This window comes from Dermacentor albipictus, chromosome 10, assembly GCF_038994185.2.
Source record: "Dermacentor albipictus isolate Rhodes 1998 colony chromosome 10, USDA_Dalb.pri_finalv2, whole genome shotgun sequence".
Taxonomy (NCBI): Eukaryota; Metazoa; Arthropoda; class Arachnida; order Ixodida; family Ixodidae; genus Dermacentor; species Dermacentor albipictus.
The window spans coordinates 86,066,560-86,198,878 of record NC_091830.1 but is presented as its reverse complement, the minus strand read 5'-3'; the positions used below and the strand labels follow the sequence as shown (position 1 = coordinate 86,198,878).

Below are 132,319 nucleotides of genomic sequence, written 5' to 3'. Positions count from 1 at the left end.
CACTTGTTCCAAATGTTATTATTAGATGCTTTGTTGGAATTTCCTTGTCGTCACGCCTTAACTTAATTCGTTGCACCTTTACCACGTTTTGGTCTTGCCATCCGTCCAACAGCTCGCTCTCACTAAGATCAAGGAGGTCGTCATCAGAAATGACACCACGCACAGTGTTCATAGACCGGTGGGGGCCCACAGATACAGGGATGTCACCAAACGCAACAAGTTTCGTCAGTTTGCTGTATTGGAGCTTGTCACGTACTTCCAGAAGGAGGTCGCCGCTTCCCATCTTAGTTACTTTGTAACCAGAACCGATTGCTTCTGTCAGGCATTTGGCGACCACAAACGGGGATATTGTACGGACTGTCTTTGTTTCGTGCTGACTATGTATTACGTGGTACTTGGGAAATATTTCTTTCGGTTTGAAGAGAAAGTTGAAAGTTTCATCGGTGCGCCTCCTCTTCAGGGAGCGATCAAGGAGTGGGGGGAAATTTGAAGCCATATATAGAATTACTGCATTCGGCAGGAATGCCTGCCGCCCACCTCGGAGCCCAACCTGGGGACGTCACAGGATTAGAAAACATTCTATTCTGCGTACGCCAGCGGTACAATCCCACTATAACCTAATATATATACCCAAGACTGGATATATTACACAAGGTTAACCCTTGCCGCCAGGCAATACGGAAGTAATAAGAAGTGAAGAGAAGACAGGAAAGGTAGAAAAGTGGGAGAGAAAGACGAAGAATGGAGTGGAGGACAGGAAAAGGCGACTGCCGATTTCCTCCAGGTGGGTCAGTCTGGAGGTGCCGTCTATGTGAAGCCGAGGCCGAAGAGGTGTGTTGCCTCCGCCGGGGGGCCTTATAGGTCCATTCGGCTCAACCCCCAGGATCCCCTTTTCCCCAGACACGGCTAGGCCGCGCACGGCTACACGCGGGAGGGTCCAACCCTCGTGTGCTCGGGTACGTGGTGTCGCAACACACCAAACGCCTGCTGACGCAGACGCCCCTGCGGGGACATTTGAAGAAAGAGCTCAAGGGAACCAGATTCATGTCGGACAATTACGTGAAAGAGTTAATTAAAGACGTTTTGAATGAGCAACCCAAGGAGTTTTATGAGACGGGAATCACGCCACTTGCCAGTCAGTGGGACAAATGTCCAAGCGCTCATGGAGACTACTTTTATATAAATACCCCGTTTGTAATTCCTTCGCATTGGCTCTCTTTCATTTGGCTCGCCCTTGTATATGTTGCAGAATTCCTGCTTTTTATATATATGTGCTCTCTGTTGCAACTATAATTTTGGTGCAATTACTCACAATACATGACCGGGGACAGCTGCTCCTGCGCAATACGTTGTAACAAAGGACAGCGTCATTGCGATTTTTCGGTGGCCGTTGGACATATAAAAAAATTTAAAGAAGTGTCTTGAATGAGGACGTTTCATTAAATTATTCATCCTCAACTTGTTCATTTCATGACCTTCACATTTTTCATATCAGTGAAATGCACTGCTTTGCTGCTTTCAAACTGATATAGTTTTAAGGTTTGTGTGATATTTTCTTTACTTATTAAATAGACAGAATATATGGCAGCATTGAAATCAGTTATTTGGTGCACAAATCTTGAGACATACGAGTGTACTCTGGTATGAAAGAAATACATGTTTTACTGTCGTGACAGCGCGTAGCGTTCAATAATTCGTTTGCACCATCTTTGGCAATGGCAATGCAGTTATTATTCATGTACTTGATCCCTCGACAAATTTTATAAGGAACAGATGTGAGCTGCAACGTGAGCCCCCCCACCCCCGAACGAAATTTCTGGCTACGCCAACGGAAGCTGAGGATGATGATGATGATACGGGGAGATAAATGGGGCGCAAGGACAAGGTATGGCCAAAGAGCGCTGGGACAAGTGGCAATTTTAACTATGTATTGTGAATGGCGTGGACAGTGAATTCATCGCGGTAGAGAGGACATGGCTGTATATTGCCTAGAACACTGTCGCTGTAAATGGTGTAAAATATGTAGATAACCGCATTGATTAGTAAGGACCATGGGCGATGGCAATTGTGTTTTAGTAGAAACATACGACAACGAAACGACAACGACACTAGAGCTTCAAGAGGACCCTCGAATACAAGGGCTATTATTCACGTTTTAAATTTACCTGGCCAAATTATTTCCAGGGTGTCGGTTTCGGCTAAGAAATCTAAGACTCTGCAGATTAAAAAGCGGTTCCTCGCTAAGAAAAAAAAATGCAGGGTGAAGCAGCATATTTTCACGATATCCAGAAGGGAAATACTTTTTCCTTTCTGTTTCTATGGCAGGGCACTGAATAAGAACTTGCAGGACTGTTAGACTATTCCTTCGCTAAATACAAGTTGGAGGATCACCCCCAGTCAAGAGGTAAGCGTGAGTACCGTAAGCGTGCCCTATTCTTAATCGGTAAAAAGTGCTTCCTTGTGCCGTGCTGTTTCCTCACTCATAGAACTCCCTAGTTTTGATTGCATCATATTTAGCTTATTCAATGTTTGTGTATCCCACTCTCCTTGCCAATGACTCCTCAGGTTACGACGCAGAAATGAGTTTAGGTCTTTTCTGCGTCTCTGCGTTTTCTGCGGTCTTTAGGTCTTGAGGTCATTTTTTAGGTTTAGACTTTAGACTTTAAAAAGACTTTAGGGGTGGGGATATTACCATCGGTGGCTCTAAAACTCACTGACGTAGCATTTTCATTAGCAGCTACGTTGCCTTTTATGCCTTTATGTTCAGATGCCCAGCATAAGACAATCGTTTGCTTGCACATATATATGCGGAGCACAAACTGTACAGCTCACTCCAAACGGATTTGTTATGTTTGAGTAAATTATTTAGGGCTCTCACGACACTTAAGGAGTCCGTGAAGACAACAACCTTAGCGACATTTGTGAGCCTTATGTGTTCAATAGCCGAGAGTATAGCATATGCTTCCGCGGTAGAGATACTGGTGTGTGGGTTTGGTGCCCAGATGTTGAAAATGAGGGTCCGAGAGCTCTGTAAGCGACCCCAGCAGGATACATCGAAGCATGTTTGTAAAATTCAGCGCCAGAGTTCTTCTCTTTTAAGTTCAAGAAAATGTGATTGTATGTGAGGCTCAGGTACTCGTTTTGATATTTCTAAGACATATCACATTGGCTGGTTTGCCTCTCCCAAGGTGGTATAAGCCGAATAGGAGTGATTATGACATTCTCTAAAAGAGAGTCCTCTGTTTTTTCCGAGAGCGTTTCCAGCCGGAGGTACTTAGGAGGCCAGATTGCTGGGTGGTTGCGAAACATTCTGGCGGTGTGCAAGTCGGGAATAGTAAAATGACATAGGTGTTGGATATCTGATTTAACTTTCAGGGCGTAGGAGAAGGTCAGATATGTCCTTCATAGATGTAGAGACCATTAGTTGAATTCAACGAACAGGCTTTCCACAGGACTAGTCCTGAAATCACCTGTAGCAAGACGGATACCCAAGTGGTGAATCTAATCAAGCATCTTGAAGGCACTAGGTGCAGCAGAGTTATACGCTATCGCACCGCAGTCAAGGCGTGACCTTATCGGACTTCTATAGAACTTCAAGAGCTACCTTCTGTCACTTCCCCAGGATGTGCGGGACAAGAGTTTCAGTAGATTCATTGTCTTCATGCATATCGGTTTCAGGGATTTCAAGGGGCGATAAATGTTAATTTACAGCATAAAATGAAGTCCAAAAATTTAAGTTCATGGCTCACAGGGAGTCGTTATCGATTAAGATAAATAGGGGCTCAGGTAATATACCTGTCTTTGTCGAGAAGAGAGCACGTGTGTTTTTCTGCTGGTCTAATTTAAACCCATTTCCTTCAGGCCATTTCTACAATTTGTTTAGCCGAAGCTGTACATTTCGCTCACAGATGGAAATACCACATGATTTAAAACTTACTTGTACTTCATCCACGCCCACAGAATAAGACGTCCTATGTGGTATGATAGTATGGAGAAAGTTCATTTTACAGGGATTTTATAAATGCATTGTACAGCAAAGCACAACGCCCTGTGGTACACACGTTTCCTGTGTAGATAGCCGACACAGCACATTACCAACTCTGACACGGAATGTGCGGTTAGACAGGTAACTTTCGATGACGTGCAGCAAATTGCTTCAGATTCCCATTTCAGCGAGATCATGGAGAATTCAGAAATGCCATGCTGTGTAATATTCTTTCTCCATCCAATAAATACCGATACGAAAAATTCTTTATGCACAAAGGCATCACGGATATTTGCCTCGATGCGGACAAGGTGATCAATTGTGGATCTACCTTCCCTGAAACTGCGCTGAAACATATCCAGGTTTGTGGTAATTTCAAGCAAATGGTTGGGGCACCGACTAATCATTTTTCCAAAAAGTTTGCAAGTGCAACTGGTCAGAGCTATAGGCCTGTAACTACTCGGTGAGAAAGTTTCCTTGCCCTTTTTGAGAATAGGTATCACGATTGCTTCTTTCCAGGTGGACAGAATGTAGCCGGCAGAGAACATGGAATTAGTGACAATAGTGTTCTATGGATTTCAGGGTGTAAGTGTTTGTTCATTTCACATATTATTTTGTCACTTCCTGAAGATGGATTGCTAGAATTCAGTGAAGCCTGAAACTCTACCATGTTAAATGGACGGTTGTCTCTTTCATTGGCTCTGCCTTCCCGACCTAGAGGCTGTCATTCTGCTTGTTGCTTGTATTTTAGAAATGTACCGGTGCAATGGGATGTACTGGAAATGTGCTCGAAATGTGCTCCTAGACAATCAGCCTGGTCCTCATGAGTGTCTGCTTGTGTGTTTACTGATGGTAGAGGATGAGTTACACGGCTTTTTATTAACCCGGTTCAAGGCTTTTCGTTCGTCTGCAGGGGCTTGGCCAGGGGGGGGGGGGCTTATGGGGCTTCAGCCCTCCCTCCCCCTTTCCCGAAAGTTTTTCGGGCTATCATGCAGCGCCGACCAAAACAACCCCCGGAGCGGGAAATCATTCTGGATTTCGTCTAAAATCTCTTTTTCAGACTCGAAAAGACATTTCAGCGCGAACATTGCAAACTCGGGCTGCATTTCGCGGCAACGGTCATGCACCGGGTGTCACATAACGCAAGGAGCCGCATCCGAGCACAAAGTTTCACGAGACGCTCATTTGAGGGATCGCCAGCCGTTTGTGCGCAGGCGCGAGTAAGAGCGTGCGCGAGAGAGAAAACCTGGGGGCTTTTGTTCCTTGAATATAAGACTCTGCCTAGGCACTGCGGAGGAGGTTTCCAAGCGCGTGTTGTAGGCGTTTGTCCCTAAGCGTGCTGGCATTTCATAGTGGGGTCGAGTTTGTTTACGCTCGGACACTGGCTGTAAAATAGGTGAAGCAGCGGGCACTGACGCCCGATTTAGCGACCGTTGTGTCGGAGAGACTGTCTCGCACCTGCGGCGCTCGTGCTAAGTCAGTCGTGGTGGATCATAGCTTTCTCGCGCCTTACGGCGATGTACCTTGTAAATAACATCACAGATGTTTCTGGGATCAATAGGGGCCGGGCGCATATGTCGAAAAAAGTCGCGGGGCATGGTATAGTGCTGAACTTAGCGTCACAAGTTGGCGGCAGGACGTAACTATATTTATTCAATCGTGTTTTTTTTTTACAAATTCTAACAACGTGTCATTATTTCGCATTATTGGCAGCGCCTCGAGGACCCAAAAACGGCGATGGAGACACCAAAGCTAGAACCTGGACCGGTCCGTGGGTCGGACCTTGCCGAGGCATGCGCGTGCCAGGGCCGGGTATATAAGATCGGCTGTATGCTATCGCGGACAGCCAATTGTTTATGCGAACACCCCCTGGCACGCTTCGGCCTCCGCGGCCCCAACCTACAGGCCACCCTGTTTCCAGCTTTGATCCCCCCGCTACCCCTTGGGTGGCCTGGGGATTGCGCCACCTGGTTTATTACAACTTCGGGTGCTCTCCGGAGGCCTCCGTTTGCCAATTGCATGTGCCCTCCTGAAGCAGTGCTTGTAAAAATCCAATCTATCGTCGCGGCAAAAAAAGGGACCGGTGACTTATACAACACCAGACAGAAAATTGCCCCTTCAGACGCAGCGATCACCAAATGGGGCGTCCGCGCCCACTGCCTTACCGCGCGGGCAGCAAGCGGCTGAGCGTAAACAAACTCGACCGCGCTCCGCAATGCCGGTATGTCTGGGGAGAAACAAATACAACGCGCTAAGAAACCTACTGCGTAGTGCCTAGGCAGAGTCGCACATTCAAGGAGCAAAAGCCCCCAGATTTTCTCTCTCGTGCCCGCTCTTCCTCGCTCGCGTGTACAAACGGCTGGCGATCTCTCAAATGGTCGTCTCGTCAAAGTTTCAAGGGCGTTTGGACGGCGAGCGGGCTCGCCGCAGCATCTCGCGGAGGCCGCGTAATCAACGGGGCGCATTGATTTCAATTCCGATACTGTAAAGGAGTAAAGTTCTGATAAACATTTGTTGTGAAAGGTGCATTGAATTTTCCAAAGTCGTGTTTAAATTTTCAATTCCAGAATTTGTGGGTTTATAGTTGCTATAAACATTTGACGCCAAAGGTGCATTACCTTTTCTAAAGTCGTACATCGGACCATATAACGAAACAAGCCAAATCAACACACTATAAGACAAGTTGGCAAAGCACAAAGCGAGGTCCGATGAGACGAAGCGTTGTGGTAGTTGATTTGTGCCGTCATGTCACACAAAAAATAACATTTTTTTTACACCTGCGCCAACGCATCCATGTCGAGACACTAAAGCCAGCAAAGGTAACTACATTCTTGTTTATTTTTCTACTTTGACTTTTATTTTCGAGGACTCATTGAGCATCTTAAATTTTCTTGTTCTTGCTACCCGCGGGCGGCCAGAGCCAGCCGGAGCGCATGCGTTTTTCGCGTGTTGCCCCAACCACCGCGCGGCACACATCGGTGCGCGTTCGTTTTTGTCTAGCCGAGTGGATTTTTGCCTGGAAGAGTTTTGGACGCCTTCTGGCTATTACACGAGTAAAAGAAACAGTAGTCGCTCTCCGCAATTATTGTGGGGACTTGGGGATTGCAATGCGTTCGCTTGAGCGCAAACTCTCCGGAAAGTCTTCTCTCGCCGGTGTAGGATACCGAGCAGTATGCGTATGGTTCTCTGTGTGCCAAGCGTCTCACCTTTCTTTCGATATTCCTGCGGTAGCAACATTAGGTGCCCAAACTAGGCATTAGATTGTGGCCAACATAGTTTACTTAGCATTTTCTTCATTTCGGTGCTCCGGCCCCACAAAAGAAAAAAAAAAGACATCGTTGGACGCAGCAAATTGCCGCATGGTGAAAGTTCGATTTCGTTGTTTCTTTTGCGGAAAGTAAAGGGTCATGCGACGCTTCAGTTGCCGGATTCTCTTAATATATTATTGCGATAGCAATTATATGGATCCTCCAGGCCCATTCCTGCCGTTGCCGTCGCCCTCGTGTTCCGTATAAAGTCCAAGCGCGATAACATCATAACCACGTGCTGCATGCTGTATGTGCGAGTGAAAGCAAGGGGAGGGGGAAGGGGCATGGGTGAGCCGACAATGGTGACTCAGTCTTGTGTGCGCAAAGGAAAAAAGCGGGGAAGAAGCACGCCGCCTTCCGCCACGCGCGATATATCTGGGGGAGTGGAGAGAGAGGGGTCGGCTGATAGGATTTTGTTATGTGTGAATCCTGATTGACCAACATATTTATTTGCCTTCTTTGACGCGTTATATACAGTGACATTTTTTGGACATGTAGGTTTATTGGAGGCTTATACGTGCATTTAAATATCTTGTTGCGAGGTTTTCTGTATACGCGCAGTGAACTTTGTTTCCAGTGACACTTCTTTTCCATTACCAAGCTGCATCTTCGCTTTCGTATATTCCATTGTATCTTCTCCATTCTAACGTACGAAGGTGAGTCAAATGAAAGTGAGCAAAACCACCCCACGTAATAGAGGTTCGGTTCCTTATCTGCCAGGCATGCACGTAGTACACACATGCATCTCTCATTTAGAAAAGTGACACGCAGGTGTGAGGATAAATTTTATTTAATGCTGTCATACACTGGGCTGAACATGGTTGCGTCACATAATGGACGCTCCAAAAGTTGAACAGCGTGATGTCGTGAGGTTTTTTGAGAGCTAAGGTGTTTCCCAAAAAGAAATTAGTCACCGTATGGCTGCCGTATACGTTGAACATTGTATTTCATTGGTCACTGTGAAGCGTTGGAGCAAACGGTTCAATGAAGGACGAGAAAGTTGCAGAGATGATCCAAGACCGGGCCAAAGCCACCGTACGATCGCCCCCAACGCAATTTCAAAGGTTGATGAGCTGATTATACAAGAATGGAGGATAAGAATCGATGAATTGACAGAGCGTGTGAACATCACTCACGGTTCGGTTCGCACCATAATTCATTATCATCTCGTTTATTGGTTCTTGTGTGCGCAATGAATGCTCAAGATTTTGAACCACCGCCATGGATGGATGGATGTGTGTTGTTTAGTGGCGCAAGGGCCAGGTGTGGCCAAAGAGCGCCATTACTGATAATGATGTGTTAAGCACTGATTGCTGAGTTACGATGATGAGGTGTAACATGGCTGTAAAGTGGCCTAAAATTAGTCGCTATCGTAGAAGCATAAAACGATATATAGGTATAAAATTATGACAGTCATACGTGGAGTGGTCTCTGGGTATAGGACGAGTGACAGGTCATAATGGGGCTAAAATGCATGAATATGGAAATAGCACATATGCCTCCTTAAAGCCTTTGAGCCCAAAGGCTGGGAGGCAGGTGCTTTCTTTCAATGCAGCTACCGCAGCAGAAACCTCTGTTAAGAGGCTGTGCTACGGATTTCCTGGGGCTATAGTATGAAAGCTGTGTACAGCTTTTAAAAATTGAAATAGTGATTGATGTTTAAAGAGAGGTTCCATACCTATAATCATTTGGGGATGAAGTGGAATTTGTTGTTGGTGAGGTAATGGAAAATGCTTTTTCCTATTTGCATCTAATTCTCTGCATTGCATCAGGATGTGAAGCACGGTAAGTGGCTCACCACACTTATCACACATGGGTGGATCACCACCTGACAAGAGGTATGCGTGTGTACTGTATGTGTGTCCTATTCTAAGTCTGCAAAGAATTACTTCCGTGTGGCGGTTCTTTGATACCGGCGGCCAGTTGGCAAGATATGGCTTGATAACATGCAGTTTATTTTCTGTTTCTTTATCCCATAACCGCTGCCAGAAAGCCCTGAGCGTTTTCCTTATGGAGGGCTTAAGGTCCATTACAGGGACAGTCGTGGAAATGTCTGCAGCGTTCGCGTGCACGGATTTGGCTAGCTGGTCAGCCAACACGTTTCCTTCGATGTCGCGGCGCCCCGGCACCCAGCATACTACGATATGCTGCCTGGAAGCATAGGCGGTGCATAATGCTGAATAGAGAGATACAATTATAGGATTTTGATATTTCTTCACAGTTTTCAATGCGTTTACGACGCTCAAAGAGTCTGTGTATATAACTGCCTTTGGAATATTCAATTCTTTAATGTGTTTAACGGCAGCCAATATGGCGTAGGCCTCTGCTGTAAAGATACTTGTGCTCGTGTGCAGAACACCGGTATCCGAAAAGGATGGACCGACTGCTGCGTAAGATACGCCAGAATTACACTTTGATGCGTCTGTAAAGAATTCAGGACATGAGTATTTGTGTTGTAATTCCAGGAAGTACATTCGTATATGCGCGAGAGGAGCGCGTTTTGTAACAGTTAGGAAGGATATATCACACTCTATTGGTTGCCACTGCCACGGTGGGGGCCGTATAGCAGGGGACATAGGATGGTATTCAAGCAGGGGAAAACTTGTTTCTTCAGCTATGTCTCTGACACGCAGTGAGAAAGGCTTTGCCACTGTGGGCCGGTTGCGAAAAAGTTGACAACTGGACAAATCATTTATAGTGTAATACGCGGGGTGCTGACTGTTTCCGTTTACTTTAAGAAAATACATGAAAGACGAGTATGTTCTCTGCAGTTGAAGTGACCATTGATCCGATTCAACGTACAGACTTTCCACTGGGCTTGTTCTAAAGGCACCTGTGGACAGGCGAATTCCTAAGTGGTGGACAGGGTCCAGCATCTTTAGAGCAGTTGGAGTAGCCGACTGGTAGACTATGGCTCCATAGTCTAGTCGTGTGCGTATGAGGCTTTTATACAAATTCATGAGACATTTTCTATCACTGCCCCAGGTTGTGCCTGAGAGCACCTTTAAGATATTCATTGTTTTCATACATTTGATTTTAAGATACTTTATGTGCGGCACAAAGGTTAATTTCGCGTCTAAAATTATGCCTAAAAATTTATGTTCCTTGTTTACAGGCAGATGCTCACAATTCAACAGAATTTCAGGATCAGCGTGCAGGCCCCTTTTTCTCGAGAAAACGACGCATGTGCTTTTTTGCGGGTTCAGTCTGAACCCGTTCTCGTCAGCCCATGCCAAGATGGAGCTGTCGCTCACAGATTGCAAGAGAACTTGACTGGAATCCTATCTGCACATCGTCAACATACGTTGAATAGAAGATGTTACGTGGTATGTGTAGACGAAGAGAATTCATTTTTACTATAAAGAGCGTGCAGCTGAGCACACCGCCCTGCGGCACTCCTGTTTCCTGTATAAATTTCCGTGACAAGACATTGCCCACTCGAACACGGAATGTGCGATTAGACAGATAGCTTTCAATAACACTAAACATATTGCCATGTATACCTAACTGTGAGAGGTCTCTCAATATGCCAAACCGCCACGCAGTATCATAAGCTTTCTCCATATCTAAGAATACTGATAAAAAAAACTGCTTATGAACAAAAGCTTCACGAATACGTGCCTCGATACGTATGAGATGGTCACTTGTGGATCGACCCTCGCGAAACCCGCACTGGTATGGTCGAGGAATTTATTTGATTCGAGGATATGTAGTAGGCGACAGTTAATCATTTTTTCGAATACTTTGCAGAGGCAACTTGTTAGCGCTATAGGTCGGTAACTTGATACAGAGGAAGGATCCTTCCCGTGTTTCAGAATTGGAATTACAATAGCCTCCTTCCAAACGGAGGGGATCTCGCCGGAAGACCATATAACGTTGTATAGGTAGAGGAGGGTTTTCGGTGTTTCAGGTGGTAGTTGTTTTAGCATCTCATATATTACGCGGTCTGAACCTGGGGCGGATGTATTACAACACTTTAGTGCTGCCTGCAGTTCTGCTATACAGAATGGATCGTTGTACGCCGCACTTTTAGCAGACTTTCTTTCTAATTTTTGCTGTTCTATTTGTGTTTTGTACTTTAGGAAGGTTTCGGAGTAGTGTGAAAAGCTCGATATGTATTCAAAATGTGCACCGAGAGAGTTGGCTTGGTCTTCAAGGCTTTCTCCATGGCTATTTACTAGAGGTAAGGAATACGTTTGCTGCCCATTAACTTTCTTCACTCTATTCCAGACTTTTCTCTCATCTGTATACGAGTTGATGCTTGATATAAATTTTGCCCAGCTCTCTCGTCTTGCTTGCCGGCGCATTCCCCTTGCCTGGGATTTGACATGCTTAAAGTTTTCCAAGTTTTCTGCTGTTGGCGAATCGCGAAGCAGCGCCCACGCTTTGTTCTGCTTCCTCCGTGCTTGCCTACATGCATCGTTCCACCAAGGAACACGCCGCTTGGAACCCATGCCGCTCGCTTGAGTAATACATTTACAGGCGGCATCCAGTATAAAAGCTGTAAAATATGCAACAGCATCATCTATAGTTATACCAGACATCTCAGTCCAAGTCATGTGTGTAAGAGATCTGTACCGTTCCCAATCGGCTGTGTCAATCTTCCACCTAGGGACCTGCGGGGGAAGTTGATCTTGTTTCGGCGTAGTTAGGATTATTGGGAAGTGGTCACTCCCATATGGGTTATTAAGCACATTCCATTTAAAATATGGTAAAAGCGTCGGCGATAAAATGCTAAGATCTATGGCAGAGTATGACTTGTTGGCAAGGTTAAAATATGTGGGCTCCTTCGTGTTCAAGAGACATGTTCCGGAGGAAAAAAGAACCTGTTCGATGACGCGACCTCGCGCATCACAGCGCGAATCGCCCCACAAACTGCTGTGTGCATTAAAATCACCGAGAATCATATAGGGCTCCGGGAGCTCATCTATTAGTGATTCTAAGTCGCACCTGTGAAGCTGATAATGTGGTGGTATGTACAAAGAGCAGATGGTAATGAGTTTATTTAAAAGTACGGCTCGAACGGCCACGGCCTCAAGGGTCGTTTGGAGCCTCAAATGCTGACACGCTACACTTCTATCAGCAATGATAGCTACACCGCCAGATGATGCGACAGCATCCTCGCGGTCTTTCCGGAAAGTCATGTATTGTCGGAGGAAGTTAGTGTGTTTGGAAGATAGGTGGGTTTCTTGCACACACAGCACTTTAGGTTTAAACTTACAGAGAATTTCTTGGATGTCTTGTAGGTTTCTTAATAATCCTCTGATATTCCATTGTATGATGTCATCCATGTTGAAAAAAAAAGTTGTGCTGTGTGTCTCAAGAGAGAGGAGAATGACATTACTTTACAAGGCCTTTGTTAGGCCCTGTAATTGGTGTTTTGTCCTTTTTGGAGCGGTCAAGAGAACCTCGCCGCTCCTTCGGCGCTACTTGCGCCGTTTGGCTTGGACTGGTGTCTATAGCCTCCTGCGAGGCACGGGACACCCGCTCCAGAGAGGGATGTGTGCGTCGCGTAGACTTCGTCTCAAGCGACGGAGTCTTCGTCCCCACGGGGCCGGAGGTCGACAGGACCCCTGTGGCCTCTGCGGTGCCCTGGCTGCTGCCGAAGCTTGAAGAGGCCACTGGTGTGGACACTTTGAGAGATGGCAGGGCAGCGTTAGCTGCTCCCACCGTAGGGGCGGGTGGCGTTAGCCTCGGCACGCTAGGCGTGGTCCGGGCCGCCGCCAGAGGCCGTTGTGGTGCCGCCACCCGTTGCACCACTTCAGCGAAAGATGTTTTCAGGGAAAATAACGCAGAGACCCTTTGTCTTGCTTCACGGAATGTTATGTTCTCCTTATATTTTACTGTAATTATTTCTTTCTCTTTCTTCCAGGCTGGACAAGCTCTGGAGTACGCAGGGTGACTGCCGTCGCAGTTCGCACAATGTACCTCATTATTGCAGTCGTCAGCAGAGTGACCGGTTGCGCCGCACTTTGCGCACATAAGCTGTCCTCGGCAGCTTTGGGATGCGTGACCAAATCTCTGACATTTGAAGCAACGTCGTGGGTTAGGAATGTAGGGTCGAACATGTAGTTTTACATAGCCAGTTTCAAGAGTCTCGGGTAGAGTAGTTGAGCTGAAAGTTAGTATTAAATGCTTTGTTGGGATTTCCTTGTCATTCCGTCTGATTTTGATGCGCTGCACATGGATTACACCTTGGTCCTTCCATCCATCCAGGAGTTCTTCTTCATTCAGTGTCATTAGGTCTTCATCTGAAACTACGCCTTTGACTGTGTTCATAGTTCGATGTGCGCTGACAGAAACAGGGATGTTGCCAAAGGCTACGAGGTGTGCAAGTCTGTTGTGTTGTTCCTTGTCCTTTAGTTCGAGGAGCAAATCCCCACTTGCCATCTTTGTTACTTTGTAACCGGCTCCAATGGTCTCTTTTAGGCACTTGGCGACAAGAAATGGTGAGATTACTCTAGCTTTAGTAGATAACTGTTCACAGTGAAGTACGTGGAATTTCTGGAAAGTTTCTTTGTTTTGGGGAATGAATAGCGAGGTTGCGTCGGTGCGTACCCTTTTCGAGGCACGATGAGGTGAAAACGGGTTCGAGGATCCCATGGAAAAAAGTAAGTTGTTCGGCAACGGCGTCTGCCACCCACCACGGAGCCCAACAAGGGGACGTGGCAGAACATGTAAACAAGTCTGCACAGCGCCAGCAGTATGCCGTTACTATAACCCAATATGGTATACCCAAGGTAGGACAGCCACACCAGGTTAACCCTTGCCGCCAGGAAAAATCGAAGTGAATGGTAAAGATGAGAAGACAGGAAAGATCAAAAGGGGAAGAGAAAGACGAAGATGCGGGTAGAGAGAGACAGGAAAAGGCGACTGCCGGTTTCCTCCAGGTGGGTCAGTCTGGAGGTGCCGTCTATGTGAAGCCGAGGCCGAAGAGGTGTGTTGCCTCCGCCGGGGGGCCTTAAAGGTCCAAACGCCCAGCATCGGCTCAACCCCCAGGATCCCCTTTTCCCCAGACACGGCTAAGCCGCGCACGGCTACACGCGGGAGGGGCCAACCCTCGTGTGCTCGGGTCCGTGGTGTCGCAACACACCAAACGCCCGCTGACGCAGACGCCCCTGCGGGGTGAACCACCGCCAGAAGACAGAGGTTCCGCACTGCCTTGACTCATGTGATCCGGTATCGCAACGAGCGTGACGACTTCTTGTGTGCAATTGTAACCGGTGACGAATCATGGTGCCACTGTTACGAGCCTGAAACACGACGACAATGCTTACAGTGGAAACATTCGAATTCATCCCCCCCCCAAATAAGCAAAGGCCGTCATTTCCGCCGGAAAGGTGTTGTTGACGTTTTTTTTTGATCGTCAGGAGCCATTACTGATCAGTTTTACTAAACTTGGATAGACTATCAATCTTTTGCGGTATTGTGAAACACCGGATTAGCTGCGGGTCGTAATCAAGAACAAACGACGTGGGAAATTCGCGAATTGGGTCATCTTGCTTCCCGACAATGCCCATACCCACGTCGTTGATGTGGTTAACACAAAACTGCCAAAGTTCAAATTGGAAACGGTGCAACATCCGCCATACAGCCCAGACGTGTCGCCTTGCGACTTCCACAATTTTAGGCAATTGAATAAACAGCTCAAGGTGACCAGATTCGTGTCGGACGGTGACGTGCAGGAGTAAGGTACATACTTTTTGAACCACCAACCCAAGAAGCCTGATGAGATGGGAATCAGCCGACTTGTTAATCAGTGGGGCAAATGGGTCAATGCTCACGGAGACCACTTTGAAATGAAGTGCCGCATTTGTCATATAATCGCATTGGCTCACTTTCATTTGGCTCGATCTCGTATATATTGCAGAGCTACTGCTTTTTATATACACTGTCTGCTGCGACTATAATTTCAGCGGAATTACTCACAATACATTACCGCGGTGACAGATCCTCCTGCTCAATGCATGGAAACGAAGGACAACATCACTGAGATTTTTCTCTGGCCGTAGCATATGTACAAAAGTGTAAACAAGCTACTTGCATGGCAAAGTTTCATTCAAATATTTGTCACATTCCTCACTTCCCGGGAACGAAATAGCGCACAGCCTGATTCGACAACCGACGGGCCGAGCAGGTGATACGCAACAAATACTGGGACCTGAGAGAGACCGGATGACCAGCTTGAACGAGATCATCAAACACTATAAATTGGGAAGGGCCCATTTCAACGTGGCACACTCTTCGCTGAGTAGACGACAAGCGATGGAATGGCGCCTCTTACAAACAAATACATGTCGAAACCCGGTGGCCTTACAACGCTACTACATTGGCCTCTACGTGGATAGCTGTAGATTCTTCCAAGAAAGGGCGGTCCTTTAACATACGATTTGTGCTTGTCCTCGGATGCCCACACATAATAAAATAAACAAGACCAGAGAGCAGTGGGAGACCGCGTTGATCAGCTGTGCACCGGAAGACCAACTAAAGACTATTCAGCAGGCCGAAATGCCGCCTGGGCCCAAGGGCTCGGGACTGTCATCTAGGTAGAGAGGCCTAGGTCTCAAATCTGCTGTGCACAAATGAAGTTTATTCGTCCTCCTCCTCCTGAACTTGTTCATTTCATGGCCTTTACATTTTTCACACCAGTGGCATGCACAGCTTTGCTAGTTTCGAACTGATATAGTTCCAAAGTTCATATGATATTTTCTTTACTTGTTAAATAAACCAAACACATGGGAGCATTGATATCAATTATATCAGGCACAATTTTTGAGACATGCGCGTATATCTTCATAGAAAAAAGTCATATTTTACTTGTTTTGAAAGTGCATAGCGTTCAAAAATTCATTCGCAGCATCTTTGGCAATTGCAACGCAGTTATTATTCATATATTTGATCTCTCGACAAATTCTATAGGGGACAGGTGCGAGCTCTGACGTGAGCCCCCTACGAACAAAATTTCTGGCTACGCCACTGTTCGTGTGTATGAGGATTGATGCTGCTTATGTATTTTCCCAACTTTCCCGTTTAGCGTGGCCACGTGTTCTACCTTGCGTTTTGATCGCCTTCAAGTTAAATTAGTTTTCTGTTGTTGGGGAGTTACGGAAGAAATTCCAAGCCTTGTTTTGCTTTTTCCGGGCTTCCAGGCACTCTCATTATACCTTAAAATACGTCGTTTTGAAGGGGAGCCATATATTTTGGGAATTAATACTGATGCCGCATCAATAATGAATGTTGTTATGTATGCTACTGCATCATAACAAGTTCACAGATATCATTCCAGGGCATCTGTGTCAGTCCGCGAAACTTCGTCCAGTCGGCTGCATAGATTTTCCATAGAGGAACGTGTGCAGGGCACTCAGTTTGTTTTGTAAGGTTTAGAACGATGGGGAAGTGATCACTTCCATAAAAGGTCTATAATGACATCCCACTCTAGATATGGTGCAGTTCTACTGGACGCGTTGCTTAGGTCCATGAAAGGAAATATTTTGTGCGTAGAGGTGTAGATTGTTGGCTTTTTCTTGTTAAGCAAGCCGGTACTTGGACAGAGTAGGATGTCTTCTATAAGCCATCCTCTCGACCGAAAGCGAGTGTCGCCCCGCAGTGTACTATGCGAGTTTAGATCACTGACGACTATGTAGGGGTAAAAAACCAATGTTTCTTAAAGGCACAGAATTGGCAATATGGCGCATGAAACAATAATTGAAATACTATTCTTGTTGGCATGTCTTGTTTGTGAATCTAATGTAACAGCTATATTTCTCAAGGTAAATATTACAAAAATACACGTACTGACAAATGCAAGGCACAAAAACGGTGCCATACATCTCCAATAGTAAACATAACATAGAGTCTGGAAAAATTCTATGACGATTACGATAGTGGCCAAGACGATTAGGATAGTCACTAAAGCAAAATTTCAGCGCAGCTGCAGACGGGCTTTCATTTCGTGAATTATTCAGGCAAAAAATGTGAGGCCGAATCATCGCGCCGACTGTAGTACGCCAGTGCTGTCAACGCATTCGCAGAGGGAGGAGCAGTATAAGAACGCTCAGCATCAGCAGCATCGGAGCTAGCTGTGGAAGGAACCGATGAAGCCACGAGCAATGGCACGAGCATGTTCGCACAATTGATCCGAAGGGCCGAGACGCGCAACATAGGAATGGGAGCCTAGACGCTGCACTCGGAAACCTTCTGCAATAAATTTTTTTAGAGGAAGCGAGCGGTGTACGTAACTGTTCTATAGCCCTGTACCGGATATAAAACTATAAGTACTGTTCTGTCGTCACAACATCTATACTTGAAGAATGTTTTGACAAGAATTTGTTGTCAGACACACACTTACTTTTATAAGTGGCTCAACCGCATCAAGGAGGTCCTAGATAGTACACAAATAAAATACAGTTCTTGAAACGCGATGCAGTAGATTGGCTTAGATATTTAGGAGTTGACCCGCCGTGGTTGCTCAGTGGCTATGGTGTTGGGCTGCTGAGCACGAGGTCGCGGGATCGAATCCCGGCCACGGCGGCCGCATTTCGATGGGGGCGAAATGCGAAAACACCCGTGTGCTTAGATTTAGGTGCACGTTAAAGAACCCCAGGTGGTCAAAATTTCCGGAGTCCTCCACTACGGCGTGCCTCATAATCAGAAAGTGGTTTTGGCACGTAAAACCCCAAATATTATTATATTTAGGAGTTGGTATTTGCGACATATATCAAGGTGCTAACAAATTTTTAGTGCACCATTGCCCGTTTCGTATGAGAAATCCAACATTGCTCTTGATGATAGAAAGTCCACGTGCTAATAGCATTGAACTTGACATGCCTCAAGTCTAGCAGTTCCTTTGTTGATTGAATAGCTTTCACAAAGGCTATTCCTTCCTGATTATAATGGGCAGTATTAATGAAAATGCATATTGTTGGTGCAAAGAACGATGCGGCACGGTCTGTGTAATTGCCCTCGTATGAAAGCACAGGAAAGTTGCCGGCAACAGATTAAACAAGATTGAGATCCGTCACCTTACGAAAAAGAATTCTCCGACCTTGGTCCCAGCTAACGTCAGAGCGAGCTGCTCTAGGAGCTCTAGTGTTTTTTTAAGTTGACTAGAACTGACTGAAAAGCTGTAATCATTGTCACTTGCCTTTATAGTACTTGTACATAAAGAAGCTCATCATATCTTTTGTCATCTTTTCTATCTGTTCTTCACCTCAGTACAGGGTAGCCAAGCAGACAGTTACTCACGTCGACATTTCTGCCTTTGATCTCTTTTCTCTCTCCCTCGGGTCTATCTGATTACTGCTTCATATTTACCTCAGTGAAAATTTTCGTGACTTCGGACATGAAACTTGTCAAGATGAACAGGCAACATTGCTTGCGAAGCCATAAACGCATGTAGTTTATTATTTTTAGTGCTTGTGTCAAAAGGCGAAGAAGTTACTCGCCAGTGAGGGATCGCAAAATGAATTGAGGCACTGTCCGAAAAAAGTTTTGCGTTAGGACATACGTGCTTATTCAGTGCTGAATGATAAACGGAATCACAATAAGATTCCCGACTTGTTTGCCTCCCTGCGATGTCTCCTGACTTCTCCTTAATGCTCTACAGCCGCCTTCTAGCATTATAAAGCAAATCCATCGCGTATTTTACTACCTAAGTGAGTGACATTATTAGGCAGGCGTACTCAAATTGTAGCTAATACCGGACCCAAAAGTGGAATAATAATAATAATATTTGGGGTTTTACGAGCCAAAACTACTTTCTGATTATGAGGCACGCCATAGTGGAGGACTCCGGAAATTTTGACCACCTGGGGTTCTTTAACGTGCACCTAAATCTAAGCACACGGGTGTTTTCGCATTTCGCCCCCATCGAAAAGCGGCGGACCCAAAAGTGGATTGTATATAAACTCTACGGTGGGCCAATATTCTAAATTTCGACTAAGAATCAAACAGTTTATTTATTTATTATTTATTTATTTATCATACCCTCAAGGTACGCTTGTAAATTGCAGAGGGGAGGGGCAAAGTAAGTAAATACAGAGGCAAATCACAAAATAAGAAAGGAAGGCAAACAACATGGCAAAAAAACATCGTATACAAAATAATAATGGAAAATAGAAACGTGTGAGCGCGGCAAAAATACATGGCATAACAAAATAAAGAAAGCAAAGAACATACGATATAAAAATACAAGCCAAAATGCAAAACAATGACATAAAAGCAGTTATTATATAGAACAAGCAAACGCAACAATAATAGTTCGTCGTATTCTATAAAATTAGAACCGAAATTTACCTACTTGAAGTTGTGAAATATTCATGCTGTTTGCACACTACAAGAGAAAACCACTATTGCGCTCTAGAGGGCAAATCACATATTGCAAGGTCGATTTTTTTCTAAATGTTCGTGTTCGATTCGGTGCGAAGATTTTGTTGGAACATTCTAATAAATACTTGTGATGAAATGGCCTAACAACATGACCTTATTTAATGAAGACCTAATGTGATGCGGCCTCTTCAATTCAACGGCATAAGATTGTCTTAAAAGATTCCTTAAATATTTGGCTAGTCGGATCGGATACTGCTTTCTGCGCAGTTTTGGACTTGCTGATTCTATCTTTTCTGCACTTGTAGTTATATAAAAGATGGCGTCGCTGCAGTTGCACTCAGCAGGGCCATTGTAAACCCATGCATGTATACGACTGACCTATTTAAAGCGTATAAAGAGAAAGTATTCTTTTTCTATAACAGTGACCGTAGTACGCCCACAGATGTTATTAGAGGGCAGTGTAGCTTTAGTGTTAAGAGAAGCTACAAGCATCCCTTTTCAGGCGGCATGGGTAATACTGCTAGTTAACTGATTTTCCAAAGCGTCGTTCTTCTGGCTTTAAGCAGCTTTGTGGCTTTCAAAATTGATCGTTTCTAAAATAAAATGTTGGAATATAAACAGAACAACTTTCAGTCAATCAGTATGCGTGTAAAGATTTATTGCCATCGTGTGTTTATAAAGCCGTGGCTGCTGGGAATTTCTCCAATAAAGAAAGCGCAATCAATAACATCACTAAAATGTGCGAAGCCACTGTCATAAAGATGGACAAATTTATGTACTACCTTTTGTTGCCATGACAAATCAGGTTTCCTTAAGTTACGTTTATTGGAAACTGTGCGGCAATGACAAGGAAATTTTTTTTTAGAAAACATGGTTACCCTTAGCGAGCACAGGTTGCTCAAGTTTGGCATTTATTCAAATGCCTCCACAAGACTCTGGAAAAAATATCAGTAACAACAGCTGTATGCTCAGAAAATATTACAAAACCTGCTTTGAGTTCGAAACTGCCGTCCCGTAGTTGAATATTATGACATCATGACCTAGGATTTTTTTCTCGGCAGGCAAGTCATGCGCTAATTAATTACATGAATAACTAACTGTTTCAGAATAATTTGTTTTTTCAAGAGAATGAAATTAAACAACGCAAAAACTGTTACTATCTTTTGTTAGGCGCTTCGCTATACACAGCTTTCAAGTTTGGAAAACAGAACAATTCCATACCTGCACTGGTAGAGTCGGCAGTGCTTATATAAGCGAATGGTGAACAGAAAGCTGCATAAGCTAGGGCCCCTAGGTAAAACAGGTTGTATGGCCAGGCTATTCAATACCAATCAGCCAGCGAACAGAACTCAGGGCGTGGCCAGTACATGGTATTGTCGCTGATAGCATCAACTCGCAGCCTTTTTACGCACAAGGATTATCATTTGTAATGGGCCATATCAGGTGCTAGATATAAATCACACAAAACAGAACATGAGAACTCGTTTTTCTTTTTGAAATTGTAGTTCCCCGCGTTTTAACGCTCTACATTTTTGAAATCCGAAAACGTTCTGGTGTGTTGGAACATTTTCTTCTCTTGTTGACATGCATTCTGTGCGAGTTCTAATACTTCTGTGGCAGTAAAACACGTCATAGGTCAATACCGTCTTGAACGATAGTATCTCATTTAGTACCGGGAGGCAGCTGTTATGTTTACTTTATTGCCTTGGCCAGGAGTTCGCCTACATGATGACATAACCAGACCTGGAGACAGCTGTTCGTGGGCGGCCCTGACAAAACACTTTCCGTTAGTGGCTGATTGCATTCTTTAATATGGTCATATAGCATCCGCTCGCTTTTAGTTCGCGTATCTCTTTATGCTCATTTAAAAGTTGTTTGCTCATGCTGCGCTGGTGAATTCAAAATTGAATTCTATAGAAAGCACGTATACGTAGCTATGTGTCCACACTTTTTCTTGACAGCAGGTCCTATAATTCTATTCGCCCTAATTTCCCAAGGATATCTAACCATCGCACCAAATGATGCTCTACCTCGGAAAAGTTTAAGTGCATGGAGATGAAGGCATCGTCTTGCTCTGCGTCAGCTGCACGGAGTTTGCCAAGTTTTGTTGCATTTAGAAGTAAAATAAAATCTAGCGACCTTACCAAACACAAGCTTTAATTAGGACCGCGATAATGTTTACAAAAGGCTGCCAAACTCAATTATGCAAGTAAGTAGAAAATAAAGATTTCGCAGTTTTGCAACTGCTTCAACCGAGACATATGAACGGGATACAACAAATGCACAGCACTCTTTTTTTTTACTTACCACTAATGATTTACGAAGGCTTTTGCAGAACACTCGTAAATACTGTGACAATATCACGTAACGTGTAGATGCCCTTCTCACACTGCCTGCTTCGGTTATTTTAAAAGATGCAGCTTACGAAACGTCGACATCTGTTTTTAGTCAGCAGAGCATTTCATTAGAGCTCATTAGAGCATTTGAGCGTTGGCATATACTGAATAGCGAAATCTGGAGTTCGCGCCGAGATGAAGTTCGCGCCGAGATGTCTTGATGCTCGCGTTAGGCGAGTGTTATGAAATTTTTTTTTTCACTTCACCCTCGGAGTCAATTGGCAAAAAAGACGGGACTGGGTACAATTTGTGCAAGCACAAGTTCAAAAGACGTAAACTAAAGTGAAGAATACCGTGCTTAATAAACCTACAGTTAGACTGTTCCGTGATTACAATAATATCTGCAACGTGCAACTGCACATTGTTGAAGGGAGTTACAATACCACCTGGCAAAATAGTTCTGCTCTTGAGACGTGGAGGGCAGTAGAGGATGAAAAGAATTCTTGTAACAATTGCATTTGCGCTTACCATCTGAATACGATCGGCGCGTGCTGAAATATTCTTAGTCATTAGTTGCGGCAGCGGACAACAATGTAATGCGGAAGGCTCACTGAACTCCACGTTACATTTAAAACTCCATAGCCTAAAACCAAAGGTTAAGTTCAAGCTCACAGATTAATGGTGTGATATTGATTTAATTGGTTTAGCTTAAAATAATTAGCGGTATTGTGCACCGGTCTCCTCATATAATATATAATTGTTTGTTTATAATATTAGTGTTCTATTAGTTTTTCATAATGTTCCTCATCTTGAAGATCGCACCATCACCTCCAAAGCTGTAACCACTCGAGAGAGTGCTTGCATGCATGATTATGGATACGAGGTTAAGCCCCAAAGAGAAAAATACGACTGAAAATAAAGACATCTAAAGCAGTCCAAACATCACCTGGCATTCACGGTAAGTTATTTTTTTTTTGAAATACTGCTTGCAATTGTGGCGGAAAAACAAACAAAGCATACCTCAAAAATTTGATTCTGCTCAATGCTTACTTTACCGGGATCAGGGTATCACAATGGGCCGAGCCACATTAGCAAGAGGAACCGCAGAAGGTGTTTAATTGACTGTTTGAAACGTATGAGAACTTGAAGGCAACAGCGATAAAAACTGTATAAAGCCGACTCTAGACCAACAAGGCACCGACTAAAGCTAAAAGCTGTTGCGAGTGGGCGTTGGTATTACTGAGAGCACACTTAGGATCAGGGAAGAAAAAACGTACGTCATCCCAATCAGCCGTAAGCTAGATAAGTACATGCTTTCACTACAGTGTAGCGATAACAAAGGTTCACTGCCCCTGTTGTCAACACTTTTTTGAATGGCGGAAGCCTGCTGAGCCTGCTCTCACAGGTAGTGCGAACTTGTTTACTTCTAGCATTATATTGTACTCGCAAAATTAACCTTTCGATAATGTTAATCGGCGTCGCAGTGGTCATCTTTTTAGTTCATTGTTGATTTTTTGTAGCTTGAATCTGGTTTCCAGTATATTTTCTCTACAAAAGTGTCACTGTACCTGTCTAATTCTTGTGCTTCAAGCTAAAGCCTTATTGTGCAATGTAACCCTTTTTATAGAAATGAAACACTGAGCCTCCTGTATTCGTTCTGGGAAGGGTGGGGGAGTGGCCAAGTCGTTTATAATTTGAACAGGGGGGGGGGGCAGCAGGCACCCTGTGAGGCCTTTTCGCCATTGCGTCTGTCCACTATAGTTCATGCTCATATAGGAGCATGGATATATTTTTTCTTGCTTGAATAAAACATCACACGCCGTATTTGACGCTCCTCTTTGCAAGTACGTATACTAAACCTGGAATGGCGCCAAGGAGAAAACGAAGATTATCTCCAACCATAACGTTTTTATACAATTTCTAACGCAGAATAGGATTGTCATCAAAAATGCAGATACTGCTGACAATATCTGCATTTTTATAGTAGCCACCACCATCACTGCAAAACAGGCATTCGCTACTCCCAGGCCCACAGATACAGAAGAGTCTGTTCCGAATCTGGGCAATTTGAGCGACACGCGGAGGAACTGAAATCTGCTCTCATACGCCAAAAATATCCCCCAAAAATAGTAGACGATGCCATTGAACGCGCCCGCAGCTTAGATCGAGCACAGATAATGGGAGAAAAGGTTAGCAATACCAATGCACAATCAGATCCAAACTTGGTCCTCACATACACCACCGGTGCTGCGCGGGTCAATGCCATTCTCACCCGCCATTTTAATATCATGAAACAGAGCATCCGACTCGCTACTATCTTCAAGCAGCCGCCTCGGGTTGTGTATATAGAAACAAAAATTTAAGGGATTTGTTAGTCAGAGCGAGGACACAGAAGTCAAACACGCCCGAGGGCTGTTGACCGTGTGGGAAACCTCGTTGCAAGGTATGCCGTCACAGGACAACAGCAGACACGGCTGAAGCATCGAACTTGCCCTTCGTATATAAAATTACCGGAAATCTTGACTGTGATTCCAGTAACGTCGTGTACAAAATTCGATGCGAGGTGTGTAAGCAGGAATATATCGGCCAAACAGAGACCCCTTTCCGCCTGCGATTTAACAATCACCGCGCGCATGTGAAAAGTCTCCTGAATTTAGCCTTCTCCAGGCACGTTCGGCTGCCAGATCACTCCTTTGAACGCGTGAGCGTTGTGCTCTTGCAATCTGGTTTCCAACACACCCGTGCACGCGAGCAGAGAGAATCTTTTTTCATCCATAAATTTGGAACGTACACTAAAGGAATTAATGAGACATAGTTTAGTAGAACTTGTTGTTGGACGAGTTGGTAGGTATTAGCGAACATTGTTTAACTGCGCGAGCAAACGAACCACAAAGACAAAAACACAATGTTCGCTAAACAATGTTCGCTAATACCTACCAACTCGCCCAACAACAAGTTATACTAAACTATTTATCTTCTACAGCAAAACTGCGCCCGTCCTTGTCCCTCGCTGTCTTTGTGGTTCGTTTTCTCGCGCAGTTAAACAATGTTCGCGAATTAATGAGAGTCCGGGGCGGCTGACGTGTCTCCGGGATATGCCATGAAAGTGCATGGGAAACGCGAATACATGTTCCGTACTCTAAAATTGAGACGCTGGCTATTCACTGCTTGCTCACCCCTCCGCATGCGCCTCAAGGGGGCGAGCGGAAAACCAATAAATTCAGTTTCCTGGACCCTGCCACTGAAGTGCTCATTCTGAGTGACCTATTGCCCTTCTTGAAACACGCACGTGCTGACTTGATGTCGGTTGTCTGTTAAACGTTCAAAAACTGGACCACAAGGAGGCTATTTAACTCGGCTCCCTAAATCTAAGCCCATGGGCGCACTTGCTTTGCGAATCCCAAGCATATATTCTTTTTTGGAACTATTTTTTTTCCGCAACGTATCTGGACCACAGAGTTGCCAGAGCGGGCCGTGCCTTGTATATGTGTACTGTGACACTGTGTTTCTTTTCACAAGTTGCCGCTCTTCTGTCTTCCTTCTGGGCCCCTTCTCTATTGTGCCCCCCGCCATCCGATTCAATTGCCCTCTCTCCCGCTACAACGGCAGCCCACGCACTGGTGCCGCGGAGCGACCGTTTTCTCCCTCCTTGCCTCGGGTGCACGGGAACCTAGCTGCCGCTACTTCCCGCCCCCCTCACTCTCCGACTTACGTCTTCCTGCTCCTGTGTGCTTCTTCTTTTTTCTATCCCTTTTTTTTCTTTTCTTTCTTTTCCCTTTTTTTCCTCACTGACCTCCTTGCTCTACATACATGTGACTCCGCCTTCCTCTTGCCCTGCATAGCTGCCAAAGGCCGCTGTAAATTTGCCAAGGCGCCGAAAATCAATCACTGTCACAACTGTTCCTCTCGGTTTGATGTATGTAGGAACGACCGGGCATCCGGTCTTGTGTCTTCACTACCAGGGCCGAACTGCCATTTTTTTGTAAACCCTGATGAAGATCGGTCCACCGATCGAAACTGTCGAAATTGAATGCTTGTTCTGTTTACCTTGTAGCACCACTCAAGTTCTTTACGTTTCAAAGGTAGCCTGAAGAATCCCTCCTTGCTTTATATATATATATATATATATATATATATATATATATATATATATATATATATATATATATATATATATATATATATATATATATATATATATATATATTGTTACGTCCAAGCGCGTCAAAGGGACGCGGGGATCAAGAAGAGAGGGGAAGAGGAGAACGAAGACTGTGCAGCGGCCATTCCTGTTGTTCGTAGCCTGCCGTTCCTGCTCTCGCACGCCTCAATAAACCCCTTTTCCCCGTGCTTGTAACAAATTGGTGGACGGTGCGGGGTACACCTCGTAACCACGGAGCCTACGCTGCTACAACTTCGCCGAAGCCGTCGACTTGCCGGACTTCCGCCACCCTCACCTGACATGCCTGAATACGCCTGCCAGACTCCCGAAGGATCTGACGCGGCTTCTAGGCCAGCACCTGGTGTTCCGTGGCAATACTACCGCGTGCCACTCACTTTCGGAGGAAAAGCCGGAGAAGATGTCGACGAGTGGCTCACGAACTACCGAAGGGTGAGCCGGTCTAACGGTTGGAACTCGACCGCACAGTTGTCCAATGTTGTATTTTCCCTTACCGACACTGCGCTCGTCTGGTACGAGAATCACGAAGACACGCTCACTTCGTGGGAGCTTTTCGTCGAGGAGCTCAGAGCGTGTTTTGGAGATTCTAGCGCAAAAAAGAAACGCGCTGAACAGACGCTTTCGCAACGAGCTCAGATTCCCGGCGAGACCTGTACGACTTATATAGAAGAAGTGCTGAAACTGTGTAAAATAGTCAACTCTCAAATGTCTGAAGATGACAAAGTTGGACATTTGTTGAAAGGAATAGCCGAAGACGTCTACAATTTTTTGATCGGCAAGGAAAGCTTGGATTCCGTGTCTGACGTCATTCGCCACTGCCGAACCTTCGAGACGCTGAAGATGCGACGGATAATACCGAAGTTTGGTCGCCTGGCTAATGTCACGACGGTGGCGAGTGTAGACCCAAGCTCGTGTGTTGACCTTCCATCCACTATACGGCAGATTGTTCGCGAAGAGTTGCTCCATCAGGAAGAGATGTACCGTTGCACACCCGGTATCACTGGCGCGTACTCAGCACACGAGATGAGAAACACGGCCGTTTCGACGACATGGCAACCCACGGTGAACTCAGCGACCATCGAGTATAGGTCTACCCCACAAACGAGAGGGACCATGAGCTATCAAGGTCATGACTACGACCAATGCCCACGCCGCACACACGCCTCCCAGCGGCCGATGCCTAGCCATGATGAATTTCACCCACCTGCTGTCTATGCAGTCGACAGCAACATGCGCGACTACATGGAAGAACATCGCAATTTGAGGCATCTGCCGGTGTGTTTCCAATGCGGTGTCGCGGGCCACATAGCGAGGTTTTGCAATCGTCGCCCAACAACGTGGAATGGTCGATCCGGATCTTCAAGAAGGCCCACACCTCCTACGAGGACTACTCAACAGCCGTACACCACCTCTTGGTCAGCTGGCGTCCCTTCTGGCAACGATTACTGGCAGAGAAGCTTCCGGAGCCGCTCGCCCGCATCTGACAGGAGTTTGACGCCACCGCCGACTTCTCGTGCACCGCGTTTACGTCAATCTCCATCGCCAGTGCGCCGCTCAGCCTCGCCTTCACAACCGGAAAACTAGCTAGCGCGGCCGATGGGGGTGAGGTCGCTCGACACGTGCTATCGACAGAAATGCCCCCTGCAGTTGCTATGATTAAGAACAAAGTGCATGTACTTGTTGATGGTGTTGCTACAATGGCTTTAGTGGATACCGGAGCAACTGTATCCGTAATGAGTCTCGGTTTTAAAGGTCGGTTGGGGCGTAAAGTTGTATTTCGGTGGGACCAGGCTGCAACGTTTTGTGGAGTGAGCGGCGAGTCGTTGCGCCCTGTTTGTGTGTGCACTGCTGACGTATCCTTGGCTGGTGGAGTTTTCGCGACGGAATTTGTAGTTATTCCCCGATCGACGCACGAAGTGATTTTGGGCATCGACTTTTTGCGACAGTGTGGTGCGACCGTCGACTGTCGCACGGGGGAAGTTTGCGTCGATGGCCATGTTTCGTCCGGGCTCTTAGAGGAGACTTGCAGTCAAGGTGAACTTTGTGTATCTGCAGATACTGTTGTGCCTGCGTCCACCTCTGTGTGCGTGCCGGTTGTGTGTCGCGGTGAAGTGCCAGACAGTTTCGATGCCTCCGTAGAGCCAATGCATCTAAATTGTATGAAGAAGAACATTTTTGTCCCTCATTGTGTGGTATCCATCGGCAAGGGGCGTGCTGGCTTGTGGACGGCCAACTGCTCGGCAGAACCCATCCTGCTTCCAGACGGCCTGAAACTCGCCTACTTTACAGAATACTCGTCCTCGTCCGTAGCCGTACTAACAGATCCGCCGTGTGAACCTGCTGACCTTCGCCACGTCTCAGACAAAAAGCTTCTGTCTATGGTAAACAAGTCACTCAGCACGAGGGAGCGCCATACCTTGGTGGATACGCTTTCTAAGCATCTGTCAGTGTTTGACTTTGCGCAGCCGGACAAAGCGTTCTCGATTCCCGAGTCACGAACACGCCATACTATAGATACGGGATCTGCGCGCCCGATCAGGCAAAAGCCTTATCGCGTGTCGCCTAACGAGCGGAAGATAATCGGGGAACAAGTGAGTGACATGATGAAAAATGGAATAATACAAGAGTCCTCGAGTCCTTGGGCAGCTCCGGTCATACTTGTCAGAAAGAAAGACGGTAACTGGAGATTTTGCGTAGATTATCGAAGATTAAACGCCGTGACTAAGAAGGATGTCTACCCCCTGCCCCGGATTGATGATGCAATTGATTGCCTGCATTCGGCCTCTTATTTTTCTTCAGTGGACCTGCGCTCAGGATATTGGCAAATCCCTATACACCCGGCAGACAAGGAGAAAACAGCCTTCATAACCCCGGATGGATTATTCGAATTCAATGTGATGCCATTTGGGTTGTGCAACGCTCCAGCAACCTTTGAAAGGTTCATGGACACCATTCTGCGTGGGTTAAAGTGGAACATCTGTATGTGCTATCTCGACGACGTTGTTATATTTGGGCGCACATTCAATGAGCACAATACGCGCCTGGATATTGTCCTCGACTGCATCAAAAACGCTGGCCTGGTTCTGAACTCCAAGAAATGTCACTTTGGTGACCGTCAAACCCTTGTGCTGGGTCACCTTGTTGACAAAGACGGTATCCGGCCTGATCCCCTCAAGACGGCAGCTGTCGAGGCATTCAGTGCACCGCAGTCAGTGAAGCAACTTCGCAGTTTTCTGGGCCTTTGCTCTTACTTTCGCCGATTTATTCCTGGTTTTGCTGACGTCGCTTATCCTCTGACAAATCTGCTACATAAAGACGCACGGTTTGACTGGACACCCGAGTGCGATTCTGCATTTCGTCAGCTGAAGTTCCTGTTAACCTCCCGACCTATCCTTCGCCACTTCAATCCTACTGCGCCGACAGAAATCCACACAGATGCTAGTGGCGTTGGTCTGGGTGCCGTATTGGTCCAACGCTATGACGACCGTCAGCACGTGATTGCTTACGCAAGCCGCTCATTAAGCAAACCTGAACGGAATTACACGGTGACAGAGCAAGAATGCCTCGCTGTAATCTTTGCGGTTCAGCGATTTCGCTCGTACTTGTACGGACGCCCATTCCAAGTCGTCGCAGACCACCATTCCCTGTGCTGGCTCGTGAACCTTCGCGACCCTTGTGGTCGCCTTGCGCGCTGGGCTTTGAGGTTGCAGGAATATAACTTCACTGTTTCCTACAAGAGTGGCCGAAAACACGCTGACGCAGACTGCCTTTCCCGTATGCCGCTTGCCACGACGGACTGCGACGCAGACGATTTTGATCATCTCGTCGCTTCCGTGACACCCGCTTTTCCGGATATCGATGCGTTCAAAGCAGAACAACGGACAGACACTAAATTGGAGCCACTCTTTACTTCTGCCCATTCAAGTGCAACAAGCAGCTACTGTGTACGTGACGGGCTCCTGTACAAAAGGAACTACTCAAGCACGGGTGCACGCTTCCTTCTAGTGGTGCCGGAGCGTCTCCGGCCAGCAATCCTTCAGGCTATGCACGATGACCCTACCTCCGGTCACTTAGGCACTGTGCGCACACTTTATCGCATTCAAGAACGCTTTTACTGGCCCCGGATGCGACATTCGGTTGAGTTTTATGTCGCCAGCTGCATACAGTGCCAACGTCGGAAACGCCCAACCACTGCCCCATCTGGTCTCCTTCAACCTGTGCCGCCTTCCAGCTCACCCTTTCGGCAAGTTGGAATTGATCTGTTGGGCCCTTTTCCAAAGTCATCTAAGGGGAACCGCTGGATAATTGTCTGCGCCGACTATTTCACACGCTATTGCGAGACGGCGGCTATACCATCAGCAACTGCCACCGAAGTGTCGCTTTTCTTACTTTACGCTATTGTTCTACGGCATGGACCGCCTGGTGTTATCATAAGTGACCGGGGACGTCAATTCACGGCGGATATCGTGGAAGAACTTGTGCGTTTATGTAACTCGCACCTCCGGCACTCGACGCCGTATCATCCCCAAACGAACGGCCTCACTGAGCGCACTAATCGAACAATCACCAACATGCTTTCCATGTATGTTGCGTCCGATCACAAGAATTGGGATGAAGTTCTACCGTTTATTACTTACGCCTACAACACCGCCAAGCACGAGACAACCGGCTACAGCCCCTTCTTCCTTCTATATGCTCGGCCGCCCCGGTATACGCTCGACACTGTCCTCCCTTTTTACGACCACGACAATCCTACGGTCGCCGATGCGCTATGCCTCGCTGAAGAGGCTCGGCGACTTGCGCGTCTTCGGACTTTGGCATCACAAGAAAACTCCAAAGCCCGCTACGACGCACGACATCGGCCTGTTACATATCACCCTGGTGATCTCGTTTGGCTTTGGACTCCCACAAGGAAGCGCGGTTTGTGTCAAAAGCTGCTGGCAAACTACGATGGACTGTATGTTGTCATCGACAAAGTCAGCGAAGTTAACTATACTCTCGCGCGCCTCACGAACACTGGTAGACGTTCTGCTAGGACACAAGTCGCACATGTCGCACGGTTGAAATCATGCATGCCACGACAAGCTAGTTGACTCGCCCAGGGGGCTTTGTCTGCGAGGGGAGGCATGTTACGTCCAAGCGCGTCAAAGGGACGCGGGGATCAAGAAGAGAGGGAAGAGGAGAACGAAGACTGTGCAGCGGCCATTCCTGTTGTTCGTAGCCTGCCGTTCCTGCTCTCGCACGCCTCAATAAACCCCTTTTCCCCGTGCTTGTAACAATATATACAGTTTCTATAGAAATGGGTGCAAATTACAAGAAAGCGGGCTAGGGGTAGCCAATGCCATGTCTTTTTTACCCGCAATTACTGGCAAACTTAGGCAGCACAGACGTTTAGGATTGACCAAAATTTTTATCATTCCTCTCGCAGGGTTCTAAAGTTGCATGCTTTTAAAATTCCAATTTTGCCAGACTCCTGTAACTTGCACAAGTTCCGTATTATAAACACATACAGTGCACCGTTACGTTTGCAGGAAAACACTGGCACCCGAATATGGCAGTCCGACGCTTCTAAAACTGACAGTGGACATTTTACAACTTGCGTAGCTTGTCTGACTCGCTTCAACTGTTTCCTGGCGCTCAAGGAGTTCGCATATATGTGTACACGAATTCCTGCTGAATGGTGACGACCAGAGTGCGTGCACATTGGATTGACGCCATCATCATAAATGAAGGACTTGCGGGCGTGCACGGGACGAGCACAGAAAGTGTACTGGCAGTGCCCACTCTGGTACACGTCTCATTAAGCTACGGTGTACAAACATGTTCGCCGCAAAACATGACCTTGCGAACGGAAATGGTTAACTGTAATGTCTTGGCAAGCAGCTCTGCTGGTCCAAGGAAGGCATAGTTTACCCCTACAAAACACAAGTGGTGAAAGCGAGAGTCCTTGATGGCAGCAGTATTACGCCATTCCAGATTCCATTACAGAAAACAAAAAAAAAAAGAAACAATTCATGAAGTGCTGCATGCTGCGATACCTTGTGTACTACTGCAGCAAACTCGCACAACAATGGTCTCGCGCGTCCGCAGTGGCTTCCCGAAAGATACAGTATTCGGCCACATGATCGGGACCGTGATACCATAGCGATGCCTTACACTTGATTCTGTAACACACTTGTCATTTACTGTTCACGACCGGCTGATCTCATTGATAACATGGGCTGAACGTCACCATGACTACGACGAAACACAAATAGCATGGAAAGGAGAGTCGTCTGAAAAGCCATCTCTACGAAATCGATTGCCGGACATGTCATTCCTGGCTCAAGAAAGGGGCTTGCTGTTGCCTACATGATTTTCGGCGTGTGACATTGATCGGTAAAGATGTAAATAACGCTACACATGCAACCTTAAGTATACCGTGTGAATGGTGAATTAAAGTTCTCCTTTTAACTGTTGCAATTAGCGTGAAACACAAATGATTGGTGGGCGCAGCCATGAAGCGAGCGTGTGCGCAAGTGAAGTCGCTGCATTGAACGACGTGCTGAATTTAGCACATCTATATACACCTTACGACCGGAACCACACACGCAGGCACACTACTTGCATACCGGCACATAGCTGTAGGTCAGAATGTGAAATTTCAGGAAATGACCACTGGAGAAACAGCACATTATATGCATACACACGGTGGTGCAGCTAACTAAACACTAGAAGTTTCTGCAGTCAGTCCCTCACAATGGCAACCTGAAACCAACATCACTCCTGGGTACCATAGGGTTGTAAGCGTTCGTGAGTTCGGCTGTTCTCAGAATACGGCTGTTCTCAGCAATACTTCCCAAATTGTTGAGGTCACTGCACAAGGCAGCCATTCCAAGTTAAATGAATACAGTGGGAATGCGAGGTGCAATGCCAGGCTAGACGTTAACGTTTGACGCCTAAATGTAAACTTTGCAAAAGTTGACTAAAACAATTTTTCCCCTATTCTCAAGTGTCATATGATGTTCGCTGCTAGTTTCTGCGGTGATCTCGTTGATCTATACAGGGCACGGTTTGTATATCTGGTGAAAACAAGGGGCACGTTATCATTATCATCATCATCATCATCATCATCATCAGCCTGGTTACGCCCACTGCAGGGCAAAGGCCTCTCCCATATTTCTCCAACAATCCCGGTCATGTACTAATTGTGGCCATGTTTTGCCTGCAAACTTCTTAATCTCATCCGCCCACCTAACTTTCTGCCGCTCCCTGCTACGCTTCCCTTCCCTTGGGATCCAGTCCGTAACACTTAATGACCATCGGTTATCTTCCCTCATTACATGTCCTGCCCATGCCCCTTTCTTTTTCTTGATTTCAACTAAGATGTCATTAACTCGCGTTTGTTCCCTCACCCAATCTGCTCTTTTCTTATCCCTTAACGTTACACCTATCATTCTTCGTTCCATAGCTCGTTGCGTCGTCCTCAATTTGAGTAGAACTCGTTTCGTAAGCCTCCAGGTTTCTGCCCCGTAGGTGACTACTGGTAAGACATGGCTATTATATACTTCTCTCTTGAGGGATAATGGCAACCTGCTGTTCATGATCTGAGAATGCCTGCCAAACGCACCCCAGCCCATTCTTATTCTTCTGATTATTTCCGTCTTATGATCCGGATCCGCCGTGACTACCTGCCCCCAAGTAAGTGTACTCCCTTACAACTTTCAGTGCCTCGCTACCTATTGTAAATTGCTGTTCTTTTCCGAGATTGTTAAACATTAGTTTTCAGCAGATTAATTTTTAGACCCACACTTCTGCTGTGCCTCTCCAGGTCAGTGAGCATGCATTGCAATTGGTCCCCTGAGTTACTAAGCAAGGCAATATCATCAGCGAATCGCAATTTACTAAGGTATTCTCCATTAACTTTTATCCCCAATTCTTCCCGATCCAGGTCTCTGAATACCTCCTGTAAACATGCTGTGAATAGCATTGGAGAGGTCGTATCTCCCTGCCTGACGCCTTTCTTTATTGGGATTTTGTTGCTTGCTTTATGAAGGGCTACGGTGGCTGTGGAGCCGCTATAGATATCTTTCAGTATTTTTACATACGGCTCGTCTACACCCTGATTCCGTAATGCCTCCATGACTGCTGAGGTTTCGACAGAGTCAAACGCTTTCTAGTAATCAATGAAACCTATATATAAGGGTTGGTTATATTCCGCACATTTCTCTGTCACCTGATTGATAGTGTGAATATGATGTATGGTTGAGTAGCCTTTACGCAATCCTGCCTGGTCCATATTTGCTTGACAGAAGTCTAAGGTGTTCCTGATTCTATTTGCGATTACCTTAGTAAATAGTTTGTAGGCAACGGACAGTAAGCTGATTGGTCTATAATTTTTCAAGTCTTTGGCGTCTGCGTTCTTATGAATTAGGATTATGTTAGCGTTCTTCCAAGATTCCGGTACGCTCGAGGTCATGAGGCATTGCGTATACAGGCACGTTATGGGTTATGCTTAAGGAAAGACCAAAATGACGGTTATTTTCACCTTTAAATTAAATTACATATGCGAAGATTCCATAAGCTCACGCGTCTATCCCAGATGCATGCAGTTTAGCCTGTTTGCATGGCGGGACTACGAAAGCTACCGAGATGAAATAAAATAACATGGGGGAACGCCAGAGCAATATTGTTTGCGAAGGTAAATGCGTGCGGATCAAATGAAACGTTCGTAGAAAATTCTTTATGGAGTACTTCATCGCGATATAAGGCCATCTTATGCTACGTTTCCTAGTGTCCCCAGGTAACACATTGTATCTAGGAGATCACATTTATCTGATATGGAGGTAAGGCCAACTGGATTAGGGTTGCGAAGTCAAATGCATATGGGAAAAAAATACAGCCTTTGCAAGAAACTGCCTAAACTAACGTTCGAAAGGAACATACGGCCATTCTCAGCTATGTTTCCGGATGTTCCAAGGTTAGTCTAGTTTTCGCCAAGTTGATGGAAAGGGCGGTCACGTTAAGTGCATTGCGTGCCGAAGCTTCAGCATTCCTGGCTTTATTATCAGCCTCGCAAATAGTTAACACAATAGTTTTCTCTTCTTTCGTACGTTATACGGGTTTCGTTATTCGATGTTCATAGTAGCTGATGGAACATAACGCGAAGAAGCTACTCCGCTGCATGCCTCTGGTAGTCTGAATGGTCTTGCATTCCTCAATCAATCAAAGCCAAAAATGTATATGAAGCAGGGCGTGCATTAGTGAGAACGTCTTACGCTATAATCGCTCGCAAGAGAAAATTATAGCCACCCCTATTCTGGACATATTATCAGCGAAAGCCGCCGGCAAATGACTCAGGAAGAAATAGCTTCACGATTACGGTCCCATGTATTTTTCCTCAATGACGCTATCATTCGATAGAAATTAAGTAAGATGTAAGTAAAAGTAAGTAAAGTAAGTAAGTAAGTAAAAGTAAGTAAGTAAAAATTAAGTAAGATGTTTAAGCAACTCGACCGCAACTCGACTACCTTCCACTGAGCGACGCAGTAACAGCTGTGGCACGCTTTTCCAACTGTAGGTGAGGGATCTCGTTTGATCAAGGGTACACTATCTACGCGTTCCTGTAACGCTAATATCACGTTCTTTCTTTTTTTTCATCTAATTATGTGCATTCTTCGCGTATAGTTACGGCAACTCAACTTTTGACGAACATCTCCTTTTCTGGACAAATATGATATCGCGTGATAGACGTCCTGTAGAATGAAAGGCAGAATAATGTACCTGTCATTCAAGGGCGACTGCGTAGCTGGCGATAAAAATACCCTGCCAGCTTTTCTGCGCATATTTTAACCTTCACGCTCTAGAAAAACAGCGTTTTCTTTATGTGCACGCATTGTTCATTACATCTGCTCGTGAGCTTTGTTTCAATGAGGACTGCTCTATTTATACAATCCATTTGGTTTGCTAGATAAACTTGAACATTGCGACCTCGTGACGCCGTACGCTAATGCTCACGATGGTCATTTCTGTCATAGAAGAATTTTGTGACATGCTCAGTCTCTGCAGAGTAGCGTGCAGTTGAAACTGTTTCACAAGGACGACCATGACCCGGATAAGTGCTACAATCATTGTTCTGCTTTCGCTAGCTTTTTCCAGAAGCGGCTAGGTCGCACTATTGTACCACCTCAGGTGCATCTATGTTCCAAGTGTACCTCGCATTGACTGGCCAGTATTGACCAGTATGTGTGCCAAATTGAGGTCATTCATCGTCTCACTTCTCGTTGTCATGGCAAGTAAGTAAAGCGCATGCATTGGCCATGTAATACTTAATTTTCTTTCCTGCGCCTCATTAGCTTTATTAGCATTACCAATTTAGCATTAACATTTATTTAGCATTACATTTATTACTGACAATTAGCATTAACAATTTATTGTTAGCCCCATGTCTAACACTATCTTGAACATCTATGTGGTAGTTCTGGCCGAAGCATTCACCGAAAAAACGACGTTTTGCGCTGCGCACGAACGTTTCGTTCAGTGTTCGGACGCAAAGATAGTGTTCCAGGGTAAAAGGAACGGCGCCCAGGGTCCGTATTTTTCAAAGCTTCGGTTTTCAAACAAGTTGTTTGGCGGTGGCGTCACGTTCCTGCGGTCCCCTGACATTTACGAAAACGAGAGGAAGGCTAGAGGCCAATCGGCCATAATGTTTTTTTTATAAACGTGAACGTCACAAAGGAAGGGAAAATATAGGAATATTGGAAGGTCTCTTCTTAAAGAAATATTGATTTGTGCATGCGACTGGTGCGGTTTTTCTTTCTCATTGTGAGTTGCGTGTCTGACATACTGGCTGTGATTGACTTAGCGTATTTTGTTTGCAGCGGTTGACCCAATGATGTCGCTAGGTGAGCCGTCGTACACTGGCTTGCTGCTTTCGAGGAACTGTTGCTCCACAACCGCCTTTTCACATGTCGTCTTCGGAGATTTTGCCCACCCCATTTCTTTGCGAACGCTTGTTATGGCTTCAGGAAAAAAAGAAAAAGAGAAAAAAAGCAGCTGATTGAAGACTGGAACTGGGCGAAGCTTCGCTCGTTGGCCACGCACTGTTGGACACTTCCATTCGCAAAAAAGTTCAGTGCGCATAGCACTTTGTCTGCAGTATTTATTTATTTATTTATTGAACATACCTTACAGGCCCCTTGACAGGGCATTGAGTAAGGGGGGTAATAAAAAGTAACATGTCAGTGTACAACGTACGGCTCAAATTTGCAATTTAACACAAAGGAGAGGAATCGATGACAGGATCGACAGTACCAATGCCTTTAGAGCGTTGCAGCTTCAAAACAACCTTAAGCTCCTCGGGTAGCACTGTCCCTTTGGAGAGCCTCAATGGTCTCGCGAAATTCTTCGTCTCCCATGTCAACCGCGTCTTATCGATGTCGAGGTCGTCATTCTCTCTCGCGGACGCTCGCTAAAAGCACTAACACAGGCGCCACCAGAGTAACCATCGACGCAGTTTTGCTCGGAAGGCCGATGTCGCCCGTGCACACGGCACGCGGCTGGTCGCATCGCAGCGAAGCACCCCTCGCCACTTCACATCGCTGCAGACCACAAAGCAGAGGACGAATTCGGTCAGCGCACGATTGGCACGCACGTTGGTTTGAGCAGAATACGCGTGCGCGCCACAAGGCGACGGCGTCACCCAGGCGGGCCCTGGCGGGCCTATGGCCTAGCTGCTATCGGGCTTGTGACGACGTCGTCTTCATAAGCAGCGCCAGCGGTGGCACTGCGCGCGTCGTACTGCGCGCGACGTAAGCTGGCGTTCGCTCGTCGGCACTCGGTGAAATATTGGATTACTTTCGCGCTTGCTGCACGCTACACTCAGACCAGTGCACAAACACAGCAGCTCAGCAAGAACGCTATAGTCTGCCGCTACTGTGTGCGTGATGGCAACGCTCATGCCGGCAGTGGAAGGAAGAACGCTGTCCTGGATCCGCCCCCGAGGGCTGTAAAGGAAAATGAAGGGAAAGTAGAGCGCCTTCGAACAAAAATTAACAACATATTTGGTGCTCCATGGTACAGCCAAGAAAGAATGGTTGATTTACAAGACCGAAGTCGTAGAAATAACTTAATTATCTTCGAAATAACAGAAAGCAGTACTGAAACGAATGATGAATTGAAAACGAGAGTTATGCGAGATGTACTTGAGGAGAACCTTGGTGTGAAAGCCAGCACAGTTCAAATAATTCACAGAATTGGGGGAGAACGTGCGAATACATATCTACCACTTATTGTAAGGTATTTGCAGCCACGTTGTATACGTCTACTATCGAAGAAAATTTTCGTGGAGTTGGCGTGGAAACCGAAAATTCCCCATATGTGGGCCTATGCCGAAGATAGTGGAATGCTGGGCCGATCCGCGGCGGAGGTGAAGCAGGCGTTAAGCACTCTCCGTAGGTGGTCCGAAACCGAAGATAATGGAATGCCGGGCCGACCCGCAGCGGAGGTGAAGCAGGCGTTAAGCACTCCTCGCCCGTGGGCCGATCGCGAAGATAGTGCAACGAGTTTCGAGCAGCATAACATTTATGCGGTACATACTACTGCGTTTTTGTTTTTCCGTCACACTAGCAAGCAGTATTTCAGAACAAAAATAAATCACCATGAATGCCCGGCGATGCTTGCACTATGCGTTGGCGGGCTAGTTGGTGCGAATCCATGAATACTTTGTTTAGCGCAAAACAACAGACACAAGAAAGACGACAGGACAAGGCACTACTCTCAACTGACATCATTTTATTGCGTCATTCCTTTATAGACAGCTGAAACTAGAGGAACATGCGCAATGAGCACAATGTGGTGGAACCACCAACGTCCGATTAGAAGAGCACACTCATGCGACCCCACCGAAAACACATGTCGCAGCTTCGTGAATTTCATTATTTAAGATATCTGAATCAGCAAATCTGAGATGGGAACGTACAGCTTACCTGAAATTGTCACAGTATTCACGAGGGTTGTGAAAAAGCCTCGCTAAATTATTACTGGTAGGTTTGAAACAAGTGTGTTATGCATCCATTGTATCCATTTTACATGTCCTAGTTGAAGCTGTTGCAGAACAGCAATATCTTTATTTCTTACTGAGTCGCACGGTTGAATTTGGCACCCTTTTGTAAACATTATCACGGTCCTAAATAAAAGTACAGTTCACTCCAGAATAACACTGTCTGCATCATCGAATGGGCTGCTTATAACGCTCATGTTACCCCCATCTTCACTGAGTTAAATCTCACAATAATTAAAATGACCTGGCACAACCGCAGCATTGTCATTCACCGCCTACTTAAAAACCGACAATTACATCATGTCCCTGGCAGACTTAGGCTTGCTAACGCTAACACTACTAGGTTCTCTTTACAAAAAAAAATATTTCACTTCCAAAATCACGCAGTAACTATGGCAAACTAACTGTTGCATTTTTCCAGTGTGAAAATGTGGAATAACTTACAGGGCTCACGTGAAATGCTCACCTACATTATCACCATACGAACGTTGACTAAGAGCTTACATTACTACCTTGTAAGCTGCACTGGTTCTTTGAGGTATATCTTTATGTTAGTTATTATGTACATCTTTCGTTATGACGTGTTGCGATAAGTTTTAATGCTTTAACAGTGTAGAAATGGTGTATTCCGTTCTTTGTTCATAACTGCAATGGACGCCTTTTAAGTTACATATTATTATACAATTAAAGACAAGAGGTCCTGCTGCAGTTTATAAACGTGGGACCTCTGTATGATTACCATCTTCTGTATATATGCGCCTGTAATGAAACAATAAACTTGAATTTAAACCTAAACTACGGTCGCTAGACCATAGTTTACCTATAAATGCGACAAAATTTGTCAAACTCCATGCAGCTGACGCAGACCAAACGATTCCTTCATCCCGATGCATTTAAAGTTTCCCTAGGTAGAGCATCATTTAGTGCGAGCGTTAATTATGGGTAATTATGGATGATAGAAATATCGGGCCTGCTTTCAACAAAATGCATGGGCACGTGGGCGCAGCGACCTACACACGCTTTGTATGGAATTCAATTGTGAATTCACCAGCACCGCATTAACAAACTACTTTTATAAGAGTAAGGACAGATGAATGAACTAATAGCGAGCGGATGCTATACGACTGTAAGAAAGAATAAAATTAGCCGCTAACGGAAAGTGTTTCATCAGGGGCGCCAGTGAACAGCTGTCTGCAGGTCTGGTTATTTCATCATATAGGTGAACTCATGGCCAAGGCAATAAAGTAAACATAATAGCTGCCTCCCCCTACTCATTTTGTTAGTATTTTTGAAGGCGATGTGGACCTATGACGTGTTTTACTGTCGCGCAAATACTAGAACTCGCACAACATGCATGTCAGCAAGAGCAGACGATGATCCAACACACCTGAACGTTTTGGGAATTCAAACATAAAAAGGTTTAAAATGCGTGGAGCTACAAGTTAGAAAAGAAAACCATTCTCATACTTTGTTTTTACGATCATATACTAGTACCTGAGAATGCCCGTTACGAGTGATAAAACCTGTGATTAAAAAGGGAGCGTGGTGATGCTATCAGTCACAACACCGCGTGCCTGCCACGCACTGAGTTGCGTTCATTTACTGATCGGTACTGAGTCGCTCGTCGATACAACATGCTTTACCTAGTGACCACAGCTTATGTAGTTTTATGCTCCTATTTTGTTTATATAGGCATTGCTGACTCTGCGACTGAAGGTAAGAAATTGTTCTGTTTTCTAAAAAGCTGTGTTTGCTGAATCACCTCACAAAAGTTAGTAACATATTTTTTTTTGCTGTTTCATTTCCTTTTTTCAAAATATTTAGATATTCTCGTACAATTAGCTATCCCTGTAATCAATTAGCATATGACTTGCCTGCTGCAAAATGTGTTCTACGTCACGATGCCATAAGAATCAACTACAGGGTGGCAGTTCCGAACTAAATGCAGGTTTTATCATATTTTCGGAGCATACAGTTGTTACTGATGTGTTTTTCCAGATTCCTGCGCGAACATTCAAATGCCTAGTGTGAGCAACCTGGGCTCGGTAAGCGCAACCACGTTTTCTAAAAAAATTCCTTATCAATGCCGCACAGTTTCCAATAAACGTAACTGAAGGAAACCTGAGTTGACACGGAAACAAAAGCTGGTAGATGAATTTGTTTATCTTTATGACAGTGGATTGGCACATTTTAGTGGCGTGATTGATTACGCTTTCTTTCTATGCGAAATTGCCAGCAGCCTCCGGTTTCCAAGCACACAATGGCAATAAATATCTACGCCATGCTGATTCAATGAATATCGTTACATATAGAGTGCAACATCGTTACAAAGTTACAAAGCCGCTTGAAGCTAGAAGGATGATGTTTAGGTGAGTCAAATAGCTTGCCGTCTTACCCATGCGCGCCTATACCGTCATACTTGTAGCTTCTCTCAAGACCAGTGCTATACTACCCTCTAATAACTTCTGTGGGAAGCATTATAGTCGTTAAAACAGAAAAATAACACTTTCCCTCTATCCCCTTCAAACGGGTCAACAGTATCAATTCATGGACTTACAATGGCCGTCATGAATGCAATGCAGCGATACCAGGTTTTCTATGAATGAAAGTGCAGAAAAGATGGAATCGGCAAGTCCAAAACTGCACAGAAAGCAGTATTCAAACCAACTTGCCAAATATTCAAGGAACCTTAAGACTATCTCAAGGCCTCAAATTAGAGTCCGGATCAAATTAGGCCTTTTTTATATAGTGAAATTCTTAAGGCGTTCCATTATAAGTATTTTTTAGAGTGTTTCAAGAAAATTGCGCACTCAGTAGAATAAGAATGTTCACAACAAAATGACCCTCCAATATGGAATCAAATATTGAAAAATTAATAGAAAATGAAACGTAAGAGTTGAATGTGGGATACATATATTGTTGTGAACGACTGGATTTCTCGTCAACTGAGATAATTGTGAATGAGAAGCAAAGGAAATACGATTTTAACTTGGCCACCATAGCACAGATATTATCGAAACAAAAGAACGGTACGGCAAGAGATGAGCGTAGTAGGCAGTGTTTCTCGAAGGAAATAATTACTGTATTGAAACAGAGCAAATCGTTTTGGAATCCGAACATGGTGAAACAGACTCAATAATGAATGAATGGAGGACCCAAACTCGTGGGCCACTCAAGGCGAGGTATACTAATTTAACCGGTGGTAACTCTTGGTCGTAATTGATCACCTCACTGCGTTCCCTGCGGAATTGGTTAGTCTGAGCAACAACGCTGTTTCTTCTGCCTTCTTAATCATTCGTAAGCGTTCACATGCATCAGTCCTTTGCCCTCTAGAATTGCCGTTGTTTTCTTTTGCAATGTGAAAAAAAAACGTATATTTGGCAACATCATGTAGTTCAATATTGATTCTAATTCGAATAGAATACGACGACCTGTTTGATTCATAGCCAAAATTTGGAATATTGGCACACCCTAGAGTTCACATGCAATCACCTTTGCGGTTCATTATTAGCTTCAATTTTGGTACGCCCGCCTATTGATATGACTATCTGAGATGGTAAAATACGCGACGGTTTTTATTTATAATGGTACAAGGCGGCACTAGAGCACTATGGCGAAGTCAGAAGACATCAAAGGCACGTAAATAAGTAATTCAAAAACAAGAAAGGGGCTGACAGATGGAATAGCACACTATGGTATAAAGTTTGTAAACAGGGATAAAGTGCCTCAGAAAGTCTGGCCAACGTTTTGAAAGGAGGACCTATCTTCGTCATAGGTAAGGTAGATTTAAAAACAAAGAAATATTTTTTTGGTAGCCATTTAATTAAGCCATGAGTATTATATCAGGCACCTTATCGTGATTCCTTCTTTCGTCCAGCACGGAATAACAACGTCTTTTCTAAAGCAACACTTCTTTTCGTACAGTGCCTGAATTCATCCTGCGATCCTTCACAGGTGAGTAGCTTGTTCGCCTTTTCACACGAGCGCCAGAAATAGTAAACTACACGCGTCTATAGCTTCGCACTCCATGTTGCCCCTTCATCTCGGAAAGCTTCATGTCAGAAGACACAAACATTTTCACGAAGGTATATTAAAGCAGTAATCAGAGCGTACCGAGGGAAAGAGAAAAGATATGAAAGGCAGAAATATCAACGAGAGTAACTGTCTGCTCGGGTACCCTACACTGAGGCGAAGAATACATAGAAAAGTTCAGAAAATATAGGATGACATTTTGCACGTACAAGTACTATGAAGGCAAGTGACAGTGAATGCAGCTTTTCAGTGTGTTCCAGTGAACTTAAAAATTACTTGTGCTACAAGAGCAGCTAGGGATGATGTCAGGCGACACCAAGGTCCAAGAATTGTTTTTCGTATGATGACGGCTATTAAGCTTGACCAACGTGTTGCCGGACACTTCGGTATCATACGGCGGTGTTCCCACAAAACGTGCCGCGATTGTTTCTTTGCACCAACAAAATTAACGCTGAGGATTTATGGCCATTGTAATGAGGAAAAAATAGTCATTTGTGAAAGCTAATCAAGCACTAAATGAATTGTTAGACTTAGGGCATGTGCTGTTCAATTCTGGTATCACGAGGACTCTCTGTCATGAAGAGTTGCTTTTGTCCTAAGAAACGGACAATAATCAGTACTAATAATAATTTGATTGCACATTGATACGTTTCGCGAATACCGTATCCTCGAAATTTAATCGAATCTACTGCATAGTATTTGAATAATTGCATTTTATTTGTTTACAATCCAGGATCTCATTGATGCTGTTGGGCCGTTTGTAATGGTAAGTGTGTTTCTGGCAACCACATCTAGTCAAAACATTCTTCAAGTGGAGATGTTCTAACTTAGAAGTTAGATACTTCTGGCGTCTAGCAACTTAAACTGGCACACGTATATCAGGTGCTGACAACTTTCATAACACCTTTATGCCCCCACTATGTCTGCCGATTGCCATTTCGAATAAGTTCTTCAGAATATTTCCAGGTGTACGTGGGCGAAATCTTGCATCGTCTTTCAAGGTTAATGATCCTAACGGATTACATATTGGTTTTTGGCACAGGAAAAAGCGAAAACGTTGAGAGGATGCATAAGTTCTCAGGAAGCACTATGTGATTATAGTTAAACTCTATCGAAGTCGCTGTTCATTACGTGCTTACGAAGCATACTTATAGGGCTATGTTGTGGACACAACAGTGTCAAAGCACACCTTGGTAAAGTGAAAGCAATCTAAGAGATGGTTGCACCGTCAGCGGCACCAGACGTGCCTAGGTGTCTCGCCATGGTAAAGTATTTGAGATGATTTATAGCAAGTCTAGCTGAGCAGTCTCGCCACTCCGTGAATGGTTCGTGAAGTATCAAAGACTGGCATTGGGGTTAAACGCCGGAAAGAGCGCTGGCTTATTTGAAACAGCTGGTGTCGTCAGCTAGGTGCGTTGACAAGTTCGATCACATGCTTCCTACGGTCTCATCAGCTGATCAAGCTTAATTCGGCATGTTGCCGGTGTTTCTCCAAATGCCGACAGATGGGCAGAAGCGAGCTGTTGCGTTTATCTCCTATGCTTATGTGCCTATTGAGCACACACGAGGGAACTGAAAAAGAAACGTTGGCTCTGGCCTGGACGGCCCAACGCCTGGAATGTAGCGGGCAAGACTTCCAATTTGAGCTTGATCAAAGGTCGCTCGTTCGGCTTCTTTGGAAGTCTCCGATGCTCGTGTAACAGTGCAGAATTAAAAGGCCCGCATGAAGCTTATGCGATTTTACTTCACCTTCGCCTATGCCCCGCGGAAGCAGATTATCCCGGCTGATGGCCTTTCTCGAGCGCCTTGTAAGGAAATTAGTCTGGAGCGCGACCAGTTTCTGCCCGATGAAGTTTCAACTTTTATGGAAGGTTGCATCACTGAAAGTCGGTCTTGAGCACATCTAGACACGGTGCGGTAGACGCAACCGGGCGATGTCTCATTTCAACAGCTTTTATTCAACTGCGGTAATAGTTACCCGTGGCTCCCACATGTCAAGCGCTGACTCAGTCCTTTATGGTCTCGCGGAGCACACTTTACAGAATGTGACGGGGTGTCAATGTACGGACCTCGCCTATTGATTCTTCAGGAGACGAGGGGCGAAGTGTGGGCTGTGTTGCATAAATGTCATCAGGGGGCCGTAAGATGTCGGCATCGAGCCTGCAGATCTGTCTGGTTGCCGAGGATTAGTCTAGATTTGGTTACTGCAATGAATAATTGCCTGGAGTGCGTTATGTCGAGGGTGAAAAGAGCAATATTGCATTTGCCTCTCGCAATATTGCCAGGTTGCAGCATTCCCAAGATTGCCTGAGCAACACGTGCCTCAGGCAATCTACCCCCGACATACGCCCGTTGCCTACGTCACACAATGAAGCGTGTCTAACCCACCTTCACTTCATTGACTTCATTGTGAACAAGGCCTCCGCAGCAGCGCTGAAACGCCTGTTGTTTCCAAAGATTGGTCAGCACTCGATATTTCCCGTCATAGATTACGGTCACTATAGTCAACAACATTTGCACCAGAAAATATTGTTGTGAAAGATAGAGCAGCACCCGCGTTAAGCGCGAACTGATTAAACAAGACACTTTTGTTGGAGAATCCGCAAAATATTTCAGTTATTTATGGGTAAAGCACGTGCGTATATCGCCGAGAGAAAATAGGATATTTTTAAAATTTGCACACTACCGGCCAATCAGAAAAGTGCGTTTAATTTTTTTTTGCGGGGGTGAGGATCGAGTAATCAAAAATTACCGATTACGTTACTTCCTAATGCGAAATTTGAGCGCAGCAAATAAGCTGTTTCACCTTTTCGATAGATTGAGGCAAAGAAATCGAGCAACACATGTATGCGCTATCACAGAATTTTTTTTTATTTTTCACACGTATTCCTTTAACAAAGGCTCCACTAACAGTTCTTGACAGTCATGAAGGAAGCTTTGTGGTCGGAGAAATAGACTGATATATGTTCGACTTGGTACACCAATGCTTGATTCTCAAAGACGAGATCTATACAAGTGCCCCGCGAGGTTGTCACAGCCGTGGGACGCGTTACGAGTGAGAGGAACGGGATGTTCTCCCGCATAAGTGTTAGGAAATTGCTGTTTGTCTTTATGTCAACATTAAAGTCCCCCACTACTAACATCGGTGTGGATCGATGGACGGTTAATGCGAGTTGCAGGAAGTGCACGACGTCTTTCGTAAGTGCGGAAGGGGCGAAGTAGGCAGCTACTACCAGCCTCCGCTTCGGCGGCGCGAACGGCAGGGTCTTCTCGGCGGCGGCGCTTAGCCTCTGCTTCGGCGACGCGTACTCCTGGATCATCTCGACGGCGGCGACGGTAAGCTTCTGCTTCGGCGGCACGCACCTCTGGATTCTGACGGCGACGGCGCTGGGCCTCTGCTCTGGGAGCTCGTTTAGCAGCAGCAGCAGCAGCAGCAGACGGAGGACTTCCATCGGTCGTCTCGCTCATGGCTCAGAAAGAACTGGCAGATAATTTCGCAGTGGCGAACGGCAGCGGCAATTTCGGCTCGGGCGGTGCACATATACAGATCCGCCGCCACCGATCTGGCTCTCTGATTGCCATCGCACAGGGCGAACGGCAGCGGCAATTTCGGCTCGGGCGGTGCACATATACAGATCCGCCGCCACCGATCTGGCTCTCTGATTGCCACCGCACATGGGTTGCATTGGAGGAGGAGCGAAGAAAGGAATTAAGTTCGAGCCGGCGCTTTGACAACCGGAGACTCGCAGGAAGAGTGGGGAGGGGGGCGGCGTGTACACCCAGCGGCAAACGATGGGGGCAGAAGCGCGCGCAGCAAGCGGACAACACGATAAAGGGAGGAGGGAAGAGATAGCAGCGACTGACTGATGCCGCTGACGCCGATAGTGAGTCAACCCCAGCTGCGGAGTTGGTTTCAGGGACAACGCCGCCGATGCCGACAGAAACAATATGATACCCTCGCTTCCGCAGCGCTAAGAACCAGGTCTAGCCGTGGGAAGGTGGTCACGTATTCGTCGACGTGCCGGGGCCTACGTGAAATAACCGGCGCGTCGGCAACTGAAGAGCACCCTATCCGCCACACAAGAACAGGGGGGTGGGACCCTTTCCTCCTCTTTCTGCATGGCGGCGACGGTGTTCTATGCAGTCACGTTATCTTGACTCTCTAGCGGCGTCAGCGGCATCCAGCGGTATCAGTCGGTCGCTGCTAGCGCTGGGGGGATGAAAGGGGGGCGGAGCTCGTTACGAGGCCGACGACAACGCCGACGACGACGCGAAACCCAGGAACGGACGCCAAAGAGCTGCGCTCTAAAACAACATGTCTGCGGTTACACAACTACATAAGGCATAGGGCTAAGCAACAATAATCTGAATGATCTGCAGAATCCTCATAATAATTATACATATAGAAGACATACTAAATCCAATGTAAAGCGACCACAGTAAACAGGACCTGCAACAAAATCTTAAAATGTCACGGAAGACCACTAAACAAAGTAGCAAACAAAGATTTTACAAGTAACAGCAGTTTACGTCATTCCATTCATCTTTTGCTGGTAGAAACTAAGAGAACCTATGAGCATGAGTTCCGACAAAGTGCGTGACAACCGTACAGCTTTAATGGGAAGGGTTTTCCTTTTGAGAGCTGGGGTAAGAAATTGTGAAGTCGAATCGCATAGTTCACCACGAAGCAATAGGCGCGGCAAATTAAGCCTGACCCTTTGGTTCTACGCTGCACTGGCTAAATGCTGGTCGACCTTCACACGGATGGTGAGTCCAGTCTATTTGTTTGTTGAAAATGAAGTACGCAGCACCCCTGCAGACGTTTTTTAGATTCTCGAACTGTTTCTCTGCGTCTGACACTCCGTGAGAATAGGGTGAAAAAAGCCGCCATGAAAAAGCAAAACAATGTAGGCGTGATAGTAAGAAGAGTTCCAGAATTTCCATTTACCTAAGTATTTGCGTTCGTTTATGAGCGCCCCAATATTAAGTTGATAGCACCGTTTTTATACTCCCTTCTAAGTCGTGGTACAATCTCAATCACACCAATACGCTTAAACGAATTACATGGTCTCTTTCGTAAAAACGAAACATTCATAATAAATGTTGAAATGCAATAAAACATTAGTAAAAGAAGCCCGCATAAGATAATTATACGGTTTATCTTCCCCGAAATACTGAAGACCAATAAAACTTGTTCCTTTTAAGAGAAACGTCATGCCGATGCATAGCCAGATTTTATAATATGAGTGAAACGGAGCATTTCTGAAGTGATTACCAATGTACGAACGGACTAATTGTGATTCGTAAAATTTTTCTTTATTGTAATCTATGTATCGTGTAATTTCATGCAATTCTGCGCAGGCAGTGCAGCGGCCTCAAGTTTGCGTTACTAAGCGCTAAGCCGTTCATAGCTTAAGACGAAATGCAAGCGATCGTCGTCCCCATCAATTCATGCAAATGCCCAGTTCAAGACCTGGAGGCTGGGATATCAAGCAGGATGAAGGCGATGTTTCCCGATTAAAGAATTATGAAAACGAATGCGCGCTGAGACTAGTGCTATTGGAAAGACAGGGGGTAGCGTTGACGACTATTTCCCATTTAATTGCTGCTTCCTTGCCTACTGCAACATGGCACACGATTGCGAGCCCAGGTACCTTGTACGCGACGTGAGGCAAGCTCGTATCCGGTAGAAATTCTGGAAGGGTTCTAGAAAACAGCGCTTTAATATTCGGTGGTGTCTATGCTAAGAGGTGGGTTTTTATAACTATACCATCAATTCCGTTTCTTCATTTTTAATATGGGTAGCGCCCTACTAAACTAGAATAATTTCCATCGTAGTACAATAGAAGTACATAACTATGTATGAATGTAAAACCGGTCCTGTGTGATGAAAGCTCTCATGAAACTAATAAAACAGATTAATCATATATCCTCGCTTTGCAGATGTTTCTCCGGTTGAACACTTTACGATGCTATGCAGGATTACGGTTGCATTTTTGCATCAGGAAAGAAGGCTAAAAGAAGCACGAAAAGTATCAGTTAATTTTTACATGGATGTATATGTTCCGTCAAACCCCCATACGTGCTCCTGATTTGCTTATAGGAAAGAATACTACAACGTACAGGTCACCTGATGCTTGATTACAAGCGATGACATTCAAGACATCATGTAGAGGCAGGTTTAAGTTGTGCTTATACTTTTGCCTTATAACTATTGACGCGAAGGACACTCACACAACAGTTTTGTCAGAATGTTTTAGTGTAAATTAAGCTTTCTAATACATCTCGCTCGACGTCGCTCTTATAACTAAGTGTTCTTACCTGCTGACACTAGCTATGTCTATCGGCATCAGTCGTAACATTCATCTACTTTTCTTCATATGTTTTAAAAGAAAGCAAAACATTATGGGAATACGAAATTGGCATATTAGCCAAGTGCATGTTGGGAGTGAACTGTTTTATTACATAATTAATTGAAATGATTAGTTTTCCTATGTTTCAGTGCGTATATGAAGCCTTGAAGGAACTCAAAAGTCCTGTACAGGCACTAGAGGCATACCATCACGTCCTCCTCCAGCTTGTTACAGCGGTGGAAAACCAGGGAAAATATCCAGGTACGTACGTCAGAGTGCGGTTTTGTCTGGCTGCGAACACGTACCTTAACTAAGGCTCCTGTTTTCATTTTGTTTTGTAGACACTGTTTTTGTTATCAAGATACCGCCATTTTTTCGTACCATGTTTGTGTTTTTCTACCCAATATTGTGGACCGATCCCAAAGGTAATGCAGCCTAAAACCATTCTTGTGGTTATGTGCAGTCTAAAGATGTATGTCTGAGATCTCGAAGATATCGAAATAAAAAGTTTAAGGAGACTGACGCCACTCCCAGTCCCCTCGGGTAGAGGACTGTCGTGATAGAGGACTTCGTGTAGAGATTCCGCTTCATTCTCACGCCCGGCTCGGTCAGGAAGACATCAACGTCAACGAGACATCCAATAACGCTCCCCCCCTTTTTCCACCTAATAACTGTTCTGTTACACCCGACACTGTAGATATATACACCTATACAAGGGAAATGCGAGAGCAGCTAAGGTCGGGTTGAGGCTAGTGTGGTTACTGTTGACTTGGAGGTTCTTATATATGGTAATGACTATGAAGAGCATACCGTGAAATCCGGAACATAGGTTGAACTTTCTTTCAAAAATCCGCGGTGAAAAGATGACCCCCATGTTATATTCAAGCTACTTAAAGTTTGAAAGCTAATTAAAGTTTGAACGGTCCATTTCATTTCTGCTTTTTACGGTAGGTTATGTAGTATTGGAGAAACCTGTATTTAAGAGCAGCTATAATTATTAGTCTTGATGTTTCCTATAGACTATTGGAAAAATTGGTTACAAAAGCTAAATAAGTTGGCAATGTGCTGCGGTTCTTTCGGCGCATCAAAAGGGGTAGGTTTCAAGATAAAGAAAATAGGAACAGCGCAATACGACCAAACCTTTACCTCTACGTATTATAAATATCCGGCATGTTGACGAAGTGGTTATGGCGTCGAATCGCTGAGCATAAAGTACAAAGTTCCATTGCGTCACGGCGGACACGTTTCCATAAATAAAGAATGTCAAAACGCACGTTTACTTGGCTTTAACTGTAGGATAATTCTCTCAAGGTGGTCTCTATTTCTCCGTATCTCCCACTATGGCATCCCTCTTCGCCTGTGTGTTTCATTGGTGCGGTAAACTCCGTAGTTTCATTTATAATATTATTATAAATGTCCCAACCGCAGTTTCAAACTAAGTTCGGCAGACGTACTTCGTACCTCTCAGTACAAGCAGAAGAAACCCATATCCGGTGACACCACAATTAAATGCTTTCAAAGTAAACATGCTGAGCAATAACGGCCATGACTTCTCTACCGCGGTGCCTCTATACGGAACTTATGGCTGATGTGTTTTCGTCGAGAAGGAATGACCCAAACCGCCACATTGAGAGTCACTTATGGACTTCCTAAGCTGATTCAGTTCTCAAGATTTGCACATGGCAAACGCCCTATATTTTAATTTAGCCAAACCTATGCTTGGCACAACAGTTCTTCAGTATTCCGCAAGCTGGAGGAAGTGTCATGAATAGGAGAAATCGTCACGCACTGGAATATAGAAAGGTACAAAGAAACCGTGATGTACCGCTTCGCAGCTCAAGGAACATTCGTCTCCAGTGCTAGATTGTGGAACCAGGACAAACTTGTCGTATGGCCGCAAGATTAAAAACCCTTCATACAATATGGGTGAGGATTTTTCTAAAGCGGTACAGAACGCGCGAAAACATCTAGTCGCTTTTGCACGAAGGCAATCAGCTCTTTTTTCTTTTCGCTTTAAAACATTATTCATAGTTCAAAACGCTACATTTTTGATCCAGCTTCCCAATCCGTGAAAGAACTATAGCTACGGCGTTGTCACCAGCATTCGTCCCGACGTGCTCTGCCTGTGCCCCGTGAATCCTTTTCAATCTCTGTTATTTTTACTAACATAAGGAGCTTTCTTCCGAAAAGACAACAAGTATCAGATCTAGTATCTTCGTCTGGCAGTGACCCACTTATACTAACTGAAACAAGGCTTACCAGTGATGTCACTGACGGAGAAGTTCTGAGTGAGCTACCGAATTTCGATGTTTTTCGTAAAGATAGGCAGGGTACTCGGGGCGGTGGCGTTCTTATCGGAGTAAAAAACATATAATGTGCTCCACAGTTAATGTGGCCACTGACCTAGAAGTTGTATGGCTTATCATTCGTGCTAATCCGCAGCTACTACTTCTTGGCGTCTGTTATCGTCCCCACAACACTAATCCTGACTTCCCCCGCCATCTCAATAACACCTTGAACTGTTTAACGAAAAATTCCCGAACGCTTGCATCTTGCTGTTTGGGGATTTCAATTACCCACATATCAATTGGTCAAATTATTCTAGCACAGTTACTAGCATGACAGGAGCTTGACAATTCTTAGATATATGCCTTAATTTTAACCTCTCCCAGGTGATAATAGAGCCAACGAGTGCAACTCATGGCTGGGCTAACATAGTAGACCTCATACTAACCACTAATCCTGAAAGCATGTCCTGCATTAGCTACCTACGCGAAATAATTCATCACAAAGTAATCCACGCTGTTTTCACATTTTCATCTATAGTACGTCGTTCGGATCAGAAAACAATCCGCCTGTACGAAAAAGGGAATCATACCACCCTAAACAACGAACTAGTCGCATTCTATCAATCATTTCAATTAGGCTTTGAAAATCGCTCAATGCTAGAAAACTGGTTATTCTTCCAAAATAAGATGACTAACCTCGTTGCGCAGTTTATACCAACTGTCTTACTTCGCTCTAATCGCAATAAACCATGGTTCACTAATGCACTAAAAGAACTGGAAAACAAAAAGAAACGTCTATTTCGCTCCGCTAAACACATGCCAAGCCCTAGCTCCTGGGAAAAATACTATGTATCTGAACGCGCCTACCTGATAGCTATCCGGCAACAGAAGCACTCATTTTTTCATTCAGACCAACCCCGCATGCTCAGCAGTAACCCCTAAAAATTTTGGCAAGTTATCAATCCCCAGTCATCCCATTGTTACATAATTTCGAAAGATGGGGAAAGATTGGAAAGTTATTGACGGTGCCAAAGTGTTTAACAATGCATTTTCATTAGGGGTGTGCGAATATTGAAATTTTCGAATACGAATCGAATACGAATAAGGCGAAAAACTGTCTTCGAATATCGAATTGAATATCGAATATATGTGTAGTATTAAAAATTGCAAAACGAGGTAACAATAGATTCATTACTCTTTTAAAAATAATATTGCATTTTACGAGGCTGCTTCGGGTTAAAGAGGCACTCATTATAGGTAATGCTCTGTCAGGTAAACGCTTGTTACAGATTATCGCGAAGGAAAATATACTGCTCAACATGTTCAGAAAGTAAGGGCTCTCTATGCACTGTGACATTTGTCCAGGTAACATTTTCTGGGTGCATATTTTATTGCGCATACTTACAAAGCTCGAAAGTACATCATATATTGTTATGGAAGAGCCCTGGAATAAAGCTTGGTAAAAAAAAATCGAAACTGATCATGTCTCATGGGCCTGATGCGGATAGACTGGAACAGAGCGTACACATTCATAGTAAGGTTCGTTACAGCACTTAAGATCACAGTGCTGTAACGCTGTGTCGTCGTTTTGTACCTTCTTTTGTCTCTGTTTTGTGTTGCGCTGTAACGAACCTTACTATGAATCCCAACAAACTGGCCCAACTTGCCATCTTGATGTAGAGCATACAGATAATGAGCGGATCATGTGAAGCTCTCAGTGAAGAAACATGTTTTTAGGAGAATGTGGAGCAAGCATATAATTCGTTAATTGCTAAATTATTCACAGTCTGTCCGAATATTCGCCGTTTCGACCATTATTCGGCCGTCCTCGAATATTCGGGAATTTACGAATATGCATTTCTCGAATCGAATACGCTTCGAATAAGGAAAATATTCGATTCGTATTCGAAATTTCGAATATTCGCACACCCCTAATTTTCATCTGTGTTCGCTACCGAACCACACGTGCCTCTTCCTGTTTTCGCCGTTGCTGACATGGCTGCAATGCCGGACATTATTTATTCACCAGATGGAACACCCGCACTAATTGATAATCATAAATTATCTTCATCAGCTGGTGTTGACGGTATCACGTCAAAGCTTTTAAAACACACGAAGCGCATCTCTGCCATGTGTTTAACCCGGCTGTATGCCCAATTACTATCATCAGGCACGCTTCCTAACGAGTGGAAAAAGAGCAAGCTCGTTCCAGTCTACAAATCAGAGAACCGTAATTCCCCCTTAAATTATCGTCCAATATCCATAACTAGTATCCCTTGCAAAATAATGGAACACGCCACATACTCCCACGTAATGAATTTCCTAGACAGTAATAACTTTTTTCATCCGTCTCAACATGGCTTCCGTAAAGGGCTGTCGTGTGACACTCAATTAGCTACATTTCTTCATGACCTACACTCAAATCTCGATACTAACACTGTGACCGATATTGTTTTTCTTGACTTTGAAAAGGCGTTTAATAAAGTAGCTCATCAACGCTTAATATTAGAACTTTCTCGCCTGAACTTCCACCCCAATGTCCTAACATTGATAAAAGAATTTCTTAGCAACCGATCACAGTCTGTCAGTGTTAACAATACTACCTCAGAATTTCTTCCCGTAACATTAGGCGTGCCTCAAAGTTCAGTCTTAGGTCCCCTCCTGTTCCTAATATACATTAACAATCTTCCATTGGATGCTCCCTCTCAGATTCGCATATTTGGGGATGATTGCGTTGTCTATCGAACTATCACTAATAGTAATGAGTGCATTTATCTTCAAAATGACCTGAACAACATTACAGCCTGGTGTGATCAATGGTTAATGGTACTAAACAATAATAAATGTAAATCTATGTCAATTTCTCGCAGCCGTAATCGGCATGACTTTCGTTATACAATTGATGACCATCCCAATCGACACTCCCCGCAGGGGCGTCTGCGTCAGCAGGCGTTTGGTGTGTTGCGACACCACGGACCCGAGCACACGAGGGTTGGACCCTCCCGCGTGTAGCCGTGCGCGGCATAGCCGTGTCCGGGGAAAGGGTGATCCTGGGGGTTTAGCCGATGTCGGGTGTTCGGACCTTTAGGGCCCCCCGGCAGAGGCAACACGCCTCTTTGGCCTCTGCTTCACGTAGACGGCGCTCCCGGACTGACCCACCCGGGGGAAATCGGTAGTTGCTTTTCCTGTCTTTCTCTCCTTCGACCCTTCGTCTTTCTCTCACTTTTCAGCTTTCCTGTCTTCTTCTCACTTCTGAATTTCTGATCCTTCTGGCAGCTAGGGTTAACCTTGTCTGAAATAACCATGCTCGGTTATATCATATTTGGTTATAGTGGTTGTGTACAGCTGGCGATGGCAGGCCTCGTTTATTTACAAGGCCTGTCACGTCCCCTTGTAGGGCTCCATGGTGGGTGGCTGACACCACTGCCGAAATTACTCCAATTCTTATGGCTTCTTCTTTCCCCAGGCTTCCTGATCGCCCTCTCACAAAAAGAGGGCGCACCGAAGAATGTTTCAACTTCTTTAATAAGCCCACTGAAATTTTTCCACGTTTCCACGTGATTCACAGCGAAACACCCGACAAGACCGTAAGAACTGTATCACCTTTCGTTGTCGCGAAATGCCTAACTGAGACCCTAGGTGCAGGATACAAAGTCACGAAAATGGCCAGTGGTGACATTCTCCTTGATGTCCGTGATAAAGCTCAGCATGAAAATCTGCAAAAGCTCATCTCGCTTGGCGACACCCAAATCTCTGTAAGTCCTCATCGTTCATTGAATAGTACACGAGGGGTAGTATCAGATCAGGACCTGCTGGAACTGACTGAGACAGAGCTCCTAGAAGGCTGGAAAGAGCAACACGTTACGAATGTACAGCGAATTAAGATCCGACGTGACGACAAATTCCGACAAAACACCTCATACTTACCTTTTGTACGAGCACACTCCCTGAACAAATCGAAACCGGCTACATGAAAATAAATGTAAGACCATACATTCCAAATCCCCGACGCTGTTTTAAGTGCCAAAGATTCGGTCACGGCTCTCAGAGCTGCAGGGGCCGTACCACCTGTGCAAAGTGCGCATCACATGAGCACCCTGCAGATAACTGCAATGATCCTCCCCACTGTGCAAATTGTGACGGTGAACACCCGGCATACTCTCGCTCTTGTCCCTTATGGAAAAAAGAAAAAGAAATTATCACGCTAAAAGTAAAAGAAAATATTTCCTTCAAAGAAGCTAGAAAACGCCTCTCGTTTGTGGGGCCTTCTTTCTCCGACGTGGCACGGCAGGGGGCAGTGCCACAACGGTTCTCGGCGGCCGTTAGAACCACGCAAAGTGGACCGACGGTAGCGCCACTCGCCCCCATTGCGGGATCAGCTAGTGCTGTTCCGCAACGCAGCAAGAGCCAGCAGTCCACCGGACATGCGGGCTCCACGACTTCTAGGGCCTCTGTTCGCACAGAGAAGCCCGAAACACCCGCGAACGTACACCGCGAGCGGGCTTCCAGCGCCTCTATGGAGGCGATGGATACATCAAGGGTGTCGGCATCTCGGACGCTGAAGGATCGGCGAAGCTCTCAGGAGCTGCCCAAAAAAGGCAAATCCCGCATCACAGGGCCTGGCAAGGTTCCCGTGATGCGGGAACACACATCACCATACACTTTCACTATGGATACACAAATAATATATTGGAATGTCAGGGGTCTTCTTCACAATCTAGATGATGTCAAGGAACTCCTACATAAACATAATCCAAACGTGCTGTGTGTTCAAGAGACTCATCTGAAAAGCACACAAACAAACTTTCTTCGTAACTATTCCATCTTCAGAAAAGACCGTGACGAGGCTAACGCGTCGTGCGGTGGCGTAGCAATTGTCGTAGACAAGTCTATAGCTTGTCACCATGTAGCCCTACAGACACCCCTCGAAGCAGTATCAGTGCGAGGAGTTCTTTTTAATAAGTTGGTTACTGTTTGCTCCATTTACATACCCCCAAACTATCACCTTCACAAAACAGACTTCTACAACCTCATAAATCAGCTTCCGGAACCCTACATGCTCGTGGGTGATTTTAATGCCCACAACACCCTGTGGGGAGATTCCCGTTGTGACGCGAGAGGTCGGCTGATAGAAGATTTTCTTTTGACATCGGGTGCATCCCTATTTAATAAGAAAGAGCCGACTTATTACAGTGTGCATCACAACACATACTCATCTATAGACTTAGCAATTGGTACTGCTAGTCTTCTCTCTCACCTGAAATGGGATGTCATCAAGAATCCTTTTGGAAGTGATCACTTCCCAGTCACTCTAAACTTAACAACACAGTATGATTCTCCACCGCATGTCCCTCGATGGAAATTAGCCTCAGCCCATTGGAAAAGTTTTCAAGAATGTACTTATTTACCGCGGGACTTTTTACAATACTATACTATAGATGATGCCGTATCATATTTTACTCATTTTATTATCGACGCAGCGCAAAAGTGCATACCACAAACAAATGGTCTTTCATCCAAAAGACGTGTCCCGTGGTGGAACGAAGATTGCAAAGAAGCGCGAAAGAGGCAGAACAGGGCATGGGGCTGGCTTCGTCGATCACCAAATGTGGAGAATCTAATTGAATTCATGAAGGCAAAATCACAGGGCAGGAGAACACGACGACGTGCTAAGCGAGAAAGCTGGGAAAGGTACATATGTAGTATCAATTCGTACAAGGATGAGGGTAATGTATGGAACAGGGTAAACAGTATAAAGGGCAGGGAAACACAACCGCTTCCTTTAGTAAACGCTCAAGGCGACACCATGAGAGATCAGGCAGACTCGCTGGGCAAGCATTTTCAAAATATTTCTAGTGCATCACACTATGCGCCAACTTTCCTAAAATTCAAGGAACGCATAGAGCGAGAGCGCCTTGAACGAATATGCGCAGCAGATGAACCTTATAACCGTCCGTTTAGTCTCGCTGAACTGAAGGCTGCTCTCAGTTCCTGCGGCAACTCAGCACCAGGTGGTGACCGCATAATGTATGCAATGATCAGGAATATGCATCCAGAAACATTGAACACACTTCTGTCTCTATACAACACCATGCGGGGATCTGGGCATATTCCATCCTCATGGAAAGAAGCGATTGTCATCCCAATTCATAAGCAAGGCAAAGACCCCGCATTAGCCAGTAGTTATAGGCCAATAGCACTAACAAGCTGCATGTGTATATTATTAGAAAAAATGGTAAATCGGCGTCTAATCTATTTCCTCAAAAGCAACCGTCTACTTGATCCCCTTCAATGTGGTTTCAGGGAGGGTAGGTCAACAATAGACCACCTTGTTCGCAGTGAGGCAAATATTAGAGACGCTTATATACACAAACAATTTTTTCTCTCTGTATTTCTGGACTTGGAGAAAGCCTATGACACAACATGGCGATTCGGAATCCTTCGAGACCTATCTGCGATGGGCGTACGCGGTAACATGCTAAATATGATAGAAAACTACTTAACTAACCGCACGTTCCGTGTTAGAGTGGGCAATGCCCTGTCCAAGCTATTCACTCAAGAGACTGGTGTGCCACAAGGAGGCGTGCTTAGCTGCACCCTCATCATTGTGAAAATGAATTCCCTGCACAAAGTCATTCCATCCTCAATGTTTTATTCAATATATGTTGATGATGTGCAATTAGGATTTAAGTCTTGTAACCTTGCTGGCTGCGAGCGCCAAGTCCAACTCGGACTGAACAAGGTCTCAATGTGGGCCAACGAAAATGGCTTCAAGCTAAACCCCCTCAAAAGCTCCTGTGTACTTTTTTCTAGAAAGAGAGGCTTGATACAAGATCCTGATATTATGCTGCATGTACAACACATACCACTCAACACTGAACATAAATTTTTAGGCATAATACTCGACTCAAAACTGACCTTCATTCCTCATATCAAGTATTTGAAAGCTAAATGCCTTAAAACAATGAACATCCTGAAAATACTGTCACATACAACATGGGGAAGCGACAGGAAATGCCTCATGAACCTCTACAAGAGCCTTGTACGATGGCGGTTAGACTACGGTGCCGTTGTGTATCACTCAGCTACACCCAGTGCTCTCAAGATGCTGGACCCTGTGCATCATCTCGGTATCCGCCTCGCCACCGGCGCCTTTAGGACGAGTCCGATTCAAAGCCTCTATGTCGAATCGAATGAATGGTCGCTCGATCTGCAGCGGTCATATTCTACATTTAATTATTTTCTGAAAGTACATGCTAACATAAACCATCCTTGTTATCCCACCATAAACGATATGACCTCTGCAACACTCTTTCATAACAAACCTACAGCTAGAGAGCCATTCTCGATCCGTGTGACAAACCTGAGCGAGGAGATGGATGTTCCTATCCGTGAAATTAGTCTAATGGCTTCTGCCAAGCCGTTTCCACCGTGGCTGTGGCGAATCATTGACTGTGACACGTCATTTGTGGAGGTAACGAAGCACGCTCCAGAGGCGCACATTCATATGCATTTTCTGAAATTACAATTTAAATACCCTTGTCCAGAGTATTACACAGATGCGTCTAAATCACATGCTGGCGTGTCATACGCAGCCGTCGGCCCATCTTTTTCCGAGTCCGATGTTCTGCACCCTCAAACAAGCATCTTTAAAGCAGAGGCGTATGCACTGTGGTCGGCTGCGAAACACATTAAACAGTTAAAATTACATAAGGTGGTCATATACACAGGCTCATTAAGCGTTGTGAAAATATTGATGTCATGCTTCAACCACCCAAATCCAGTAATTGCAGATCTTTTCTCTCTCTGTACCATGTATGCCTCTGGCCAACATGTAACAATATGCTGGGTGCCTGGACACAGAGGTATTGAAGGTAACGTCCTGGCAGACCAAATTGCTACCTCCTTAGACACAAAAGCTTCCAATATGTCCGCAGCCGTTCCGGCCTCAGACCTAAAGCCATACTTACGGAAAAAACTCAGAACCTACTGGCAGCATAAATGGGACTCTGAAACCCATAATAAACTACACACAGTTAAGCCACATTTAGGATACTGGCCATCACTGACCAAGTCCAGGCGAAGTGATGTACTATTCTGTCGTCTCAGAATAGGGCACACTTACGGTACACATAACTTTCTGCTGAGTGGCGGTGAATGTCCAATATGTAGTAGATGTGGGGAGACACTCAGTGTTCAGCATGTCTTCCTAGAATGCCGCGAAACACTAGTCGAGAGGAAAAAACATTTCCCTTTAGCATATAGTCAGTGTATACCACTTCACCTGGCATTGTTTCTAGGCAGAGAACCGCTATTCCACATGCAATTTACCTTAGCCTATTTAAACGACGTTGACACGCTGCAGGTTTTCTGTGCGAGAAATTCGTAACACGGTCTCTTGCGAGAAGCCACTGTTGCGATGTGAACCTTTGCTCCAGCACATGCCTCCAGGCCCTTGTACTCAAGGGATCAGCTGAGGCTGTTGTGCTATTCGTCAACAACAATCGCCTTTCCATTTTTATTCATGTAACACTATTACACCATTCTTGTACATCCTATACTTATAGCATACCCTACTTCAGTCATTCTCATACTTTTATTCCTTGGGTATTTTACGCAACTTATAGCTCTTAGTTTTAGGCCTCTCTATAGCCACATCACATCAACCATTACTTCATTCAGTACTCGTCACCACTGCCTTGGCGCTCTTTGGCCACACTTGGCCCTTGCGCCAATAAACACTACATATCATCATCAACCCAATCGACACTGTAAACTTTATTTAGTACCTTGGCATTACGATCACGCATGATTTAAACTGGTGCTAGCATATAACTAACATCATATCATCTGCTAACAAAACCTCGGGATTTCTGAAACGCAAGCTCCGCAATGCTCCTCAACAGGTAAAACTACTAGCGTATAAAACACTGGTTAGGCCAAAACTCCAATACGCATCACCCGTATTGCATCATCGCCAGATTTACCTCAGCAATGCATTAGAATCCATACAGAACCACGCCGTAAGATACATTTACTCGACATACTCATATGATATCTGCGTATCACCATTAAAAGTAGAGTACACACTAGCGCACCGTCGCCGTATCGCGAACTTATTATTATTCCATAAATTCTACACCAGCTCGCTTCGCCACGCACCTTACATTGTACCACATTCACGCATATCGCTGCGCACATGCCATTCACTAAATGTTGCTCGCCCTAGCGCACACACTGTCTCCTGCTCGTCGTCATTTTTTCATCGTACAGCTAAAGACTGGAACGGCCTTCCCCACCACGTCGCTGCCATCACCACCTCTTCTGCCTTCGTGGAAGAAGTAACGAGTATTCTTTCTGTAAAATAACATAGTGGGCAACCTCCTGTATTTTTGTACCACAAACCCCTTATGCATTACCCCGCAAGAGGTCTTTAAGGTAATAAAATGAAATGTAATAAAATGAAATGAAATTTTTTCTCAAATACAAGATGTGCTTTTTCAAAAACCCTTAGGAGTTCCGTGAGTTCCTTCGCGCGACATTCGGGGTGTTGACACTTATCCTTCCCTTTCAAGCTTTTGTTTCAAGGTGTGCTATTTTTCAGTGTGTTGTGTCGTTGCTCACACTGGGAGCTAGGATGCACAGCAGGCACCAACTTCCCCAACAATGTGTAAACTGTACTCGCGCGTTTGTGCGCGCGTATTCGAACGTCCTTCAGGGAACGAAAATGTTGTAGTTAAACACCCAAAGACTTGGAAAACACAGAATACCAGCTGTCGTATTACATTCAAAACTATGTTTGATGCGAAATGTGCAAACAATAGGTCAAGCTGAAAAGAACATGTAAAGCGCTAACGAAGGAATGCGCAGTGAAATACCTATTACGTGAATGGAACAGCGTTCACAGCGAGCATGTTCATGAGTGGTGCCTGCCGCTTGAGTTTTCGACGTACAAAGTTCGTGCAAACGGATATACCCTAATAAATGAAATTTCGACACCTGTAGAATGTAAAGACCTAATGACCATGTTGTACTTCCAGCATACATGTAAATTCAAAGGCGAGGACGTGTATACGCTGAATACTTCACTTTGAGAGCTCCTATACATGGTACAGGGAAATGGTTTCACCCGCCATGAACCCCACCTCTGGAGGTTGTATTAAGTGGGTTCTTTTCTTCATTTGACTGCCAGCTTTAGTTTACAATAATCTTTCAAAGTTATAACATTCTAGAAGTTCGAGTACCAAGTTTGCCCTTCTGTAATTTAGTGATAGATAAACGTATACACATTGTCATTTCGATTGCACCTATTAAGACATCTAAAGGGGACGAAACTGAATTGGAGTGCTTTCGAATATATCCCTTGTACATAAAATGGGAATTCGGAAAACACTGTTATGTTCAGTAACGCTTTCACTCAATCTGTAAACCACACATATAAAATTTTTTCGCCTTAGATCCTCTCAGATCTGTAGTTTGCACAATTGCGATATCGGCATTGGGTGCGGAGCTAGGTATTTTTAAGAGTGATGTTAAGATGCAACCCCTGAGTGGAAACGAGTTCATGACAAGAGCAAGGGTAGATTTAATGCTCCCATTTTTTTAAACGTATCCAGGCAACACAATTTAAAAGATATTGTCCCAATTCGAAACTGTCCTGGCTACACGTCCTAGAATTTAACTTTTTCTTTCTGATGTTGCAAATTTCATTCTCATTTTTGCAACAGTTGTGTCTTGGCAGCACTTGTGCGTTTTGTAGGTGTATCTGAATGAAGAAGCTGCAGTTGTTTCCGAGCTACGGCGTTCTCCTCACTGTATTGTGTTTGTGCAATCGGTTGCTGTTTAACCACGATTAAGTGAGACCATAATTTTATTGGCCAGGAACAATAAGGTGCTGACAAATCAAGCACGCAATGACTACAAATCTCACTCCCATCTGATATACGTATCCGCTGTTCCTAATAATTTTCCTCCTTCATGTTTCATTTACCTTGATGGTTGCATATTCATGAGCTGCTGGGCTTACCAAATAAGGATACAGGTATTAGTGTATTATATAATTTTTAATATTACTCCATCTCACGCTTTTACTTGAAGAAGAAATTTTAGAGTGACGTATTTTTCCGGAGACCTCTGCCCGACCTGATGAGCAGCTCTTTTTTTTTTAGACAGCCTAACGCCAAGCGATAACACGGACCACAGGGCCCTTGTTATATTTTTCTTTTACCTGTTTCTACAAAAGGCGTGCGGATATTCATACTTTCTAATCTCGAGTCAGTTTCACGATTTCGTATTGTCTAGTCGAGTTGTTTCTGTTCGAATACAAAAGAGAATAATCCTCTCTAGGGATTGAATATCGATGCAATTTAAGATTGCTTCTTTTGAATTCACTGCTGAAAGGTCTCCTTTCCAACGACGCGGCACCAGTTTAAGCGAAGAACTTTGCTTCCGAGAACAAACTGCCGTCTAACCGTCTAGGACTTGTACGCAAAGTATGCCGTTAACATTCGCATGAGACACCGTGCAACAAATCGTTAAAATAAATCATCAGGTTCTACGTGTCAGTACAACGTTATGATTATGAGAGACGCTTTAGTCAGGGGCGTCTGGTAAATTTTGACTGCCTTGAGTTTTTTAACGTTCACCCAATGCTTTACACACGCGTTCTTGCATTTTGCCGGCATTTAAACGAGTCTACTGCACTGTGGATTCGATAGCGCTGTCTCAGCCTTAGCAGCGCAGTGGCAGAGCGAGTCCGCCACCACTGTGGATGGAATAAAAAGTTAAAAATAATTTAATCACAAGTGCAGAAGGCGCGTGCGAGTCGGTTGGCCGCTACGAACAGGAATAAATACCAACGACAGGGTACACATTAACGTTGTTGCACTGCGGGAAAGCCCCTCTTTCGTAGTTGTATCCTTAATCCATGGTGCCAGCTCCAACGCAGGTATTCAGCTATCTCTGTACCCGTTCTATAAGGCAGAAAAAAAAACTGTATCGCAAAGTCATAGCGCCACTCGAGTAGGCAAGGTACCATACTTCCGGCGCTATTGTCTCACGATTTTGAACCTAAAATTCAAAAGAACATTTGTAGCTGTCCTGCAAACAACTGAGAAATGATACATTAACTATGACACTCGTTTACTCTTCCTGGCAGGGTGTGTTGCAGTAAGGTGTTGTTTCCAAGCACGCTCCCATGTAAATGTTTTCTATAACCGAGCTCTAGACAAGTAATTGCACTGATTATTTGCTGTCCTTAGTGGATCTGTGAACAATCATAACTCTGTTGAAGGCAAAGGTGGACAAGCATAGAATACCAACTACAATCTAACATCTTGAGGTACTGTAGCCTGCAGGACTCCTATGCAGATACGATTGCTATGCACTCATTGGGAAATTGGAAAATTGTGGGTCCAATGTAAATTCACGTATGTTTTTGAAGGTACACATTTACAATGTCTATCTGTTTACCTTTCTATGCAACATGCGAAATATCATTCAGTGTGCAAAATTGTCATATAAAATGTCGAGGTCCTAGTTAACTGCAAGACGTGGCGCACTGACTAAGCAGGGCCATGGTTATTTCAGTTCATTTCGTTTAAGCTGATGTGTATTTAGATCTTCACCAAAGTGTACCAATAAGTGCCAGTGTGTCTATGTTTAGTGGTAAAAAATGTCTAGATGGGGCAGAGAAAAACCACGTTTGAAACGGAATTTTTTAATACTGTACGCAGTCACAATACTATGACTACTTGATATTTCTTGGAGAAATTTCACTTTTAAATATTGACCTACTTGCTTCTCTGAAAATCTGCATAATTTGATTCCGTTGCAGTGGCTATAAAGTCCGCCATCACCCCTGATCGGATATTCAGGGGAACTACGCCGCTGACCTACTGTTCCGATGAAAATATCAGTGTTTCTTTACCAAGTGCCCTTGTAGGAAAGGTAAGATAAGTATATATATGTTGAAAAATGTTTTTAGGTCGGGTAGTAACACGAGCGTCGCGCGAAGTGGCAAAGAAAGAAAAATCGAGCATTTACCTGTAAGGTAATTTCACGCTGGCCATTGACTGTAACTACAGTAACTTATGTGGATCGAGTGAATACCGAACAGACAACAGACAACGAAAATTATAACAATAACATTTAGGCGGCTTAGGCTCGATGATTAGGTTATTCAAAATTTTCATCCATGACCATGTACGACTGAGAAAATTCCAATGACCTTCATGCCAGCCTATTAGGCGTAAGACCGATGGCAAAAACGAAGACTGCAGAAATGCATCCAAGGTGTCCCCACAACGTAGGCCGGCACATCTGCTAATCCGATTCCTCGAGCATACACTGTGCGACAGTTGACTACATTTTCCTTTGCTTAGGTCCCGTTCTGTCCATCTGATTGGTCGTTGATTAGCCAGTTCCAGGTATTACATAGCCCGTTCAACGTCTTCCTGAAAACCTGCTGACACGTTTATTAGTCTTTAGTTTAGCGTTTGCGTGGATAGCATACACGAAGATATGCACAGGTCCAGGCCTTTTGCGTGAATACGTGCCAGTACGGCATGGTGGAAGGGCTCATGGAGCCAAGATTGTTAGCTGCTCATCTCGTGGCTTAAGCCGAGACCACACGTACGCTTGCGGACGCGCGTAAGCTCGCGTCCACGCGCCTAGCTCTGCCGCGCCTCGCGAGTAATGGCGGTTTGCATCCACAAAGACGCGCGACAGCGCGTGCTCACTGGGCTCACTCACAGACGCCTTGGTAGACACCGCTTCGTACTTTGGTATCGACAGTGTTTCAAAATGCTTCAATTTATATAAACGTAATTGTAATATTTTTATAGCTGTTAGAGCAGCGTAAAAAGGAAAGAAGAACCAATTCCTTGCATGATATTAATCTGCTTCACCGAGAGCTGAACGTTTCACGCCGTAGCTGCGTAGCTAGGCAGCCCGAGATCACGCCGCGTTTCGACGCGTACGAGCCATGCAGCACCGTCTGCGCATGCGTGGGCGCGTGAACGCGAGCTTGCGCGCGTCCGCAAGCGTACGTGTGGTCTGGGCTTCAGAGGTCCGTCATCTGCAGGTAGCGTAAGTGACGGGTGGGACAAGTGCCGCCCCCACATTGAGTCTCAGCAACAACACTCTCTGCTGGCGGAAAAGGCCACCTGCGAGGATTGAAGTGCTCAATATGTTTAGATGTGTGCTGTGGCGAAGAGGATCTTTAGAGCAGACCAAATCACTTGTGGGTCACTTCAGAACGGTACGAACAAACGAGATGTGATTTCAGGATGCGCGGATATACTCTAACTCAGAATCCGCTTGCATACAAAGCTCGCCGCGCACCTGTGGAGTCATGGAGAAGATTTGGTCAGCAAGAGGCTAGGAATATATACTCTTTGGACCTCCTCAATGGCTTAGATTTAGTCTGTGCGTATGCGAAAGGGCATCGAATACCCACCTGTTCTCTTCATTCATATAAAATATCTCATCGTCGAACTTAAGTTTGTCCATTTATCTATTCTTCGAAAGCTTTTTGGAATCCCGCCCGCTAAGTTATTCTCTTAAATATCTCCACCTAAAAATCGCTGAACTAAAATTCAACATGTCCTCTTTAGCGCAAGCACCTTGAACATGAAGTTTTCTCAGTGGTCATCGTAGGTAAAAGCATAATGACACGTGTACTTCTTTTCGCGCAACCACTGAGCAACGGCGAGGTAGTCGGCAATGTCACGAGGGCATTCACCTTCCCTCGGGCGCCGTGCGTTGACGGCGAAGCCTCGCAATTTCAGGTCATGGTATGAGCACCGGCGGTACATATGGCCGGCATCGCCGCAGTGGTAGCAGGTCGGGGGCGCGCCAAAGGTCCGTCTTCCTCGCGTAGGTGCACTGCGCGACGGGTGGCCGTGCTGGCGGCGGCGGCGCCGCACGACGGAATTAAGGCTTTAGAGGGCCCTGGCGCGACGGCGGCGTAGGTCATCGCTTCTGGCTGGGGATGCGTTAATTGAGGTTGCACCTCAGGAACTCCTAGCGATCGCTGAACCTCATCTTTCACGATGTTAGCGATCGAAGCTACTTGAGGCTGCGACGAAGGCAAGACCTTGCGCTGTTCTTCGCGCACAATGGCCCTGATGGTCTCTTGGACATCAACGGAGCCCAGCGCTTGGATGGCGCACTGAAGCGTGAGCACTTCGGAGTTATATTGCCTAGTGCGCATTTCTAAAATTTTCTCAATCGTCGTAGCCTCTGTCAGGAACTCAGCTACGGTCTTCGGTGGGTTTCGGATGAGTCCGGCGAAAAGTTTTTGCTTTACGTCTCGCATCATGAAACCTACTTTTTTCTCTTCGGACATTTCCGGGTCGGCGTGCCGGAAAAGACGGGTCATCCCTTCTGTGAAGAAGGCGATGGTATCATTGGGTAGTTGGCCTCGGGTTTCCAGCAGAACGTATGTCCTTTCTTTTCGAACAACGCTCGTGAACGTCCCCAGGAAGTTATGCGGAACAGGTCCCATGTTGCAAGGGTGGACTCCCGATTCTCGAACCAAGTCCTCGCGGCATCTTATAAGGAGAAGTACACAAGTCGCAGCCTATCTTCAGATGTCCAGTTGATAAAGGTCGAAATCCTTTCGAAGGTCTCGAGCTAGGTTTCCGGATCCTCCGACGTAGCTCCACACAAGGTAGCGGGCTCTCTGGGTTGTTGAAGTACGACGGGTGATACTGGGGCTGCTATTGTGGTTGTCTTTGCCACAATATTTTTGGCCTTCTCAGGTAGAAGTCCGTGCTCCGGGGGCAGCTGTTGTAGACGACGGCTTGCTCGATGGTTCTGGACTGCGTTCGTGCTTTCTTCGCGGTCCGGGCTTGGATCACGGCCTGTCGGGGGCGTCCCGTACATGGACGAAAAGCACCTCCAACTGTTGTCACGTGGTAGAACGTTAAAAAACACAGTAGCAATACTGTGAAAGACAAAACTAGCTTTTATTGGGCGAACCTGTGCCCACAAAGACGAACTACACTTAAAGCACAACGATAGCGGCGAACACAGTCGGCAATCGTCGAAAATCTGATCAGCGGGTCAAGCGCGTCGGCTTATATAGATGAGTCGTCGAATGTTTCACAGTAACCGCTGGGACCCACGTGTCTTCCACAAAGTTCTACACTATTCGCGTCGCGCATACATGTAGTCAGAGTACACAAGTTGCGGGGAAAGACAGCGGATGGAACTATCGATAACATCCCAGAAACTTCTTTTACACGCAGGCGCGTCCTGCGCTGTGCGATAACATTTGTTAGGTGGTGAGAAGTGGTCGCCCGGTAAATTAATCTTTCGGAATGGATGTGCTCTCCCAAATAGTACCACAGGTTTTCCCCCTGCACTTATTCCAAGCGCGAGCTATGGTATTCGAAGCGTCAGTCAATTTAATCCCAGTGCGAAATAATTTATTCTATGCGCCATGTATTTTAATCCTAACGCCAGTGAATTTAATCCAAACTAAAGATGCATTTGCGGAGGTGTTACAGCAGTTCGAACCAATGGCGAAAGGTTGTAATTTTACACCGACCAAGCAGAACTGAAGAGCTTTCTTGTAGAGCATTGTCATGGGACTAATGAAATGCCTTTCCGGCGTGGTATATCATCGAAATATCGCAATGATATGGAGATTATATACAGCCGTTAACATGCGATGCAAAACTTAGCTATTTGATGGCTTTGTTTACAAGCATTGAAACAAAGGGACATCCAGCAACAAAGTGTTCGCTCGTAAGCTGATAAAAACAGGCTGAAAAGAGCGTAACGTGACCTCTTATCATTTTGTTTTTTGCGAGGCCCGTTGACATGTATATCAAAGGAACGAGATTCGAACAATCTCGGCGATTATAAGCCCGTACGCATCTGAGATCATGGGGACGAGGGTGTTGCGGGATCTCACGTAATATTCTCTAGCATATTCCTGATTATCATCCATATTAACGTGGATATAAAACGATCGGGCTTCGAAGCAGCTATGTGATTGTACCAGCGAACGGTGCTCTAGACCATGTGGTCAAGGATTTCACTTGACCTTGCGTAACTTTCGGAAGCCCACATGTGATTCACAAGCATAGCGAGATGAGTGTCAAACGAACGGGAATCGCCAAAGCTACGCTACGCACGTAAGGAACGTCAAATAACGTGGCAGACGCTGTTCCGTGACCTCAAATATATTTCGCCGTCCCATGCGTGATTCCCAATCACACTGACGTGGATATAAAACGATCGCGCGTCGAACAAGGTCTGCGATGGCGCACGCCCTTCGCGTACGTAATACCACGTGAAAAAGCGTCACGTGACGTCACGTAACATTAGCCAGGGCATGAGTAATTACCAACCATGCCGACATGGATATAAAACGAACGGGAAAATCAAAAGCTATGCGATGGTGCACACGTAGTTAGCCTCAAATCACTTGGTAAAGGGTGTCACGTGACCCCACGTTTCTTTCGCTAGGTTATGCATGATCCCCAACCATACTGACATGGATATCAAACGATCGGACTTTGAACAAGGTTTGCGATGGTACACACTTCGCGTACTTCAGACCACGTTGAAAAGAGTCACGTGACATCACGTAACTTTAGCGAGAACATATGGCTAATTACCAACTATGCCGACATGGATATCAAACCAACGGGGCAATGAAAAGCTACACGATGGTACACACGTAGCGAACCTCAGAGCAGGTGGTGAAGGGTATCACGGTCTTTAATTTCCGTGCGTTTAGTACGCATGTGTTGACGGCTCACTGTCTGCGGCTATGAATGGAATGAATGCCAAGCACCTGAGACGACGTGCCTAATCATCACCATCCTCAGCACGAAATGTCTTGTCCGATGGGGGCGTGCGTCGAGATTGTGCACCAGTGTAAATCCCACTCTCCTCTGTCCTACGTTCTCTACCTCTACGCCAGAGAGTGGTGTCGCTTGAAATTATTATGTGTAGGTTGGCCAGTTGGTTGACCAGTGTGTTGTCACGACTTGAATTATGCTTTCCACCACTATACCTACACTGAGGACAGAAACCACAAGAAAAGCAAAGTCGCAACGGTGATCAACTCGGAACTAAAAGAAATCACCAGCGCATCAATTCGAAACTGTACGGTAGTTGAGGCCGAAAAGGCAGCCGTGGCTCTAGCGGCAGCGGAGGGCTACCGATCCAACAGGTCCTTAACCATACTCACAGACTCACAAGCAGCGTGCCACAACTACCTAAACGGCAGAATCAGCCACAGCGCGCTCCGCATCCTCCGCTCAAGTGGCAAAACCGTCAACAACCAGGCCAAACAAACTATAGTTTGGGTGCCGGGACATACCGACATTACGGGAAATCAGGAGGCGGATAGGATAGCTCGAGGGCACGCAACAAACCGAGCATCCAACAATCCGGACTTCACTGAGGAACCCGAGCTGGTAGCCCAAAGCTATTCAGAGAGACTAAACTACTACAGACGCATCAGACGAAAATACCCGCCCCCTCACAAACAACTAAATAGAGAAGACGCCGTAGCATGGCGACAGCTACAAACGGGAACATTCCCCTGCCTAAACATGCTAAGCAAAATCTACCCTACCCAGTACGAGAGCATGTGCCCATGGTGTGGATACAAACCAACCCTATACCACACCACATGGGCTTGCCAGAAAAGAGATGGGCTAGCCATAATAAAAAAACCCGAGTGCGGAACAGTGGGAGAGGATGCTATCCAGCGACATCCTGAAAGTCCAACAAGGACTGGTAAGGCGTGCACGCAGGGCAGCTACCCTAAGCGGAGCCCTGGACTAGGGGAACCGACCCTGGAGAGAAGATGGAAGACTCCATCTGAAGCCGCAAAAATCACTGCAAGATAGGCCAAATAAACGTTTTTCATCATCATCATATACCAATGAGCGGTATTTCCCCGTATTGCACTGTGTGGATTGCCAGTCAGTGGGTTTTCTCCGTATTCTTTTGTTTTCTTTGTCTCGGTCATTTGTTTGTTTGGTATTTTCTTTCCTATTTCTTCGCTTTCTATTTTCTTCTCTTGTCTTTTCATTCCGTCCTCTAGAAGAGTAGGCAGGCGCTGTGCCCTGCCACCTTTCGGTCGCAGTTGTCAGCTTGTTCCCAGCCTGCTTCTTCTGTATGTTTGTATGTTTCCATACCTAATAATACTAATCCTAATAAGGTGTGCGCTGAACAGTGTGCTGACAACGCCCTCTACCAGGGAGCAAGAGAGAGTGAAGTTGCCGGGATGGTGTAGCGTATAAGCAGGTAAGCGAAACGCAATGAACCGATCTTCTCTGTTCATGTGTGAAGGAGCACGCACGCAGAATGTTCGCGCACCCGCAATGATGCGTTAAACTTCTGGTATTTCTTTTTACATCTTATCGTCTTTCCCGCCGAACCCTCTCCGACGCTTATTCTGGTTCGAACTCCAAGCAGACGCTGTTGAAGGTCACCGAAACAGAGTCCACATGACGTCTTTGTCTGTAAATGACCGATCCCATGAGAACACGCGACACTCTTTATCACGTGGTCTGACGTGATCTTCGTGGGTACAATTGCAGAGCGTCTTTGAAGCCAGTTCGCATATTATTCATGTGAAAGGAATGTGAAAAAATCAAAAATATGATTGGGAAGCACCCATCTGCCAGCTAAAGTTAACTGGGGTCACATGATCAGTCTATAATTTTTGAAGTCTTTCGCGGCCCCTTTCTTATGGATTATGACTATGTTAGCGTTCTTCCAAGATTCTGGTACGCTCGAGGTCATGAGGCATTTCGTATGCAGGGTGGTCAGTTTTTTTAGAACAATGTGCCCACCATCCTTCAACAAATCTGCTGTTACCTGTTCCCCCAGCTACCTTCCCCCTTTGCATAGCTCCCAAGGCTTTGTTTACTTCTTCCAGCGTTACTTGTGGGATTTCAAATTCCTGTAAACTTTTCTCTCTTCCATTATCGTCTTGGGTGTCACTGGTACTGTAGGAATCTCTATAGAACTCCTCAGCCACATAAACAATTTCATGCATATTAGTAATGAAATTGCCGGCTTTGTTTCTTAACGCATAATCCGATTCTTGCCTATTCCTAGTTTCTTCGCTGCTTTCAGGCTTCCTCCGTTCCTGAGAGCATGTTTAAATCTATCCATATGATGTTTCCTTATGTCAGCTGTTTTACTCTTGTTGATTAACTTGCAAAGTTCTGCCAGTTATATTCTAGCTGTAGGGTTAGAGGATTTCGAACATTGTCGTTTCTTGATCAGATCTTTCGTCACCTGCGATAGCTTACTGGTGTCCTGCCTAACGAAGTTGCCACCAAATTCTATTGCACACTCCTTAATGATGCCCATAAGATCGTCGTTCATTGCTTCAACCTAAGGTCTTCTTCCTTAGTTAAAGCCTAATACCTGTTCTGCAGCTTGATCTGGAATTCCTGTATTTTCCCTCTTATCGCCAACCCATTGATCGGTTTCTTATGTTCCAGTTTCTTCCGTTATCTCCTCAAGTCTAGGCTAATTGGAGTTCTTAACATCTTATAGTCACTGCAGCGCACCTTGCCGAGCATGTCCACATCTTGTATTATGCCAGGGTTAGCGCAGAGTACAAGGTCTATTTCATTTCTAGTCTCGTCATTCGGGCTCCTCCACGTCCACTTTCGGCCGTCCCGCTTACGAAACAAGGTATTCATTATCCCCATATTATCCTGTTCTGCAAGCTCTAATAATAACTCTCCCCTGCTGTTCCTAGAGGCTATGCCATATTCGCGCGCTCACTTGTCTCCAGCCTGCTTCTTGTCTACCCTGACATTGAAGTCGCCCATCAATATAGTGTTTTTTGTTTTGACTTTACCCATCACTGATTCCACGTCTTCATAGAAGCTTTAGACTTCCTGGTCATGATGACTGGATGTAGGGGCCTAGACCTGTACGACCTTCAATTCGTTCATCTTATTAAGTTTCACAGCAAGACCTGCTATCCTCAGAATGTCAGAAAGCTGAGCTAGTTGGTAAGGATTCATTATGCAAAAAAGAAGTGAGAGTAGAGAAGTGCACAACACCAACGCCGACTATCAAGTGAAGGGAGCACCGAGGCGAGTTTTGTGTCTTGTTTCTTTTTTCTTCTCGGTGCTCCCTTCAGTTGACAGTCAGCGTTCGTGTTGTGCACTTCTCTACTCTCACTTCTTCTTGTGTCCTTCCTGTCTGCACGCCTCACTTCTTTTCTGCTATCCTCTCATTAATGCTATAGAATTCGTTGATGTTACCAGCTATATCCTCATTAATCAAGAATCCGACTCCTAGTTCTCGTATCTCCGCTAAGCCCCGGTAACACAGGACGTGCCCCCTTTTTAGCACTCTATATGCTTCTTTTGTCCACTTAACTTCACTGAGCCCTATTATATCCCATTTACTGCCCTCTAATTCCTCCAATAGCACTGCTAAACTCCCGTCACTAGATAACATTCTAGCGTTAAACGTTGCCAGGTTCAGATTCCAATGGCGGCTTGTTCACATGATACCTTCGCCAACTGGTCTGAGGTGCACAACGTGGGTACTATCGCCTAGCTTTTGATTTTCCAGTTCATTTGATATCCATGTCGGCATGATTGGTAATTACTCATGGCCTGGCTAACGTTACGTGATGTCACGTGACTCTTTTTCACATGGTATTACGTACGCGAAGAGCGTGCCATCGCAGACCTTGTTCGAAGCCCCATTGTTTCGTATTCATGTCAGTATGGTTGGGGATCATGCATGGGCTAGCGAAAGATACGTGAGGTCAAGTGGCACATTTTCCCACGTGATTTGACGTGAACCACGTGTAAACCATCGCACAGCTTTCGATTTCCCTCTTCGTTTGATATCCACATCGGCATGGTTGATAATTATCCATGGCATGGCTAAAGTTACGTTATGTCACTTCACTGTTTACCACGTGGTCTGAAGTACGCGAAGAGCGTGCCATCGCAAGCCTTGTTTGAAGCCAGATTGTTTTATATCAATGTCAGTATGGTTAGGAATCAAGTATGGTACGGCGAAATATACGTGGGGTCACGGGACAGCGTCTCCCACGTGATTTGACGTGAGCTACGTGCGTAGCATCGCATAGCTCTTACGATTCCTGTTCTTTTGACACTCATCTCGCTATGCTTGTGAATCACATGTGGGCTTCCGAAAGTTACGCAAGGTCAAGTAAAATCATTGACCACGTGGTCTAGCGCCCCCTTCGCTGGTACTAACACAGAGCTGCTTCGAAGCCCGATCGTTTGATATCCACGTCAACATGGATGACAATCAGGAATATGCTAGAGAATATTATGTGAGATGACGTAACACCCTCGTCCACGTGATCTCAGATGCGTTACGGGGTTATAATCGCAGAAATTGTTGGAAGCTCCTTTATTTGATATCCAGGTCGTTACGTGGTTATAATCGCAGAAATTGTTCGAAGCTCCTTTATTTTATATCCATGTGAACGGGCCATGTAAAAAACATTAGAGATCACGTGATGCTCTTTTTAGCCTGTTTTTATCAGCCTACGAATCAACAGTTCGTTGCTGGATGCCACTTTGTTTCAGTGCATGTCAGCCAAGTCTTCAAACAGCTACGTTTTACATGACCTGGTAACGGCAGTAATGTCGATATCAGTGCAATATTTCGGTGATGTTTCACGCGGTAAAGGCATTTCTGCAGTCATATGAAAATGCTCTACAAGAAAGCTCTTCAGTTATGTTTGGTCGATGCAAAAGTATAGAATTTCGTCAATATTTTGAACAACCTAGAACACTTCCGCAAATGCATCTTTGGATCAGTATATGTGGCGGTGAGATTATATGTATGGCAGCTGAATTAAATACACTGGCGCTTGAACTAAAATAGATATCGCTTGGATTAATTTGATCGGGAAAATCAAGTATATTCGTATATTCGAATATCCGACTAACCGGTTATTTATTCCGGATATTTTCAATATCCGTTTCTTAAAATCCGGATAACCGGATAGGCGGTTTTCGAGACCAGATGCACTTGCCTCCGGTTAAAGCGGATAGCCGGTTTGACGTATATTTGCAAGCACTAGTAATGACTAGTCGGGGACAACCAAGTAACAGACGGTAGCTGCAAAGAAGACATCACAACATCTTCATAACAGCTGCTGCTTGAAGTAACCGAGTGAACAGTATTTCCTTCCTGTTGTTCTCCATCAAGTAGTAATTGTGTACATCTGGTGCCGGTACCTATACGGTTCCAATAAGAAATAATCCGGAACCTTTTTTACAGTTAGCTTGAATATTGGCTATCGCTCAGGTAAGTACCCTATATTTCTATGCATACCATATATGTTATTTTATTTGCAGTGTAAATCGGTTCTTGGTACCAGCTGTGAAACCTCGGAAGTAAGTTTCTTCTTTAACATTTAAAATTGGTGTGCCTTTTTTATTGGGAAATACATGCGGGAGTAGTTCAGAGTATTGTCGTTGGCAACTGCTACTTTTTTTTTTGAACACAATAAAGAAAACGCTTATGGGTTCACTACTCAAAATGAAGATAGCAAGATGAAAGCGTAGAGATTGCGAAAAGGAAACATGACATTACGAACAATCTCAACACATCAAAGCATCCGTACTGCATGCCATATCAACGTTGTGCCACAAGTAAAAACTTCGCCTACCAAGTTTCAAAGTATAACGGTACACACATCCCAACCTTTAGGGTAGCTGTCAGTTGGGCGTGTTGGTCAACGTTCATGATGAAAAAGGCGTTACTCTAAAAATTGAGGCTTACCGAAAACAGACGAGTGCTCTGTCCGATGTTCTTGCTGAGTGTCCGTTTCTAGTAGCACTTTTTCCATCAAGAACACATCACAACATTTAAAAGCAACGCGGGAGTGTTTGCACAAATTGTTCAAACCATGCTTAGGGAACATAACAGGGTTTTAGGGCAGTAGTGGCATGCTACTTTAAAGGATGAAACGATAATACACTGAGCAAATGAGGAACACTGTGAAATAAGTAAAGCGCTATCACAGAAATTCAGTAAAACTATGAGACGGCCGCACAACTGTCGCACACAGAGACCGTTGCCTCACTCTCTCGTGGAATGTTTCACAAAAACATAGATCAGCAAACAATCAGCCGCGTAAACAAACGCACGGCTGAAATCAGTTCCAAATGTTCGGGCCTTTCGTAATACTTTCAACACTTGTAAACTATGACGAAAAACAGGTTTAGGTGCCAGACCACCGGAAAAGAAGGGTGGCGCTGGACCCAGCTGCCAGTCGGTACTTGTTCGGTATTCCCGCAAACCTGTAGCTAATGCTCTTTCTAACAACTGAAATTACGACTAGTTTGAATGGTCATAGCCATTGTGGTGTCATGGGCAGAAAACAAAACACAAGAAGCAGGGGGGGCGAAAAAAGCCTTGCTTTCCATCCCTTTCACCTTTGTACTCAATTTGATGCCCGTTGCAACACGATTAATTTTTCATGTGAAATTTTCATGTTGCTCTAGCAAGTAGCCCAGATTTGCGTTCTTCGCAAGCATCTATATTTTTCCCGCACAACGGGAACTCACCATAGCTAACATTAACATCGTTGTTTCTCGGCAGAAATATCAATAAGCGGATAGTTTCTTTTTGAACACTTGTTTTTAATTACTAGTATTACGACCGCGCGCACTCATACTCCATTCTCATGGTCGCAGAAAAACAATTACTTTCAGTTCTTCTGTAAAAAAGTATTAACTAGGGAGTGTTACGTGCGAAAAGCATGATATGATTGTGAAGAACGCCGCGGTTGTACCCTGGAATAATCCTGACCACATGGAGTTATATAACGTGCCCTAAGTTCTAAGTATACAAGCATCGTTACCTTTCGACCCCATTGAAATACGGCCGCCGTGACCGGGATCTGAAAGTCCATCTAAATTTCGCTGCGCCAATATCTCGGGGGGAAAAATTAACCGCATGCCATTCGAGACTTGTTGCGCCAGGTGGTCTACTGCTGTACTACACCATCTCTCATCACATGACACATAATGAGCACACAGCCGTAGAAAATAAAACAACTTGAGTTCGTGATAATATTCGCCACGACATCGCGTGACAATGTAACTTCAATACACCTGTCCGTATTTATACCTCTGACTCCATAACGGCACACATTACAATGGTTAGCCTTGAATGTTTTGCATGAATTCATAGCAGTGTGTTCACCCCGATCTTGAACGATGTACCATATGCATGTGTGTATAGTACAAACACACATATGTTATTTCCGAGTTAAGAAAGGGTGAATATTACAGTGAAATAATTTATAAATAACACACTTTAATCTTCACTAACTAAACCCGCGTGCCACTTATATCTGTAGGTTTCTTCTAACACCCACGACATGGCGAAAACATAATTTTTAGTGACAAGCAAAGCGGAAAATAAAGTTGCCGACCAAATTTATAAGATCATAAGATTAATACCGTGTAAATTGCCCTTACTTTCGACACCTACGCTTAAGATACTTGTGAGAAAATTATAGTGCTCAATCAGCTAACACAAAAGGGCATACGTGAGTACGTATTGCCACGAGCAACCTTCAGAAAGCCTGCACGGTTTAGTACTAACAATTATTCGTGGACCGAAGAAAACAGCCTGTGACTTCACATTTTCTCATTCCAGTTACACTGTCTGTACTTTTCCAAATATTTCTGTTGATAAGGTAGTGGGTGCATAATTTTCATCAAGTAGTGTTTCGCCCCGCGAGATGTAGTCGCGCTTCAATGGCACGACCACAATTGAGATGGCTGCTCATTCATTTCAAACCACATTGCCGCGTGTCTTTCGCGACCGCGCCGGGCCGCGTCATACGCAGGAGCCACTGAAGTGAAACGCCCTCCCTCCCCCACCCTGCAGCCACTAGCACGTCGGAAACACGAGTCATCGAAGCCTGCATCGTGTGAGGGTGGGATCGTGCGGGGGTGGGATCCACCATGTTGGCACTCTAATCACAATCCATCCCGACATCCTCCATCGTGGTTAGGCCAAACTAAGTGCGTGGAAAATGCCAGCATGTGGAATTTTGTACATTGCCTATGGTGGGAAGATTTCGTTACAGCGCCCCTCCTAAACTATAACGAAGACACGTAGAGTCAGCTAGCGTAGTGTTTTCCCCTAAAATACAGCGGTTTATGCCTGTACATTTCCCCAGTATATAATGTTGGTAGTGCTGCTCACGTGCCTTAGGATTCATTAACTGCAGCGACAGAAAAAACAATATTTCAAATGCCAACAAAACATTTACCTCAGGCTACAGGCGAAGTTTATTAAATGCCGTTTTAAATATCTTGTTCGTCACGCCACTAGTTCATGAAAGGTGGCTTTTCGGACGTATTAATATTCTATTCTTGACGCAAGCAGCGCAGTAAATAAGGGTTGCAAATAAGAAAATATAATTCTGTTCTTCTTTCTTGTCTTTCTGTTATGTATTCTTTTTCGCGCTGTTTGCCTCAGAGCTGGCTGAAGCATGGCTATTACACATATTTAAAAAAAAGGGGCGTGGCAAGAGCAGCACGGTGCTACACGATGCACTTAGAGGTTTGGTAATCTCGGATGCAGTCCTAGGAGTACCTACGCCTACAACAACTAAACACTTGGTACTAATGAGTGCTCAGGAAAAGCTCTACCACCGGTTCAACTAACAAACGCTTTGTGGGCCCAATATTATTGGTTAAGTGCTTATTAAAGTTTGAATAATTAGTGGCAATTTGTGGTAGGCATGCAGCTAGGTAGGTAAATTCCTTTCTCGCCTCGTTTTACTAAAGAAAAAAATTGGAGGAGGCTTAAGCTTTGCCTTCACGAGTGGAACGCGATAGCGTTATCGCACCCCGTTCGCACCGCCTACTCAAACGATCTACGCGAGTCAAACGTCGCGATCGGCCCGGACAGCCGTGCCGCTACGTGCCATGAAGGTGGACGCGATCATGGGACGAGTGGCGCGCCACGTGTCGGGGCAGCGCCGTACATTGCGAGGAGGGGGCCTTGTGTGTTTACCGCAAGACGGCTTTCCGTGTGCGCAGAGCGCAGAAGAAATGTAGCGGAAACGTACTTCGCTACTCGTGAAACTGCGACTTCTGTAAGTTACATGGTCATAAATACCGATATACACCACAGTATAACATTTTACGGCACGTTTCTAAGGCAAGACCGCATTCACCAGACGCGATTCTGCCCCGCTTTGAACGAACGAACTCGTGGCTGAGTGGTAGCGTCTCCGTCTCACACGTTCTCACACACGTTCGATTCCCACCAGCCCATCTTGCAAGATGTTTATTATGTATAAGGTGCCTTCTAGGATTTATCGCTCACGGCCAACGCCGACGATACCGGCTTTTCTGCCACACGAGTGCCTTAATTAACCCTTACGTGTCAAAAGGTCGGCAATAAGTTACATTGCTGTAACATCTGAAGGCGAAAGCCTGCTGCACACTTGGTGATGCGTCTCGCATCGTCGCGGTGCTGCTTTCGCAGTTAGGCTCGTTGTCGACGCTGAGCTACGGGTACGCGCGCTCGTATTGCGGGGTCAGGTTTGAGCGACCGACGGTTCTCTTCAATTCTGCGTTGGATCACCTCACCAGGGGATTCAAACGTGTGCTGTCCTGTTTGTTGTATGGGGGATGCCCGTGTGATTTCTGTTCAGCGCGTACGACGTGCACAATGATTTTTTTCTTTGCCGCTTTCATCGAATGTAACCCGATGAATCAAAATAACGAGTTTTGTTTTTTCTTACATGGACGTGTAACTAAACAAAAGTAGAATTGTGGCCTTGTTGGTGCGACAGGTTTGACTGGGTATTTCAGCAAAGCAATGAATGCTTTGCCTTTCGGCCGAAACTGCAACTTTTTCATTCGCTTGCGCAATTTCCTACATTTCCGTGGAAGTATTCACAGCCTAATAAATTTGCTATTTTAATCCGTTATTCTGAACGCTCATAAAATACGGCGTAGTTGAAGCAAAAATATTTCTCCATTCCCATGTGTTTAGAGAGAAGCGCTTGTGGTGAAATTTTCTCTTAGTGTCACCAGACGGACGAGAAAGCTGTTTGTGCGCAATTTTATGATTCATTGCCCTAATATCATTATTAACCTACCGAAACTGCCAGTAAATATATATGTTTACTTCCGCAAGCGGCAACTGTACATTGTACGCACTGATCAATTTCATTTGAACAAGCACAACGAGCCTGAATAATGAATGAAAGATTCCTACCGTAACCACTGCATGACTGTAATAGTCCTACAGAAGATATCGTTAACTACATTACTTCGTCATTAAAAGGGCAAATATTAGTAACTGCTGCCTTCAGCAATAATCAGCAGTATCTACTGCAGTAGACTTTGTGTCCAGCTATCTATCGCAATTAAATGAGCCTAACTGTCCTGATGAATCATAGAGCCGTTGCTGTCTTTGACGCTACAGATTCGTAAACAACCCCCAGGAAAATCCGCTGCCGGCTTCGGTAATGCGACGACTGTGCACTGTTCGTTAGGGGTATTCCTTATGTAGATGCATCTAGAACAAGCGACCTGCTATCGTAGGACACACCATATCCTGTATCACTCACAACTCGCGAAATGCGAATAGTGACAGTGTTTACGATAGATATTTAATTGACCCCGGACGCTCGAGTTTCTTCTTTTCTTTTTTTTCAGAGAAGCCTTGATGAGACGCTTGTGTCACACGTAGAGGTATGTGAGAACCATATACTTCTCGGCAGTCTTTTTCTTCTACTGGAATCATTGCTAGATCAACAGTATTATGCAAACTTTTGTGAAGACGGGCCTTCATTTACGACTGGTTTATTCTCGAATGTTCGTCAGTGCAATAGATAAATCTGAAAGCACATTATTAGGAACCATATTAGGATCATAGATGTATTTTGTACTGGGAACATCTATGATCATCTACGATCGCGTGTTTTCTTATGTTGTGGATAATTTTCACTGAACGAAAAGGATAATTAGAGAGTTATCTTGAGCGTTGAATGGGCGGAGTATCTGTTGTACTGTTATTTTATCATTCTCTATCCTCTATCCTAACACCCAGCGGTGTTAGGATAGAGTCGGAAAGGCGTTTCCGGTGCCATTTGTTTCACCCTTTTTTGTTTCTAGTAGGTATATCATCGCTTCAACTTTGTTTCATCGGACTGTCAATTTTAAAGTCAAAAGAACTCAGTCTCCGAAATTCTCTTTCCCACAATTATCTGATTTACTTTTTTTCAGTAGTTTTATTCTCATAGTATTTCTACATTATTGAAGGAACACTACATACATTTTTCATTAGGGTTGGTTTCTTCTGTATTTAGGTCATGTTAATGAAAGTGTTCTATGACAGAGCCCACAGAAAATTTGCCCCATATACATATCTCATGCAATTATTGCCACGCAAATCAACAAGATGAAGATACCTTGCCGTTTTGGAACTGCCTAATGGTTAGGAAAGTAGACGGAAAAAAAGAGCAGAGCGTTTTGCCTAATAGAAGAAATTAGCTTGGACCACTACTTTCATGAGCGTAGTGTTGTCGTGGTCCTCCCGTTGACGTCATTCCAGCTTTGTCATCTTACTCTCGGAAATTAGCTTGGACCACTACTTTCGTGAGCGTAGTGCTGTCGTGGTCCTTCCATTGACGTCATTCCAGCTTTGTCATCTGACTCTCGTCATATCGTCGTCGCCATGCTTTATACACCTATTCAGTGGCCTAAGTACGCTACACCTTATGTAATTGGATAATTGCTAGTGGTCATAATGCTGCCGCGGGTGTTCTATCACTGTCATTTCAGCTCTGTCATCCGACTCTCGTCATGTGATCGACTTCACACCATCATCGCCATACAATCTTCAGGCATTCGTTGTCATTATGTTGTCCTCATGTCGGCGTCACGCTGCCTTCGTTGTTTCATCGAGCTATTCCTTCTCCATCATTAGAACAGTTGTGCTTTGCTCTTCAAATTGTGATCATGTCGATCTTATATTACATCCTCGTCATTCCAGCTCTATCATTCGCTTGTGCTCATCAACTCATCGCAATCATACCGGTCCTGTTTTCGTGCTGTCGACCATATGCCATCGTCATCCTTTCCCAAAGACCATGTAATTGTCGTCGTGCGGCCTTTGTCATATCAACTGACGTCATTATTCCTCGTCCATCGGAGTCGCCGAGTCGTCGCCATACAGTCATCGGCATGCCCTCATGGTCATCGGTGACCTAGGCAAGTGAGTTGCAAACCGAAGCAGCCCGATAGCGGAGACAGTGTACGCCACAGATAACCCAAGCAACCTAAGTTTCGGAATGCCCGGAACACAATTCATATAAACGTGACTTCAACAGAGTGGTTTCACTACATTGCTTGAATAGTGATCGCATTAGCGTCGATACTCGTCACGAGGCCGGTTCTCCCGTATTTCATTTAATGATTGCCACTGTTTTTTTCTCCTCTCCGTGAAAGGGTATTAGCGCCTTTGTTGAATAATTGTTGTCATCATTGCCTCCGTTGCATAACTAGGTCACGAAATTGTGCTGCTTCGTTTGTCCTTCTGTTCCTATTATGTAGTATTTCTGAGGCCATCCCTTTTTGTGTTATACGGGAAAACGATGGGCACTGTTTGTAGCTAAAAGCTGCTGTTGTCGTATAAAAGCTTCTGTCATCGTGTCAAACGCACCCAAAATCGAAATAAAACTTCAATACGAATAAAAAAACAGACCAATAAATACATTGCCGTCCGTAATGTTCCCATACGATACCCTGAATTTTAAGGGCCCGTTCAACGCTGTCTTTGGCATTGAAAAGCCCCCTTCATAACTTTTTATATTTACAGTGCCTTCTGGTAAACGCACTTCGCAATGCTCCGCAAGATAAGATCACCGCGCTTGTCTGTGGCATCATCAGCCATACCGACAGGGCTGCCTTCGTTGCCCTACCACTGTGGTTTGGCCTCTACAACGTCAACAGAAATTTGTGTAAGTTTGTAATTTTTTTTGTCGACAAATTCGGCTTCGCCCTGCCGTCTGCCAGCCGCCTGGTTAGCTCAGATGGTAGAGCGGCTGCCCCGGAAAGGCGGTGGTCCCGGGTTCAAGTCCCGGACCAGGGCGAATTTTTCTTCAACTATGAGGCTTGTCTTTCGAGGAACCCGTATGGGTTTCCTTTGTAGCAATTGCTACGAACAGGTGGATGTCTCATTTTCCCTTTATTCATTACAACGTAGGAGTCACCAAGTTTCCGTAGAGAAATAGTATAGTCATGTAGTTTCTGCACTATATAACTTGTCAAGGAGTTTTAATCACGAGGTCGCGGGATCGAATCCCGGCCACGGCGGCCGCATTTCGATGGGGGCGAAATGCGAAAACACCCGTGTGCTTAGATTTAGGTGCACGTTAAAGAACCCCAGGTGGTCAAAATTTCCGGGGTCCTCCACTACGGCGCGCCTCATAATCAGAAAGTGGTTTTGGCACGTAAAACCCCAAATGTTATATTATTATATAAGGAGTTTTAATCGGGCGCTAATGGAAAGCACGTGACGCAGGCCTGGGTGCGACAGCTAAAGAAGATAGACGCCAATGAAAGAATGGGCCGCCGTAAGCACATACTATCTGTCTGTAACTTGTTCACTTTGAATGCACGTGAAGTAAGTCTCTTGAAATGTAAAATGTTACGCAGTGTCACTGAGCACTGTGTTATCAGCAACTGCAACAGAAGAACCCTAAGCCGTAAGGATGGGCAATAAGCAGAAGAATCCTTGTCATCTTTGTATTGCTTTCCAATCTGTCAGGAAGTGCACTGGTTCTTAAACATAAGCGCCCACTCACACGTCAGGACGTGCACTGGTTAAACATATGTACCCACTCATACAATTTTCTATCTGAATCTAGCTATCAGGCCAAACCGAGCATTGCATGTCAGGGGCATATACGAGTGAGGACTCCTGACTAGCACATGTAACTCTTCTTTAAGTGAGTGTAGTTATCATCTGAATGTATTTCATACTGGCGCCGAAAAAAAGACATTGCTTTACATGGGGACGCATGCTTCGAAGTTCATTATAGAGTAGTATAATGGGACAAAGAATAAGATACTGGGTTTCTTAAATAGTTCCTCTTGAAAAAGACTGCCACTTATGCCCGGAGGCGAGGCATTGAAAGTAACAGTAAGGGTTTGCGTCACACTGAACGAATGTCGCAGAAATAAATTTATGTGACACAACGAGTAGCGTGCGTGGCACTCTATAATGCAGCACCATAGGAAAAGCAGCGGCGCTTGCTAAAGAGGGCATTAAATTGATTAACCCGTTCCAACCGCACTAGGTAGCGCGGCCGCTCAGCAGTAGCACTATTGTGTGGGCGCACAACACTCATGCCAGCAATGGAGGCCTGCTAGAGCCAAGCCAATGGAACGCTGGCCTGGCTCTAGCAGAGCCGCTTGAATTAAACGAACGTCGCTAATGTCCTTCGTCACTTTTACCGCCAAACGTGATGCGCGTCTTTCTAGTCCTTCTAACACTCTCCGCGCGAATCGTTTATTCGCGTAGATACCGTGACAGCGTGATGCCAGTGACTACGACTGCGGTGATGGCAGTGGTTGCAGTGGAGGTAGAGGTAGTTCAGGTGGCGGCGCCAACGACAAAAGTGCGAGTGCTCTATTAAACTGGGGCTGCCATCCTCGTAACAAAAGGTGCGCTCACGTGAAAAAAAACAACAACAAGGAAATCATACCCAGGAGTTCTAACGAGCCGTAATTCCAGTCGCTGTTAAAGAAGTCTATGGTACTGATTTTTCTGGTAAGGGTGATGCCTGGGTACCCGCTTCAGTGGCCATATAAACTATCTTAAACATGAGGTTCGAACTGCATATATGTTCGGCGTAACTTTCCTTGCGGCGGTTAAATCCTTCAGCTCATGAACAGTGGTCATAACAGTGGTCGTTTAAATATGGCCAGCCACGCTTGTAGTCTCATAGCTGTAGCGGGTTTAGTGCGAAGGAGTGTCAGGAGGGAATTTAGTGAGTGGTTTGTCAAGGAATACGAGGAAACAATGTGATAGCTCGGTGGGACTCTTCAGTGCCCTCCGCAGGGGCGCTTGCTGGAAGGCGTTTGGTGTTTTGCGACACAACATACCCAAGGACAGGAGGGATGGATCATCCCGCGTTTAACATTGCATGGCTTAGTCATGTCCGAGAAAAAGGGGATCCTGGGCCTTGTGTCAATGTTGATTGTTTGCACCTTTAAGGCCCCTGGCGGAAGTGACTGGACCCCTTTCGCCTCGGCTTCTCGTAGACGGCACCCACGGACAGACCCACCGGTGGAAAATTGGTAGGTGCCTTTTCCTGGCGTCCTCTCCAATGTCTCTCACTTTCAATCGTTCCTTTCGTTCTCCCAACTTCTCTATTACTTCTTATCTTCTGGGCAGCGAGGGTTAAACCTGTGTGAGTGGCCAACATAGGTTATGTGATATTTGGTTATAGTGTTACTGTAGAGCTGGAGATTTCAGGACATGTTTTAGGGGTCCTGCTTCTCTCCCGTATAGGGCGTCATGGTGCGTGGCTGGTGTTACTGCCAAAAAAAAAACACTGAAGTAAGGGTTGTTTCTTCCCGCACTACCTGATTAGACCCTTAAGATTGGGCCACCAAAGTCCTACATGTGTGCAGCAGAGATCCGAAGCGGAAAGTTCAAACGTTCCTAGGAAATATGTAAGAAACCAGTGGATTATTCTTGGATTCCCATGGAATCGCCCCATGCACGCCAAATTTCGTTCATTGAACCATCCCAAGAATGTCATATTGTGACATTCGGACGTCCAAGGGTTGGCTAAATATTGAATGTTCTTATTGCATAATCCCGAGTACGTCCTAAGGAGATTTGTGCCAGGATGCAGGATGCTTCTGGGAAATTTTTGTTGCCTATCGTCCAAAGGACGTTTGTGGAAAATTTGGTTGTGGATTCAGGATGTTCACGGGATCCATTAGATTATAAGTTAACATATTATGGGCGGTCCTCATGATGTCCTCGAGCAGTGCAGCAAGCTTGCTGCTCTTTACATACTACTAACAAAGATTCGCCTGTGTTTTGTGCTGGCCATTAGGGCATCGATGAAAAGGAACTGCATGGCTCTTGAAGATCAATCCTAGTGGTCCAATAAGGCGATCAAACATATTTGTCATGCAGAAGCTTAAGTACCCGCAGACAGGCCAAGAATGCAGCCCACTGCATCTCAAGGTATGCTAAAGAAGACTGCAGGGCAGCTAACCATTGTGCACATAATTCCATGCTATGGTAAGCTAATAAATTACACACCAAATTTATAAAACTGCAATAAATCAAAACATATAGTCATGCAAGCACTCCTTTTTGGTTTAACAGGAATGAAGCTACAGAGCGTAGTTCTGCAGGCGGCTCCATCACTTGATAATCTAAATAAAAATAGCACATTTATTTCAATAAAGCAGTGCAGAAGACCGTAAAATATACTGTCAAATTCCCTCAGCAGTTTTCAGCAAAGCATATCAAAGAAAACAAAGAAAAATATATAATTTTATTATACAAGCTCAGCCATTACGAGTTATTTATGACACACCAAGGTTAGGAAAAGTGTGCATGTTAAACTATTTACAAATGCACTTTGCACAGCAAGAAAACTTAAGAATTAGTGGTGGGGCCACTGCGGAAGTTATCACGAGTCTTGCTCCGGGCTGACTTTCGTCGTTGCAGGCACTCCAACGCAAAATTGGCTCAACAGTCTAGGTATGTTAGCTTTTTAAGTTACCAGAGCCTTTCTCTAAGCCATATTTAGTATACACACATACTAACACGAGTGATGCTAGAGACGTCACATCTACATTAGGCATTAGCGAAATAATTTGAGACTAGTTCAGTGGTCATATATAGACACAACAGCTGCGGTATGATAAATCATTTATATAGCCAAATGCGCTCTCTATCCACAATAAATTCTGGGAAATGTCACCAGAGGGAACATTAACACTTTCGTGTTGTGACGAGAGCACTTCAGTTTAGCTAATATTTTGCAGATGCACCTCGGGCAGTAGAATAGGTTCAAAAACCTTTAGCAAGCATGGAGAGTACAAAGGAGGTTAGGAGGCCTACTGCAGGCTGGTTCACTTCAGCGGTCGCCGGCACATAAATGCAACATGTGCTGGAAAGTTCATAGGTGTCATAGCCATCAAGGGAGCGTACTCGAGACTTTATTCGGGCCTCCTTAGCGGTAGCACTCAACGAACTACTGGACATCAAAAAGTACTAAAGGACTACTTAAGCAGTTGCAGACACGAGCATTAATAGAGAGTTCACAGGTACAAAAGCAGATACAAGATACATGCTGCAGCACAAAAGCAAACTGATTTCACAGGTACTAGGAGTTACAAGACACTTGCTGTACTTAAGTGGTCACAGACACAAATTCTACGTAAGTGTTCACAGGCTCGAAGGCCTCTAAGTGAACAGAAGCTGAATGTGACCTTTCTGTTGCCGCAGCCAAATATTGCTGGAGCAATCGCATGTACCTTGGCGACTACAAGTATAATTAGAGGTTTGCAACATGCCAGCTTCAGGAGTCAGACACCAAAATGCATTGTATGAGTTGACCCGCGCCAAAAGTTAACGGAGGATTTGTGTAGGCTTGTTTAAGCGGTCACAAACAAACACAAAGTGAACCTAAATATTCACGGGTGCTGGGCAGCCTCGACGGAAGTCTCTGTAGGCAGAGCGTGGCTTTTGTTCTATTGCAGTAAATACAAGTATTTCTGAAAATATCACAGGTATCCTGGCAACTAAACATTTTACTAAGGCTTGCTGCAGACTATCTTCAGCGGTCACAGAGAATTGGATTGCAGTTCACATGTACTAAGAAGTTTAGTGGCGCATTTTTGTGGACTTGCTTCAACAGTATCAAAGACAAAATTTAGCCCAGAGTGTACAGGTACCTCGGCCCATAAGGAAGTTACCACTCGCTGGGTGCAGCCTTTCATCCATGGTTTCAGATGCCGAACCGAAGAGATGGAGGGTGCGCTACACAATTCACTAGTAATACTGCAGGATCTCGTGCAGTGGTCGTAGACAGGATAATGCACTGTTATGTTCATAGGTACTAAGAGAGATAGCAAGTTTCTGTGGGCTTGTTTTTGTGCTAATCATCAACGAAGAATCATGTCTACCCCAAGTGACACCAGGGTTATGGCAGGAACACAGCATGGTTGTAATGCATGCAAGAAAAACGTGTTAGAAATGTTCATGAAAATTACTATCCTCCATGTGCATGTTAACAACCTGCACTTTTAACAACAATCTGCTGGTTCCGACAGCAACTTTGCTCCCTTGTGGCTTTATACAAACTGATGAGCTATAGTCATTAGAATAAAGTTGTAATAATTTCTACTCTGTTCAAAGACAAAAGGAATTATCTTAGTTTCTACATCAGAATTGCTTCATTAAACGAGCTGGTAACAGTAAAAATGGCGTAATTTTGTCCGAAAAGCGAAGCAGTGCTTTTAGACTGCAAATTGCCAGGCAGCTATGATTAAGCAGCTCCACGTGTTATCGCAAGCGAACCTTCGCTTCCTTGTTAGATTAACATTTGTGTCGTGCGCAAAGCGAAACATGAACGCATCTCACAGACGGTAAACCTGCTCTAGGAACGCTGGCGCGTTGAAGCGAAGCAGAAGCGGCAAGCGATAACGTCTTGATGCTTTCAGCTACAATGCGTTTCACAGCCAAGTTTACGCGACCTTCGACACTACAGCTGCGTGGGAACAGCGCTAACGGAGCCGAAAGTTATCGAGGCGCAAGTTCGCATCTGCGGAATTTAGCCAGGAGAGTGCATGCGATTTCTATCGTAATAATAATAAAAAAAAATCAGGCGAATATCGACACACAGCTTTACTGAGAATGCAATGACAATAAGGGGATGCAGCAGTCTCGTACTCTTCTCCAGCGCGTGGCTTACACATGTCAGCACTTAGGCTGGCCCAAATGATCAAAAATGCAGGGTGAAAGAAAACTGAAGCAGCATGGTTGGTCAGCCACCCTGTGTGAGAGGTGCTGCCAATGAAATACAAATTGCTGTAATAGTTCGGTTATTCTGCCCTTCCCCGGGTTTACCATTGCTCTTGCACTCACGGTTACGCAAAGAAAGCTAAAACAGTAGACGAAGCTTAAAGGACACGGTAAATCACCTGACAGAAATGTAATTACCAGTCAACAGATACAAACGTTCTCAATTACTTGAAAAAAATGAATTATTGTGTTTTACGCGCCAGAAACAGGATCAGAGTTTGAGCCACACCATAGTGAGGGACTCTGGAATAATTTGGGCGACCTGGGGTTCTTAACGTGCACCTAAATCTACGTACACTGGCGTTTTTACATTTCGCCCCCAACGAAATGCCGGTGCCGTGGCCGGGATTCCATTATTTAAAATACGACAACTGTGAAGGAACAGTAGTCTATTGATTGTAAACGTTTCGATCGTTACTGACAGGTGAGACCTGAGGTTGACCTCACCATCATACCAGCATGCACCCGAGAACGTCTAAATGAGCACCATTTTCACAATCGCCCAAAACTTCTCTTATCTCCAGAAACACAAGCGTATGACATTTTTTGGCACAAACAACATACTGGCCTAGAATTAACGTGAGTAGTCAGCAGCTTGGCCGGCCAACCATCACGGATAGAAAGCGTTGCGATCGTGATAGAAGTACTTACAAAAGTTTAGCTATACCGACCTTACCTTGTTTTACGGTTGCTCTCATAAGTGCGCGGCCACGCAAAGGAAACTCAAGCAGCAAATGAAGCTTAAGCGACACGCTTAACCAGTTATGTCATCTGACAGGAATTTCACTAACAGTCAGCATAGACAAACGTCCCCCTTTAATAGATATATGACAGCGTGCGAACGAGCAATTGTCTAATAAGGAGCGTAAAGGTTTCGATCGTAACAGACAGCTGAGACGTAAAAGCTTCGCCTCGCACTCATACTAGCGCGCACCCGACACATGTAATTAAGCAGCAGTTCACAAGTCATCCAACAGTTTCGTTATTGCAAGAAACGATAAGGTATTGCTTGACAGAAATACGTGGGAAAATTCAGCAATGCCGCCAGCCGACAAACGCGTGCAACAAGTACTGCGATCGCGATACAGGTGCCCACAAATGTCCAGTTGTTTCAACTATACGCCGCTTTACAATCGCTCTCGCAATTGCGGTTACGCGAAGAAAATTGAAACAGCAAACGAAGCTCAAGACACACGGTCAATCAGTGAATGCGGGCGCGTGACACAAATTTAGCAGTCAGGGATTGACAAACGTTTCCAAATACTAATACTAAACAGTACGACCACGTGCGAGCGATATACACTCTAAGTAGCGTCGACATTTCGATCGTTACAGGAACCTGAAGCCTAAGCTTGATCTGATTATTACCATAATAGCACGCATCCTATCACATGCATGTAGGAAGCAGCCCAAGAAGTTGCCCAGAAGTTTCGTTATTCCGAAAAAGGGGCATGGCACTGTTTGGGACGAATATAACAGCCCTAAAGACAAGCGTGGTAAATTTCAGCAGTGTGGTCAGCAAAAAAAAAAGAAAAAAAAACATCACGTGCAGCAAGTGCTCCGCATCGTGATACAGATGTCCACACTTTCATTCCACGTCGCAATTTTACGTACAAACGTGCGAACTTATTCCTTCATTCGAAAAACAGCGACAAGCTGTTCCATCACGCTTCCAAACCCCGATTTCCACTTACTGTATATAGGCCCCCTCCGCTTTGTACCACCCAACCTGGCATTCAGAGTACACTCAGAGTATTGAAATACATAAAGAAAGAAAATTAAAGTATACCATCCTTACAGAGTTTTTACGATTGCTGTCGCGATAGTTACGCAAACAAACTGCCAATGGCTGACGAAGCTTAGCTAACACGGTTATTCACTACGAGCGCGTGACGGAGTCAACTTTGACAAACATTCATAATAAAAAAAATGCAGCCATGTGCGAAAGAGCTAATCGGCCCGCACGTTTCGTCCATACAGAGCTGAGACGTGAAGTTGACCCTAACACCATACTTGAATGAATCCATTCACGTGTAAATAAGCAGAACTCTGTCAAGTCGCCCAAGTTTTCGTTATTACGATAGGTGCGCGACACTCTAAGCCAAAAACAATAGCAGCCTTAAATACAGGCATGGTTAAATCCAGCAGCGCAACCGGCCACCACGGACAGCAAAATCTCAGATTGGGATACAAACGCCAACAAGCGATGTGTTATTGCGATCGTAGGCGGTTTTACGATTACCTTGGAAATCGCGGCTACGCGAACAAAACAAAAACAGCACACGTACGGAAGTTTAAGCGGCACGGTTATCACGACGAGCGCTTGAAAGAAAGGGTCAACTGAAAGAAGGTTTCACTGCAACGTACGGAAAATTACGACCACTTGCGAACTAGCAATTAAGTCGGCGCAAACTTTTCATTCGTCACAGGCAGCTGAAGAGCAGTCTTCAGTTGACTTCACCACCATACTTGCATCCGATCAACGCGTAAGTAAGCAGTAGTCGAACAAGTCACCCAAAAGTTTCGTTATCTCTAGAAACGTGCAGGGCACTGCTTGGAAAGAGCAATAAGCAGGCCTAAAGACAGGTGTGTTAAAATGCAGCAAGTGCAGCATGTGCAGCAAGTGCCCCTACCGTGATACAAATGCCCTCAAAATTTAAGCTATTCCAAGCTTACACACTTGTATGATTGCTCTCGAAATCGCGGCTCCGCAAACAAAAAGCAAACGAAGGTGAAGCAAGGCTATAATGGACAGTGCTTGCCGAGAATAGTAATTATGATTGTAACGAAGAAGAAGCGCCGGTCAGTCCGGCGCATCTCCAGCGTATGAAATGTAGCGAAGAAGTGCCGGTCAGTCAGGCGCATCACCAGCGTGTTACGCACGGGGCCGCTGCCTAAAACCCTGGTCGCAGGGTTTTTGACTACCGCGCAGTGTTCAACCGCTCACTCATTGCGTACCCTGTTAGTAAACGTCTCGATAATATTAATATTATTTTGTTAATATTTGCCACTATTCAGGAAAGACACAACGATAACTCTCGTGGAACCATCCTGTGTGCTACAGGGGAGGTAAAGGTTCTAAAGTTTCGCATAAAGAAATTTCTTTTTGCGAACCTCAGTTCTATGCAGAAACAACATAGGCCAGAGTGCACTTGGAAGTTTCCCGAAAAGCGGCACGATGCGACCAAACGCAGCACGGCGGATGTTAAATCACCGGTTGATGTTATTGTCACTGCAAACTATGGAGATGTACAATGCCCGTCATTCGGCTACGCGCTGACTATTGAGAATATTGCAGGGTAGCTTATCGAAAAACACTTATTTCATGAACTGTCACCTCTTGATAGGCGTAATATGTACAGGCGCCGTGGGGGTGGAGCTAGAAAGCGCACGACAAAAACGTTCACCTGGAATTGACAAATGTTCAAGCTGGAAGTCATGAGTACGTGACATGACCAAAACGTTCAAAGAAAACGTGCACACTCATCGCGGGGCGCACCCGCCTTCAGGATTTCTGAGCCTACAGAGAAGGGCAAAGAAATCCAATAAAACAGCGACGTTAAGTCATGTGACCGTTAACCAGCGAATGAGCGCAAAGCGTGCATGCAACAGACAGTGGCGACTCGACTGGGTAAGGGCAATCACTGCTCTGTTCTATGGCAGTGGTTGTAGCCGTTGCAAAGGTAGCAGTACTCGGCTTTCTCACATGTTTGGAGAGCCTAGGTGCGTGGCACAGGATTGATTCGGTTATGCTTTGCGGTAGGTGGTAATGCGTGGTAATGCGCAGCGTTTTGGGCGCTTTGGCTATTGCTTTGTGAGGTTTCCTCCCGATATGCTTTTGCAGTTTCGGTTGTTCATTGCAGCTTCTCCATTTATCGTCTGCATTGAAAATTTGATACTGAGTGAAGCTGCCTCATGTTGTTGGATGGCATGTCTTTTCGGAATAGCGTGCGCTGAAGGGAGCCGCGGAAGAAACCTAACATTCTGCGATCTGGTCACGTATGACGTGGTGGATTATCTGTGTTGGTCCCACATATGTCCGGTAAAAAACATCCCGTTGAAAGAAACTTCGGATATCGATTTGGGATTTATTCAGATCCCAGAAGTTCAATCATGTGGATACCCGAAGGATGTCTCAAGTAGAACATCCCAAAATGAATGCCCTCATGTTGTCCACTGGACGTCCTAAGCGGCACTTGGGTGTTCGGATCTCATCGGGATGCCCGGATGATAAACTTGGCCTAATGGGGGGGGGGGGGGGAGGGGTGCGCACCAATGAAGTCTTAGAATTTTTTGGTTGTCGAAAAAAAAACCTTCCCCCGATTTCATGTCATCTACTCTAAAAAACAAGCAGGAACAATTACATTTTGTTGTCTCGAAATTCGTGACAGAGACACTTAGAGCACGCTATAAAGAATCAATGATGGCTAGCGGCGATCTCCTTTTGGAACTTCGTTATCCAAAGCAACACGAGAAACTGCATACCTTAGTATTGTTTGGAGACGTCCCAGTGACTGGCTCTGCACCGAACGATGAACAGCACACGTCATGTTTCCGACGATGACCTGATGGAGCTCACAGAAGCTGAACTATTAGAAGGCTGGAACGAGCAAAACATAATCAAAGTTACGAGGATTCTGGTAGTGCGCGAAGAAAAAGAGATCAAAACAACGCATCTAATACTTACCTTTTGTTCAACTGTGCTCTCTGAGGGTATTGAGACAGGGTATGTGAAGATACGGGTCAGACCATACGCTGGGGTCTACAAAAAATCTGCTCACGAGCACTCCTGTGAATCCTGGAAAAGCTTTCTCCATTGTGGTAACTGTGATTGGGAGCAGGCCACGTACTCGGGGTGGTGCCCATCACGGAACAACGAAAAAGAGAAATTGTGACAAAGCGACAGAAAATATCTAATACAAGGGAGAACGGAGGCGGGTGCTCTACCTGCCTAAAGCCAGTTTTGGCGAAGTGACGCGTCAGGGAGCATCCCAACGACGGCATCCCGCGGCTGTCCGGCGCGCACACATTGAGCCGGAGTCGACGCCTTCCATTTGCTTGGCGGGTTCAGCTAGCGCTGCTCCACTATCGCAGAAGAAGGGGACATCGACTTCAGGGTTGGGAACTTCCAGGGTCTCGTGTCCCGAGACGAGGCATTCAAGCCAAACAAACAACTCGATATGACAGCGCTCCAGCGCATCGGAAGAGGGGATGGACAGGACACTCATTCAGACGGTGCCCGTAGGGCCGAAACAACGGAACGAATGTATCGACTGCTCCAAAAAATATAATACTCATATCACGGCGCCCAAACAGGGCTCTGTGAGCTAACCCCTTTTTCTTAAACGTGCAGCGCACAGATCACATTCAACATGCATACACAAATATTGTACTGGAATGTCGGAGGCCTCCTCCACATCTTCGATCACATCAAAGAACTATACAAGTGTAATATAAAGGTGCTGTGTGTACAAGAGACACAGATATATCCCACGCAAAATAAAGTTTCTCGGGCAATACACCATTTTTCGAAAAGATCGAGACGACACTATTGCGTAGTGCGGTGGTGTAGCAATGCTTGCAGACAAAGTGTATGTTTTCAACGTGTGGCCCTTTAGACGGCGCTTGAGGATATGTCATTTCGGGTAATTCTATTTAATAAGTTGGTCATGCTATGATTGGTCTTAGTATGTTTCATTTATATACCCCCGAAACATCATCACGAAAAACCTAACTTTTATATGCTCATTGATCAGCTTCCCGAGCCTTACATAGTCGGGGGTGATTTGAACGCTCCCAACACTATGTAGGGAGTCTGACGATATTTATTTATTTATTTATTTCACGTACTTTCAAGGCCCGAAGGCGTTACAGAAAGGAGTGGAGTCAAAACAAGAAGTAATGCAGTAAAAAATAAAAAATACAAACAAGTATTAACAAAAAATTTAGAAAAGATATTAACAAAAGGCATTCTGAACGGCGGTTTTGAAGTTAGTAGGGTCGGTGATGAGTGCGATTGAGGCGGGAAGGCGATTCCAGTCCGTGCTTGTCCTGGGGATGAATGAGTCACTGTACCGGTTAGTACGGCACAATGGCACCCCGATTTTAAAGCTGTGGTCAGTGCGGGCAGAAATATATGACGGAGGGGTAAGAAGGGTCTCTTTTAAAAGGGGGTTCAAGTGAAAAACTTTGTGAAAAAGGGAGAGACGGGAATATTTGCGGCGTGACGAAAGATCAGGTAAGTTAAGAGTTCGTTTCATTGAAGAAATACTTGCATAGCGAGAATAATTAGATAATATAAAGCGTGCACTACGGTTTTGAATACTTTCAAGAGAAGAAACTAATGACGACTGAGTCGGATCCCAAATGGCTGAAGCATATTCCAATTTGGAGCGAACTAAAGTTTTATAGAGGGTTAGCTTCAGGGAAGAAGGGGCAGAGCTAAAATTACGGCGTAAGTAACCAAGCATGCTATTAGCGTTTTTAGTAACATAGTCAATATGCGAGTGCCAAGAAAGGTTATTTGATATGTGAAGGCCGAGATACTTGTAAGAGCTAACTGACGTCACAGGTGCACCATTAATAAAGTAGGTGTGCGTGGCAGTGTTACGAGATATACGCATGGCCTTGCATTTATTTGAATTTAGTTGCATGCACCAATTAGAACACCACTCAATTACGCGGTTAAGGTCGTCCTGCAGCTCTTGGGAATCTGAAGGATTAGTAATTTTACGGTAGAGAACACAGTCATCCGCGAAAAGCTTTATGGAAGAGGAAAGAACGCAGTTCGGAAGATCGTTAATATAGATTAGAAAGAGAAGTGGACCCAGGACTGACCCTTGAGGAACACCTGCTGGTACGTTAGAAAACCGAGAATTACAGTTATTAGCGTTTACAAACTGCGTCCTGTTAGAAAGAAAGTTTTTTATCCACTCGAGTACATTTGCGTCCAAGTTAAGTTGAGACAGCTTAAGCAGAAGTAAATCATGGGTCACAGAGTCAAAGGCCTTCGCAAAATCAAGAAATACGCAGTCAATGTCGGTACCTAGATCAGAAATTGCAAAGAGATCATTGGTAAATGTTAAGAGTTGTGTTTCACAGGAAAAGAACTTACGGAAACCATGTTGACAGGGGTTGAAAAAGGAGTTTGATTCTAAAAACTCAGCCAAATGTGAATATATTATATGCTCAAGAATTTTACATGAAATGCTAGTTAGTGAGATAGGCCTGTAATTGCTGGGTAAGTGTGTGTTACCTGATTTATGAACTGGAATCACCTTTCCCACGCACCAGTCGTTTGGAAGAACAGACTGCTGTAATGACTGAGTGAAAATGTGTGACAAGATAACAGCAGAAAATACATCAGTACACTTCAAAATTTTTGAGTTCAGGCAGTCTGGGCCAGCAGAGGAGGACGTTTTTTGATTGTTTATTAGGCAGCTAACACCAACCCAGTCAATAGAGATTGGATCCATGGGCGAAAAACCAGAATTGGATAAAACCGGTAATCCACTAGGCATCGTGGTAACATGTGAAGAGAACACATCATTAAATACATTACAGCATTCTTCAGGAGCAACAGGTTGATCGTTTGGGTATGTTAATTGGATTATTTTGCTTGGAGTACCGTTAACTATGGTCCAGAATTTACGAGGATTAGTTTGCAAGATGGACGGAAGGGTAACAGAATAAAAATGCTGTTTCGCACTAGCGGCGGCTGTGTTGTAGTCACTTTCAGTGAGGTAGTAAGCGGACCAAGCAACGTCACTGCATGAAGCTTTTGCGCGACGAAACAACCGCTTTTTTTTGTTACGTAGTCGCTTCAGAAAGGGGTTGAACCAAGGGGACCGTGGCTTGCAAGAGACTGTTCTTTGCGGTACGAAACGTTCGATTAATGACAACAATTTATTTTTGAAAATGCACCAGTTTTCTTGAACACAGCGCTGATCGCAATTAGCGATGTAAGAAGCTGCGAAATTTTCCATTTCAGTGGTAATGGAAGCCAAGTCGGCTTTGCTGTAATCGCGGATCACCTTCGTAGTTTTCTTTACAGGAGCCCGTGTATTGATATGAAAAGTGAGTGCAAGGTGATCACTTACGCCTTTTCTGTAAAGAATTGGGGAAACTGTGTCAGGGTTCGTAGTGAGAATCAGATCTAGTATGTTAGATGAGGAGGCAGACACGCGCGTTGGTTTCAGTACAAGCTGGGTGAAGTGGAAATCCAAACAAGTGTTTATAAACTGGGTACTCTGAGAAGACTGGGACGTTGCCGTGTCGTTACGCCAAATGATATCGGGAAAGTAGTGGTCGCGAGTGGTCGACTCATTGAAAATTTCCTGGTTAACTCCAGTTCGCGCCTTTTTAATAAGGAGGAACCAACATATTACAACCTTCATAATTATTCAGATTTATCAATAAACTTGTCTGTTTATTTATTTACTTATTTATTTATGTATTTATTATCATACCCTCGGGCCCAATGGGCATTACAGAGGGGGTGGGTACATGGTGTACAAACAAAAAGCATTCAAGCGTATAACACAAGGACATGATAAACAGACAGTAAGAGCAGCAAAATGAAAGAAAAAAAAAACAGCAAAATTCCAGTCATCTTAAAAGGTGATCCGTCACAGCGGTCTTGAATGATGACGCAGCGGCTAAGGTGGCGATAGAAGAGGGAAAGCAGTTCCACTCAGAACAGGTTTTCGGCATAAAAGAATGCAGGAACATGTCAGTGCGACAAAGAGGAACAGCTACCTTATTGCTATGATTGATACGGGAGGATAAGTACTCTGGCTGCGAAATGAGTTGCTGATTCACTGAATGTGATGGAACACTTTCTGGAATAAACAAAGGCGCGAGATGTTGCGCCGAGTTTGAAAGTCAGGAAGGGTAAGTGACGATTTCATCTGCGAGACACTAGCGGTACGAATAGTTCGACATAATAAAACGAGCTGATCGATTTTGAAAATCTTCTATGGATTGAATGAGAGAGCGGTATGCCGGATCCCAAACTGCACACGCGTATTCGAGTTTCGGACGAACGAAAGTTTGATAAAGCATTAATTTTAGGCGCTGTGGAGCTTGGAAAAAATTGCGTCGGAAGTAACCGAGAGTGCGATTTGCATTGCCTATGATGTAGTCAATGTGAGTGTGCCATGACAAGGCATAAGATATGTAGACACCGAGATACTTGTACGCAGACACGCGCTCCAGTCCGATGTCATTAATTCTGTATTCTGAAGACATTGAGGCATTAGTGCTTCGCGAAAATGTCATGTGCTTGCATTTACTGATGTTAAGGGTCATTAACCATTTATGGAACCATTCAGATACCTTATTCAGGTCAGATTGAAGGACAAATGTATCATTAGGGTTATTTATTTTGCGATAAATAACGCAGTCGTCAGCAAATAGCCATATACTAGAGTTAATGTTATCTGGAAGATCATCTATGTAGATCAGGAATAGTAGTGGACCTAAACGGAACCTTCAGGGACGCCAGATTCAACAGGACAAGGAGAGGAAGCGTGATTATTGGCGATAACAGATTGGGTTCGGTTAGATAAAAAGCATTCGATCCATTTGAGAATGTTTGGGTCAATTTTCAAGGTGCTGATTTTTAGTAGAAGTAGTTGATGAGGTACTTTGTTGAAAGCCTTATAAAAGTCAAGAACAACACTATGAAGAAACGAGCCTCGGTGTAGAGATGCTGCGATGTGATTAGTAAACAACAGAAGCTGTGTTTCACAGGAATAGTTTTTCCGGCATCCATGTTGGCAGGAGCTAAAAAAGTCATTAGATTCAAGATATGAGAAAAAATTAGAGTAAATTACATGTTATAAATGTTTGCACGGGATACTAATTAAAGAAATTGGTCGATAATTAAGAGGAGAATGCGTGTTCTTGGATTTCAAAAGTGGCACCACTTTCCCGACCTTCAAATCTGATGGCAGCATACCAGATTCAATGGACTGCGTGAAGAGGCATGACAGGAAAAGTGAAGAGTAAACTTTTGTGTTCTTCAGAAACTTTCCATTAATTTCATCGTCACCACATGAAGACGAAAGCTCTAGTTTCTCAATTAATTTAGCTATTCCCTCAAAGTTCACTACAATTGCATCCATGGGAAAGAAATCGCGATTATGCAGCTGCGGCGTGACAACGGCAGGTGACTTTGTAAACACACCCTCGAAGACGTCATTCAGGACCGTACAACATTCCTCATTGCGCAGCACGTGCCCAGCAGAGTCAACAAGAGAAATGGCACGGTTTGTGCAGGTTTAACAAAGTTCCAGAACTTGGAAGGGTTGGTGGAAAGAAGAGAAGGGAGTGTGCTCTCCAGAAAAAAAAATATTTTGCCTGTTTGATAGCAATGCGATAGGAGCACAGACTATCACGATATACATGCCAGCGAGCAAGACTGTTTGTAGACTTCGCTAAACGAAAAAGACGCTTTTTTTGTACAGTAGCCTCTTTAAGGTTGTGGTAAACCAAGGTGCCCGTTGTTTACCTGAAATTTTTTGTTACGGTATGTGTTTGTTAATGAGACGTCTAACTTTATTTTTAAAGGAAATCCAGTTTTCTTCCACTGTACGATCGAAAAATGTTGGAATGCAGCCATCCAAGAATAGTTCAAGCTCCTTATTAATTGAGACATAATCTCCCTTTTTGTAATTTCTAAAGGTTTTGTTGTCGAAGTCTGGCGCGTGTTGCAAGTTGTTATAACGAAATGAACAAGGCTGTGGTCACCTATACTAGGCATGTATGAAATCGAGTGTACAAGTCCAGGTGCTGTTGTTAAGATGAGATCAAGAATGTTAGCCGATGTAGGACCAATTCTAGTAGGCTGGGAAACGATCTGAGTGAAGTTGAAGTCTAAGCACAAGGTAGCGAAAGATAAAATACCAGGTAATGTTTCAGATACAACCGGGACAGGTCCAGACCAGTTAATTTTAGGCATATCAAGTCACCAAAGAGAAATAATGGAGAGCGTGGGAATTGTAGAACCAGGTAATTAAGCACATCATGTAATTTTTCACAGGAATCTGAAGCAGCATTTGGCGGGTGGTAGCATGCGCAAAAAAGAAAATTTTTGCGGTTTAAGGAAATGCAAACACAAACAAACTCCAAGTCTGAGTAAGTTACAGTCATATGCGATACAAGATTATCGGCCACAGCAATGAGCACGCCACCACCGTGTTTGTCGGAGTGATCACAGCGATAAATTGTGTACTTGTTTTCACACTCAAATAGCTCAGAGCTGTGAATTCTTGACGATAACCAGGTTTCAGTAAGTAGAACCACATCGGCGGAGCATGCGTCCAAGACTGATGACAGTGCCTCACGTTTATTGACAATGCTTCTAATATTCGTGAATAAAAAAGATACATCACGGTGAGTAGCAGGGCTTTTAGTTAGGATAACAACTGATTGTCAGAAGCCGACGTTGATGCAGGTGATGCATCTGTCGAAACGGAAGCACCACTACTAGATTCAAGGACGCAAACACGGTCGGTAGCTGCACAGTAAACGTAGCACCTTTTGCCGATATAGAGCTTATTATGCCGGATCGAAAATTGCTTTCCAGAAGATTTGCCATAATCAAACAATTTTTTCCTCATAGCTCTAGTCGCTCTGCAAAAGCCTTCGGTCACATCCACTCCAGATTTCTTCAGATTACGCTTTGCCGCCAGGATACTGTCCCGAAGTTTCAGCGAAACAAGTTTAACAATAATAGGTCGGCATTTCTCAGGGACGTATTTGCCGAGTCGGTGCGCACAAGATAGGCGGTCGTCACTGCAATTTAGGTTTAGATTCATTGTGGAATTCAGAAGGGAAACAATCTTGCCCTCTGACTGAGCCCATGTTTCCGCGCCGGTCTCAGTAATGCCACAAAATATAAGGTTAACCCTGCGGGAACGGTCCTCAAAATCATCAAGTTGTTGGTTAACAGCGACTACTTCGGCTGCTGAGCTTTGTCCGACTGTGGCTTCGGCCGATGATAACCTAGTTTCAACTGCGAGAAGCCTGCTGTCTAGGTTGGAAACACGCCCCTCAAGTGATTGCTGAGCCTCTTTCAGCTCGTTAAGGGCACTCATAAGGTCATAATGTTTTTTATCCATTTTTTCATGCAGCGATTTCATGAGAGCAACAAGCTGGCTGTATTGCTGACCAGAAGGATCTTCTCTAGGTGGTCCTGGATTTAACTCAATATCACCAGACATAAACAACAGCTTAGCAACGTGAACGCACTCGCAGAATAAAGCGAACAAAACATTTGGGCATTGAAGCACAAGTAAGGAAAGGTCGTTTGACTTTCTACAGTAAAGTGAAAGGGGGCGACCAACCTGCATCAAAAAACGAAAAGGTGTTGGCATGGTCTGCATTGTACTTGCACTTCCATGCCCACTGAAGAAATCCACGGGAAGGCGGTCGCTTAAAAAGCGCGTTGCTGATGTAGCTTTCGATGCGGCGGACAGCAAGGCGTCGAGTTCCGGCTGATGTACCGCAAACAGAAACGGCGCTGGCGCTTGACAGGGAGGCGAGTTCACCGTCGGTAGCTGGTGGGAGTTTTCAGCGCCCTGTATTGCGCATTGCGGCTGGCACAGCTGCGCACTGAAGAAGCCGGACGATAGATCCGAAATTGATCCAACAATCAGCATCTGCATCAAAAAACAGAAAGGTGTTGGCATGGTCTGCATTTTCCTTGCACTTCCATGCCCACTCTGTTGGGTCTGGTTCCCTTTGTTACGACTTAGAATTAAATACAATAAAAAACCCATTCCGAAGTGACCACTTTCGAGGAACTCTAAACTTAGTAGCCAAACATGATTCCCCTATGCATGTTCCTACGTGGAAACTAGCCTCCGCCGAATGAAAACTATTTAAAAAATCGACCTTTTTATCACAATATCTTATCACCGAATTTAGCATAGATGACTCGGTGACGTATTTTACCGCCTTTAATATCGACGCAGCACAAAAATGTGTTCCAGAAACAAGTGGCAGGTGGTTGAAAAGACATGTAAGCTGGCGGAATGAAGACTGCAAGCAGGCACGCAAAAAACAAAATAAAGCATGGGACACAATCCGTTGATCGCCATCAGCTGAAAAGCTGATCGAGTTGAAAGTCATTAAATCAGAGGGAAGGCAGGTGCGATGGCAAGCAAGAAGGACAAGCTGGGAGAGCTTCCTTTGATGCATTAATTCGTATACCCAGGAGGCAAAGGTATGGAACGCGTTACGAATTCTTCACAGGCAGCAAAACCATCCGTTAACCCTGGTACAAGACAAGGTTTACATGCTCGCCCCTCATGTAATGTCCTATTTGGACCTAGAGGTATCAATAATTAAAAAACTTGAAGTGAACACCCTGGAAGGCCAAGCTTATGCACTTCGGGAATACTTCGAATGTGTGTCTAGTTCGGCAAACTATTCAAAACCATTTCTTAACTATAAAGAAATAGAGGGACATCAGGAACTTGACCGCTGAAGCAGACAAAACAAACCATACAGCCATCCCTTCGAGATCACCGAACTGAAAGCTGCCTCGAACGAATGCAAAAGTTCCACGCTTTGAGGTGACAGTATCATCTACAAGTTGCTGAAGTAGTTGCGCATTGACACGCAAATGGCGCGGCTCCCACTCTTTAACAGCATGTTCGCCTGAGAATACCTTCCAGCTAGATTCAAGGAACCAATCGTTGTCCAAATTTTAAAGCTGGGCAATGACGCATCCTTGGTATCAAGTTACCATGCAATAGCACTGAGCAGCTGCCTATGTAAGCTAATCGAAAAGATGATTAATCGCCGTCTGTAGCACATTCTCGAATATACTTAGTTTCTAGATAAGCATCAATGTGAATTCAGGGAAGGGCGGTCGACAACGGACCACCTCGTACGCGTCCAGGCTATCATTCACGACACATTTGCGAATCAACAGTACTTTTTGTCGGTTTGTCTTGACATGGAAAAAGCATGCGACACCACGTGGCGCTATGGAATTGTGCAGGATCTCTCAGAAATGAGTACCCGAGGAAACATGTTAAACGTTATTGAATTTTGCTTAACAATCCGGATATTCCATGTTGGAGCTGGTAATGCTTTCTCCAGGTCTCTTATGCAGGAACCTGGTGTGCCGTCGGGTGGCGTAATAAGTTGTGCCCTTTTTATTAGAAAGATAAACACTTTGCGTTCGTCAATTCCGCAAAGTGCTTTATTTTTTATATGCCGATGACGTGCGAATTGCGTTTATGTTGTGTAACCCCGCAGTCAGTGAAAAACACGTCCAGCTTTGCCTAAACAATGCATCGAGATTGGCTAACGAATATGGGTTTAAGTTAACTCCGCAGAAAAAATGCACTGTCCTCTTTATAAGAAAGATAAATCTCTCGTGGCGGAGCCCACTGTCGATCTCCACGGACAGCGCTAACCTCTAAATAGGGAGCACAAGAGTACAGACAGGAAATTAACCTCCAACGTGTGGTACATGTGATCTGAGGCTGACCGCTCTCCACGTCCTCCCGCAGTGTTGGAAGGGCAAAGCTGAACGAAAAAAAGCACTTTCCTCTAACCTACAGATGCCGCATTCCCCTTCATCCGGTATTGTTTCTTGGAGGAGAACCAAATTTTGATCACAAATAAGCTTAATTTTTTAGAACATGCCGATTTACTGTGCGGTATAAGCCCACAATATTGGCAGCACATCATTTCACGAGAGGCTGACGCTGCGATAGTAGTGACCTGTATGGCACATACCTCTCTGCCCTTGTGATTAATGGCCTTGGTGAGGTAGTGGGGCGAAATATAGCGACATATTTTCGCGCATAACCTCTTCGTAGTGTATCGTTTCTGCATGGCATATATCATTCATCATTGTCTAGTTTTAATACGAATATATTTATGCACTTTTCAGATAAAATTGTAGGCATCTATAATGCCGTGTTTCATCCACGTCTCGATTATCAATATTCATTTACCAATGGCAGTATATTCCCATAGCCTTGGCACCCTTTCGCCACTCCTGACCCTTGCACCGATAATCTACAATGATAATCGTCAGTGCCCGCTCAGTTTCTTTTGCTTCTTTGCGTTAGTCACTGCGTATTATCAAATCAAATCAAATCTTTATTCCCACCATGTACATACAGCTTCGTTTCCTGAGGCGTCGCATGTATTTCCCTCTTTTGTCCCCTCATAAATTTCTATTGTTTTCGAGGAAGCCACGGCTCTCTTATGAAATAATTATGCAAGATTTCCGACATAATTTTGAAGACACTGGATTCTAGACTAGGGCCTGTGCTCACGAGCTTCAAAGTGCGAAACACGATTGGCCATCAGCGCGTTGGTTAGTTTATTTTCACGCTGATCGCTATTTAGAATATCCATCGCTAGAACGCAGGGAAATTAGCAAAGAAATTATTTGGTAGAGTTATTGCCTACCATCCTTTGATTTGTGGGACAAAGTCTTATTATTACGTTAAAATTCTGCCTCAGTAGGTCTTCTTGGCCCCTTAATTCTGGAATTCGCGCCATTCGTTTGCAATGCCGGCTTTATTGTGAACAGTGCAGAAAGTGCTTCGAGTGAGCCGTCCAGCAATAGTGATACATATACACAGCGTAAGCAATGGAAATATACAATTTCAATTGACTCAATTTAGTAACATCGCTGGTCGCTTGCCCACAAATGATAGTTTCTGTGTACAACTAGGTTTTTCACAGTGCACGCGATACGAGCATAGAATGTGATAGTCTTATCCCAGCAGGTTTCATAATAAGATATATTGAGTGAGTTAATTACATTCCCTGACAAGGCAATATAAAGGTTCATTCCCTTTTTTACATAGTTTATTCAGTACACCTAAACGCACTTCGCAAATGGTCATAAACATTTGATTGTAACATCGGCCGTTGTTATTCTAACGCCATAGCCATTGCTACGGTGACTATACAATTATTTGTATGGCCAGCATTGCCTGAGAAGAAGCACTCTCCTGTGTGGCATATGAAACTAACAATATTAAACATAGCAAGCTGTTAATTTCTTTCTGTTAGTTTTTATTAAATTTTTCTTTGCAATGGTTTCTCAATTAGAATTTCTACTAGTCAAGTGCTAAAGATGAGTAAGCTCACCAAATGTATGAAAGTATCAAACCATAAATAATTGCAGTAGTTCGCTGGACACCTGCGAACGCTCGGACGATGGAACGTTTTGCGCATGCATCGTATCGCGTAACGGAGTCCGCCTGTCGTGTGGCCAAGGTACGTGTTGATGAGTCAATAAGGCATCGTGGCTACACGTCTCACTGTCCTTGCGACATGACAGGTTCGTGTAGACCTTGAGCGTGACGTTCCATATCTCAGGAATCTGATACTTCTGAATTACAGGTAAAGTTCTTGACATACTAAATTACCTTTTTTTTTGAGAATTTAGGGATTCTGCACCTAGACTGGTTTAGTTTTTTTGAACAAGCCACCCAGCTCCTGGTAACGTAAGTATATTAGATGAAGATGGCGCAGTTGGCATTCGATTTTGCGGGCGCTCTGAAAAGGGAAGTCCACATAGGATGCGTCATTAGGAAAAATATGAGCAACAATTCAAAGGATATGTCATTTCTGTTGTCAATTGTCACATTCACCTTCTCCTGCAGAAATGAACCAAATGAGCTTTTCGATTGTATTGTTATGCGGAGTTATCAAACGCTTCAAGAATATCTTTAAAACAGGTGGGCTTTTATTGCGTAATACTGTTTACATAAGAGGTCAGTGCTTCATAAGCCATTTCAAACATAAATGAAATAGAATATTCTTGTTTAAAAAATAAGCGATTTATGTCACTCGTATTGTAAGATTTAGACATGTGGCTGGTCATAATAAGCGATTTCTTTTTCTTTTTTATTGCAGGTGCGTAATTAATTCTGCAACGCGCATCCAAGCAACCGCACCCCAAGCCTTTATCAGACAAGTTACCTTTGTTAAATGTACCTTCGTTTAAGCAAAATTACATTTTTATTTAACAATAAACATTTGCTAAGAAACTACCCTTACGAATGTGTTATGTTCATCAGCGTACTTCATTGGGATGGGTGCTTCTTTGATTGCATTTTTTGTAACTGGCTGCCAAAAAAAATTAATATACCGCTGCTTTTTGTTGTTGTTATTGTTGTTAACCAAACAGATTATTTTTAACAATCATTTGTGGCCCAAACCAGAATTGTGGTCATTCAAAGAGTTATCTAAAAGAGGTGGACATCATTGGCTGTACAATAGTATTAAATGCATACTTCGTTTATTACCAAAAGATTAGTAACAACTTTTTGCATTATTTACAATTCAATTCAATTATGCAGTTTTACGTGGCAAAACCACTTTCCGATTATGAGGCCCGCCGGAGTGGGGGACTCCGGAAATTTTGACCACCTGGGGTTCATTAACGTGTACCTAAATCCAAGTACACGGGTGTTTTGGTATTTCGCCAACAACGCGGCGGCCGTGACGGGGATTCCATCCCGCGACCTCGTGCTCAGCAGCCAAACACCATATCCACTAAGCAACCGCGGCGGGTGAGGATTATTTACCTTACGGTACATAATGAAGTGTACGAATTCTAGACAGTGAGTTAGCAAACCGTATCGATTTGGAACAAGTGTTCAAGTTGACATAAGTTTCCACATATACATTGCCATAACTTGCGACGAAATACAAGCGTGCTCGAGTTACTCTTGAGCTTCAAATAAGAAATCAAGAGAAAAAAAGTTTGCATTATTAAGCATAGTTTCAAGGCACGTAGGTCGAAACCCAACGCAATCATAAGTAGCTCCAAAGGAATATACATTCCAAGATTGCAATACCTGGTGTAACGGTATTAATTAAATACCAATTAGGAAGTTTTGACTAATTATTCAATTATGCATTTCACTTTTTTGCGTGGGTAATGTCTGCTCCTTGGTGTAATTGTGCTCAAAGACTACAGTCACGCTATCTGCACATGTGATTCTTTAAAATTCTGTTTCGTCTAAAAAGAGCCCCTATTTTGTCTTCTGGAGTTTTCTGCTCACCCGCCGGTACATCCATTTTATACACTTATGGTTACATTGTAGTACTAACCTGAGAACAGATAGAAGGAAATTTACTTTTCAATTTATTGGCTACCCTACGCATGGCGAGGCGAATTTATTGGCGAACACAGGAAGTTTCCTAGACAACCTAGTTAAACAAAGCACTGTAAACAGCATGAGAAAGTTGCAATGTCCAGCAAGCAATAAATATGGCAATTTTCAGCTTCAATTTTGTTCGTGATTGGAAATAGTTGTGCATATGAAAGAAATCGCGCAAATCCAACCGAGGTATGGGAGTCAATGGGAAGCCAAGCTTAGATAAAGCGGTTGAAAAGGCTTTATACGTAATTACGATGGTACAAGTTTGTTTGCTTTGATCCGACGCAACCTATATACTAATGGACTCTCTTATTTTGTCCAATAAAAAGGTCAAACGTTATTTTCATGCAATTCTTTCAATCATTCACAAGCAGTGTGAAAATGAAAACTGAAAATCAAGTGCGTGCATAGCGTGACACGTATACGCAGTGACGTCAAGGCAAGAAGGCAATGTCTGATACTTGTTAAGAAAAAAATGGTAATGACTGGTGTATGCATACAAATAGACGACACTACCAAGCGACACTTAGGATTAGCGTACCTCTTGTGTTAGAGCGCAACATACAAATTCTGGAGATTAGCCAATAACGGACACAACGCCAGTACGACATACCGAATGACTCAATCGAAAAAAAAATTGAAATACAAAGAATCGCTCAAATATATATCACCATTCCAAAACTAGGTTGGTATCGTTAAATAAACTTCGGACCCATCGAAATGTGTCCAAGTTTAAGTGAGGATCACCGCGGGACATGCATCTACGATGGACACCTTTCTCAAGGATTCGCCAACAACGCGCACATCCCCAGTAGCACATACATAATTACTATATTAAAAATGTAAAGTGAATCAAAGGAGCTGTTAAACATAATTTACCATTGCATAAACAGATCGCTGCGCTTTAGAAATGCCTGGGAGCTAACAGAAAATTTGCACGTTTTATGTGGACACAACGGGATCCCATGTGTGATAGGCAAACTAGGGTTATATAACGACTGCTGGAATGCTTTTATAAAACTTTTTCATGCGGATTTCAAAATATGTCAGTCGAGGTAGTAGCCGACCCAACAAGTAGCGATGGCAGGCCTCGAAAGTTGGCAAGCAAAGGTTCACTTCACAGAACTCGATTATGACAATAACGAAGCTGCGGTATCAACAGTAATTTTTCCCTGTGTGAACCATTCCTTCATAAGGATTTAAGCAGACCTCACCAGCCATTCTCAGTCTTCCTGCGCTTCTAATTGTTGAATTTCTCACACATGCCCTGCATTCTTCTAGCGTCCTCGTTAGCCTTGATAGCAGGGCGTGCATTTATCGAGAAATATTGATCCGCTCGGTAATATGATCCCCCGCCCTGTACAAAATTTATTTTTCAACAGAGAAGATTTCTTTCTAAGAGACCGGCACAGGATATTGTTTTTTAGGTGCATAAAATCCAAGAAGTTCTTTATTTCTTTATTGAATGTTGTTTAGCTGTACGCTACTCTTAAGTGGATTCCAATTATTTTCTTGTTTGTAACTTTCTACAGCTTGTCGACTTTTGCAGAAATTATTCGCAGTTTACTTACTGTATTTTCCTTCCCTCCAGCATGGTACAAAGGTGCACTATTCATAATTCCCCTGAATGCCTTTGGCAGAATTCAATAGCTGACAAGGTGGTATTATGTGATGCTCAATTACTTGCACTTAATAGGCTCAAATTATTTGACAAGCGTTACTGTGTCAGACATATTTAAAAACAAAAGTATTTGCGGCATTTCTTGTTTAGGGCATCAAAAAAACTTACAAAGCAAGAATCTATACACATGTACACAAAGACGATCTATTCTTAGGCACTCCTTCATCGTCCGCACATGATGATCATAACATCAGGTTCTTCGCCTTCATCGCTTGTGGGGAATCATCTTGACCTTGATCTGTGAATTGAGTATAATCGGTATGCCACATCTTCGGGTCGTATTAATGGTCATGCTATCTCCAGGCTTAGAGTGAGACCTGACACCGGCAAATGCTGCTTCCCCGGTCTTGTGGTGTTTAAAGCGTATATTAAGTATGGAGCATTAAAAAAAGCAAATTAAATTTGGGGTGGCTCGTGGTGGAGGGTGGTGGCCGGCAGCCTGTGGTATTTGGCGACCTGCTGCACCCAGCTGATTAGCCGCATCTTGACAGCCTTATCAGAGCTGGAAACCGCGACCTTCTAAGTTTCTATATTGGTGAGTCTCCATTCGCTGGGTGGTAGACATTCTGGGCAAATGCATATGATATGGTGGAAGTCAGCAATGGGAGCTCCGCTGAGGGTCTATGGGGTGGATTAGGCCTAAAGAAGCGGGTGCGTGGAGCTACTTCCAATTGACTAGCTATAGCTTGGTGAGAGACTTGTGGGGTGGGGGTATCACATTTCTTCGCGGTAGTCGGGAGGGATTTTATTATATGTAAGGAGCCGATCCTTCGAGAACCCCAGTCTTGTTGCGCGCCGTGGTCGGTTGACCGATGCTCGAGGAAGGTAATGGAAGCTTGATTGCCAAGATTACCCGCGCGTGCAGGCACCTAAACTAAACAAATGGTTCTAGCAGGGGTGGTTGAATTGAGAAATTGATGGGCCAGCGTGTGTAGCAGGTCTTTGGCATAGTTTCGGATGGTCGTTTTTGCGCCAGTGAAGACGAGTGTCGCAGTGGAGGCAGCGATAGCTAGAGCTGTGGCAGCTTCCTCCGCTTCCAGGTAGGATTGCGCGCGCACCCAGGAAGTATCCTTCTATTTGCCGAAGGGGGAGACAACACTGAGTGCGTATGCAGAGAACTCGCGGTACTATGCGGTTTCCACGTATACCGCATGAACGTTCTGGGCGTGTTGTTTGTGAAGTTCTCGCGCACGTGCTTCGCAGCGGGCGGGGTGGCGAGTAGGGTATACATTTTTGGGTAGCGGATGGACCATGATGTGGCCTTTCAGGGTGGCAAATATCGGTTCCGTTTGTGGGAGGGAGATGGTGGGCTTTAGTCTTACCGTTGCTAGGACGTGGCTGCCCATTGGTGTGGAAGAGAGTCTCTGAATTTCGGCGGTGTTGAGGTAGAGGTAGGGAAGTGAGTAGACCACCTGAGTGATCACGAAGGCCTGCACTAAGCGCCAGAGATCATGCTCGCGCATGCCCCTACGAAGGTTAGCAATCCAAAGGATCAGTAAGATGTTTTGGTGCCTGGTGTGAATGAGTTTGAGAAGAGTGTCGGTGTTAAGGTTGGTATTCTAGATGATGATCCGTAATATTTTCACTTACCGGACCTCTAGTATAGTTAGTTAGTTAAATGGGGTTTAGTGGCGCAAAAGCGGCTGAGGCTATGCTGCGCCAAACACGAGGTGTTTTAAAATACAGTTTATAAAGTGAAAGACTGTGTTAATAATCTATATTTTATGTAAAAATCCAGTGTCGTCAAAAAATTTACGGACGTCACAAAATGGGACTAGTGGATCATCGCCCAAAATTAGAGCAGGGTGTAACGGTATGTGTTGTTCATATAATTTTTTCAAGAGTGCTCGTCTGTGTGTTACAATCTGCGTACATGTGAGTAATATGTGCATAACTGTTAGTGGCTGTTGGCATTTCTCGCATGTTGGTGTGTCTTCTTTCCTAAGTAGGTAATTGTGTGTGATGTGTGTGTGCCCGATGCGTAGTCGGCACAAAACTACTTCGATGAACCGCTCCTGATGATAGCATGACTTCCACTCCCCAACTATGGATTTCGTGAGATGTAGCTTGTTGTCAGAACAACGGTCCCATTCGCGTTGCCATTTTACCGTTAAGGCTTTTCTAATTGCGTGGATGCTATCTTTGTATGGGAGTGTTGTGGATGGATGGATGTGTGTTGTTTAGTGGCGCAAGGGCCAGGTATGGCCAAAGAGCGCCATGACTGATAATGTTGTGTTAAGCGCTGATTTGTGAGTGGCGATGGTGGAATGTAACATGGCTGTAAAGTGGCCTAAAATCAATCAGTGACATGGAAGCGTAAAATAGGATATAGCATAAAATTATGATAGTGATACATTTAGCGGTCTCTGGATATAGTACGCGTGATAAGTGATCATGGAGCTAAAATGCGAGAATATGTAAATAGCACTAATGCCTCCGGGGGCCTTTGAGTACAAAGGCTGAGAGGCAGGTGCTTTCTTTTACTGCACCTACCGCAGCAGAAACCTCTGTTAGAGGCTGTGCTACGGATTTCCTGGGGCTATAATATGGAAACTATCTACATCTTTTAAAAATCTAAACAGGGATTCATGTTTGAAGAAAGGTTCTATGCCTACAATCATTTGAGGATGAAGTGGAATTTGTTGCCGGTGAGGTAATGGAAAATGCTTTTTCCTATTTGCATCTAATTCTCTGCATTGCATCAGGATGTGAAGAACGGTAAGTGGCTCACCACACTTATCACGCATGGGTGGATCACCACCTGACAAGAGGTATGCGTGTGTACTGTATGTATGTCCTATTCTAAGTCTGCAAAGTATTACTTCCGTGTGGCGGTTCTTTGATACCGGCGGCCAGTTGCCAAGATATGGCTTGATAACATGGAGTTTATTTTCTGTTTCTTTATCCCACAACCGCTGCCAGAAAGCCCTGAGCGCTTTTCTTATGGAGGGCTTAAGGTCCATTACAGGGACAGTCATGGAAATGTCTGTAGCGTTCGCGTGGATGGATGTGGCTAGCTGGTCAGCCAACACGTTTCCTTCAATCTCGCGGTGCCCCGGCACCCAGCATACCACGATTTGCTGCTTGGAAGCATAGGTGGTTAGTAATGCTGAGTAAAGAGATACAATGATAGGGTTTTTATATTTTTTGACAGTTTTCAAAGCGTTTACAACGCTCAATGAATCTGTGTATATAATTGCCTTTGGGATATTGCTTTCTTTAATGTGTTTAACGGCAGCCAATATGGCGTAGGCCTCTGCTGTAAAGATACTTGTGCTCGTGTGCAGAACACCGGTATCCGAAAAGGATGGACCGACTGCTGCGTAAGATACGCCAGAATTACACTTTGATGCGTCTGTAAAGAATTCAGGACATGAGTATTTGTGTTGTAATTCCAAGAAGTACATTCGTATATGCGCGAGAGGAGCGCGTTTTGTAACAGTTATGAAGGATGTATCACACTCTATTGGTTGCCACTGCCACGGTGGGGGCCGTATAGCAGGGGACATAAGGTGGTATTCAAGCAGGGGAACTCTTGTATCTTCAGCTAGGTCTCTGACATGCAGTGAGAAAGGCTTTGCCACTGTGGGCCGGTTGCGAAAGAGTTGACAACTGGACAGATCGTTTATGGTGTAATACGCGGGGTGCTGACTGTTTCCGTTTACTCTAAGAAAATACATGAAAGAGGAGTATGTTCTCCGCAGTTCAAGTGACCATTCATCCGATTCAACATACAGACTTTCCACTGGGCTTGTTCTAAAGGCGCCTGTGGACAGGCGAATTCCTAAGTGGTGGACAGGGTCTAGCATCTTTAGAGCAGTTGGAGTAGCCGACTGGTAAACTATGGCTCCATAGTCTAGACGTGTGCGTATGAGGCTTTTGTATAAGTTCATGAGACGTTTTCTATCACTGCCCCAGGTTGTGCGTGAGAGAACCTTTAAGATATTCATTGTTTTCATACATTCGTTTTTAAGATACTTTATGTGCTGTATAAAAGTTAATTTCGCGTCTAAAATTATCCCTAGAAATTTATGTTCCTTGTTTACAGGCAGACGCTCATCATGCAACACAATTTCAGGATCAGGATGTAGGCCTCTTTTTCTAGAGAAAACAACACAGGTGCTTTTTTGTGGGTTCAGTCTGAACCCGTTCTCATCAGCCCATTTGGAGACCTTGTTAAGACCAAGCTGGACCTGTCGCTCACAGATTGCGAGAGAAATTGATTGAAATCCTATCTGCACATCGTCCACATATGTTGAATAAAAGATGTTATGTGGTATGTGTAGACGGAGAGAATTCATTTTTACTATAAAGAGCGTGCAGCTGAGCACCCCGCCCTGCGGCACTCCAGTCTCCTGTACAAATTTCCGTGACAAAACATTGCCCACTCGAACACGGAATGTCCGATTTGACAGATAACTTTCGATAACATTGAACATATTTCCGTGTATACCTAAGTGTGAGAGGTCTCTCAATATCCCGAACCGCCACGTAGTATCATAAGCTTTCTCCATATCAAGGAATACAGATAAGAAAAACTGCTTATGGACAAAAGCTTCACGGATACGTGCCTCTATGCGTATAAGATGGTCACTGGTAGATCGACCCTCCCGAAACCCGCACTGGTATGGATCGAGCGAATTGATTGATTCGAGGAAGTGTAGTAGGCGACAATTAATCATTTTTTCGAAAACATTCCAGAGGCAACTTGTTAGTGCTATGGGTCTGTAGCTTGATACAGAGGAAGGATCCTTTCCTTGCTTTAGAATTGGGATTACAATAGCCTCCTTCCAAGCAGAGGGGATCTCGCCGGAAAGCCATATAATGTTGTAATGGCAAAGGAGGGTTTTTTGTGTTTCGGGCGGTAGTTGTTTCAACATCTCATATATTATGCGGTCTGAACCTGGGGCGGATGTATTACAACAGTTCACTGCTGCCTGCAGTTCTGCTGTGGAGAATGGTTCGTTGTACGCCACACCTTTAGCACATTTCCTTTGTAACTTTTGCTGTTCTATTCGCGTTTTGTTCTTTAGGAAGGTTTCGGAGTAGTGCGAGGAGCTCGATATGTATTCAAAATGTGCACCAAGAGAGTTGGCTTGATCTTCCAGGCTTTCCCCGTGGCTGTTTACTAACGGTAAGGAATACGTTTGTTGCCCGTTAACTTTCTTCACTCTATTCCAGACTTTTCTCTCATCTGTGTAAGAGTTAATACTTGAGATAAACTTTGCCCAACTCTCTCGCCTTGCTAGTCGGCGCGTTCTCCTCGCCTGTGATTTACCATGCTTAAAGTTTTCCAAGTTTTCTGCTGTTGGCGAATCGCGAAGCAGCGCCCATGCTTTGTTCTGGTTCCTCCGCGCTTGCCTACATGCATCGTTCCACCAGGTAACACGCCGCTTAGAACCAGTGCCGCTCACTTGGGTAATACCCTTAGAGGCGGCATCTAGTATAAAAGCTGTAAAATATGTGACAGCATCATCTATGGCTATACCGGACATCTCAGTCCACGTCATATGAGTAAGATCTCGGTACCGTTCCCAATCGGCTGATTCAGCCTTCCACCGGGGGACCTGCGGGAGAAGTTGATCTTGCTCCGTCGTACTTAAGATTATTGGAAAGTGGTTACTGCCATACGGGTTATTAAGCACACTCCATTTAAAATAAGGTAAAAGTGTCGGCGATAAAATGCTAAGATCTATGGCAGAATATGATTTGTTAGCTAGGTTAAAATACGTAGGCTCCTTTGTATTCAAGAGACATGCTCCAGAAGAAAAAAGCAGCTGTTCAATGACGCGACCTCGCGCATCACAGCGTGAATCGCCCCACAAACTACTATGTGCATTAAAATCCCCAAGAATCAGATAGGGCTCCGGGAGCTCATCTATTAATGATTCTATGTCTCGTCTGTGAAGGTGATAATGTGGTGGTATATACAAGGAGCAGATGGTTATGATGTAAGGATGTTTATTTAGCGAGTCCAACAAACGGGCGGTAGCTCGGAACAGTGAGCGCGGAGAGCAAGATGGTGGTCTTCGAACGCCGGTCTCGTGCCCTCTGTTCTTGATGATGATCGGTATGCCATTCTCCTCCTTTCTTCATTACAATTGCCCCCGTCGAGAAAGGTGGAGCCATCCTGGCGATCTAACAGGTGGGTACAAGAGGGTCGAAGTACGGCTTGAGGCGGTTTACGTGAACAACATCACGTCCACGTCGACGACGGTCGCCTTGCAGCGTAAGAGGCTCAATGACATAGTTTACGGGGGAAGTACGCTCGACGATGCGGTAGGGACCATGATAATTTGGGAGCAGTTTGGACGACAAGCCAGGGGCGCAGGGTGGTACAAGCAGCCACACAAGTGCTCCAGGAGCGAATGTTGCGGCCGGAGAGTGATCATCATCGCGGGCGTTTTTCTGGCGTTGTTGGCCGGCTGTAGTAAAGCGCTTGGCTAGTTGTCGGCAATCTTCAGCGTAACGGGCCGCTGCTGACACGGGCGTGCACTCTGAGGTATCTGGTGCGTATGGCAGCAGCGTGTCGATAGTGTGCGTCGGCTGGCGACCGTACAAAAGGAAGAAGGGGGAAAACCCGGTTGTGACTTGCGTAGCGGTGTTATACGCGTATGTCGCAAATGGGAGAACCAGGTCCCAGTTTGATTGATCAGATGCAACATGTGTCGCAAGCATGTCGCCCAGAGTCCGATTAAACCGCTCAGTGAGACCGTTCGTCTGAGGGTGGTAGGCAGTACACGTCCGATGTACAATTTTGCACTGGTGGAGAAGTGCATGAATTGCATCGGAGAGAAATACGCGGCCACGGTCACTGAGGAGTTCGCGAGGAGGACCATGCCGAAGCACAAAACGCCTCAGGATGAAAGAGGCGACGTCCTGTGCTGTCGCCGTGGGAAGAGCAGCGGTTTCGGCGTATCGTGTAAGGTGGTCGACAGCAATGATAGCCCATCGGTTTCCGGCCGTGGTCAAAGGTAAAGGTCCATAAAGGTCAATTCCAACACGGTCGAATGGGCGTTCTGGGCATGGAAGGGGCTGCAATGAACCTGCGGCAGGATGCGGTGGTTTTTTTCGTCGCTGACACTCGTGGCAGCCGCGAATGAACTTGCGGACAAAGCGAAACATTCCGCGCCAGTAGTACCTTTTCCGTAAGCGTTCATAGGTCTTGAAGACACCACCGTGAGCACACTGCGGGTCGGAGTGAAAGGAAGCGCAGATTGTAGAGCGAAGCGTTCGAGGGATAACTAGGAGCCACTTCCTACCATCTGGCGAGTAGTTGCGCCGGTACAAGAGGCCATCACGGATGCTGAAGTGCGAAGCTTGGCGTCGCAGAGTTCGAGTGGTCGAAAGAGTGGGTGCCCGGATAAAATGTCAAGAAGTGAAGCGATCCAGGGATCGTGGCGCTGTGCAGAGGAGACGGTGGCGACGTCAAGAGCTGACAATGGAAGGTCTATAGTGGATATGGACGCAGTTTCGGTGGATAGTGGTGACCGCGACAGTGCATCAGCATCGGCATGCTTGCGTCCGGAGCGATATATAACGCGGATGTCAAACTCTTGAAGTCGAAGAGCCCAGCGGGCAAGGCGACCTGACGGATCCTTCAACGAAGACAACCAACATAATGCATGATGGTCCGTAACTACGTCAAACGTGCGGCCATATAAGTAAGGGCGGAACTTGACAAGCGCCCAGACTATTGCCAAGCATTCTTTCTCGGTGACGCTATAGTTTGATTCAGCCTTGGTGAGCGTTCTGCTGGCGTATGCGACGACATACTCTGCGAACCCAGGCTTTCGTTGCGCGAGAACAGCACCGAGGCCGACACCGCTGGCGTCTGTGTGCACCTCAGTTGCGGCCGTAGGATCGTAGTGGCGCAGTATAGGTGGTGACGTCAGGAGACGGCGGAGGGTGGAGAAGGCTTGGTCACACTCAGAAGACCATGACGAGATATTGGAGGCGCTGCTTAGTAGTTGGGTCAAAGGCGCAATTATAGAGGCGAAGTTGCGCACAGACCGACGAAAGTAGGAACATAACCCTATGAAGCTTCGTAACTGCTTTAGAGTCGTCGGTTTGGGGAAGTCAGTCACGGCACGTAATTTAGCTGGGTCCGGAAGCACACCATCCTTTGATACAACGTGACCAAGAATTGTAAGTTTTCGCGCAGCAAAACGGCACTTCTTGAGATTTAGTTGCAGCTGAGCGGTTTTCAGGCACGTCAGGACATGGTTGAGGCGTTCTAGATGGGTTGCGAAATCTGGCGCAAAGACAACAATGTCGTCGAGATAGCAGAGACACATGTGCCACTTCAAACCCCGCAGAACCGAGTCCATCATGCGTTCGAAGGTGGCAGGCGCATTGCAGAGGCCGAAGGGCATGACATTGAATTCATATAGACCGTCAGGCGTGACGAAGGCTGTCTTTGAACGGTCGGCCTCTGCTAAAGGTACCTGCCAATACCCGGAACGCAAATCTAACGACGAAAAAAACTCGGCACCTTGTAGGCAATCAAGGGCATCGTCAATTCTGGGTAAAGGGTACACGTCTTTTCGAGTGACCTTGTTTAGGCGCCGGTAATCCACGCAGAAGCGAATCGATCCATCCTTTTTTTTAACGAGAACCACAGGGGATGCCCACGGGCTTTGTGAAGGGCGAATAACGTCGCGTTTAAGCATATCGTCAACCTGGTCGGTAATAACTTGACGTTCCGCGGTGGAGACGCGGTAAGGGCGTTGTCGCACTGGGGAGTTGGAGCCGGTGTCGATGTTGTGAACAATGGTAGAAGTTCGGCCAAGGGCACGTTGGGCAACATCGAAGGAGTCGCGGAACTGGTAGAGCAGCTGGAGAAGAGCAGTGCGTTCAAGTGGGGACAGTCCGTCTGCGATGGACGAATCGAATAGGTCAGCAGCTGGAACATCACAAGGGGTAAGAGCACTGATGACGTCGAGGTCGCGTCGAGCTGAATCTTGCTGCACGGAAAAAATTTGGCCGACATCAATGGGTTGCACGCATCCAAGGGATTCACCTTTAAGCAGTCTGATGGGATATGGAAGAGGATTTGTGAGGCAGAGAGCGCTTGTTCCATTCGAAATAGAGAGGGTCGAATAAGGCAAAAGAAGTGGCTTCCGATTTAGAAGAAGGCATGATGGTTCAAAGAATGCAGCTTCATCACATATGCTGTTGCAGAATACGGGGAGCAAAACAGCTGCTGTCGGCGGAATTTCTGTGTCTTCTGTGACGACTATTTTGTGTGCGGCTTGATGAGCGGGGTAGTAGGACTCGTCACACAAGGGGAAGAGCTCAAGTTCAGATCTGGCACAATCAATAACGGCGTGATTATACGATAGAAAGTCCCAGCCAAGCATAATGTCGTGCGAGCAAGAGGAAAGGACGATAAGCTCGACAATGTAGTGTTCTTTAGCTATAATAAGTCGAGCAGTGCAGGCAGCTATAGGCCGAACAGGGTCTCCATTCGCTGTACGTAAGGGCATCATCTCAAGAGGCGTGGTCACCTTCCGAAGCTTGCGGCAAAGTGTGGCGTCTATAACAGAAACGGCAGCACCGGTATCGACAAGAGCATATGCACGGATGCCTTCTACGAAAACTTCGACAATATTCGACGGCAAAGTTCGAGGACTTGAGCATTTCGACAGCGCAGTTCTTGCCTCACGAACTGCGGAGGCTAGTTTCCCTCATTTTCAGGGGCTGGTCGACGACGCATGGGCGACAAGGAGCGGCGACGGGGTAAAGGTGAGCGACGAGACGTGGGTTGCGGATAGTCACGTGAAGACGTGCTTGGTTGGGGACCCGGATCTTCATAACGAGAGCGGGGACGATCTATGTAGTTCGGTGAACGGGCGTCTGAATATCCTGGCGCGCGACGGCGGCAGAATCGGGCGATATGACCAGGGCCACCGCACGCAAAACAGATCGGCCGGTTGTCGCGCGTTCGCCAGGGATTTGCAGGGATGGGAGCAGACCATGTCACGGACGGCTGAATCGGGGCTGCAGCATACGACACACCATGGGGTGGTGAGGGCTGTTGAAGCTGCTGCCGCTTTACTACCTCAGCGTAACTAAGAGGCGCGGCGACAGGTTGCTGCTGAATGGGCACCGGCATGGCCTCGGAAATCTGCTCTTGAATGATGTGTCGAAGCACGGGAGCCAACGGGATTGGTCGCTGCAGTTGCTGCTGTTGTGGGAGCTCCTGACGCTGAGCAAACGGCAGGAGAGACAACTGACGGGCCACCTCCTCACGCACAAATTCTTTCATTTGTGCGATAAGGTATGGCTGGGCAGGCATGATGTCCAGTGCAGCGAGCGGTTGATTGTACGTCTGAGATGAACGTCGGGTGAGAGCCCGCTGCCTTCTCAACTCGTCGTAGCTGTGGCACAGAGTTACCACTTCAGACACTGTGCCAGGAGACTTCGCAAGAAGCATCTGAAAGACATCGTCGTCGACGCCCTTCATGATGTGCTGTATTTTGGCACTTTCGCTCATTGAGGCATCGGCGCGCCTGCAGAGATCGAGTACGTCCTCAATATAGGCGGTAAATGTTTCATTCGGTTCCTGTGCCCGTGTGCGCAGCCGTTGCTCGGCGCGTAACTTCCGCACGGCAGGGCGACCGAAAACGGCAGATATTGCCTCCTTGAAAGCAGACCAGTTTTCAAATTCCGATTCGTGGTTCGTATACCACAGCTTTGCCACGCCAGCCAAGTAAAAGTTCGCGGTACTCAACTTAGTAGCGTCATCCCACTTGTTGGGTCCACTAACTTTTTCGTAGGACGACCGCCAGTCCTCGACGTCCTGGTCTTCCGTACCCGAAAATACCGGGGGGTCTCGCTGGCGAACGGGGCCGGGACAAACGGCGGCCGGGAGAGGTGGCGGCTGTTGGGCTGCGTCAGCTTGCATGGTCGAGTGCAACGTGCGGGATCGGAGTTCCAGGGTGCCGACGATGTGCGTACCCAGCACGATCCACCAAATGTAAGGATGTTTATTGAGCGAGTCCAACAAACGGGCGGTAGCTCGGAACAGTGAGCGCGGAGAGCAAGATGGTGGTCTTCGAACGCCGGTCTCGTGCCCTCTGTTCTTGATGATGATCGGTATGCCATTCTCCTCCTTTCTTCATTACAATGAGTTTATTTGAAACTACGGCTCGAACGGCCACTGCCTCAAGGGCCGTTTGGAGCTTTAAATGCTGACACGGTACAGTTCTGTCAGCAATAATGGCTACACCGCCAGATGATGCCACAGCATCCTCGCGGTCTTTGCGAAACGTAACATACTTTCGGAGAAAGTTTGTGTGTATAGATTTTAAGTGTGTTTCCTGTAAACACAGCACTTTTGGATTGTGTTTGTGGATCAGTTCTTGCACATCATCAAGGTTTCTGAGAAGACCTTGATGATTGGAAGTTATTAAGTGCTGTGTGTAAAGAGACAAGTAGTGATTATGGAGATTACAGAGATTACATTACAGAGCCCTTTCGAGGCCCTGTAACGGGAGTTCTGCCCTTTCTGGAGTGTTCGAGGGAGCCTCGCCGCTCCTTAGGCGGTTGGTGCGCCTTGAGGGCAGTTGTAGTGTCCATTGCCTCTTGTGAGGCGCCGGACACGTGCTCTTGCGAGCGAGAGGTTACAAGAGAGGGTACTGCCTTGGAGGGCAAGACGCCTGCGCCCACCAGCCCAGAGGTCGGTGGGGCACCCTGCGGGATTTGGCTGCGCCGGCTGTTGCCAGCGCTGGAAGGGGCCGGGAGGTTGGGGAAGCCTCGGCTGCGCCCACCTTCGGGGTCGATGGTCCCCTCTCTTCGGTTGACAGAGCAGCACTAGCTGCAACCGCCGCGGGGGCAGATGGCGTAACTGCCGACTCACTGACTGTGGGTCGGACAGCCACTGGAAGCCTTTGTGTCGCTGCCCACTGACGCGTCACATCGGCAAAGGTTTTCTTGGGCAGGTATGAAACCCGCCTGCGTGCCTCTTTGAAAGTGATATTTTCTTTTACTTTTATGGTCACAATTTCTTTTTCTTTTTTCCAGGACGGGCAGGACCGCGAGTATGCGGCATGCTCGCCATCACAGTTGACACAATGTGGAGTATTCTGGCATGTTTCGGAGGAGTGTTCTTTGTCACTGCACTTGGCACAAGTCAGCCGGCCTCCACAGTTCTGTGAACTGTGGCCGAACCTTTGGCACTTAAAGCATCTAAGAGGGTTGGGCACGTATGGCCTAACATGAAGTTTGATATAACCAGCCTCGATGGACTCGGGAAGGACACTTGAGCCGAATGTGAGTATCAGGTGTTTCGTTTTGATCTCTTTTCCATCTCGCCTCATCTTAATTCTTTTAACATTAATAACATTCTGGTTACTGAAGCCCTCCAAGAGTTCAGCCTCAGTGAGCTCCATCAAGTCATCGTCAGAGACAACACCACGGGTGGTGTTCATCGTGCGGTGCGGGGCTATAATTATTTGGGTTTCCCCAAATGAAACTAGTGTTGACAATTTTTGATATTGTTTTTGATCGCGGAGCTCCAAGAGGAGATCCCCGCTTGCCATCCTCGACGCCTTATATCCAGGACCAAAAACTTCAGTCAGTGACTTGGAAACAAGGAAGGGTGAGATAGTTCTTACTGGTTTATCTGGTATTTCAGAGTGGATCACGTGAAAACGAGGGAAAGATTCTTTTTGCCGTCCAAAAAACTGGAATACTTCATCGGTGCGCCCTCTTTTCTGGGGGCGATCAGGAAGCGGAGGGAAGGATGTTGCCATAGAGGAATGAAATTTTCGGCAATAACGGCAGCCACCCACCATGGAGTCCTACAAGGGGACGCTACAGGGACTGTAAGAACAGGTCCTGTAAACGCCAGCTGTACGTCATCACTATAACCAAATATGAAATAACCTAGATTGGCTAATCACACAAGGTTAACCCTTGCTGCCTGGAAAATTTGGAAGTAAGCGGAAGGAAGGAGAAGACAGGAAAGATGAAAAGTGAGAGAAAGACGAAGGCTGGAGGGAGAGAGAGACAGGAAAAGGCAACTACCGATTTTCCCCGGGTGGGTCAGTCCGGGGGTGCCGTCTATGTGAAGCAGAGGCCAAAGGGGTGTGTTGCCTCCGCCGGGGGGCCTTGATGAATGTGGTGTTTTGTGGCGCAAGGGCCAAGTGTGGCCAAAGAGCGCCAGGCCGGTGCTAATGTGTTCGCAATGGAGCTATGATTAACGAAAGGCAGATGTTACGGTGGCTGTATAGGGGCCTAAAAACAGTTGCTCTAAAGTGCATAAAACTTATAGAAGATAAAATTATGCCGATGGTTAATGGGCTGTACAATGAACACGATACACACACTGTAAGATAATGATCAGATAGTGACATGTCTCACAGATAAACCTTTTGCAATAAGCACTACTGCCTTATCAGAGCCCTTGGGATGCAAGGGCCTGGAGGCATGTGCTTTACAAGACAACCATCACAGCGGCATCCTCTAAAAAGAGGATGTGCTATGAATTTATGTGGCTAAAAACTTGAAAGTCTACATCGTTCAAAAAAGCTATGACTGCTGTGGTGTCGAAGAACGCTTCTTCACCAAGAAACATTGCTGGATGGAGAGGGGTGTGCTGGCGATATACAAGAGGAAAATGTCTCTTTCTCTCAGCTTCGGATTCCCGACACTCCAGGAGTACGTGGAGAACGGTCAGCCTCTCACCACATTTACCTCACACTGGAGGCTCATTTCCAGTCAGTAAAAAATTGTGGGTGCTATAGGTGTGTCCTATCCTGAGTCGACAGAAAAGGACATCAGTTCGTCGTGTTCTCGTTTTCGGGGGCCAGAAACCTAACTTTGGCTTAATCAAGTGAAGCTTATTGTTAGTTTCCATGTCCCATAAGCGTTGCCAGTAACTTCGCAGATTCTTCCGTAAGAGAGGCTTCAGATCTGTGACAGGGACAGCAGCCGTAGGAATAATTGCGTGTGAGGTGAGTGATGTAGCCATTTCGTCAGCTAGTACATTCCCCGCAATGCCTCTATGGCCAGGTACCCAGCATATAATGACATGCTGGTTGGATATATACGCTCTACATAGAATGGTATAGAGCTCAGCAAGTACCGGGTTTCTGTGCTTACAGAGTGACTTCAATGCTTTTACGACGCTTAAGGAGTCTGTGAATATAATTGTTTTTTGAAGATTTGATTTTCTTATATGTTTCACAGCCGACAATAGTGCGTGGGCCTCAGCCGTAAATAACTTGTTTCAGGGTGCAGTACACCGGATTCTGAGAAAGATGGACCAATGGCTGCATAGGACACCCCGGCATGCGACTTAGAAGCGTCAGTGTAAAACTCTGTGCATGAGTACTTGTACTGTAGTTCCAAGAAATGCATTTTAATATGTGTCTCTGGTGCATGCTTAGTGATTTCTACAAAGGATGTGTCACACTCTATCAGCTACCACTGCCATGGTGGCAACAGTTTCGCTGGATACATAAGACAATGTTCAAGCACCGAAACACCCATTTCCTGACTAAGGTTCCTTACACGCAAGGAGAATGGTCTTCTCGCTGCAGGTCGGTTATTGAAGAGCATGGCATCGGTCATATCGTTTACGCATGAATAAGAGGGGTGTTCAGGGTTTGAATTTACTTTGAGGAAATATGTAAAACTGCCATATGATCTCTGAAGATGGAGTGACCATACATTTGCTTCTGCATAAAGGCTTTGTACGGGGCTTGTCCTGAAGGCTCCGGTCGCGAGGCGGATTCCTAAATGATGGACAGGATCCAGCATCTTTAAAGAACTTGGTGTAGCGGACTGATATACTATAGCTCCGAAGTCAAGACGTGAGCCAACAAGACACCTGTACAAGTTCAAAAGACATTTCCTGTCACTGCCCCATGTTGTACTTGATAGAAGTTTCAATAAGTTCATCGTCTTTAGGCACTTAGCCTTCAAGTATTTAATATGCGGGATGAATGTCAATTTGGAGTCCAATATAATGCCGAGAAATTTTTGCTCGGCGCGTACCGGTAATCTGCTACCAGACAGCACAATAGAAGGACATGGTACTATTCCTCTCTTATTTGTGAAAAGAACGCATGTACTTTTCTGTGGGCTCAACCTAAAACCGTTCTCTTCAGCCCATTTTGCCACTTTATTTAAGGCATGTTGGACATGTCGTTCGCAGATAGTTAAATTGCATGATTTAAAACCAAGCTGCACATCATCTACATATACAGAGTATGACATTGTTCATGGGATAACCATGCCCAAAGAATTTATTTTCACAATAAAGAGTGTGCAGCTTATTACACCACCTTGTGGAACTCCAGTTTCCTGGGTGAAAGACCTTGACACGGCATGGCCCACCCTAACACGAAATGTGCGGTTAGAGAGGTAACTTTCAATGATACTTAGCATATTCCCGCGGATACCCATAGCGGAAAGGTCTCGAATAATGCCAAAGCGCCATGTGGTGTCGTATGCCTTCTCCAAATCAAGAAATACGGAGAGAAAAAACTGTTTATGTATGAAGGCATCCCTTATATTTGACTCAATGCGGACTAGGTGATCTACGGTCGATCTGCCTTCTCTGAAACCACACTGGTGAGGATCTAGTAGTCCACTGCTCTCAAGGATATAGATTAGGCGCCGGTTGATCATCTTTTCAAAGAGCTTGCAGAGACAGCTTGTTAAAGCGATAGGTCTGTAACTACAAGGTACGGACGGGTCCTTACCTTGTTTGTGTATGGGTATTATTATAGCTTCTTTCCAAGAAGGTGGAATATATCCATCGGCCCACATGTCATTAAAAAGTGAGAGAAGTGCTTTCTGTGTTTCAGGGTGCAGATGCTTGACCATTTCATATATGATACGGTCACCACCTGGTGCTGAGCTGTTACAACAAGCAAGAGAATTTTTGAACTCAGCTAGATTAAACGGGCGGTTATAATCTTCATAATGGCCACATTTCCGATCGAGGGGCTGTCGTTCTGCACGTTCTTTGAAATTGAGGAATGATTGCGTGTAATGAGATGCACTGGAGATATAGGCAAAGTGTTCACCCAGGCAGTCTGCCTGGTCTTCCAGGCCATCTCCTTGGGTGCTTAATAAGGGCAGGGGGTTCGTCTCCCGGCCTTTTAGTTTATTTACCCTATTCCACACCTTTGCCTCGTCTTTGTAAGAATTTATTCCAGATAAGTACCGCTCCCAGCTCTCTCTCTTTGCACGTCTACGTGTTCTCCTGCCTTGTGATTTGACCTGTTTAAAATTAATAAGATTTTCAGCTGTTGGAGAATTGCGAAGCAATCCCCAAGCTTTGTTTTGATTTTTGCGTGCTTCTCGGCATTCGTCATTCCACCAAGGGATGCGACGGTTCTTCGCCAGTCCGTTAAATTGTTTAATGCACTTTGTTGCAGCGTCAATAATAAAACCAGTTAGGCATGCCACAGCATCGTCTATATTAAAATCAGAAATGTCGTCCTCGCCTAAATATGTGAGTTCTCGAAACAGTTCCCAGTTTGCTGATTCGACGTTCCATCTAGGGAAATGGGGCGAGCATGTATCTGGTTTTGTTAGATTTAATGTAATTGGGAAATGGTCACTCCCATAGGGGTTCTTGAGAACAGACCACTCCAGGTACGGAAATAATGAGCTGGAAGCTATGCTTAAGTCAATGGATGAGTACGTTTGATGTGCGACATTGTAGTAAGTTGGTTCTTTTTTATTCAATAAACATGCAGCTGAAGAAAATAGAAAGTTTTCTATCAGGCGCCCACGTGCATCAGAACGCGTGTCGCCCCACAGGGGGCTATGTGCATTTAAATCGCCAACAACTATATATGGCGGAGGGAGTTCATCGATGAAGCTTTCAAAGTCTGTTTTAGTAAGGTGACAAGAAGGGGAGACGTACACTGAACTAACCGTTATTAGCTTACCAAATAGCACAGCTCGTACTGCAACTGCCTCGAGGGGGGTTCGGAGACTTAATTGCTGACATGCAACACCCTGATCGACTATTATGGCTACACCCCCCGAGGAGGAGAGTGCATCATCACGGTCTTTGCGAAAAGTGGCATATTGCCTTAGGAAGTTGGTTTGTGTTAATTTTAGGTGTGTCTCTTGAACACACAGCAACTTGGGATTGTGTTTGTGTAGGAGTTCTCTAATGTCGTCGAGGTTATGGAGAAGTCCTCGAACATTCCATTGTAGTATTTGTGTATCCATTATGCTATATGTGTAGGATGCTGTGTGTTTAAGAGACTGAGTTCAGTTCACGAGCGCTTTGCAGGCGCCGTGACGGGAGTTTTGTCTTTTTTTGAGCGGTCGAGTGATGCTCGCCGCTGCTTCGGCGCTGGTGGCGCCGTCTGACTGGTCGTTGTGTCCATCGCCTCTTGCGAGGCGCTGGACACGTGCTCTTCCGAGCGCTTTGTTTGGCGAGAAGGCCTCGGCACGTTGGACGAGGCCTTTGGGGGCACCTGCCCGGAGGTGGATGGCCCCTTCTGCTGGGGTGACGGAGCAGCGCTAGCTGCAACCGCCGTGGGGGCAGGTGGCGTAACTGCCGACTCACTGCTTGTAGGTCGGACAGCTGCCGGGAGCCGTTGTGGCGCTGCCCCCTGACGCGCCACATCGGCAAAGCTGTTTGGCAGGTTGGACACCCGCCTGCGCGCTTCAGTGAATGAGAGGTTCTCCTTTACTTTAATTGTTACGATATCTTTCTCCTTTTTCCAAGATGGACAAGACCGCGAGTATGCCGCGTGGTCCCCATCGCAGTTTACACAGCGTAGAGGTTTATCGCAGGATTCAGTGGGGTGTTCGTGTGAACTGCACTTAGCACAGGTCAATCGGCCTCGGCAGTTTTGCGAGCTATGGCCGAATCTTTGGCACTTGAAGCAACGGAGAGGGTTAGGTATGTACTGCCTTACTCTGATCTTAATATAACCTGCTTCCATTGTTTCTGGTAGCACACTGGAGCCAAATGTGAGAATTAGGTGTTTGGTATCGATTTCTTTCCCGTCGCGCCTGATTCTAATTCGTTTTACATTGATGATATTTTGGTCCTTCCACTCTTCCAAGAGTTCGGCCTCGGTCAGGTTCATTAAGTCATCTTCAGAGATCACACCACGGATGGTGTTCATGGTGCGGTGTGGGGTCACTGAAACAGGAGTGTCCCCAATAGACACTAGGTTATTTAGTTTTTGGTACTGGTTTTTGTCACGCAGTTCCAAGAGGAGGTCGCCACTTGCTAGCCTAGATGCATTATAGCCTGGGCCAATAGTTTCAGTTAGATATTTTGAAACCAGGAAAGGCGAGATCATTCTCGTTGTCTTTCCAGGTTTCTCAGAATGAATGACTTGATAGCGGGGAAAGTTTTCAATGTGTCGGCCAAAAAATTTAAATACTTCTTCGGTGCGCCCTCGCTTCTGAGGGCGATCAGGGAGTTTTGGAAAGCAATAATCCTTAAGGGAATGTTGATTTTTCGGCAGTAACGGCAGCCGCCCACCATGGAGCCCAACAAGGGGACGCCACAGGTCTTATGCAGAAACAAGTCCTGCGGACGCCAACTGTACGTTTCCGCTACAACCAAATATGTACAACCAAGGTTGATTGCACCACACATGGTTAACCCTTGCTGCCGGGAAGAGCGGAAGTAAAAAAGAAATGAAGAGAAGACAGGAAAGATAAAAGGTTAGAGAGAAAGAAGAAGATTGGAGAGAAGGACAGGAAAAGGCAACTACCGATTTCCCCCGGGTGGGTCAGTCCGGGGGTGCCGTCTATGTGAAGCAGAGGCCGAAGAGGTATGTTGCCTCCGCCGGGGGGCCTTAAAGGTCCGAACACCCGGCATTGGCTCAACCCCCAGGATCCCCCTTTCCCCAGACACGGCTAAGCCGCGCACGGTTACACGCGGGAGGGTCCAACTCTCGTGTGCTCGGGTACTTGGTGTCGCAACACACCAAACGCCTGCTTACGCAGACGCCCCTGCGGGGGCCGGGGGGCCTTAAAGGTCCAGACACCCAGCATTGGCTCAACCCCCAGGATCCCCCTTTCCCCAGACACGGCTAAGCCGCGCACGGCTACACGCGGGAGGGGCCAACCCTCGTGTGCTCGGGTCCGTGGTGTCGCAACCCACCAAACGCCTGCTGACGCAGACGCCCCTGTGGGGTGGGAGTGTTGTGTTTGTAATGTCTTCGTGTGCGGCCATCAATGCATATGTATCAGCTGCTTCGTTACCCGGTATCCCAACATGGCTTGGGACCGAGCAGAAACAAATTGACCTCCCGTATTCATTAAAAGCCACCATGTTTAAAATGTCTCCAATCAGGGGTTCACACTCAGATTTCAGATGTAGTGCCTTCAGTGTGCTTAAAGAATCTGTGTATATGACTGCATTTGTGTGTATATCAGCGATAATTTTTTCCACTACAACCCATATGGCGAAAACTTCGGCCGTGAAAACAGAGGCGTGTTGTGGCAATCGAATACTTTTTCCCCAATTTTCCGCTATGACCCCAACACCCACGTGTTCTTTCGTTTTGGAGCCATCAGTGTAATATTGCACGTTATTTTTGTATTTCTCCTGAAGTTCACGGAATTCTTGTGTAATGTGTTCGCGTGGGGTGTCTTTCTTCTTTAAATGTGTCAATGTCAAGTCACATAACGGTTCAAAATCGCACCATGGGGTCAAACGCTGTGGCTTTCTGGCAACCTCGAGGACTTCGCAAGGAATGTCATAATCCCGGACATATTCCTCATATCGCAGGACAAGTGGTTTGATCATGTTCGGTTTATTTGTATAGTGTAGGCGTGAGTTGCATTGTGTGAGGATGTTGTAACATATGTGTTGTGGTGATGACTGAATTCTTAGTACGTAGGAAAAAGTGAGGAACGCTCTGCGGTGCTGTAAGGAGGGTTCATTACACTCGACGTATAAACTTGGAGTAGGTGAAGTTCGGTAGGCACCACTTGCCAGTCGCAGTCCAAGGTTATGTACCGGGTCAAGTTGTTGGATGTAGGACTGTCTGGCTGAGCCGTAAACCACGGAGCCGTAGTCTAAAAGGCTACGCACAAGAGAGCGGTAGACACGTAAAAGGCATGTTCGGTCGGAACCCCAGTGCTAATGAGACAGAATTTTAAGGATATTTAGAGCTTTATTTGCTTAAACTTCAGTGCTTTTATGTGAGTTAGGAAGTTAAGTTTGGTTTCAAAGGTTACTCCTAAAAACTTATGGTCTTGTTTCACCGGCAGTATGGTGTCGTTCAATTTTAGGACTGGATCGCTGTGTAGCCCTCGTTTCTGAGAGAACAAAACAGTAACTGTTTTCTGTGTGGAGAAACGGAAACCATTTTTGTTAGCCCATTGTGTAAGTTTATTAATTGTTATCTGGAGGTGCCTCTCACAGGTTAGCAAATTTGAGGCACGGCAAGCCACTTGGAGATCGTCTACGTATAAGGAGTGCATAAGAGACGACGGTATGATCTTATTAACTGTATTCATTTTTACTATAAAAAGTGTCGTGCTGAGAACACAGCCCTGTGGAACACCATTTTCCTGTTTAAAAGTATGAGATAGTACTGAGCCCAGACGTACCTGAAATGTTCTATTACTCATAAAATCAGCTAGGCAGTTCAGCATTTTACCCCGGATGCCGAGGTCAGCCAGGTCTTTTAAAATTCCATATCTCCATGTGGTATCGTAGGCTTTTTCTAAATCGAAGAAAACTGTTAGACAGTGTTGTTTGTGTAAAAATGCATATCGAATTTCATTTTCTAGACGGACAAGATGGTCAGTGGTTGAACAACCCTTTTTATATCCACACTGATGGGGGTCAATAAGGTTTCTTGATTCTAAAATAAATGAAAGTCTTATGTTGATGATGCTTTCATATGATTTTGCCAAACAGCTCATGAGGGCAATGGGTCTGTAGCTGCTTGCGGATGTTGTAGATTTACCGGCTTTTAGAAACGGAACTAATATTGCTTTTTTCCACTCCTCGGGCATTATGCCAGATTCCCAGATTAAGTTAAAAAATTTAAGGAGAGCTTCTAGAGATGCCTGAGACAGATGAGCCAGCATGGTGTAGTGAATGCGGTCGTGACCTGGCGCTGTGTTTTTCCCTGCAGAAAGAACTCTGTTTATTTCTTGTTGTGTGAGGGGGGAATTGTATGGTTCATTTGATGCACCAGTTGGGGGCAGCTTCTGTTTTTCAGCAGACTGTTTGTATTGTAAAAATTCCTTTGTATAATTCCCTGAACTGGATACATCACGAAAATGTTCTCCAAGTATATTTGCCTGTTCTTGTATTGTTGTTTGTGTGCCTGGACTTGTAAGTAACGGTATTGTGTAAGATGAGTACTGTCCTCTAAATTTCCTCACCTGGTCCCACATTCGTTTCGATGTTACCGTACTATTAATTGAGGAGATGTATCTTTGCCATGATGATTTTTCAGCATGTCTTCGAATGAAACGTGATTTGGCTTTGGCTCGTTTAAAGTTTACCAGGTTGCTATAGGTGGGGTACCTCCGTAGGATTCCCCAGGCCTTATTTTTTTCTTTTTTAGCGTCGGTACACTCCTTCGTCCACCAGGGGTTTAGCTTTTTGTGCACTATGCCCGATGTCAGGGGTATGGCCTTTTCTGCCGCACAGATTATAACCTCGGTGATTTTTTGATTAGGTTCGTCAATACTAAGCCCTGGCGAAAAGACAGTTTCCATTTTCGCGTTTTCCATAAAAACCTGCCAGTCAGCGAGCTGTATTTTCCATCGGCGTGGTCTTGTTACTAATGTTTGTGGTGATGGTAGGAGTTTGATGAGAGCGGGTAAGTGATCGCTACCATATGAGGTGTCGAGGGCTTCCCATTTAAAATCGGTAAAAAGAGAGGGCGAACAAAGTGCTAAATCTAAACAACTAAATGTGCGGGAAGTCGGTGAGAAGTAAGTTGGCGCACCTGAATTTAAAAGGCAGATATCATTGGATAGGATAAAATCTTCAACCAGCTGTCCTCTTTGGTCAGTTTTGACGCTGCCCCAAAGAGTACAATGAGCATTAAAATCCCCTACTAAAACAAATGGTTCCGGTAATTGTTCTGTTAAATTTTCTAACTGTTTAGTAGTGAAGTGGGTGTGAGGTGGAATATACAGTGAGCAAACGGTGATGGTTTTGTAAGATAGAATGGTGACAGCTACGGCTTCTAAGGATGTATTCAATTGGACATTTCGGGTAGGAGTGCCGCCCTGCACGACTATAGCCACTCCGCCTGACAAACGGGTGGAACATTCGCGGTCCCTTCGGACAACGGTGAAACCTTTGAGAATTTGACTATTTTTTGGACTGAGATTTGTTTCCTGAAGACATATGGAAACTGGTGAAAAGGTGTTGATGATGTCTTTGATGTCACCTCGATTGTGCATGAGACCTCTACAATTCCAATGAATAATAAAAGCCATTTTAAAATTGAAAGGTAAGAATTGGTACTATGGAATGAATAAGAGGTGAGATGTTAGGTGACATGGAATTTAAAAGGCTTATACAAATGAGCGATAACCATTAGGTTATCGCTATCTTATTCTGAGTGGCTATTGGGATCTTGTCCCTCTTACCGCGCTCAAGAGAGCGCTTGTCTTTTGGTGTCAATGACACCGGGGTTTTTGCGTCGACCTCCATCGCTCTCTCTGAGGCGGTGGAGGATCGAGAGTTAGGCGCCGAGACACGTGTCTCGGGCCTTGGGGTTCGCTTGATCTTAGGGCCCTGCGGGACTGGTGTCTGCAGGGCGTTTGAAGAGGATGGAGCAGCGTCGGCTGCTTCCACCACGCGGGCGGGAGGGGTCACTGCGGGACCACTGCGCGTGGGCTCGGAGGACTCCTGAAGCCTCTGTGACGCTGCCCCCATCTGCGTCACGTCGGCGTAACTTCTTCGCGGAAGGTACGACAGCCGCTTTCTGGCTTCATAGAAAGAGATTTTTTCTTTGACTGTTAGAGCAATTACTTCTTTTTCTTTCTTCCAGCAAGGGCAGGACCGCGAATAAGCGGGATGATCTCCCTTGCAGTTGACACAAAGTGGCGAAGAGGTGCAATTGTCAGTTTGGTGATCGTTCGAACTGCATTTAGCACAAGTCGTTCGTCCTCGACATGCATGTGAAGCATGTCCAAACCTTTGGCATTTGAAACATCGTCTGGGGTTCGGAATATATGGTCTAACATTTACCTTTACATAACCTGCATCCAGCGAGGTAGGCATTAGACTCGTTCCAAAGGTAAGTACATGTTTTGTGGGGATTTCTTGGTCGTTCCTGCTGATGACAATTCTTTGGACCTTGGTAACATTTTGTTCCTGGAAACCTTCCAGCAGTTCTTCGTCGCTTAAGCCAATAAAATCTTCCTCTTATATTACACACCTGCTTGTATTTAATGTTATGTGCGGTGAAATTGTCACTGTTGCGTTACCAACACTGGTAAGTTCTGTGAGCTTTTGCGCTTGGTCTTTGTCATTGAGTTCTAGGAGGAGGTCCCCGCTAGACATTTTTGAGGCTTTGTATGTAGGTCCGATTTTT

General features: G+C 45.3%; 1 protein-coding gene and 1 non-coding gene across 4 annotated transcripts; both read left to right on the top strand.

The window, feature by feature from the left end:
* Nucleotides 1-36,175: 36,175 nt before the first annotated feature.
* Nucleotides 36,176-105,997, top strand: LOC139050748 (uncharacterized). 3 transcript variants are annotated; one of them, XM_070527459.1, is made up of 12 exons: nucleotides 36,176-36,410; nucleotides 40,868-40,891; nucleotides 41,174-41,220; nucleotides 43,100-43,129; nucleotides 43,941-43,973; nucleotides 49,710-49,821; nucleotides 64,684-64,796; nucleotides 75,206-75,244; nucleotides 80,549-80,584; nucleotides 82,713-82,854; nucleotides 85,116-85,198; nucleotides 105,861-105,997. In XM_070527459.1, exons 1-11 carry the CDS (start codon nucleotides 36,359-36,361, stop codon nucleotides 85,130-85,132), a joined length of 645 nt encoding a protein of 214 aa, XP_070383560.1. In that variant the 5' UTR covers nucleotides 36,176-36,358; the 3' UTR covers nucleotides 85,133-85,198; nucleotides 105,861-105,997. The 3 variants fall into 3 exon arrangements, with proteins under 3 accessions (XP_070383560.1, XP_070383561.1, XP_070383562.1); XM_070527460.1 differs by lacking the exon at nucleotides 40,868-40,891 and adding an exon at nucleotides 36,996-37,019; XM_070527461.1 differs by lacking the exon at nucleotides 40,868-40,891.
* TRNAS-GGA (transfer RNA serine (anticodon GGA)) lies at nucleotides 82,912-82,986 on the top strand. The gene has a single exon. It is a non-coding gene; the product is annotated as a tRNA-Ser (tRNA).
* Nucleotides 105,998-132,319: the final 26,322 nt, after the last annotated feature.

Excerpts from the sequence above, each read along its gene's own strand:
- LOC139050748 (XM_070527459.1), top strand. The coding sequence starts at position 36,359 with ATGTGTGCCAAATTGAGGTCATTCATCGTCTCACTTCTCGTTGTCATG. Across the intron at positions 43,130-43,940 it reads CATCCTGCGATCCTTCACAG|GATCTCATTGATGCTGTTGG; the intron begins GTGAGTAGCTTG and ends TTTACAATCCAG. Across the intron at positions 64,797-75,205 it reads CAAGTGCCCTTGTAGGAAAG|TGTAAATCGGTTCTTGGTAC; the intron begins GTAAGATAAGTA and ends TTTTATTTGCAG.